The sequence below is a fragment of the Osmerus mordax genome, chromosome 9 (genome assembly GCF_038355195.1).
Source record: "Osmerus mordax isolate fOsmMor3 chromosome 9, fOsmMor3.pri, whole genome shotgun sequence".
In the NCBI taxonomy this organism is placed as follows: domain Eukaryota; kingdom Metazoa; phylum Chordata; class Actinopteri; order Osmeriformes; family Osmeridae; genus Osmerus; species Osmerus mordax.
This window is the reverse complement of record NC_090058.1, coordinates 6816336-6952967: the sequence shown is the minus strand read 5'-3', so window position 1 is coordinate 6952967 and position 136632 is coordinate 6816336. Positions and strand designations below refer to the sequence as shown.

Below are 136632 nucleotides of genomic sequence, written 5' to 3'. Positions count from 1 at the left end.
CTGTGTCTCAAGAGGATATAGTAACTTGCCAAAACATGATCTTAATACCAGCTCTGTTTGTGGACGGGACTCCTGTCCACAAACATCAAACCGTAATGCTTGATGTTTAATACAGAGTGTATTGCTACTGGGTTACATCATGTATTTCCACATCTCGTTCCACATAAGCTCAGGGTTAGTAAGTGGCAGGCTTGTCTGCTGTGATGTGCAACATCACATGATGAAATCATCTCCACCTCACATCAGGCAAATTGTTACAGCGGTTGAATGCCAGCACAAACACAAGTGCCATCCCGAACCACAGGAAACTCAAATGAAATGTTTAACATTCACGTTTGTACTAACATTACATTTACACTTCCTAACAACTAACCAAGAACTAAGCCATAATAAATGACACTATTGAAATACATAAAGCACATATGAAGTATCTCTTATACAGCCAGATGCTATAAAAGGCCAAACGATTGTATTTCCGACTACAGCTGGAACATGCAAATCTGCACCTCGTGGAAGTTCAGTTTCCAGATTCAGTATTAACGGCTGTGCCAGAGATGGTGTGTGTTGGTGCTGCTAACTTCCTGATGTGTCTGCAGCTGTGCTCTGCAATCTGCAAGCCCCTCATCTAAGCATCAGCAGCCCCAACTCCCAGGCCACCCCAGCACTGTGGTGGGCAGGGGGGGGGGGGGGGTGCACTGCAGACTGCAAGACTCCACTGCCCTGCATGAGCACATGTCTTCCCATCTCTGTACAGGGCTGTGACTCATACTGGTATCAGGGTGGTTTCACTGCAGTCTGCAGTTGGCCAAATGCATTTCAGGTGATACATGATAATAAGTCCCCACTGCACAGTATCGGCAGCGATTACATTTTTTCCCCCTGCAATTACATTTACATTTGAGCGATAGACAATGTTTCATACAGTTTCCCTATATTTTGTTCCAGTTGTTCTTCCATTCCTTATCTTTTATGAGAAAACCTCATAAATGGTAAGTGGTCCCCATAGAGAGAGAGAGAGAGAGACAGAGAGAGAGACAGAAATAGAGAGAGAGATATTAAGGTGCTTCACAACACTTCCTTCTCCCTCTGCTCTCATCAGTCTGCCTCTCTAGATGTGAAGGTATGCTGCTACAGGGTGATCTTCCAGTAAGCTGTTGCACAGTAACACTGTTTATCAGTCACTGGCACCATTACACCCTGGGTGTTTATACTGGGCTTAATCTCCTTGAGCTTTTTACACCGCAAAACACATCCACATAAACTCAAACACGGACAAACACGCCGAGAGGCAAACCTTGTCGCCTTGTTCTCCAAGAAGGTAGATTATCCATGAATGAGCAGGGAAATTTCTCCGGGGATACTTTGGCACAGAGTAATAAAAGTCGGAGTGTTGCGTTTGCCAAGCAGAGACATCTGGTCACCTTATCACAGATAAGTGGGGGTTAGTCCTGGCATCTGCTTGAATTAATCCATTTTGCAAACACAGTTATCCTAATCCTCTAAATATGTTGTTTCAGAGCAGTAATGCTCAACTATCGTAAGAATTGAAACTTTCTTCCGCCGGTGTGAGGGAGAATCCTTCATCCCTCGCGTTCTGAAACGCAGGCACACTAGCGCCGTCACCCACAGGAGAGGGTCCAAGTGATGTCGCAACCTGCCCTCCGCATGGTGCAGAGGTGGGCCACTCGCCCCACCTCCACGCCGTCCCATCCCCGCATGAATATTCATGGTCGGATTTCTCTTTTGTTGCCTGCCTAGTCAGCAGTCAGTGAACACATGGTGTGTGTTGGCAGCACCACGGCTAGGTAGAGGGGCCGCGGACGGAGGCAGTGGCAGGAACCAGGACCTGTGAGGCTGACTGACATTTCCATCTGTGGCGAGGCCTGGTAATTATCGGGGAGAGAGGCGCCCGCAGCAGCGCGCCATCTGCTCGGGGAGATGGCTCAATGAGGTATGAGAGCGAGCGGGCTCTGGCGGGCCACTGCCTGCCTCTGACATGAGGGCTCGCATCTGCTGCCCAGGAGCCAGGACGCCCGGCACAACCAGCCTGTGTCCCCGCCTGGCTGTCTGCCTACCTGTCTCTCCGCCCGCCCGTCTCTCTGCCTGCCTGTCTGTCTCTGCCCTGCTTCTCAGTCTGACGGTCTCTCTGCCCTCCTGTCTCTCTGTTGGTCTCTGTGCCTGCCTTTCTGCCTGCCTGCCTGTCATGTCAACTGCCTGTCTTTGCCAGTCTGTCTGCTTGTCTCTGGGCTTGCCTGTCTCTTTGTTTATCTCTGGGCCTGCCTGCTTATCTGCCTATCTGTCTGTCTATCTGTCTGTCTCTTTTTCATTCCGTTTGCTTTTCTGGTGCCTGTCCCCCCCACCTGCCCACCTGTCTCTCTGCTTAACTTCCTGCTGGCCTGTCTCTCCCCCTGCCTGCCTGCCTGCTTCTGTGTATCTGTCTTAGTCTGCCAGAAGAACAGGGGGAGAAGGAGCCGGAGATGAGGAGAGAGGAGCTAACAGGAGGGGGGAGAGCAGCAAAGAGCCCCTCTCTGACTGCCTCAGAAAGCACCTCCATCCATCCCCACCCTCACTGTTGGAAGTGGAAGTCTGTCAAAATTACACTTGGAGAACATCATAGTCCTCTCTGAAATCTTCAGATACTATACACAATCACAGCTTTAAGTTGCCATGGGTTGGTTTGTCGGTTAACAGTATCCGTTAGGTTATTGTGTGTTTGTGTGTGTACGAATGTGTGTCTGAGAATGTGCATTTGAGCAAATGTGATACCACATTGAGACTGTTTCTGTTGCACTTCTGACTCATCTGCTTAGCACAGCTTTGCAACACTGGTGGGTCGTGGGAGTCCAACAGCATTACACATAGCATACCATCATCCGTCTCTCCCTTCTTCCCTCTGTCCCTGCTTGCCTCTGTTCCTTCCTATCACACCTGTCAGGTGTGCCTGTACACTCAGCACTACTCCGTCCAAGTTCTGTTCTGTTCTGATGTGCTCTGTTCCTGGCCACAGCCCATAGAACCTTCAAGTCTGAACAGAAAACACAGAGCTCCACAGTGAGCCCCTAAATCACAACCAGGAGCCAAGGTGGCCTAATGCTACTATCCACAAAGACAGCTGTGTCTGTGTGTTTGTGTGTGTGTTTATATGTGGGTGTCTGTGCTATTTGCCGTCAAACACACCTAGCAAATAGGACACAATACAAGTCATTTTTGTCATTCAAATAAGACTGATGTATACAGACAAAATACTTCAAGTCCTGACTTTTAGGGACAGACTTATGCTTTTTTTGTGCAACTTAAAAGTAACAGATGCAGCACACAAGCGAAGCTATTTCTGAATCTTCCTTTATTTTGTTCTTTAACATTCTTCAAATCCCAGACTAGTTGTTGAGGAAGTAGTTTTTACCTCTGTGAAGTGATGTTTTCATCCACTTCTGTTGCACACACAACTGTTAAATCACTTAGTCCCACTTGAGGCTCTCGTAGAGAGAGAGAGAGAGAGAGAGAGAGTGAGTGAGAGAGAGAGAGAGAGATAGAGAGAGAGAGAGAGAGAGAGAGCGAGGAGCACAGCCCCATCACAGGATTTTGTCAGACTGTTTCGACAGATTGGTAGAATACAAAATGCAGTGGGGGGCTCTGATGTGGCGATAAAGCACTTGCCTTTGATCGTACTCTGCTCTTTTTTTTTACTCCCCTGCACATGTGCATGTCAAAATCAATTAAGAGGAGATGCGCTAGCAACCGGAATACTAACTTTGTTAGTTTACCAACAAGCCAATCACCACTGCAATTGCAAGCCTGATGACATACACTTGCAAATCCACATCACCTGTACGCAAACATCTCCAAGGTGTGTCAAAGACAAAACGAAGAAACATCTAAAGTAAAATAAAAGACATTCATGCGAACATTCCTTCCACATCTGTCAATTACCTTCACAAAAAGGAACCTCTTTGATAAGGAAAATCTGAATGTTCCCCTCCCTTGCCTTGTGGAGTGGCTTTTTCAGAAGTCGTAGCACTTATAAGAAATTTGTGACAGCATCAACAGCGCGTATTCCCCATTCAGAGACATTAACTCTGTGCCATGTGTCTAACAAACGGAGGCCATGCTGCAGCCCTTAATGACAAGGCAGCTCGGCTCCTCTCCTCTCCCCCTCGCTCGCTTCAAATTGCTCTCTAAATGAAGTACAGCTGTGTGGACCAGGTGCTGCCATCCCCCTCTTTCAGAAAGAACAGGAAATTATAAAATCCCCAAATCCTTCACAAACGGGCAGGAGGGAGGCTGGCGCACGACTCGTACGGTCTGCCGTACTCTCCTCTCTCTCTCTCTCTCTCTCTCTCTCTCTCTCTCTCTCTCTCTCTCTCTCTCTCTCTCTCTCTCTCTCTCTCTCTGTCTCTCTCTCTCGCTGGTGCACTCATACTTTTTACCGGTTTGTAGCCTAATCCATGCACCTGGCCCCCACCACCAACCTACAAGATGGCTTACATCTTTTCATAGTTGGTTCATAGATGTACAACTTAGCTTACATCATTGTACAACCTTAAAAACATGAACATTGTATACATACAGTATTAGATACTGTATATATATATATATTCTAGACTCTTGTATCAGGAAAAAAAGCAATTTCATGCCATGCTCCATGCTAAAAACATGTATTGTTATGAGTCAAAAACAGTACTCTAAAAGACCAGGAGTGTAACAAAGCCTGTACTTGCAACTCCTCTCAGACATCTCTCCAGAAGCACAGTCCCTAAATATCTCCACCTCTTCACTGTATGCTGCTCTGCTCCAGAGGAACAGTAAAACAGGGGCCAAAACAACAGAAGCCTGCCTCATGTTTAGTGGATGTGCAGCTGTCAATGTCTCCATTAGGGTCCCAGGTCTGCACTAGAGAAACCTCTCGTCAGCCCTGATTCATCTGCCTGTCCCAGCTGCCACATTACCAGGGGCAAGCCCCATCCAGCCCCTTCCAGCCCAGGCTCCACACAGACAGATGTGCTCCCCCTACATGGCCTATGGGTCAACACATGGTGAAGGTAGAGGCAATAAATGAATTATATCCTGTTTAGCATAAAGACAGAGGTTCAAGATCATCAGTCACTGCTATGATGCGAGGTTATTGTCGGTACTGTTCAGTGGGCTTTCCAGCCAAGAAATCCACAACAATATTGAAACCATGCCTTTATGTGCTGATAAAAGTTTTCAGTTTCCCATGAATTCAATAAGGAATGACTGAACAAGAATGCATTGAATTGTGGTTAAAGAATGAGAAGAGTTATTTCTATGCTGATTAATCATTTAAAATCATACACAAACACAAATACAGATTCTTAATAGACCTCTGCAGTGTATTCTGTCTATATATGTGCCAAAAGACCTTTTTTCCCCCTGTTCCATTCCTTGTTCAGTACGCTTGCATGTGCGTACCCGGTGCCCTGGCTCCCTCTTCCCCTCTTTCAAATGCAATGCCAACTACCGAGGGCCCAGGTGTACGCTCCCCTTATCTATTCCACTAACAAGCATGCTTACTGGGATCACAGGGGCTCCGTGGCTTCCTTTAAAGTCCCCCTCTGCAGCCGAGGATGACCTGAATTTGAGACAAGCAACCCCCTGCTGATAGCAGGGTAACCTCCAATGGGCAGTCTCACTCCTAGACTTGGCCGGTGCTCCGCCAGGGAAGGGGGGTGGGGGGCTCTTTGAAATGCCAGAGTTGCGTGAAGGATTGAGAAGCAGGACAGAATCAAAGGGTTTTGATAGGGGAAGGAACGGAGCGGAGGGAAAAATGGAATGTGAGAATTGGAGATGAGGTGGCGGGAAAAAAATGTGTGGGTTACGAATGCACCGTGAACAAAGAACACTTCAGAGACAGAGAGAAAACGATAAAGAGAGAGAGTGTGTGTGTGTGTGTCTATGAGTGTGCGGGAGAAACTTATGTGTGTGTGTGTGTTTGACAGAGGCCTATATATCATACAGTATCCATGCTTTAAAAGGAATGACATGTTGCCACTCCTCTGTACTACAAAGCAGATCTCTTACAGTACATAAAGTACACATCACATCGCAGTAAAGCAGATCCCCCATATCTGAAACAACATGTCACCAACCATTTATCCCTCAGCTACACACCAGGGCCTTGCTGTTCACATCAAAGAGCCATAGATACCATCTAAGACATAGCATATGTCTTTCCCATGGAAATGCACAACCATCCCCATGCAGGAATTTGCAGTCCTTTTGTGTTAGGAAGCTATTTTATCATTTTTCCAGGTTTGTGTGTTCCACTGGGGACGGGAAACAGAGTAGCGTGTGTGTGTTTTGGAAAGAGAGAGGAGGATGTATCAATCTTTCGGGGGTAAAGAGAAGAGCATTGAGATGTGAATGTGGTCGTAACAATGGCCGTTGGTGGTTGTGAAGGCAGCTGTGGACTCTTATGTGCAGGTGGTCTTGAGGACCAAGGATTCTGGGGCTTCAGTAAGAGACCCCTGGCTGCCAAGTCCCTCTGCAGGTACATGAGGGGGAAATGGGACCAGTCTATTTACTGGAACACATGGACATCCATGGTAGCACATGAATAATGCATGGAATTGTGAATTGTGATATATACTGGATCGGATGGGTTTCAGTGGTGCCATTGATGTATGTGAGACTATTTTTGTTAGGATCACACACCTACAGTTCAATCAGGAGGAGGGTTTCATGTAAAGCTGAAGACACACACACAGACAGAGACACACACACACACATTCTTTCCTCTTCATCCTTCTCACACCCACAGTAGGAGAGAGAGAGAGAGACCGACAAAAGGAAAGAGTGACATTTTTGTGACGGCCATTCACTCCCCAGTCTCTTCCTCCAGCTCTATTCTCCTCTGAAGCAAAGCGATTTCCATGGTTTAATGATGCGTCTGCAGCAGCCAGCCGACCAGCCAGCCAGCCAGCCAGCCAGCAAGCCAGCAAGCCAGCAAGCCAGCAAGCCAGCAAGCCAGCAAGCCAGCAAGCCAGCAAGCCAGCCAGCCAGCAAGCCAGCAAGCCAGCCAGCCAGCCAGCCAGCCAGAAAGCCAGCCAGCCAGCCAGCCAACCAGCAAGCCAACCAGCCAGCAAGCCAGCAAGCCAGCAAGCCAGCAAGCCAGCAAGCCAGCAAGCCAGCAAGCCAGCCAGCCATCCAGCCAGCAAGCCAGCAAGCCAGCCAGCCAGCAAGCCAGCCAGCCAGCCAGCAAGCCAGCAAGCCAGCCAGCCAGCCAGCCAGCCAGTGAGAAAGTGCTGGGTGATAATAAAGCCTTATGCTACTTCAAAGCCCCAGAGTCATATCAAGTTACCACCAATACCGCCTAAATGGAGATGCAAATTACCTTCCACCATTCACACCAAACTACGACAGCAGATAAAGTTAAGTTGAGTTTTGCCCCTGAAATCCATCACAGAAGGTCAAACTCCTAGGATACAAGGTGGCAGGTAGATAGCAACATTACCCGGATTGCTCAAATCAAGTCCTGTGTATCAAGGTTAAAAGGTCACAGAGCTTAGATTCTATTTTGGTGTTTTGGAACTCGGCAGCCAAGGTGGCGGTGTCAGTGTGTGAGCCGCTGCTAGCTATTGGCCCTGGTAGCCCACCTTGTAATTGGCGCACTGGGCTGGTTTAGTAACCGTATGAGTGGCACTCTCCCTGGGATGGTCTGGCGAGAGAGGTGGGTGAATGTGTGTGGAGCTGGTTGCCTGGGGCGCTAGCCTTGTAAGAGAAACTTACTGAGACCAAGTAGATGGAGAGAAACACATTATTAGGTTCATGATGACAATGTCTCCACACACGTCTATACAGTGTAGTACAGTACGTACTAGAATGCCCTTCCACAGAAAAATGTCTTGTCTCTTTACTTAACTCTACCAAGGCTTTTCCTACTATAAGTCTCCTCCAGCTGTGGACTTCACTCTGACTGGAGTGGTCCTCTTCCTTCTACTTGGCTAGAAGCCTGGTGAGAAGCATCCATCCAGGCAGCAAGCCAGCCAGCCAGTGAGCTACCTACCCAGCTCCAGCCAGCCACCTACTGTACCCAGCCAGCCAGTCAGCCAGGCTGTTCTTCAGGCATGTCCTCATGCAGAACACAGATGGTTATTATGGAGCTGCACATAAATTGATTATGTTGGAAATTAACTGTTGCTGTCAAAGGCAGCCGCCAACCTGTCCCACTGTGTCCCTCTGCCCACTGATGCATAGCATCCAGCTGATGAGCCAGATGTTACGCTGCGCACTCCTCTTTTTAAGGTCAGTGCAGAAGTGGCGAGGGGCTCCCTCTCACTCCCTTTGTAGTTGGAATCAGGGCCCTCTTGCCATTTGGTGGGATTGCGCCATCCTATTGAGTTGTATATTGGGGTTGGGTGGTGATGATGCTTACAGGCTGGAACGGTTACGATGATATTAAAACAATCATCCATGTCGTTTAATTGTGTAGTTGCCTTGATTGATTGAGGCAGTATTTTTCGGGATCAAAAGATAACATCATGGGTCTAATTCCTTGGATCTCCCCTCCTTTTAGGGTTGATTACCTTTTCATTTCCCGGCCCTGGAGATGCACGCGTGTCTGGAATGGGTCACAGGTGACTGTTGGGTTTAAACGTGTGCACAGATCCATTAAGGAAAATCACTTCCGCTGAATTACATCGTACAAGTATGGAGGATGGAGTCGGCCTATCAAATGTGCCAGGCAACAATGTATCCTACAGAATCACAGAGCCAAGAGGCTCCAAACTAGTCCCTGAGTGGCTGCCCTCTCCAGAAGCCCATGCCAGACTTGCATAGGTAAGCATGGGTGGGGCAGGGTGGCTGTAATAGCCCTCTCCAAAAATGCAGATCTGCAAAATTCCAGACCTGAGGATACGTGTGTGTGTGTGTGTCAGTGTGTGCTGTCATCCAAAGCTGACCTTGATTCCCGGCCCATTCCTGGATGTAACAGTATGCATGGCAGGGTTCTGGAGGCTGCCAGAGAAGAAGCCAAACAGGATGAAGAGACCCCTTGGGATTTCATACACACACACACAAACCCACACACCTCCTGAAAACAACCATGGATCCAGTCAGCATCACAGGCAAAATATCTTAACATCGAAAAGGCAAACAATAAAGCCAGACAATGACAGTAGTAAGAACTAGCACGTGTACAGCTTTAGAACACAGAGAGAATTCGAGAAACAGAGGAAGCTTTGCTTATGAAAAACCACTTCCCCAAAAATCCCTCGCATTGAACGCTCAGTCAACTAAAGCTTTGGGAAATTATCATATTACCGTTATTATCTCACTGCAGCTGTGAAATATGATAATGCACTATTACTAGTTTGCAGTGCCTTGAGAGTTCATACAACTCAGTCCCTTACTCAGTACCATGTTACACTGAATCATCTGCTGTGCTGTAGCTCCAATCGGAGTCCAGCTTGCTGGCCTGTGTTACCCAGCCAGTCAGCACATGCTGCTGGCAGAAAAACATTAATATGAATGACAGCAGGTGAGAAAGAGTGGGTCTCTGGGATGTGTGACGCTGTTTTTGACACATTCCCCTCACACCCCAGATGTACCAGCGCTGGTAAGCCTGTCACTCATGCTGCAGACATCTGAACAGTTAACAGGAGCTAGTAGGAACTTGCAGCGCATGCAGAAGGAAGCAAGAGCTAGAAGAAAGTAGCAGGAGCTAGCAAGAGCTAGCAGGAGCTAGCAGGAGCTTGCAGGAGTTTGCAGGAGCTAGCAGGAGGAAGAAGGAGCAAGCAGGAGGAAGAAGGAGCAAGCAGGAGGAAGAAGGAGCAAGCAGGAGGAAGAAGGAGGTAGCAGGAGGAAGAAGGAGCAAGCAGGAGGAAGAAGGAGCTAGCAGGAGGAAGAAGGAGGTAGCAGGAAGAAGAAGGAGCAAGCAGGAGGAAGAAGGAGCAAGCAGGAGGAAGAAGGAGCTAGCAGGAGGAAGAAGGAGGTAGCAGGAGGAAGAAGGAGCAAGCAGGAGGAAGAAGGAGCAAGCAGGAGGAAGAAGGAGGTAGCAGGAGGAAGAAGAAGGAGCAAGCAGGAGGAAGAAGGAGCAAGCAGGAGGAAGAAGGAGGTAGCAGGAGGAAGAAGGAGCTAGCAGGAGGAAGAAGGAGGTAGCAGGAGGAAGAAGGAGCAAGCAGGAGGAAGAAGGAGCAAGCAGGAGGAAGAAGGAGCAAGCAGGAGGAAGAAGGAGGTAGCAGGAGGAAGAAGGAGCAATCAGGAGGAAGAAGGAGCAAGCAGGAGGAAGGAGCAAGCAGGTGCAAGCAGAAACTACCAAGAGCTAGCAGGAACAAGCAGGGCCAGCCATCTACTGTAGCAGTGGGCCTCCCTGCACCAGCTAACTCCAAAATACTGACATTAATGATGCATTGAGTAGGCAGGAGCATTTTGCCATGGAGTTTAAAGGAGTAAGAATTAGCCTCCAATAGCTAGCAGATGTAAGCTAGAGGTGAGAAATGAAGTCAGGGAAGAGGAATCATCTTCCTATGTCTGAAAAATGTATACAACTCAATTGGTCAGTAGTGCATGCTTATTTAAGATGAATACAAAGATGAATGCTCTACAGTACATAGTACAGTAATAGTTAAAATCACAACAACCTCTGTTTCTGTGTGTTAGCACATCCTGTACCATGCCTGCAGTTTTCAGCACAGTTGCATTGAGTTGCATTGTTTATTGTAGCTGCTAAAACACAGACAGTATGCAAATTTGTATCAGAAACCCTGAGACAAGGTGTAAGTTGATGATACTTTGCATATCCCAAAGGGGAATACTCTGCTTATTCAAAATGTTTTAGAATTTTTCAACATGGTTATCTTCTATAAACAAAGTGCTGGTTTAGAATATCTTTGAACATTCAGACGAAATTTTGAGAAAGGCCGACAAAACAATGCTGAGGTTTCAGAGCAATATGCAGTTATTGTTTCCAAACTTAGATTATAAAAGAGTGTGGAGGATTTCTAGCGATTTGCACACCTTTGTATGAGGCAGAAATCTCCCTGCTTCTCTATCAGGCTGAAACACCTTTGCAGATACAGGCTTCAAGGTAGCAGACCCAAATGAATTTTCCATCGTTTAAATGGGGAAGAGGAGGGGGGGGGTAAAAAAAGAAAAAAAGAAGGGAATATTTTCCAATCACCGCTCCGCCAGTTTCCATTGTTCTGGGGAGCTGTTCGCCATTCTGCACGATTAACAATATTATCTGTACCTGGCCCAGTCAGCCGGCAGCAGTCCTTGGGCCATTGTGTTCCCGTCAGGGGTGACTGCTCTGGGCTTGGTGTGTCACCGCTGCCCCCCCTCTCATCACCACCAGTCCTGTCAGCAGGGACAGGCTTGGCTGAGCCCAGGTGGGACTGCTGGCATTTGGGTCCTGTCCTCTGCAAAGAGGAGAAGGAGAGAGGCCCCTCAAGTCCTCCTCCCCAGAACAAGGGCCCACCAGACCAGGGGTGAGGAGGGTGAGGGGTGAGTGTTGGTGGGTGAAGTCAGGTGGTGATGCGTGAGAAGAGGAGGAGAGGGTGAAGGGAGGGGAGGACAGTAGGACCCTGGGGGCCACCTTTGTCTGCCCGGAGCAAAAAGCTCCATCTGGTCAGTGTGCAGAGAAGAAAGTGGCTGTGACAAGGTTTTCTCTCATGATGAGTGCATCTCTCTCTCTCTCTCTCTCTCTCTCTCTCTCTCTCTCTCTGTGTCTCTCTCTCTCTGTCTCTCTCTCTCTGTCTCTCTGTCTCTCTCTCTGTCTCTCTCTCTCCCTCACTCACTCTAAATCCATAGCCGTATCTCCACTATCTCCAAAAACATTAAAAGAATCCCTTTGAATTGCCTCAGAACCATAACAAATGCAGAAGGCGTCTTCAACCTTATTGTTTTCAGGAACCCAAGATTTAGTATGTTTGGTCATCCCTGGTTTCTACCAATGAAAATGTCATATTAGCATACATGTAAAGACCTATTTGATTAAACATGCCTTCCTTACCCCAACCCCCCTTCTCTTCCTTTCTCTCTCCATCCCCATCCATCTCCATGAACACCTATGCCCAAAACCAAAGTGTGTTTGATGAAATCTGGATTTCGTTGGTGGAATTCAGGAGCTGGTTCCACCTCTCCCTCACCCTCTCCCTCACGCTCAACCTCTCCCTCATCCCCCATGCTGTATAATTGACTCAGCTGCAGCCTTTGTGATATAATAACCAGTTTACTCCACAGAATGACATTTCACAGCCTCAGAGCCACCATAAAGCTAATTGTTCTAGAGAGAGAGAGAGAGAGAGAGAGAGGGAGAGAGAGAGGGAGAGAAAGAGAGAGACCAGCGTGTGTTTACAGTATGTGTGCTGTTAATGATAAGAGGAACGCTGTGCTTGGTGTTTGTGCTGCAGGCCAGCACACAGGCAAGAAGTGACATTTATCTCCCTTCCGAGCCGCAGCCTGGCCTTCACACACACACAAACACACACGCACGCAGGCACAAACACACACACACACACACACACACACATAGACACTCATATAGCCACTAGGCCCCCTGCCACACTGTAGTTTTATTACTTTTCAATAATCACAATGTGTGTGTGTGTGTGTGTGTTTTTGTGGACGTGTGTGTTCCTCTCCCCTAGAGCACAGCACACCACCCTGCACAGTGCAGATAGGATGTTTAATTTAGGGCCAGAGCTTCCATTTTCTCTTCTCTCTATTGCTCACAATAAGGAGAACCGAGAAAGGGAGATATGGAGGAATGGAAAAAAGGGCTTTTTTTTTGTTTGACAGGTTTTTCAGCTGCGTGCTGGTTAATGTTGCATTCTGCTGCTTCGGCTATTCATCTTTGTCTCTTTGAAGGAGAATATGGAAACAACACTGATAAGATAGCCAGTCACAACTTGCACAAGTTGTCCTAAACAAGCAACAGCTACTGAATAAGACAGTGTTGTTTCCCTTCAAAGCACACTGCAGTATCTAATTTACAATACTCATGTAACATGATCCCAGGGGCTACTCTTTCACCTTGATAAGCAATATAGTAGCTTCCCGCTTCTCAACATCAATGTCAGAGGCATCCACATGGCCAAATCATCAGCTACAGTACTAAATACTGTGTATTCTGAGGTTCACAATCTAATGTCTACAGTATATACACTCTATTGTGAAATGTTATGTGACTAAATGTACAGTTTTTGAGACAATATGATGTTCACTAGAGGAGGCTTACTCAAGGTATAGAGTGAGAGATCCAAATATAGAATCATATAATATGGTTAAGAAAACTGCAGGTTGATCTTATAGTTTTTATCTTATTAAATGATCCTGATTCATTAGTGAAAGAGACAGAGAGAGAGAAAGAGAGAGAGAGAGGCCAGACAGAAAGTACAGGCATAGAGATTATATATTACTTTTGATTCTTACTCACCCTGAAAGCATTGATTTGATTGACTGGCCATTTCACTGTGCCCTCTGCCAGTGTAATGCAATCAACCCAAGAGCATATTACATCCAATCTTCCCCGTTCTGAGCCTGTCTGATTGGCGCTGCAAGTCAAACACCTTGACCTCTCCAGCACTGCAGAGTCACATGATGGGGAGTCATGACCACATGACCACACCCCACAGGTGACCGCATGAGAGAAAGAGCTTGTCTTTGCGTACGCCCTTGGAGTTCATTTTCTTTTCTGAGGTTCACCATTTCAATCTAATGTTGATCATTTGTTTTACCCTGTCAGCTATGTCACTTACAGTAGTTATCAGATGCTGTGAGACTATAGGGTATTAAAGCTTACAGTAAGTCGCTCTGGATAAGAGCGTCTGCTAAATGACTAAATGTAAAGCATAACACGTGTCTTTTCTCCTGGAGTAGATGAGTCTATACTGAAAGACCATGGTGGAAGCTAGCACCTCTTCCATCGCCAGACTGACACATCGAGAGGACTCATTTATGCAGGTTCCACCTGTGCACTAAGACAATGCCTCCATAAAAGAACAGGTGTGTTCGTTTAGAAATATTTGCAATGCGTACATCAATGCATGTGTTGGTGTGGCCCTGTGTGTCTTTGTGAGCGTGTGTGTGTGTGTGTGTGTGTGTGTGCGTGTCTGTGTGTCGAAGGTTTTCTCTCCCGATACTGCGTTCAGCCTCAGAGAGTAGAGTGTCTCATCCTCACCCTGGCCTGGTGTCACAAGTGTGATCACAGCACCTGCACATGTGCTCTGTGATGGCTGTGCATAGCACCTAGCTGGCTCCATGGCTTTCTCACACACACACACACACACACAGCTTCTTCATCAAAATCATCATCATCGTCCTCGTCCGCACCACTACCACATGTTGAGGCTGCGTGTCACTTCTTCTCCCTGCTGTCGACTGTTCGGACGATGATGACGATGACGACGGCCACAGATCCTCTCCATCTCCTCGCGTTCCTGTTAAAAATACCACAGACCAGCTCCATCCAAGATGGCCACCCGGCTTCCCACTTTGAAATAGATGGAGTGTTTAAGTGATTTATCAAGTCAAATGCCACCAGGCAGATGACTGCATGGCATTACCATAATTTAGCCTGCCACAGGCTGTTGTGTTGGATCATCAGCTCATCTGTTTCCTGCTCCTCCAAACACACAGCTGCCCTCAGAATGGACAGGACTCCTTGCTGGGTTCACAGGTCCATCTGAGACAACGCCACAGCACAGGGAAGTTGGCGTTTCCTCTGTGAGGTTGGTGGAGTGTCTTCAGTAAAGTTAGCTGTGCCCGTGTGCTGGTGGCAGAAGGGAGGGTGCTGAGTGTTGCTCTGCTCTGTTCTGCTTCATCTGTCCGGCTCGCCCCAGCCCGCCCTGACTGCCAAGCCTATCAGGGGCTGGCTCCAGCGCTCTGCTCCGGTCTGCTCAGCAGATGGGGGGCTGGCTTTTTACATCTCACTTGAGGGACACCCAGGCAACACAATCTGGGACCCACAATGCAGTGTGGCTGAACCTGTGAAACGAAACGCGGAATCTATGCGGAGCCACGGCCCAGATTCACTCAACGACCTCTCCCTCCATCCATTACTCTCTCTCTCTGCCCCAGCCCCTCAAACACACAGACACACACACACATCCTAGATGTTTTATTGATCACTGGAAATTAGGTCTGGACTCTGATGACAGCAAGCACATACACAAACATACTGTTACACCCTCACAAACACACACTCTTTGTCTCACACACACACACACACACACACACACACACACACACACAAATGGGCCTCCTTCTGTTTCAGAAAAGCAGGCACTTATCGAGAGCGAGGGGAGGGACAGTTGGGATTTGCATATGTCGTGAAGAGAGCGAACTACAAGTCCCATCAGGCCCGGCGGTGGAGATGAACCAGCTGTCCATGGCTTGTAGATCAGATCCCATCCTCTTGATTACGAAATCACAGAATAATGAGGACCAAGCTAGTGAGCCTGCCGTGTGTTCCTCCTCTGTTGTTCCCTAGAACAGAAGTTATTTTTCTTCCACTGCCTCCGAGCAGTGTTCGCTGCATGCCAGCGTTTGGTGTTCCGTGTTGCCATCCGTCCTCCCCTTCTCTCAGGTCACATGGCTCTCCGAGCCCTGCCCCTCCTAAGCTGTCATCCCAGAGCTCGCCTTTTATCGTATGTACATTCTCAACTCTGCCCATCAGTCCTCCACACCAACTGGCCCCACCCAAGGTGCCAATTTCAAACCAATGAGACACATCCAAGGTATGCGAGGAACTTTGAGAAGTTGGGCCTAGTTGTATGCCAGGGGATCCCTGCTGTATCATACTTGATTGTGGATGGACATGAATAACATATCATGTATACATGTGTACCGTAAACATAAATGAATATTTCTAAATCCAGTCCGACCTTGAATGATGTTAGGCTCAACTGGAGTTCAAGAAACAGCGATGAAGCCATGAGAGCATGGAACAGACTGTTGAACACAGAGGTGGAGCTGGTGTTGTGGGCACACATGGGCAGGACTCTGGGGCGAAGACTCCAGACGAACCATCGGTGACCTACAGGGATGGGTGCTTGGAAATACTGTAGATAGGAGGATAGATGCACCAGGCTAAACTATGAGGATTGTCTGTGTAACGATGTGGTGCATTGGACTTTGGAGAATTGTTCGAGGTGACAGTGTGTGTCCAGATGGTCTTTTGTTAGAAAAAAGAGGGAGGGAGGGAAAGAGGGAGAGAAAGAGGGAGAGAAAGAGGGAGAGAGATAGGGAGAAAGACTGAGAAGAAAGAGTGGGAGAGATAAAGGGAGAGAGGAGAGAGAGAGAGAGAGAGAGAGAGAGAGAGAGAGAGAGAGAGAGAGAGAGAGAGAGAGAGAGAGAGAGAGAGGGGGGGAGGAGAGGGAGAAATGGAGAAAAAACAAGAGAAAGAGTGGTAAAACGGGCTGTGTGTATGGACCAAGATCTAGGTAAAGACATCATCTGCAGTAAAGACAGCATCTACAGAATACATCTATGACTCTATGAACCAGGGCAGGAAGTACTCTCTTCCTGTTCTTCCTCACACACTTTAACAAGCTTTACAGGTGTCCAATTATTTATTATGTCACAGCACCCCCCTCAGATATGTACAGTGTTATTCATCAACACATTGACATGGGTGATGCGTTTCCTGTTCCTTCTCGTCTGCGCTCATGCTGTCTCAGTTGTTTGGAGTGAAACATTTCCAAAAGTTGTGATAATCTCTAGCTGTTTCTGATCTCATCCCAAAGACCTGACTTTGTATTAAACAGCTGTTTTTCCTTCTCTGAAAACTTTCTCCCAACTCGAGATCGGTGGGATTCTTGAGGGGCAGACAAAATGAGCAAACAGCAGAACGTGCTCGCGAGGAGGAGGGCAGGTGATGAAGAGAGATGAGGTAAAAAGCTGACAACGTTAATATGGAACCAAAAGGAGAGTGCAACCTGGCAGTCACTCAAATCCTGCACCGCACCTTTAGAAAACAAGCTCTCTGGTGCACTCCTCTCTCTCTCTCTCTCTCTCTCTCTCTCTCTCTCTCTCTTCTCTCTCTCTCTCTCTCTCTCTCTCTCTCTCTCTATCTCTCTCTCTCTCTCTCTCAATATCTCTTTCTGTCTCTCACTCATACTATTTCTCTTTTGCTCTTTATTTCTCTCTCTCTATTGCTCTGGGCGTTGACGTTGTTTTTGAACTGGGTTTTCCACACCGTGTGTGTTAATTGTGCCCGGCCCTGGGGATGAGGAACAATGAGATGGACCTGTTTGAGAGCAGCCGTGCCAGCTACTGGAGATGCCACAGCGTAGAGCTCCAGACACCTGGTCTGCCTGAAGGGCAAGCGGAAGACTTTCTCTCTCTCTCTCTCTCTCTCTCTCTCTCTCTCTCTCTCTCTCTCTCTCTCTCTCTCTCTCTCTCTCTCTCTCTCTCTCTCTCTCTCTCTGTCTTTCTCTCTCCTTCTCTCTCCTGCCCTCCCATCCCTCTCTTTCACTCTTTTCGCTTGGAGAAAACAGCTGCTGTACAGGCTGCTCACAGCCTCTCACCTTACAGGCTCAACCGAGCCCATCAATCTCCTTTCACCACAGTGGAGTGTGTGCGTGTGTAGGTGTGCGTGTGTGCGTGCTTGAGTGTGAGTGAACGCATGTGTGTCTGTGTGAAGGTGTGGCTGAGCAAAGCCCAGCGCAATAGCCCAAGCTTTACAACGTTACAGGGTTAATGTCTTTAACCCTTTGATGCTTGGAGGGCCTGAGGCCACCAAACAGACTGATCAGAGATCATAAATTACAAGCACACAGCAGCCACCGGCCTCACCCTCATCCCGGCCTTCCCAGCCTTCCTTCAGACCGTGCTACGAGGACTATGGCACTGTAGTGAGTGTTTAGTGATTCAGGAGGGGAACTGTTGTCCAGAGAGCTGGTGGTGGTTTGGCAGCATGTGGTTGTCACAATATTAGTCTCACCTGAGATAGGCCAGGTGTGCTTTGAGCTCAAGAAACCACAGAGGGAAAGAGGTAGAGAGATAGACTGTGTGTGTGAATGTGTGTGTGTGTGTGTGGAGGGGTATTACACACCCAGGTGTCACACAAGCCTCTATGGTCAACTCCAATCATTCCCTGTTGTCATCCACTCTGCCATTCAAAACAACATTCACTCTTAACCCTTGTGCTGCCTTCGGGTCACATGACCCAAAAGTTCATAACGAACCATCGTTGTGTTTACCCAATTTTATCCAATACAAAAACAAATAAAAATAATTTTCTTTTAACCTTCGCAATGTGGGGGGTCTGAGACAGCCCAACGGTTAAAAGAAAATGCTTCACTTTGTTTTTGTATGCGGTTGATGAAGTTGTCGCAATACGACGGTGGGTCACAATGACTGATGGGTCAGAATGACCCGAAGATAACACAAGGGTTAACACCCTTCACAGTATATGAACTCTGGATGAATCATCTTTTGGAACCGATCAGCTCAACTCTCCTCAAACAAGTAAACACACAAATCTGACCCCAGATCATTGTTGAGAGGCTTGTCTGTACCGCAACATCAGATTACAGTCTCTTATCCAAACTCAATTTTGACACAGATTTAACTTGTATTAATGGCTCCCATTGCATCCCTGCTCCTGCTTGGCCTCTGTGTTCCACTCTAGCATTCACAACATGCGCCCGGCCATATGTGCACATGGAGGTTCAGCGCTGAAAAAGTTGGCCGTTCCGATATTCATGTCTGACATATTGAATAATGGAAAGTTGCTTGTGGAGTGCTTGTGGGCAGAGCCAGTGACATACGGGCACAAGCACACACATGCACGCACATACAGCAGGCCTTACATACACACACACACACCCACACACATACACATACACCCATGCACTTACACAACTTGGTCAGCAGCACAGATGAGTTCTGGGAAAACAAGCAGCTGCAGGAGAAAGAATGGACCATAAGGCTGGACTGCTTGCCAAATTTCATCATCTATTATGGATTGGCTGAGAAGCACACTCCACAGCGACCAGGGGCATGTCTCTGAGTCCCATGCAACCACAAATCTGCACATCGCCACATACACACACACACACACCATGTACACTAACACACACACACCATGCACACTAACACACACACACACCATGCACACTCACACAAATCATGTGTACTCACACACATAGACCCACAAACACATATTTTTATTCACAATGTACTGCAATTCATAATTTGATCTCTGGGCTGTTGGATAAAGGTGACTGCTGGTAATTATAACCGATCATTATTATATGACTCAATGGGTACCTAATCACAGCATCTGACATCAAATGGATACAGTAATTTTATTTACCACAAACACCAGTTAGACACAATCAGGCACCAGGGACTACAACTTTTAATAAACTTCTTAATCCCATGTGTGCCAAAGACACACTTAAGATTGACATTGAAAGACAATATTGTCATGAATATAAAATGGAAGACCCTTGGAGTATATTATACTAAAATATTCAGATATTTAATTGGAAACAACCTCTGTCACTGTTGCTGTGGCATGTCACAACCTGGAGAGCCCTTCAAATGCACACGTGTGTCTTATGTGTGTGTGTGTGTTTTGTATGTGTATGCGTTTTAATGTTTGAGAGAATGTGGAGGATGGATGTGGAGGTTATGGTCCAGTTCTAGCAAAGCTGACTGTCTTCCTGCCTGGTTGCTGTAGCATTCTAGGACGAGACTTCTGGAAGGGGAATGCGATAAGGAGTGTTTTTGGGGTTTTGTCTATCTTTTCTGAGGGAGCACTTTGGCAGGCTCCATTAGCGCCCAGCAGTCAATAGCCGCGTAGATTACAGGGCCAGGGTAATAAAGGCACATTTGTAGATCAACGGGAGCGGAGGCTGGGCCTGTCTTGTAAATGTGATTAAACAGCAGGTGCAGAATCAGGTCATATGGCTTTGATGTGCCCCATGTGAGAATGACAGGCAGACAAAGATTCTAATATGGGCCCTTCATTTACATGTTCTTGCATGCAGGCTCGCTCGTTCCACGAAGGGCTGCTCGTCACCTTGTTGGATTTTAAAACGTGTCCCAAATTAAAGGGAGATTCAAATGAGCTGTCACCTTCCATTTTAATAGATGTGAAGGAAAACAAACGGTTAAGCTCTTGAAAAACAGCTTCTGCTTGTCTGAGGCTGAATAAACACACCTATTAGCAGTGGTTCATCCCTACACAAACACTCACACTAATTGCATCCTTTTGCCTCTTAACTGTAAGCTGTCATACCTTTCCTCCACGTAGGAACACTACTGATTTTTTTTCCAGACTATTAGGTTTGGGGGCCTTAATATAGTCTTCCTTCCTTCTGTGCGTGAAACTCAGTGAAGCCAGAAATCATCCTCTTAGGAGCTCATGTGACCTGTGACACGGCGGAGCTCGCTGTCTTCGCTCCAGAAGGCCGCGTGGATGGGAGCCTCGCCAGCGAACGTGTCAGCGGCGTCAGTTGACCTGACGGCAACACTTTCACTTGTTTTTTGGAGGAAGTGAATGGTAATTACCACCTAGGATGTAGCCATCTGTGCCGCCCTTTCACGGCCTGTTAAACTCGCTCCTCAGAAAGTTTGCTGGTGACAGAGGCCCTGAACGAGAGAGGACTGCACACTCAGCCAGCATCACTGGCTGAGCTAAGGAGCTCACGGCACTCTGAGGTTAGCATAGAGGGAGAAAGTACCTAACAAGGCGCAGTGTAAGATCTATTCGAGAAGGGAGACGAAGTTGGAATCTGAAAATGTTCCTGTGCGCGAGCGTTGTGTTTACCATGACAAAGTCTACGTAGGTTGGCTAATCTGCATACCTACCCAAAGGACAACAGCCAGTCAATGTCACCGTGACTTTTAAACAAAGGTGCTCCAGCACCTGTCTTCTGTTTACACATGAAGCAGTGAGATGTTTAACGTTGTTTTGGGAAGCTGAGTCAGATCTGTGCCCCAGAACCATCAGCCTTGTTCTTCAGAGAAGGTCACTGTCACCAGCGCTTTAAAGAGCAGGCACTACAGGCAGGAGGAAACATCTGCATGGCTGGGCATTGTGGGTACCTGTGCATAACGTGGGAGCTCTATATTTTGCATCACCTCTGATTACTGACATGTCCAATTAGACACATTAGAAACACATGAAGGAGCATGAGTAATGAGGAAGATGAATAAATGACGCTGTATAAAGACTAGTGGTTTATACACCCAACACGTTACAGACTTTGTATTAACCTCCCCCAGCTTCCGCCAGCCCTGACAGCAATCCATAGCCTCCTTCAACCAGGGCTAGCCTTGGTTAGCCTGACTTAGTTGGCTTCCTATTTAGGCCCAGCCAGCCTCAGCTAGATCCAGTTAGGACCAGCCAGGCCCAGTTAGGATGGGTCAGGCCCAGTTTGGACCAGCAAGGCCCAGTTTGGGCCAGCAAGGTCAAGAACCTCCTGAAAACCCAACCAGGCCCTGTTGGGACTAACCATACGCAGTAATGCCTAGTTAGGACCAGCCAGACCTGGGTAAGCCCAGCCAGGCCCAGTATCAACGAGAGGCTCAGGTGAACAATCCCAGAACTCTCCCCCCCCCCCCCCCCCCCCCCAAATCTACATTCCATCTGTCAAAACTATTGACACCTCTTGCATAACACTTCATTGCATATCGCTTTAGGTCAATATAGACAGCTGGCTCCAGGAGTGTGCTATAAAGTAAGTAAGGTATGGTGTTTCACATTTCTGTGACAGACTGCTGTGATGCCTCCATGACTGATGACAGTTCAGTGTTAGCACCAGCCGAGATTCAAAAGTCCCACTCTCTTTCTGTTCCGTTGTGAAAAGGTGCATCATTCGGCTGGGTGTCAGAGTTTCTCCTTACAAGGAAGGGATTTAGTTTGAGTAAAATTGTGTTTCTAGAGCAAGGTCGTGCAACAGGAACAGTGATACTGCATCTTGGTTCCCACTTCCCCACCAAGGAATTGATGGACATACCTCCTTTATTAGTGGCACACTGTCATTACACTGTAATGTGTCTCACATGGATAATGTCTCACCCCCAGACCCTCTGGGAACCACAAAGAAATACAGCCATTGTTGGTTCGTGGCAAGGCAACGTTCCCTTACTGTGAGAAACAGCCTGGACATGATGACCCGTAGGGAGTTAATAGGTGTCATGAGTGGAGGACACAAAGACCAGGACTGTGGCATGCTGGGACAAATCTGATCAACAAAGGCACCTTGTCCGATCTTGTCATTTGATGTCACTTGACAGTGATGTCTCACTACCCCTGGTCACAGAGGCGCTCTGATTGGACCTTGGCCATTGACCCCTGACCCCTGGACAGACCAAGCCCCCAGGGCAGACCTGTGTTTTTACCACAGTAATCTGTGCTTGGGGAACAAACAACCTCTGTCACTGTGGCGTGTCATGACCTGAATGAGTGAATGTGGAGGGTGGTGGGTTGGGGGGTCTTTAATGTTCATCTATATGATGTTTTTGATGGCACTCTAGCTCCCTCTTCTGGTTAATGAATATATTTTGGCACAAAAGCCATTTTGAAGCCTGAGGCATAAACACAGGTCATGTTAAAACTAATAATCATTAATATTCCCTTAGAACACAGATGGTGGTTTCAACTATTCCTGGTGCATCTATTCCTTTCACAAGGCTGCCTGCCTTCTCATAAGTAATCTTAGGTGTAGGTGGTAGGTACACCTGAGATGTTAATTGTTGCAAATTAATATCTACAAACGTGTTAATGATAGAATTACTCTTTCACAAGTTTGGACTGAAAAGTGGCTTAAAATAACCCTTGGTAGATGAAGAACCCAGTCTAATCCACACTTGCAAAAAAACTGCAAATGACAAAAGTTGAACATGCTAACTTGTACAACAAACACCTCTGAGAGATATGGTTCTGGTTCAATATTTTCTGTAGGTATACCATAGTTTCTGTAGGTATACCATAGTTTCTGTAGGTATACCATAGTTTCTGTAGGTATACCATAGTTTCTGTGGGTATACCATAGTTTCTGTGGGTATACCATAGTTTCTGTAGGTATACCATAGTTTCTGTAGGTATACCATAGTTTCTGTAGGTATACCATAGTTTTTATAGGTATACCATAGTTTCTGTAGGTATACCATAGTTTTTATAGGTATACCATAGGAGGGTGACAGTGTGTTTCCAGCATGAATAAACATCCTCAGAGAATGTTCTAAGCCTTCACTCTTTTACTCTGGGACATATTGACACAAGAGTATTTTATCAAGCTGGTGTTAGAGCACATCCAGCACAGCCTTGCTTGGTTGAGCTCAGCCCATCCAAACCTAGTCCAACTTGTAAATATGCTGAGAAGGCGTGTAGGGGAACACTTGGCAGGGAGGTGAGTGAAGCCAGGCCTGGACACAGCAGTGAACAGACCTGGAACCAGCAGGTGTGTCATATTAGAACCCTGTGGTCAACACAGGCAGGTATCAGAGCTCTCTAGCTAGTTGCCTTCTTCCTCAACTCTATCGGCCAACTTAATTTTATTTTCTCCATTCCTCTCTTCCTTTTTCGCCTTCACTTCATTTCCTCCAGATAGCCCAGCATCAGCACCCAGCCGTAGCCCTGTCGCCATGGTGCCTGCAGATGGCAGCTTCCTGTAGCTGGGCCCTGTGATTGGTTGAGAGGGTTCCAAGCAGAGAACAGCTGCTGGGGAGGTGATATATCACCAGGTCGTTACTTGGTGTTTGCACTTTCATTTCAGGGATGTCTGTTCAACACTCCCAGATCCACATCTGGTATAGGAAGGAGATGGAAAAGAGAGAAAGAAAGAGGAGGGAAAGTGCCAGAAAGAGAAAAATAGAGACAGAGAGAGAGTAGAAAATAAAAATAAAAGGTGAGATTGAAGGGGAAAGAAAGTGAAAACTAAGACAAAGCCTACAATGCTCTTAACATGACAGGACCGATCACACTTGAATGTCTGCGGTGACCTCTGAATGAGCTATTCCTATGGAAAACCTCCCTTAAATGATAAACACGGCATACCAGGGAGCTGGAGAGGACTGCATCCTGTGTTCTGTCTCATTGGAGATTCAGAGTGTGTCTTTCGTGATTCAACAAAGGGGAGCCGAGAGGCAGAATCAATGTGACAAATGATGTTAAATGATTCACCAGGGAGGGGACGAGAACAGCTAGGTCCTGCCACAAACACATTCAACACATTGATGGGTCTTGTTCATTTATTCCAAATCTATGTCAGACCCCTGATTCTGTGGCATTTCCATGACCTCAGAACTGACTGGAATGAAAAACTGCCTGTGACTGAAATATGAAATGACAATTTCAGCAGTAGAGGGGGCACATGGTCCGTGTCCTTACCAGTTAGTGATTACTACAGCGGTTACAATACTGTTTTAAATAGATTATGTTTATGAAACAAAATGATAAATGCATGGAAATGAGCAGTCACAAAAAAAACATTTATTATCTTTTGTCACAGTGTTAGTGGAACAGTTACATAGGGGTGAGTAGAAGTTTGTGTTTAGATGACACTGTCCACACATGCCAATGTACAAGGATTACAAAACACATCCTTCCCTTCCAGTCAAATACAAACACAATGAATTACTCAGGATTTAAGTAGAAAAAACCCAACTGAAAGATTTACAAAGCAAGCCTGTGATGAGAAAGGAAAACGTAAAAACCAGGACACATTACACCTAAATCTTCAGACTGAAATTGCTTAACACCAATTCTGAGATGTTAGCCAGCCCAAAATATCTTTTTTTTTTTAAACAAAAAGTTAAGCCTGATAATATAACATGCAACTCAATCTCCTAATATAACCAGTTATAAAATATAGATATATTTAGTAAACGTGTCTAGTGTGGATACAATGCAACAGTAAGATTCAAGCTTTAGTTAAGAGCTGTGAAAGGCATGGTGGAGGCTGTATGTGGCCCCCTGGTGGCCAAAACCAGAACACACAAGGCCTCTAGGCTACAGGATCAGCCCTTGCTGCTTGATTGGAAAATGGCATGTTATGTGACACATATGTTGCAGCTACAAAGAGAGCCAACATTATGAAGACCTACTGTACGTACTGTGGTGTTCCTAGAACTGGAAGAAGCCATATAAACATGTATCATAAAGCCTGTACATCGACTACTGCTTGGCACGATTGTCATTCAAAGAAAAATAGACTTTCTTAGGGGGTCCCACACAGTCCTTATCTCTCTACCTTCAGAGGAAGGTTTCGTCAACTGAAAAGGCCTAATGTAGTCAAAAGTAGTCATGTGTGTTTTGGTAGGGCACCAGAAGGTAGAAGCTACAGGCTAATGACTGCGCTTCTCTCATGCTTGATGTTGAGCCGTATAAGAACCCCCTCTGATGCTACATGAAGACTGGCAGGCCTCTCCCACCAGCACAGTGCTCCAGACAGCTCTCATACGGAGCAGAGTGGGACAGCTCGGAGCTCGTAGCAGTCTAGGTGTTTAAGGCCCTCCAGATTGTGGCAGGTTGAAGTAATGAGCTGAGAGAGGAGCCGAGGTAATATAGAAATGGACGGCTGGTCTCTCTAAAGGTAACAAACACAAAACAAAATGTCTACTGTCTTCACGCCTGTTCCTTTTTCGACAGAAATGATAGCTGGAGATGATTTTCAAATCCTAAACCATGATGAAATACAGGAGTTATTGAAATCATGGAGATGCGTGGAGATTACGGAAAATTTGAACCCAATCCAAGATATGTTTGACACCTCTAATGAGTAAACCTTTCGCAACAGATCAGTTTGTGCCAATGTAAACTGTGTCTTTTGAATAGGACATACAGTACCACTGGATATGACCACAACAAACAGAGGTTGAGGTCGTAAATATACAAACTTGCATAGACAGAATGATAGAGTGCAGTTTAGAATGCTTCTAAAACAGAACAGTCACTGTCAAGGCCTGTATTGTATGTTGGCGAGCTGCGGTTGCTGGAGGGCTATCTACCAAAGACTCCCACTAGACCATATGCAAGTTTGATTCTAGTCAGACAAGAAAAAAAAGAGAATTCCTTACAGTCATCTAGTGTACAATAACGTGATATGGATGAGGAAAACACGATACACGATTATGGCTGATTTTGATGTACTGGAAAATGTGCTTTCATAAAGTCAAACTTTAAACAAAATGTGATTTTTTTTTCTAGATACTAGGGTATTGACTTATTTGGCTACTTGCAACTTAAGGCCATTCATAATTTTTGGCTCAGTATTTTGAGTGAAGTTTTAGCGTAATCTATCTTTGACTGTCAGACTTTAGACTGTCAGTTACTTCTGGGTCAGTCTAGAGTGTTGGAAACACTCAGAGGGTACACACACAAACACACATTTGAAGAAACAGGCCCAGAGACAAGGACACCACCAACAGAACGTGCTGTATATATATATATATATATATAGAGAGAGAGAGAGATAATCGCCCCTGTGTAGCCCACCGCTCACCCCGACAGAAAGAGGAGCCTCCTGTGCCAACAAAACCAGACGTGTGCAGTGCATCTCTCGCGCTAAAAACGGAACATGTAGAACCACACAGAGTGAGTGGAGGAGAGGAAAGCTTCAGTCCACAGCAGAGCCACAAATCAAGAACAGAGGAACCGAGACGAGAGTGAAAAAGTCTTTCAAATCGTGGCTCTGACATGAGAATGTCCCGATCACGGAGGATTCTGGAATCCGCTCGTTCCGACTCCTCGGCTTGTCGTCACACCGGTCGCTTCCTGAACAACAGCCTCCAGTGTCTGTCTGTTCAGGTCCGTTCAGGACCTCTGCTACACACACTCCCATCCCCACCACCACCACCACCACCCCATCCTCATCATCATCATCATCATCATCATCATCATCATCATCATCATCATCATCACATACGCCAGGACATTGTGATCCTGCTCCTGCCCTTCGCAACATCTGACCTCCACACACTTTGAACCCCCCGGAGCTCTACTGCAGGCCATGTGTTGTCCTGGGGGTCAGAGGTCACCCCTCTCCCAGGTGGATCAGGACGGCGTCCCGGCCGGCACTCGCCACGCCCAGCCCCAAAATGAAGCGCTGGAAGCAGGAGGGCGGAAAAGAAAGCAGGGAGGGAAAAGGAAAAAGTATGGCCCGATGGGGCGCCGATCGGCCCCGGTCGCTGGGGTCGCGGGCTAGGTGGGGAGGGGGTCGTCGTCACCCTTGCTACATTTGCACTTGCAGCACAGGACGAAGGGTGTGGCCAGGAGGAGGAAGGGCGAGGCCACCAATAGGAGAAGGCCAAATCCTGCAAAGATCCCCACCACCTACAAAAGCGGTGGAGAGAGAAGGGAAGACGGAGAGAGAGCGATAGATGGAGAGAGACAGTCAGTTCAATAAATACATTTCAGTTCTGATATTTTTTTATATCTATCTTGATTGTGCAGTTCATTTAATTTACCACATGGTGGAAGCAAAAACCAACACATCATCTCGCCAGTGAGAGAATGGCATTTCTACAGTGACTTGGTGAATAACGTCATGCACTTCCTCCGAATTCAGAGTCGGGGAGTCATCTGAGGATTCCTCTGGGGCAGGTCCAAGGAGGACGGGGAGACTCACTCTGGTGTCTGGAGGCACTCCTCTAAAAATAGCCCCTTCCAACCGTCCTTTTACCAGGCTGCAGAGTACATCCTGTGTCAAGTAGCAGTTCCATGGACGCACAACTGTCATCAAGTGAATCAGCCCTGACAGCGCCACAGTATAGAGACATTAACAAGAGAGGAATTACCTTCCTACTATATTTCTCTCATTCTCTCTCTCTTTCCTATATCCTCCTTCAATAAGCCTCCATAGTAAATAGCATAAACCCCCAAGCACCCTCTAACTAAAGCCTTTATCTGATTTCGATCATGAAGTGTGTGTGTGTGTGTGTGTGTGTGTGTGTGTGTGTATGTGTGTGTGTGTGTTGGGGGGAGGGCATTAAGAAGAGGCAGGGCTTTCACAAAGGCTGGCTTGTCCTCACACAACTCTGAGTCGTTAAGTATTTATGAGGCATCCGAATGTAAGGCAGGCATTCTAAGGTCTTGGGAGGAGAGATATGCTGTCGGGCAGCTAGCTAGCTAGCTAGCTTGCTTGCTCTGTTCATGACTCAGTCTGCCCCACTGGGCAACAGATGTCTGTGTGTATGCTAGCGTCAACAACAGTCTGTTTAACAAGGAAGCGTCTACTGCAGACAGAACAGGGACAAGGAAGGCTAGCTGAATCTACCACAGACACACTACTGATTAGGTCGGTATTGTGTAAAACAAAGCACTTGTGAAATGTAGCTAGCTGTGTCTTGTCATGACTGGCAGTGTACTGTAGGTGATGTCATGCAGGGAGGGAATGGTATCCGCTGTATGATAACTGTGGATCCTTTTTCATTTCGGAGCAGTCTGTCATAGCGAAAGGATGACTGTCTTTTTCCGGACACTTTTTTATTTTGTGTTTTTGACCATGGCCAAGCACGCGTGAGAGCACGTATCTGTGTGGTCACTGCAGTGCGGCTGTCCTGTTTGTGCATGTGTGTGAGGGCGAAGAAAGGAGAGAAAGAGAGGGAGAATGAGACACAGAGATGGAGGGAGAAAAGGGAGGGAGAGATAAGAGAAAAAAAGGGAAAGAGAGCGAGAGAGAGCGAGAGAGAGAGAGCGAGCGAGAGAGACGTAGGCGCTCACCTGTGTTCTGTGCCAGATGACAGAAGCCCTGGAATGGCCCAGTTTGTTACGACAAGGCCCTTTGTCATAGTGGATCAGGAGAAAGTCATCCTGTCACACACACACGCACACACAAACACACCAAATAATTGGCCATCATCTGGTCTGAAAGGTATGGGTCACCACTCAAAGAAAATTGCTTTTAAAAGACCGGTGTGTTCTAATGGCCTGTAGAGTCCAATTAGGATTAGCTAGGACACTGCCAACAAACCTGCCACACATGCACACTCCTGCTGGCTTCTAAGGCTTAGTAGATATTGTTGTTATATGACTTACAATAGACATAATATAATTATGTGTTACATTATCTTTTTTTATTATAACATTTACAAATGGCTACATCATGCATTGATTATGTATTAAGTGATATGTAAATGTGACTATTTTACCTGGGGTCTCAAACATTGTACACAAACGTGTTTTCTGTTTAGCAATAATATTGTTAAATGATATATCATATATGATTATGTAATTGTTATATTAAATGCTTCCAGGTATGGTGGCCAGTTTGGCCCAAAGTTACACTCACGTCCAGAGACTCCAGACAGTACCAGCAAAAGGCATGTTTGCAGTTCTTGCACATCATCTGGGCGCAGCCCTCATCCCTCTCGATGTACACCTTACACTTGGGACAGCGCTTGATGGGCGCGTCGTCCTCCTCGTTCTTATAGAGGGAGCTGCCGGGAGGGAGGAGAACAGAGACACCGTCAGAGGATCTTCAAACAACACCTGAACACCGATGGGATTAAATATCCCTCCACAGCTCCTTGATACCAGCACAGGGATTCTCAACCGTGAGAACTCCAATACACTCCCTTAAAGACTGAAGAGGATGGTTGGGTTCCTGAGAACTTGACAAGCGGGCCTAGATCTGGAAGCGTCTACGTCAGTTCGGTGTCAAAGTAAAATGCAGGTCTGTGTCTCTTCTCTGTATTGTCTCTCTTCGCTGTGGCTGACAGGTGCTAAGGGGGTCTCCGGGCCAGAGCCCACAAGGAACTGTCCTTATAGACAGCAGCCTCACGTGGAAAACAAGCCCATTCATTTCTAGGCCAACTCCAGCTGGTGTATTGATTGCAGCAGGGCCAACTGAATCAAGACCTCCCTCCCCCCTCACCTCTCCTTTCATCTGATACCTGGCAGCCATTTTGTGACAGAAAGTAACACTTCCTAGTACTGCCTTCTCCTCTTCCAGCCTCTCCTCCAGCCTCCAGCATGGCTGGAGAAATGGCTGCATAGCCAGCCTATGTGGTTTGAAAGACAGCATATTTGCTTTGAAGGAGGTTACATTCAGAACATGTTATATGACTCAACATGACTCATTAACAACCCCAGCCGACCTCAGCCGAATACAGCTGACCCTAGCCAACCTGAGCTACCTTCTGAGCCAACACAACAACAGCCAGCCCACCAGCCTGGCAGTCAACCAGCCAACCAATCAGACAGCACGTTGCATCCAGCTTGCTCTAACACCAGCCTTCCACCTCCTATTAAAGATGCACCAGATGAATCACGACAGGCAGCCATTACATGTATGCATAGGGAGACAGGCAGATGAGCAGAGGGCAGGTGTCCTGGAGCTGTAAGCAGACATCAGTGAGGTCTCCAGGAACACAGAGGGGGGGAGGGAAGGAGAGAGAGAGAGAGAGAGAGAGAGAGAGAGAGAGAGAGAGAGAGAGAGAGAGAGAGAGAGAGGGAGGGAGGTAGGGAGGGAGGGAGGGAGGGAGGGAGGGAGGGAGGGAGGGAGGGAGGGAGGGAGGGAGGGAGGGAGGGAGGGAGGGAGGGAGGGAGGGAAAGTGTTGTTGGGTGGTGGTTCACACAGAGTATAGGTTTTAGGGTTGACTGTCCTCACGCAGAATCCCACTTCCGTCCCTGCCCCCATCCACCTCTCCCTTGTGGTGGTGGTCTAACTGGTCTCTCCTGGTATGATGGTCTACTCTACCTGGTCTCTCCTGGTAGGAAGGTGGTGATGTGCTGGTTTTCCTGGCATGCCTGGTCTGGGTGCCAGCTGGCCTTGCAGACAGAGCAGAACTCCAGAGTGCAGACGGCACAGGTGACCAGCTGGGGCAGTGGAGCCTCCGTCTCCTTCAGCTGGCACACGGCCTGGCATGACTGGGATGGGCACCAGGTCCGGCACGGGTCCAACAGCACCTCTGTGGCACAAAACCATGGCGACAGTTACAAACAGATACACACCGCTCTGCTCCGATCTTTGATCCTCGAAATCCTGTTAAAACGATGTGGTTCTGATCCATGATCCTCTGCTGTTGTTTCTACTTGCACTATTCGTATGCAGGGCTGGAAGTTAACAATGTCCCGTCGTCCAAAACAGCGATAGCGCTTTGTCAAACAGTGGCCGTCCATCATGAGTAAACTAGCTAGCTACCAGCTAACATGTATTCCAACCCAGAGTACAATAGAGTACAGTAGAGTTCAGTAGAGACCTCGTCAAGCAGGCGCTACTCGTTAATGATGCAAACCTAAACATTCAAAACTATTTCCGTAACTGTTTTTCGAAATAGTTTTGTTACCTTTAGAATTTTTTTTACGAATTTACAGTTTGGGACGGTTCTGAGACAGCGAGGGAAAAAGTTGCGAGCCCTGTTTGTATATCGTTTTGGATTAAAGTGAATTAAAACAAATCGAAGATGAATGCATGGTACTGTTGGTACATGGAGAGGTGTAAGGAAATGTATGTGGATGGCCTGATATTCTCTGCAAACATAATGGTTAAATGTGTTTTATTTATTCATGGTCTATTTCTCAATTATTCCAGCACAGTAAACAAGCCTGGCTTTAGAAATGTTTGCTGCAGAGGAACAGCCACAACAATACTTTCCTGCTGATTTTCACACAAACCTCACACACACAAACCTCCACACACACACACACACACACACAAAACTTTACCCACACACACACACCTCCAGACACATGCATATACTTACACAGCTTATTACCGTGAGTGCTATATGCCTTCCTTTAACCCCTTTCAATTTCAGCCTAAACTCCTTAAACCCACTCCCCCCCTCCTCTCCCACAGACCCCCCCCCCCCATATTTCTCGATCCCATGCCACCGCCGTGCACGCCTGCCTCTTGCCTCTTTGGCAGGCAGGGAGCGTGAGCGGCTATTCTGCCTGGCTGGCCCGGGACATTGCTGAGATGGCTCAGTGCCTCTCTCAAGTCCCTGTCACGCCTCTCACTCACTCATACAGACAGAACACAGCCACGGCTGCTCTCACGCTGCCTGTGTGTAAATGCGTGTGTGTGTGTGATGCGTGTGTGTGCGCACGTGCGTTTCACTGGTTGGATGGAGGAGCTGGAAGGCGCATTCCATAGAAAGAGGATGTGTGACAAGAGTGGCTTCGGCTGTGGGAACTCCATGTCTCTGTGCCAGCAGCCAGAGATGGGGACTTCTAAGCCACTTATGATATGGCACATTTTCCTCTGAAGATAAACCCCAGATGCACAGACAAGACGATCCCAGACGATGAACATATACAGTCTCTGAACAGAGTTAGCAGGATAAAGGGCTTTAAATAAGCTATGATCCTAACCACAGATCAGACCCAGGAAGACAGTCACTATGAAATAGCTCCAGCAATCCCATTAAAATCAGTAGGAAAGCTGTCTAAAAGGCCACCCCCTCATGTATATTTAATAGTGGAGGGTGTTAAACTTTGATAAGGACACTAAAGCTAAGTCAGGACAGTGCTGCAGCATGGTCCAACGATATGATGTCACCTAGAGTAGGTGAACTAAAAACAACAAATGATGAAAATTAAGAGCTTTGTCTGGAAATAACGACACCCCGTTATCCACACTAAAGCTACTCAAAAAAAGAGAAAAACATCACTTCAGCTGAAACGCGAGAAAAGCCTGCAGTCCACAGTACTGAGGTAAAGAGGAATAGGTTTTTAGGGGAGGGAAGCAAACTCTATTTTTAGAACTCCAGCAGAGACAGGCAGGTTGTCATTGTCCTCCAGGTCACAGTGACACCGTGTGACAGGGGACGGAAGACAGGTGGGAGTACACACCAATTACCCAGCCATCACCATTCCATCCAGTACTCTCCTTCCCACTCGCTTCTCATGCCTTCTCGCTTTCCCACAACCACACACACAGAAACACACATAGACCCAAAACACTATACTCACCCCTCTCAAATTGCAGCTTCTTATATTTCTGCATGATCTCTGACGCCACCATGCACTCAATCTGAAGGAGAGAGAGAGATAAAGACGGATATCAAAGCAAACAAAGGCTTAGAAAGGGACATCTATCAGGTGTGTATACCAACACATACATTAGCTACAATACCACTTTATGTCTTGAACGTTACCCCAGGCAGCTTATTACAGTACCTAGAATCTGTCTCAGGGAACTGAATATGTTTGTGTGTGTGTGTGTGTGCATGTGTGTGTGTGTGTGTGTGGTGGTTGCATACCAGGTACTGCTGAAGGTTAACGGATATAATTAACTCGAACATGAAATGACCATTCAGAAGGCAGCAAAGGGGCAGTTCATTACCAGACAGAGCCGTAGCTGTCAGAATGTGTGTGCGTGTGTGTATGTGTGGGTGTGTGTGTGTGTGCGGTTGAGGGATGTGTCCACTGACATGCATGACGAGCCAGGTCTCATTAAAGACCCGTGACTGTGATTGATAGTAGACATAAGGAGAACAGAAGGATAGAGAGAACATAAGAAGGGGAGCCCATTCCCTCAACCAAACTGCCTGAAGCAGCCCAGCACGGCTGACCTCGGGGTGACCTCTCCTTGTGAAGGATGCAGACAGAAAGAATCATCTACTCTTGGTAAACACACTGGAAGAACTGCAGGGGGTTGGAGAGGAGGCTGGGAGGGGACTAAGGATGAAGGGAGTCTGGGAGTGCTAGGGCCTGGGGCCAGGGGAGGGCTAAAGGTTAGCAGTGGGCTGGGTAGAAGCTGATGTGGACCTGGGGTAAAAGCTGGGAAAGGGAGATGGATGGGGGTGCAGGCTATGGGGTGGGCAGAGCAGACATCTATCATGAAGAGCGCTGATGCTACAGGAGTAGGTCATTTCAACCCTGCCCTTCCGAGGCAGAAGAAGTCCTGGCTGAGACGGATGGCTAGTTTGAAGGACGTGACAACTAGTTTTTTAAGCCCAGACAATACTGCTCACTTCTACAATGTTTTTACTGCGTGTGTGTGTGTGTTTTATACGCTACCAACTCCATAGTAAGGGTTTTGGTAAGCGGCTTGGAAAGTACCGTACAGAAAGTCTTCTTTAGTAAGTGATTTAGTAAGTTGTTTGGAAAGCAGCGTTTTTTTAATGTCATAAATAGCATTAACGGTACCTCAGTTTCCTGTAAGTGTCCTCGTTTTGGACAGGCAGAGTCAGGACAGCTAATTGCAGTTTCGAGGCCCTCTTTGATTAGTAGTTCCACATACTGCTTCAGGCACTGGAGGAAACATACAAGCCATAATATTAAACCCAGTTAGATGGTCATCTAGCCAATGAGGAAGGACATAGGAATAAGGACCAAAGGACAACTTATTCACACATCTCCCCCTCTATCTCATCCACTCTTTTAAACCCTCCCTCCCTCCCTCCCTCCCTCCCTCCCTCCCTCCCTCCCTCCCTCCCTCCCTCCCTCCCTCCCTCCCTCCCTCCCTCCCTCCCTCCCTCCCTCCCTCCCTCCCTCCCTCCTCCTTCCTTCCTTCCTTCCTTCCTTCCTTCCTTCCTTCCTTCCTTCCTTCCTTCCTGGACCAGGCTCCACTGGTCATTAACTATGCATCCTGCTATCTGTTACTTGTGAGTAGACAGTTAAATAAAGCCTAATAGCCATTTCCATTGGTGTGCAAGAACTGGGAATAAGGCTAGGACTAGCCCTAGGGTTAGAGCTAGAACTTTTGGGTTCAGGAGAGAGAAATCTCCAGGGCCTTGATGGGCCCTGAAAACAAATTCTGCAATGCAGAGGGATAAAACCAATTTCCCTACAGTGATGAACTGGGCTTTAGAAGGATATTTGTGAGACTAACTAGCACAAAGCTGCACACACTCTGTTAGGTTCTGGCTCCCATCTCGGTGATCCTATATCCCGCTGCTCTGAGTTCTGACCAGGCTGCCGTGTGTCCTCCACTGTTCCAACAGGCGTCTGCCTCAGCACAAATAACCGTCACCCAGGTACTGACTTGCAGGCCTCATTTTCTCAATGGTTCACAAAACAAAGCCATTCTTTACTACATTGTTGATTGATATTAAAAGGCAGGGATATGACCCTGAATGTTGTGGCAAGCAGACAGACAGACATACAGAGAGACAGACAGGCAGACACATCGACAGTCTCAGACAAACAAGCATACAGACAGACAGACAAGGGACAGGTATGGCCTGCCAGTACTGACCAGAGTGCAGAAGACACATTGGCACTGTCCGATGGTGGTCATCTGCTCCAGAGGGAACTCTCCAAGGCACAGTTTGCAGGAGACCAGCGGGTCCAGCGCCAGGTCCCAGGTGGGCCGGTACCGAGCCGTGGTCATTCTGACTGGCACCGACATGGAGCTGGAACACACACACACACACACACACACACACACAGACACAGAAGCCCACAGTGAGTGAAGCCAGTTCCCTCCTCAGGCCATTCTCAGCTATGAGCTTGTTACTGTTGCTTTTCCAGCTCAACTGGTGTGTTTCTGATGAGAGCTCCAGTGCACAGGGCGGGGCAGAGTCGTTACACTGGAAACAAAGAAGGGCTGATGATGCACGTTGTGGATGTGAGACCATTTCAGCATCGTGAGAATGTGTGCTTCTGTATGATTGTCTGCGTGGATGTGTGTACAGATCTGTGTGTGTGATTATGTGCTTCTGGATGCTTGTCTGTGTGTGTCAGTGTAATACTGGTAATGTCACAGCAAACACAAACATATCCCGGCACACACACACACACACACATACGCTCAGGCTGACACCAGCTCTGTCTAAATGCCCCCTGTCAGCAGGGTTCATTTTCATACTCCTCATGATGCCACCAGACAGCGAATGAATCCAACCGTGGGGAAGCTTCTCCTGTAGCTAGCTAGCCTGCCACCCCCCGTGAACACACAAATCTCCCCAATAACACCTCCTCTCACGCTGCACGTCCCCTCCTCTCCTTTGTGGGGGATGAAGGAGGGATTATTTTGGTCTCTCTCTCTCTTTCTCTGCCTCAGTATCTCCTGTCACTCGCAGGGAGAGAGAGAACGAGAGAGACAGAGAGCGCGAAAAAGAGAGGCAGCGGGAGAGACAGAGAGAGGACGGATCTGCCGTCACAGCTGACGATGACTCCAGTGTTTACAGGAAGTCTCCCTAAACGCCCGCCGTCAACGGTCTGACCTCTGCTGCTAGGCAACCATGGGGATGGGGGGGGGGGGATCAGACCGAGCTTTCAGCTGTACGACCCCTGTCTAAAAGAGCAGCCACCTCGACTGGTGAGAGGGAGGGAAAGAGGAGGAAGAGGAGGAGAGGGGATGAAGGTGAACGTGGAGGCAGACAGCGTGTCCATGTGCTGCCTGGGGGAGACCTGAACTGTGGCAGGGTCCAGCAGGCGTCTGTACACAAGAGCTGTCCATAAGGTCAACAGCCTACCATTGGTGGACGTCATGGCAAAACTCCTGGATCCACCCTGGCAACAGGTGACACAGAGGCACGGTATTGGAGGATCTGACATAAACACAAATAAACGACTCTGATAAATGAACCCCGGCCTTTTGTATTTCAACTGCCTCAACCAGTTATAATGCAGAACACCACAATGGCCATACTAAATTACCCAGCACTGATCTTTAACTTCTACCGACAACTATGTACAACTGAAGGCTTTTTCTGTGTTGAGTTTGCATGTTCTCCTTCATGGATTTCCTCCACAACAAATATGAAGACCTGCAGAGCAGATTGCTCTGAGACCAGGAGAGAGCAGAGTTTTTATCACACAGGGACATGAACTGGAGCTCTACCACAGCTGCATTATTTACTGGGAGGTCCATTATCACTCGGCAAGACACACACACACACACTTTCATGCACACTTATAATTATTTTCTACACATGCAAAAGGCATGAAAAGTCAGCTGTACGCAGACACACAAACACACACACAGTCTGAACAATGAGACCATGCATGCACCACAGTCAATGCTCACTGCGTGCTTGCTGGTTGAATAAATAAATAAAAGACTCCATCTGGCCAGGCCACCACACTACAACCCTTCCTATCAATAGGAAGACCACAAGTAGGCCAGAAGTCAACAGGGCCTGCTACTGTATGCTGCCACAGAACACATCCCTGCTCTGCTAGGATCCTTCTTCCATGACTGCACATTAGCCATGTCTTCCATAACAGCACACTGGAGCAGTTATGTATAGTAACCTAGAAACGCCTGGGTGTTGGGTTGGGGGCGAGTGGGGGGGGGGGGGGGGGGGTAGTGGAGCCTTCTATACATGGCAGTCAGAAAGTATTTCCTGTGGAATATCTGATCATCTGCTTTGGTGCCTCTATATTTCCCTTTCTCTATTATTCCCCGACTGGGATATTGGCCAGTTTGTCAGATCGTGACCAAGGACGCACAGAGTCCACCAAAGACACGCGCGCACACTATGACACTCTACTCGCATCAACCTTGTCAGGCAAGATAGTCTTCAACCTTTGAACCTTATCTCAAAAACAGCTTGACTTACAAAGCAACGTTATGTATGCAGTTGTCCCTCTACCTGAGTTTTTGGGTTCGTATCATCATCAGTCACCTAACGCCTCCCCCAGACTGCAGACACCCCGTCGTAGTCCAGAAAGGCACTAAATCAATGCTGTCAACACACTCTCTCTGTCTGGGCTCATTAATATCACTGTCAGGGTCACTCTACTGTGTCTGAGCTTAGATAGATAGAGAGATATATAGTTAGAGAGAAAGAGAGAGATGGAGGCAGAGAGAGGCAGAGACAGGGGAAAGAGAGGCAGAGAGAGGCAGCGAGTGAGAGGCAGATTGAGAGACAGAAAGACAGTGAGAGGTAGAGAAACAGGAGAGAGAGAGAGAGAGAGAGAGAGAGAGAGAGAGAGAGAGAGAGAGAGAGAGAGAGAGAGAGAGAGAGAGAGAGAGAGAGAGAGAGAGAGAGAGAGAGAGAGAGAGAGAGAGAAAAGTAGATGGTCAAGAGGAGAAGCAGCTCTCTGTTTCAACCTGGCTGTGCAGATTGCAGTTTAATTACATAATGTAACATTAGATGGTTGCATAAGACTACATTTATACTGTAGCTTGGCTGAATGCTCACATGAAACAACACAGGATTCCTTTTACAAAGCAGCCAGCCACATACACACACACACACAAACGTCTGGCTTTGATAGAGGAGTGGGTTTTTTAATCTCTCTCTTCAAACACACAAAAGCCCTGTCAAACCGAGACCATGATGACCTGCTCCTGGTCACTTCAACCTGCAGAGGGTTCAGAGAAAACACAGAGAAGAGAGATAAAGACAGGAAAAGTGGGTCAGAACCAGTGTGTGTGTGTGTGTGTGTGTGTGTGTGTGTGTGTGTGTGTGTGTGTGTGTGTGTGTGTGTGTGTGTGTGGACGCTGCTGAGGAGCTCGTTTCCTGGCTTGGTAGAGGCCTCTGGAGGAGAAGATGATTAGGGTGATTCAGAGAGGAGCACTGTCAGTTTGAGGAGAGGGCTTATTGTCTTCTGATGTGAAAATGATGGCTAGTGCTCAGAGAGAGAGGAGAGAGAAAGACAATCATGTGTAATATATATATATATATATATATATATATATATACACACATATATTAGACACTAAAACACACAGAGAGACAGAGACAGAGCGAGAGAGAGAGCGAGAGAGCGAGAGAGAAGAGAGAAAGGGAAAGGAAAAGCTCAAGGTTATAATATGTTCAGTTAGTTGACAGAATAGTCTGAAACCATGGTGATGGGCTAAGGTGCCTCAGTACAGAGCACTTTTTTAAAAACTGACTGGTGAGGTTGGATACTTGCAAGATGTTGCATGAGACACACTCACAAACCGTCACAAACCGACAAGACAGATCACATACAGTGTGTACCACTCATAAGCAGGTATATAGCATTTACAAACTGTAGGTCCTCGTCTAAATCCACTGTAGATCACATTTTAAGCCCTACTTACATGCCCACGGTACATTCTTTTTTTAACATCCTTGGGTAGTGGATAAAGCACACAGTTGTATTGAGAGGCAATGATATCTGGATGCTTTTTGAGTGTACTTTCGCTTTAAGACTCTCTTTTCACCAAGGTGTGGCAGCCATGGCACCATCACTAGCTGCTCTGTGTCAGGAAGTAGGGGGGTGGGAATTAGGGTGAGATCAGGGTCTGATTAGGGTGTAATCAGGCCCTCTAACCACCTCTCATCCAGACTTCCATTCCCTCTCCCTGCTCCCTGCTCTCTGCTGCAGCATTCACTGCTCCAGGCGGGGCCAATCGGCAGAAGCTTTCTCTGTCGCCGTGTCAACACGACTCCTCGAAGCTCTTTAACGATGACGCTAACTCAATCTTAACCCGTACCTCCCTCCGGCCATATCCCATACTCCCCCCAGCCCTCCCATCGCACATGCGGATTGGCTGCTAGCGATGCTGTGTCGCCTTGACGTGGGTCTCCCCGGTGATGAGGAATGCACGTACACACAGGCTTTCATTTTCTCACATAAACATCCGGCTGGAAGCACCATAGTGATGCTTCTCTCCCACAGGGGCAGGGGCTGGGGCAGGGGCTGGGGCTGGGGCAAGGGCTGGGGCAGGGGCTGGGGCAAGGGCTGGGGCAAGGGCTGGGGCAAGGGCTGGGGCAAGGGCTGGGGCAGGGCGTGGTCTCAGGATCTCAGGTAATCAACACCAGGTGTCCTAAGGCCAACTTCCAGGCTACAATGTGAAGAATTTTCCATCTCCCAAAAAGTTGTCCTTTTTCTCCAAGTGTAATAAAACTAGAAAGGCATATTAAACAAATTTTAGCAGTATGTACTGTAGCATGGAGCGATAGAGATTGTTTTAGAATCATGAAAGAGAACGAGATGAACTGGCGAGCAGTCTGAGCCAGACTCAGACAGCCGTGATGTTTCAATACAAGACACACCAGAGGACCAGGAGGTGAGAGAGCTGTTTCTACAGGTAGGCCCGCTGAGATTGAGGGATTAGAAACATTTTCTAATCCCGGGGGAGGGACGATGTCTATGTTAACCATGAGAAACCTGTCTAGATGATCCCAGTTGGGGACTACAAAAGACAACAATAATCCCCTGTCATCCTTCTAACATAAACACAATCAGACAGTAACCTACTATATAAATCCCATTACAGTACTCCAGAGCAGTATACTGTATGAATTATAAAGACAGCAGTGTTCTGCAGGAAGTAACCTTGTTCTGCTTGTGGGGCCTAGAAGATTTGTTTGGTGTACTGATATGGGAAATTGTTCCAATACAAGACAATGAACACACTACACTCAGTCAGGAGACTATTCAAAACACACACAAGATAGGCTTCTTTTCGTTTAAACAATAAGCATAAATGTGTGCCTGTGCATGTATGCCTGTGCTTGAGAATGGAGGAGTGTGTGTGTGCGTGTCTGTGCTTGAATAAATGCCTGTGTGTGTGTGTGCGTGTGTGTGTGTGTGTGTGTGTGTGTGTATGTGTGTGTGTGTGTAAGTAAGTCAAGGTTACTTCTGACCAGGAGCACACACACTCATTAACTTCTCGTTGCCATGGGAGATATTCAGATACTGCCACATCTCCAGGACGACAGGAACACCAAGCAGGGAAAGAGAAGAGAGGTGGAGAGGGCTGCTACACACACACACACACAACCTCAACATAATGGTGGCAACTTCATTCCTTGCACAACTACTTGTATTTTATATAGACCAAGTCATGAACTTCCTGTACAGATTAAGTAGGGTTCCTCCCCAGAGTTGTAATATCATTAACTGTTGAAGGCATCAAACTATTTGGCAAAAGACAAATGGTACCGATAGACAAACTCGCTTGTGGAGGTATCTAACAAGACCATTTAGCTCTTGGTCATGACTGTACCCAACCTCTCACCCTAACCTCAACTAATCCCATCACACACACTTCTGCATTCAAAAAGGAGGACAACAGGTTACAGAGGGTAACAGGATGTGACGTCACAGGTCCCTTAGAGAGCCAAGGTATACACACAACAATATATCCCACCCATAAGCCGCCATGTTCCCAGGAGGCCACCCTAGTTTTCTTGCCAATTGACCCACATTCATCCCCTACAGCTCGAGAGGTCTGTTATTTTTGGATGGCCCTGTGATCTCCCAGCCTCGGGAGAGAGGTGTGCTGAGGTGACGGGCGTGCGTGCTGGGAGCACATGGCTCCTCTCCACTGCCTGGGTGACTACTGCAGAGGTGGCTGGCTTTCTGAGTGACAGAAGGTCCACTTTGCCCAGTGGAATTAGACAGCACAGCCCTCCAGATGTGTCTGTGTGTGTTCGTCTAGGATGCCGTATAGTAGGCAGACAGACAGACAGGCCTGGCAGCGGTCAAGCCAGGGTAACTAGGAGAAAGCCAGTCTCATTGCCCACTGGGGATGTTGCCATCCCCATCACGCTGCAGCCAGGGCCAGCTCTGGTCTGGTCTGGAGAGGGGGGGCGAAGGGGGATAGGAAGAGGAAGGGAGAGGGGAAGAGAAAAGGGAGACGAGGAAAAAAGGAGAGGGAATAGAGCAGAGGGGGCCATGGAAAAAAACAAAAAAATGCCCCGGGCTTCAGTCCAGTTTCCAAACCTCCCGGAGCCTCCTAAATGTGCCATTAGGCAAACGAGTTCAAGTTTTGACATGGCCTAATGACTCAGCATGAATATTCATGAGACATGTGACGTTTTAATTGGACTCCAGATATTCCTCCACAGTCGGACAGATCAGGAGGCAGGAACACAATCACACTTGTCAGATAGGGTCCACTGACAACACCTATTAACCCTGTTGGCACTGAGACACACACACGTACAGACACACACAAACATGCATACGCACACCCCATCTGTACTTTTACTTCAGCTTCAAAACTGTACAGTTCCCATGTTGTTGAATCTGTGCCCATGCTTGTTCTGGTGAGAGAGTCCGAAATGACTTCCCCAAGCAGTCTGAAGTAGGAGAGAAGACAAGCAACAAAGACCTGGCTTGTTAGGATTGGAGGAGGGCAAGGGGACTCTCACTAGAGGACAAATACAGCCAGGGAGCGATATCTGAGAAAATTGTAGTCAGAGAGAGAAGAACAACAACTTCAAAGATGAGGGGGATTGATGTAGTAAGCCTACCCTAGCCCTCAGTATCTGTAAACACAAGTCCAGGCTAGTAGCGAAGGCTATACACCTTCACTGTGCCCCTCAACCACTAATTATGAAAGAATGAATAGCAGCATGGAAAACAGACAGAGAGTGAGAGCGAGAATAGCAAAACTCATCTTTTTTCTTTTTTGGGGGGGGGGGGGGAAACAGCAGTGGGTAGAAAATGAAATCAGTCTTGCCACAATCTTTAAAACGGGAGTGCTAAGCCACTGAGGGAGACAGCTACCCCCCCCCCCCTTCCACCCCCATCACCCTACCAAAAAGCCTCTTGGCTCACATTAGTGTCTGGTGAACTAAGCGGGAGAGACAGGCGTGCCAGGATGAGCGTATTGCTATTGACAGATGTGGAGGGTCGGAGTGAGGGGTCGACTGTGCCTACAATCTGTTGTCTTCCCCAGCTAACTCAACTCATGCATCCAAGCCACTTCAGACACTCACCGATCATCCGTTTGCTGCGGCAGAATGAATGAATTAAGAGGTGCCTAATGAGCATTGGGGAAGATTCTAAGTCCAACTAGACTACTTCACCAAATGAATACTCAGTAGACATACTACATGAGAGCGTTAAGAGTCATTGGGGGAAACACCATGTCAAACTCTCTTGAAGGAGAGATTGGGCCTGTATTGTTTGTCTTTCATGCCGACGCTATTGACATAGCTGCTCTGACAGCTCTGAAGTGCACATGCAGGCTTGAGGTTCAGTCACCTGCCATGTGGACCTCGCCCACAGGCCCCTCCCCGCCCGTGCCCCGTCTGACATCATCTCGTCCAACTGGCATGTTCTCTCTCGTTCTCTCTTTTCCCCGCTCCCACAAGCAGACGCAGTTTTCACACGTCTTGGTCATGACTGCTCACACGGTTCTCCCTCTCTCCCCCCCCCCCCCCATCTCTCTCTCTCCCCGGCTCTGTTCCTCTGCGGCTCTCTCTTTCAAGTTCACATGCTGAGTCAAGCTTAAACGCTCCCTGATTTTCAGCGAGGCCGAGCATGCACTGAGTGTGATTGGCCTAGTGTTTCCTTTGGCCTCTGGACTCTCCTCAGTGTCCTCTCTCTCACACTGCCACACGCACGCACACACACACACACACACACACACACACACACACACACACACACACACACACACACACACACACACACACACACACACACACACACACACACACACACACACACACACACACACACACACACACACACACACACACACACACACACACACACACACACACACACACACACACACACACACACACACACACACACACACACACACACAGCCCCTCTCCCTGGGGCTGTGGTGCTAACATCCAGTCCAGAGAAGCCGATAGACCACAGGCGTGGTCCGCTTGCTTATCTTGTGTGTTGAGGCTGTAGCCAGAGCCGGATCAGACTGGATCCACCAGGGTTTAAGCACACACACACAATAACCTACTAGAAGGTGCTAAAGTAAAATCTATAAATAGATCCTGACAGACACAGGTGGCAAAAAGGAGAGTGAGGTAGTGAGAGAAAGGGTAAAGGAGAGAGAGGGAGGGAGCTGGGGGTGACAGAAAAGTAGAAGATTGGGAGGAGTGTGATGATGAGAGAGATAAGAGTTTGAGAACTTCCCTCTGCTACACTGGAGAGACATGAGCCCAGTCAGGGATGACTTGAGCCCAGTCAGGGATGACTTGAGCCCAGTCAGGGATGACTTGAGCCCAGTCAGGGATGACTTGGACAGCAACCTGGTGGCAGAGGACCTGAGACAAAGAGACTCAGTCAGAAACACATCCAGGAGTCTAATGTGAGGGAAGTGGTGCTTGGTTAGCTCCTCAAGGGATAATTCTCTTACCATTACTCACTGGAATGTTCAAATGTCTGACCACAACCACTGCCATCATCCTTGTGTAACAGAGGAGCCCAATCTCAATCCTGTTGTCTGTCAGTGCCATTTCAGGGCCAGGGCATGGGACTGCCTTGTTTCAGGGCCAGGCACAATGGACTAACTAACTCAGCATTCTAGGGACACGGGACTGTCATGTTTCAGGGCATTGCTGAGTCACACAGCTGGAACTGGCTGTGTGGACCCTCCAAGCCTATCTGCTGAACATGTGGCCATCTGGCCTGAATGATGGCCTGGCAGGGCCGGGCGGCCAGTGGCCCATCCTTATCTAGAGAACAAGCCAACACATCTCCACAGTTCTAAGTCAAAGAGGCCAACGTGTAGAGGGATTTTCAGAAGTTGCTGTGCCTGATGAGCTGCATGGAGCTCACCGTCCCAGTGCACCAGAGCACAACCCGTTTGGTCATTTGTCCATGTCTCTTGGCCATTGTAGGCAATAGGTCTGTCGCACGAGTATCATGAAATATCTGAAATTTTGATCTGATATCACTTCCCCTTCCTTTCTGCTCTCGTCCTGTTGGCTGCAGAGCCACAGACTGCCAGAACACCTGATGCAGCATGTCTGCTTTCTGCAACCTCCACAACAACCACCACTGAGGAGCAAACAAATAAAAGGTTTCATAGATGGGGAGTGCATCTTGTGTGCGTCTTCATCTCTAGTTAGTGTCTCTGTCCACCCCCCCCCCCCCCCACACACCCCGTCCTCCCCTGGCCTTGGCCCAGCATAGTTCTGCTTCTACAGGCCTTCTTTCTCCATCATAGCTGCTGACTTATACAAGAGGCCTGCCTCTGCCTTTCTCCCTCTCTCTCTCTCTCTCTCAGGCTCAGAGTCCCAGTGCAGAGGGGAGAGAGGAAGTTGAAACCGAAGGAAACACACAAACATCCTGCTGTTGTTTCGGTACACTTGTGCAGGGATGAAAACCCTCTCGACTTCACCGGAAAGGGCCACCAAAACATGAGAAGTCTCTCACCAAAGTCTCCATGAGGGAAGAGACATTGATCTACAGTAATCAATACTCTTGATGACATGACATAGGATCACATGCTGTAGGCCATGTTTGCTCCTTGTGTGGGTCCAGGCCTATTAGCAAGAATGTAAGCTAAGCCTTTCTTCCTAAGATATAAAGCAACCCATGGCAATCACATGGCTAGTACTACACACACACGCACACACACACACACACACACACACACACACACACACACACTGTATTCTGTAACTGTACTGACTAGAAGATTTGCCTTCATTCTGTGGAAATATCTCTTTATACAAAGCTGTAACCTCATGCTACTCCCCCATTCTGGCCAAGGGCTTGATGACAGATACAAGTGCAACATACCTTGTCAGTGCACCAATTTGATGTATTAACTGTGAGTACAGTGTGTGTGTGTGTGTGTGTGTGTGTAGAGGGGGAGGGGGAGGGGGTAGTCCAACTATATGGCTTTCTGAAGGTGCAGCAGTTTATATATTTACATATAATAACTCCACCATGGTGGACTGGCTCTCATACAGGTCCCATGATGCATTGCATGACGTCTCACTCCTCTTTCTTCCTGAATGCAAATGAGGAACTGACGGACAACTACAGTGTAAGAAGAATGGGCATTTACTCAAAACATTTTATTTACTTGATATTATAATAACATTTAAAATGATACAACACTCAGTAACCGTTTGTGCTTCCTGTGTTCAGAGCTGGGAAAGCTTTTCAGTGAGGCTGTGAAATCTGGAGGGATGCTGTCGACAATAGCAGTCATTATAGCCTTATAAAATAACACCAGACATCTTCAAACAATGACACTCATCAAACAACAAAAGGTTATTGTTGTTCTGGCTGCGGACCATTACACAGAGCAACCAGTCCTCCTCGCAGGCAAGCCCATTTCAGGAATAATTTAACACTCAACCAATGTGTTCCAGACTCAAGCGGCACACCCAATCCATAGCAATATACCTGCTGACTGTGGATGCAAATAACTTAAACAAATCATTTTGAGTACAGTTATTCCTGTGGAGTTCTAGCACAACACAACTAACCAAGTTTTTCTATGTGTGGTTGTGAGTGCACTCCCAGAGCCTACTCTGGGTAGGCACACTAACAGGATTTGCATGGTAATGAGGAACTGAAAGTAATTAGACGATAATTGCTGGGCTAAGCGCCGCGGATGAACCACCAGCACAAGCCGTCTAAAGCCACTAGCGGTGGTTAATGTGCTGTGTTAAACAGGTGAGTTAAGAAAACAGAACAACAGTGCTGTGTCAGAGAAAGAAAGAGCAGGGTAGTCAAACAGAGAGAGACAAAAATAAATAAATCGAGAAAAGACAAAGACAGACAGACACAGACAGAGAGAGAGAGAGAAACACCCACTAGCAGACGAGTACTAGTATGCGAGTTGACAAAAAAAAATGCTCGTTTATATAGAGCTCAATAAATCCTAAAACTAAATTTGCGGGTCAGTCAAGAAGCCATTACTCAGTGAAACAGTATCATCAGAGAGAGCTACCTGTTAAGATTCTCGGCGATATAACAGCCTAATCATCACATGAAACCACTCAGTAGCAGTCTTTAAAAAAAACACAGTAGTTCACGTTACACGTTGAGGCAAGGTCAGAGACCATAAATTGCTTGGACAAACATTCAAGCTATACTGGCGGTACTTCTGAATGAAAGAGGGCCTGTGTTTTCTGGGGCCAACATAGTGCTTTGAGAGTATCTATGCTGCGTGAGGTGAAGTGTCAGACCATGGGCAGCAGGACAGGAGGGCCTTCACCTGGGAAGGGATGCGGTGGGCACTCGAATGAACAGAGTTATGATGGCATGGGAGAGAGTGTAGGTGTGTGTCTGTGTGTGTGCCCACACTATGAACATATTCTCAAGGGACTTCCAGGAACACGTTGTTCTGAGACTACTAGCCATACCACAGCCATTGAAAAACACATTCTTCTTTCTCCCTTAAGGCAACCCTAACCTTTTTTCCCAGAAAGTGGGCTGTCACTCAAAACAATGCAATAGTTCTTTTCAATGAACAACACTTTCCTTTAAGCCAACAAATCTCTGGTCATGACATGGTACGTGTTGCCCAATGGGAATGCATCATTCCTGGAAACCATGCCCTTGCAAGTCTGTCTACATGTCTGCGTGTCTGTCTGACAGCCTGTCTGTCTGCTTGTCTACTTGCCTGCCTTACTGCTGTCTGTTCGTAGTCCTCCCACTGGAATGAACCCAACCTTTGTTAACAGTGCTGCAACATCCCAACTGTTTTGAAGCAGGGTTTCATATCACATTCATACCATAAAGTAGGATCCATGGATATCTCTACAGAGATGCACATGGAAATATGACCTCTCAGTTCTGTCAGTGACATCAGTCTCAACACGCTACGGAGATGGTATGTCTGTTATGGCAGTCATAATTATCTCCCTTGAAGGACTCTGTAAGTCACACTATCTGGGTATTCTTACAGCCAGCCAACATTCGAAAATAATAGAATTGAAAATTTTATTAATACAGCTAGTTGTTGGGGAGGGTGTAGGCCCACTTGAATAGAGAGGATGTGTTTGCTGTATAAACACAATCTGTTTCCAGAACCAACACCCTAGATGCCTGCTGGGAGTGGAGGCAAACACAGGCTTTGCAAAAAATAAAATAAAAAGTTTCAATACAGCAACATGTGAATGGAAAAAGAACATAACTTATTATTTATGATCTTAAAGCAATTACTTTCCTATTGGTAGTTATAACATATCAAACAATACCCTAGAAGTTGGAGATACAGATAGAGACAACCACCACTAAAACATGGACTGTCTGAAATTGGCATGAGACAAAACATCATCGTTTACTGATCTTTGCATGTACCTGCATAACGCTAGAGTGTTATGTGTGGATGATGTCAGTCAATAAGATATTGAGAGATGCCTCTCTAGAATACGTTAGTAAGTAGTAAGCAGTTATGGCCACAGCTTGAAAGAACACCCTAGTCAGGGACAGCACACCAATAGTAGGAAAGAAGGGACAGAATGCGCTGTGGTTTACTGCTAAGCAGTAGATTAGAAAGACACAAAACAAACATCGTTACCTGGCTGTCTGATAACGCCGAATTCTCCTTGAGATAATGTCTTCGGGAGAGATGAGAGCTGACTGCAGTCCTAGTTGATCTCTTGAATTGGATTAGCGAAGAAGTGGGCTGACTGGTCAGCAGTACTGGAGTAGCAGGAGCATACTGGAAGCTATCCTAATATCGGTCTGGGTGGTGACTGACGGCATTCTAATTGTATCCATGTCACTCATCTAACCTACAGTCGGTGGTCTATCCATGGGGCGGAGACATTTGTACATAGAGGCAACTGGATCAGCTGGACAGAAACAATGCCATTTGTTAAGAAATCAGTGTGAAAGGACAACGTGTAGCCTGCATAGACATAAACAAGAAAAACTAATAAACAGAAAAGAACAAATAGACTCCGTTGCCGAGCAGTCTATCGACTGACAGTTACAGTAGCGGTGGGATCTTCATGAAAAGACAATACCCTCCTTCAACCACTCAGTGTCTTATGGTAATTGCTGCCAAGAAAACATTCCCCATACACAAACCACGCAGCAAGATATGGCAACGTTGTCAGACAAATATCGTTTACCTTTACGATGCCATCTACAGCTCTAGAGAGGCAAGAATCAGCTGCACTCTGCGCACTGGAAGGACGCCATTTGTCTGAGAACGACTATGTTGAGATCGAGAGTTTGAAGCAGAGCGCTTTATCTCCGGATGACAAACACGTCGGCAGCGACGCTTGCTGGTCAAACCGCGTCACTGTCTCACGCTACACTATTCTAATGTGGAGACAGTCATCACAAATACACGCATTACCAGAATGGCTGAATCACATGTACGATTATGTTAAATTGTCATTCAAAGATTGATTTATTCCCATTATGCAAAATATACAGAAGAAACGTTTGCCAGTAAAAAGGGCAGAACATTAACTGTTACATTTCAAAGTGCAGATGTGCAAACATGCATGTAGCTCAAGTAAATGCATTACTGTATTCAACCTACACTCATACTCCATTGAGTATAGTTTAAAGCTAATTTTAGTCAACAACAAATATTAACTTAAAAACAGATTTAAAATAAGTTATAATATAACAACAAAGAAAAAAATAAGGTTAAAATATAACAACAAAGAAAATAGGCAGCTAATGAAATTATCCACCAATCTTTGCATCACAATTACAGAGCAATTACATGAAAATATACTATTATTATTTATTATCATTCTATTGCTAAAGTGCAGCAGTAAACAAACTACAATTCTACCCACACTGATCACCACTCTAACTTCATGTCAGCTTTGCTCCACACATATTTGCCTCCTCTCTTGAGGAACATCTTCTCATCAAAGCCGCTGAACTGGATGGCCGTCTCCACCCCTACATCCAGGATGGATTTGGAGGGGTCTTTCCTCCCCTGGGTGCAGTCCAGGAAGCGCATCTGGGAAACAACAAAACCGTACATATATGGGTTTGACGGCTTAGGAACCTCCTGATTGGTGCATGAATGTGGACCACTGTACCCAAACAGTATTGTGATATCACAGAAAACAATAAACAACTTACATATTCATCCAGGATGAGGTAGGAATCTCTCATCTAAAACGATAAACAGAAACAAACCTTAAAACCTTGATGAACATAGTTTGTACAATGAAGAAGGCACAAAAAGCCCAGCAGGTTAATAAGTGCACATCACACTGCTTATGTAACAGTGAGATGTGTGTGACAGTGGGAGTGCTAACCAGACACTACCCCGAGACGTTTCGCACCTTCTGATTGGACTCTGGAACCAAACAGGAAATACTGCTGTGTCTGTCCAAGAAGTCCTGGAAGTGCTGGTTGCTGATGACAAACCTCTCGGCCTCCCTCAGACTGTTCTCCCCTGCGTTCTCGCCGTCAATCAGCAGGCACTGAAACACCTGGAGGCACAGCACACAAACACACAAATACTCAATACGCTAACTTACAAACAGGGATGTAAAACAATATGCTTTCCTCTGCTTTATCCTGGTCTTATCTATGTATTTGTCTATCGTTCAATCTGGTCTGTAAAGTGTCTTTTAAGTATTCAGGTTTCAATCTGTCTTTTGTCAAGTTTTATACCTTCCAGCGAACAGGGTCCAGCTGGGTTATGTTTTCGCTCATGTCTTCATCCATGTTGAAGGTGTTGATGACAGAGTTGATCTTGAATGCCACTTTGTAGTTACAGCACCAGTTACGGACCTTGTGGAGGTTATCCAGGTGGCTCTTCCTGCCCTGGGCTCTGCCAATCAGCTGATTGGTCTCCTCGTTAAAGCTGTCACAGGAAATGGCCAGGATGTCCAGGTACTCCCCTGTGATGATCATGTAGGAGTCGGACATTTGTTTGAAACCGTTTTTTTGTCATAGGATTTACCCCTATGATGTTTTGAATATGAAAGTAAAACCTCAATAACCCCATTAGTTTGAACATGAGTTGTTAAGTGTGTTTAATTATTTCGTTACAATAATGGCGCCATCTAGTGCTTAAAATAATATATAGATTTTTCTGAGAATATTGTTTTCTCACTGTGTATTGTTTAGCTGTGTATGTTTGAAATGACAATAAAGCTAGTCTAAAGGATTGTATATCTGAGGCATTCTTGTTACAGGAATTTACACCAGCACATACTAAAGGTATGATGTAATTGATTTTAATTACAAATTAATGTAGGACAATATGAATAATTCATTCATTAGTTCATCTTAATAGATACAGCAAATCTATTACGATTTTAATTTGATATCTTACCATACTTCTGGAACCATCTCTCTTTTATCAGGCTTCCGTTGCTGACAATACTGACACTGGGGAGCTGGAGGTCCTGTTTGCAGTATTGAACCAATTTTCCCAAAAAATCTCCCCTGTCGTGCAAAAACGGCTCTCCGCCGGAAAAGTTGATCTTTTCCAACCCTAAAATATACATTTTCATTTCGTCATTTTTTAGCAGACGCTCTTATCCAGAGCGACTTACAGTAAATACGGGGACATTCCCCCGAGGCAAGTAGGGTGAAGTGCCTTGCCCAAGGACACAACGTCAGTTGGCATGACCGGGAATCGAACTGGCAACCTTCGGATTACTAGCCCGATTCCCTCACCGCTCAGCCAACTGACTCTCAATACATAACAAGAAATGTCATTTTTGTATTAATGAATGAATTAACAATTAATTAGTCTAAATTAAATTAGTTTGGTTATTGTGAAAATATACCTGCTTCCTTCAGCAATTTCAGACCCTTTTTTGCCTCCTCAATGGGAAGAACAAAAGATGTTTTCGCAGTGTGGAAACAAAAGCCACATTTATAGTTACACTGCCGTGTAAAATGATAATTGACACTGGTGGGTGCCACTGAAGACTTCTTGTCGCCCGCATCAAAGGTGGTAACTTCAGGTGCACCTCTCAAATGCCGATGTGTCTCTCCAAGAAAGCAGTGTGCCCTGGACAGGACGGTAGCTAATATGCACTGTAGTTTATTAATGCACAGATCCAAGAGCGCCTTCAGAAACACTACTTTAGTAGACAGCAACATTGTCATAACTTCAGTCTTCATCTGAATAATGCAGAAACATTTGACAGTCCTTTATATTGATGACACCGCTTGCAAATAGTGACGTATCGAAAATGAGCTTTTCAGGCCGCTCGCCCGGTTTCTAGAGAGCAAGAAAACAAAACTTAGTAGGCCTACTAGTCTGGGTTAGCAAGTGAAATACAAATGTTTATCTTTGTGGGCGGTGATATACTGTAAACGATAATATACCGTGGTGTAAGAATGACAAGACGGTTTTTCTTTCGTTTCAGTTGTGCTTTCCTCACTCAACCCTCATTGCCGAGTTTCGTTTTCGCCTCAAATGAACACCCATTTCGGCAGACTGGGTTCGCTTGGCTATTTAAGTGATGATTTTGTCTATGTTGGGCCATGCTTTGGGGTCACTCAAGGTTGGCAACAGCATAAAAAGTAGACGTATTATGTCTCGGTTTGGAAGTTGGTCGTCGTGTGTTTTCTCTATTGAATTAGACAAGAAGTCTGATCCCATTTATTTTTCTCTCCAAGACAGCAAACGCAACGAGTTGTTACAGGGGTTCAAAAACGTATTTACTGATGGAAAATGCTACTCTCTTCATGTCGACAGCAATGACAGAATTCAGAAAGCAAAGTTTTACGCTAGCCTTAAAGACAAATTGATGAACGAATTGCCTTCAGACTGTCAGATTCACAAGGTGACGTCATTTCAGCCTCATGTCAGAGACTCTGTCATTAAAGGGTATTTCCTCAAAGACTTTTCAAAGTCTTCAGTGGCAACTGAAGGAATTTTGAAGGAACTTCTCCACGGTTATCCGGTGGTCGTGTGCTCCTATGTTTCCGGCGGAGGAGGCGGCCAGTTCTCGCAACACCTGTGGTCCCGCACAGAGTGCGGCAACGTGGAAGTCACTGCTAGATACAGTGTGGTTCCCGCAGAGGCGCCGGATTACCATCCCTCAACCCTCAACATAATCAACTCTGATGTGTTCTACAGTTTTGAGGATGCCTACAGTGTTCTAGAAGAGGTTTGGATACACGGTTATTGTAGTTCAGTGATGTGTGTTAGTCTAATTCAAAACAGACAATGCCACACTCTAGTGGTGGTGAGCAAAATATCAGGAGGCAATACACACAAACACACTCCTTTCAGATCTGCCACTGTACACCTTCATGTATCATGTGGCTTTCCCTGCAGTGTGGTGACGTGGTTCCAGGGTCCAGGGCTGTTCTGGAGCTTGTGGACCAAAGACTGCAGACTGGAGAGAAAACACATCATCCTGTTATTGTCATTGAGGGATTAGACGCCACAGGTTAGTGTTGTGCTACCTCACTAGGAAAGCTCCTTCATTTGTATACAAAGAAACTTGAACACAATCGCTACCAACTATTAAATGAACGGGAGTGCATTGTCCTTTTGGGAATTAGGCCTACTCCTGTCGTAAGTGCAACATGCTCAGCCAACTGAGACACACCATAGTTCCAGTGCTAACTCTTCACTCCCTGACTCCCCTACCTCCTCTTCCTACCCCCTTCCTTCCATCTCCCATCTCCCACTCCCCTTTCTCTCCAGGTAAGACCACCCTGACCCAGTCTCTCAGAGAGGCTCTGGGGGCCAGTCTGTTGAGGTCCCCTCCCCAGTGCCTGGCCCCCTGGAGGGGCCTCTTCGACCAGGAGCCCCCACTCCTCCGCAGGGCTTTCTACGCCCTGGGTAACTACATCACCGCCGGACAGATAGGCCAGGAGGCCACCCACACACCTGTCATCGTGGACAGGTGAGGACCACTGAGAGATCCCCACAGGGAAACAAGGTTCATTGTCTCTGAAAGGATCTCTGTGAAGAGCGTAGAACAAACCAGGCAAGAAAAAGAAAAGGAAAAAAAGAAAGAAAAGAAAAGGAAACAATAGAACTATCCACAGGAACATCTAGAATAGAATAAGATGGTTGGACATCAGTGTTAGTTCACTAATAAACACAGTATTCAACACCCATATCTACGCATCCAACGCAGTGCTGTCTCTGTTGCCCGGCCCCTCTGCTCAGGTACTGGCACAGCACGGCCGCCTATGCCATCGCCACGGCCGTGGGGGGCACGGTGAACAACCTGCCGCAGGGGGGTTCCGAGGTGTACCGCTGGCCTGACGACCTGCTCCAGCCCAGCCTGGTCATCCTGCTGACCCTCGACCCCCACGAGAGGAGGAGGAGACTCCAGGGAAGGGGGCAGGACAAGACCCAGGAAGAGGAGGAGCTGGAGGCTGACCACCTGTTTAGGCTGAAGTAAGACACACATAAAGAATGTGAACATTTAGAAGTACAAGTGGGTGTGTATGTGCTGTATGTGTATTGGAATATTCAACATTTTTACCAGGTCTCCGTTTGCATTACTTTACTTTTTACCTGCCTACCACAACAATATTTAGTGTATATATTTTGAATAACGTCTCTATATACATATGTTGCCTGTAACCATTGAAATGAAGCCTGGATCAATTGAACAGACGTGAAAACATGCTCGATCATGCCAGTGTTGGGATTGCATTGCATAGATAAATGGCACGCACACTTTACTGTGGCGTATTGACAAGACACTGCATCAACGAACAGATATACTGAGATGCACACACACACACACACACACATTCTATCTCTCTACTGTACCTTATTGAGTTGGGTCAGTTCAGTCTTAGTCTGAGCCTTCAAACACTTAACAATCAATTGCCCTCCCAAGGGGCACCAGCTGATGAGAGGCCCAGTGATTACTCTGGGAGCTGGCGTGGTCCATTAAGCTGGTCTAAACTCACTGGTGCTAGTCAGTCAGTCAGACAGAGACTGGTCGATGGCTACCTTCATTTATACTGGACAATGACATCATGGCTTCTCTGTACAATACTGCCACATGGGCTAGCTGTCTTGACTTTGCCTGGCTGGATTGGAAAAGATATCACTGTTATGCTTTCAGCCTTGTTTATCATCTCAATCTGACCTTTAATCTGTGATCATACTCACCATATCCGTACAGAATGTACCGCTGTTCCATGTCCTTGTGGCGTAGTAGAACAGATCACAGATTGGTTCAGAACTGACCTATGAATACTAAAAGCGTATCCGTGATTGTAACATTAGCATATAAATCACTTGTTATGTAGTATATTGTATAATGTCTCTGGATGACCCAGTTAGGGAGAGTGTATGTGTGTGACATGAAAACTCTGCTCCTCATCTCGCCCACAGAGTTGAGGAGGCTTACCACAGGATTGAGGGCCCATCCTGTGTCACCGTGGATGCCAGTCCCTCTCAGGACCGAGTGCTCCAACAAGTGTTACTTTTAATTAGGGACAAATGCCACTTGTAAACAGCTCCTCCTCCGACAACCCTGCACCAGGTGGCTGCTGTACCAATCGACACCACTAGATGGCAGTAACGTGTTGTAGAAATGCCCCAGCCAGAGGAAGAGAGAGTTGGTGAAAAGATTCTATTCACAATGGCTTATGGCAAAGGGCCAGACTACACATACAGCTACAGCACACACACGTACACACTAACACTAAAAGCCCAGCCAGGGCATGTCACAACATGTCCTATTCTGCATGAATGGCATGGGTGAGATGATGGGAGTGTTATTGTGAATGCTATAGTGATCTGTCAGTAGTCATATTTATGGATACAATCTAAGGGCTCACTATGACAACCAGCTTTATTAGGCCTGAACTCCAGGAAATGAAAGGGAGGGTTTGTATATTCATCAATCACTTTGGTTTCATTTATACACGGCCCACCGCCCAAGTCCAAGACCAGCTTTCTGCTTTCCTTTTGAAGTAACTGGTGGAGATTCCTTCCAGGGTTTCAAACACACAGTAACCTGTGATCCATTACACATAAGAATAACACTGCTTATTTGTTGGATTACGGTTTCAAATTAAAGGAAACGTGAATTAAAGACAGTCTGGTTGTGGCTTATTTTCTGAACTGGGAAAATCATCCATTTTGGCTGCACAGTTAGTGTATGTCTTACACTATACTGTGCTGTGTCAAGGCTGTTTACTTTTCACTTGGTGGGACTTGGCTATAGACTGTACTGGATACAGCGGCTTTGTAGGGGACGCTTAGCTGTACGGATGGAAGTCTGCTTTGGACAAAACACATCTTGGCCTTGAGGCAAATACTGTTTGACTGAAAGGATTTCACTGATGTATAGAAATGAAAAAGTACAGGATGTACTTATGGAAAGACACAAATGCACACACACACACACACTTAAGTAGGCTACATACCGTAACTCCATTATATAGGGGGGAAGTGTATGTTTGGCCTGTGATGGCAAGATTAATTGGAGGTTTTAGTAATTATGAGCTTGGCAAGCCTGCAGGCTGCACAAGACAGAGTGACCCATCTCTTCTGGCGAGGCACATCAGCACAGAACTCACCACTGCAGACCACATTCATATGGCAATTAATGGACCACTGTATATCAATGTCACCCTGCGTTCCCACACACACAAGGGCCAGGTCTCCTGCACAAGCCTCCGTCCCTGTGTTCAGGCTGAAGAGCTGTGTGGGGCTTTTGAGCCAGAGCGTCACCTGCAATCATGAATGGATGGAACAGTCTAGGTTCATTCGGCAATTTCAGGAATTGTACTGCCTGAAAGCACTGGACTCTTTAAGTGTCCCTGACAGAGGGACTCTGATTTATACCTTCACTTCACAATTCAAGTTGAGTTTCACTCCTGCTTTTATTCACCACCCCTTTCTCGACTCTCTGTTCATCACCTCAGTGTGATGCAGGGTAGAAGTCAAGCTCACATACTCTCAGCCAGCACAAAGAAAACCCGCCCACCCAGCCGAGTCTGTTGTCTCCATCCAAGAAGAACAGGTAGATAGACCTTGACTCCGCAGCACCAGTAAGTATACCTCACACTGTATGGGGCCACTTTACACTACACTCCTCCCTTCAATATTTCATCTGCACAACAGAGCAGGCCGGGGGAGAGGAGAGAAGCCTCCCTGAAATAATGAAAGATCCAGCAGGGATGCAGCACAACAGCAGCTCTGGCTCCAGCCTAAGTAATAGATCAAATGAAGGCTGTCCCTCAGATCATTAATAATGAGTGTGGTATGGGGAGAGAGAGGGAGGGAGGGGGAAGGGGGTTGGAGGGTGGTGAGGGGTGGGGCATGAAGGTGGTACAGAAGGGTGGGGGGGTGGAGATGGGGTGGGGGCGGTTGGTGCCCTGGCACACACCCTTCCTCCGGGCCTGACTTGGCTGCCTGATCAAGCGGCAGTCGGAGGCGTCGAGCGTGTGATGTTTCGGGCCGAGGGACCATCTACTACTTGTAGTATCTCCCCACTTTTATCTGCCAGCTAAACCAACCACATTTTGTAGGACATTGTCCAACAAAATGGATGTATCGGAATGCACAACGTTAGCCACCCTGACTCCCGCTGCCACCCTCGAGCGGCATGGCGGGAGAACTTGTTTGAGCATGGTGGCGCACGGATCGTGGCGGGGGTGGAAGCGGGGGGGGGGGGCTGGGGCAGAGCGGGCTGGCAGGGAGGGGATGGACGCTGTCTGGGACCAAGGGACCGGGGCTGGAAGGGAGAGAGAGAGGGATTCCTTGGGAGCATCCAAACCCTTCTGTGAGCTTTAGCTCTCTCAAAATCCTCCAGCTGGTGGGCATGCTTTGACCTTCCTTCCCAATCCCCCCCTACCCCCCCCACTTCCTCCACACACACATACATACCGAACTTGGTACCAGACACACAAATATGAATGCTGTAAAAAAATAAGTCATCAGTTTCTATTGTCCAGACAGGTGTTGTTATCTGTGTGTGTGTAGTTTATATTTTCGGTCCTCCAGTCTAGCTACTGTAGTTGCTTTGGACACGGTAAGCACCATAACTAACTAGGTAGGTAGGTAGGTCAGTAGGTAGATAGGTAGGTATTGTAGATACAGTAGGTAGTGTCTAGGTTGTTTGTGGGTAGGCAGATAGATATGCAGATAACTAGGTGGCTTAGAAGGTAGGTATGTACTGTAGGGAAGTCATTAGGTTGGTAGGTAGGTGGGTAGAGAAGGAGGATGGGAACTGAGGGAGGGGGGAGGTAGGTAGGTGGAAAGGGTGGTAGAGAGTTCGGTAGACAGGGAGGGAGGGAAGTAGGGGGTAGGTAGGTGTAGAAGGGGGTCGGGAGATGGGTAGAAATGGTGGGAGGGAGGTGGGTAGGTAATGATTGGATGAAGGCCCCACTGTCTCTCTGGTGTCCGTGCTGGGGTATACAACACCAGGAACGGTTAAATATTTGAACATGCTGTGAGATCTCATTAAAAACGGCATATCAGCCCACTTAAAGCCTCTCTCATACACTCTCGTGGAAGCTAGCTACAGCTCAGCCAAGTGTGACAAAACAGTTATTGTCTATTTACTCTCCAGAATTCATGATAAATTCTAATTTCCTGTCACATAAGACAGCCTTCACCATCATATCAGGGTGTGATTGAGATTCAGCTGAGCTCCAACAGCTAAAGACAAGCAGAAATAAACCAAAACAAAACAATATGACATCTAGACTAGACTAATATTTCCATAACACACACGGAAAAACAAGATGGAGTACAAACTTTGGCTCTCTGGAGTCTTCTGCCTCCTCACAAAATCTGGGCAATTAATTCTGCACATTGTTAGGGGCTCCCTATTTTTAGCCAGGCTGCCCTCTCAAATAAATTGATTTCCTGTGGTGAAGTTGGAATGTTGGTTGTGTGCTGTGGAGTGTGTTTTTTTTACACACATACCGTCCTGCTTTCCCCAGAGGAATAAATCAAAGACAACAGTGCAGACTACTCCACAGCTGCGCGTGTCTCTTTTTATTTTTGAAAACGGTTTATTTTTGTTTCACTTCCATTAATGCTCTGGCATCTCTCCAACTTTATCACAATCAACCGTAAATAGAAAGCAAAGAAGCTAGTTTCTCTCTCTCTCTCTCTCTCTCTCTCTCTCTCTCTCTCTCTCTCTCTCTCTCTCTCTCTCTCTCTCTCTCTCTCTCTCTCTCTCTCTCTCTCTCTCTCTCTCTCTCTCCTGAGACAGTCTGGTCCTGTATTCCATGGGCCCTGTCACAGAACTGCGAGGTCAAAACCAGCTAAGCTCTCAGATAGCAACACTATTAAAACATACACGGCTACACATAAATAAAAGTAGAGCAACTTGATCCTAGATTCCGGTTCAGTGTCAGGGGAGGCACTGAGCTTTGATGAACACCACCAAAGAGAGATACTCGTTGTTGGGATGGGGGTTGGAGAGAAATCTCTCTCAAGGGGAGAAGAGGAGAAATTACAATGTACAGACTTGGCAAAGAACTGTGCAAATACTACAGAATATGAATCATGAAGCCAAGCAAATGTTTTACCAGACTAACGTATTGCCATCTCGTATAAAACCCAACCTCATATATCAAACCGTTTCTTAATTATCACACTGTAACTCCCTGTGTACAACACTTGCTGAGATACTGAGATACATTTTTCATGAGTACAATTCCTCTATCCAAATGACCAGGGATTTGGCTTGGATCACATTTCCATCACTGCCTCTCCCTGCCTTTGTCACAGGCGGTGAAAACTGCAGGAGAAAAAAGCCCCAGGGTTGTGGAGAGAGAGAAAAAAAATACAGCACCGGATCCCAGTTCCTTATCCTAACTAAGCCACGCGAATCCCCCTACACCCATTTAGCTTTCTCACTCTAGAGCTCTCCTGTGCAGGCGTTTGCCCACTTTGCAGTCCTCTCACTACCTCTCTGAAAATATCCAGTTTATAGCTGTTCATCTCAATAATCAACAGGATATGTGCACGCCAGCCAGCAGGACTGGGGAGCTGGCTAACAGGAGAGTAGGCTTCCCACTGGCTTTACCCCACTATGCTTGCCACAAGTCAGTAGTTCCTCTCCAGTTACAGTTATGGAATCTGTCCTTGGGGGCTGTGGTGGTTCAAATACTTCCACAACTCTCTCATTCGGCTTCACTGCCTATGCTGTCCATCAAACAAGCGTTCCTTTTTGTGTATCGTATCAGCCTGAAGTCACCAACAGATACATGCAGAGCGATTGCAATATTGGAAACGCATTTTATTATTTATCACTGTATCTTGTGACATTATAACCTATAGCGTGGTCCAATATCTTCACCATCGACTCATGCCGTACCCCGCACCAATCAGGACATTTCCAAACAACAACTTGTCTTCCAAACACCCTCTACCATCGGTGCTCTAGGTTGTCAGCTAGCTAGCTAACTAGCTAGCAGCTATCCATCTTTTCTCCACTTGCAGCCATGCTGTCAGAGCACAGAGCTCCAGCAGCAGCTGCCGGTGGCAGGTGTAATCAATATGGACTCCAGAGAGAGTTACTCTACCAGAGGCCAGTCTCTGCTTTCACCTTCCTTGGTCTCTCTTGGGAGTCTCCCCACAGGCAGACAGGCAGACAGGGAGGGATGGGCTACTGATGTCTCTTCATGTCTCCAGGCTGTGGTGGGCACAGTGTTGCCCTAATGACTACTATTAGTCAGATGGAGTTGCATCATGTTGCTCGGATCAGGATGTTCACTGTGCTGTAAAGGTTTCTTCAAAGGGGAGGATCAATATCAAACTGAAATGTGTTTTCGGAGTCACACTTTGGAGAACAGACAATATTTTTTACGGCTTGATTGGCCCTTCGTGACTCATTCATAACGGTCATGCTTTGAGACGTGCTGTCTGTGACCCCCAAAGCATTCTGGGCCATAAGAAGGAATAATAGAACACCGAAAACAAGCTTGGAGAACTCCAGTCACCCTGGAGTGGACTAGCTGTCTGAGTCGGAGTGATTAATATGTACGGAGCAACATTATAATGTGAGAAGTCAGCTCCAGTATCCCGGCGGTGGCCTGCTCTATTGACTGTCTCTGTTGCAGTCCTGACTGTTCGGGGACAAGGCTGCTCTTTTCTCTCTCCCTGACACTGCTGCACACAGCACATTGAGGCACTGACAGTGTGTGTGGGTGTGTGAGAGTGTGTGTGTGTGTCTGACTCCCTTTCTCTCTCACCCCTCCCCTCTCTCTTCCTCGGCTCTTGTCAGTGGACCTGTCTTGTCTGACCCCTTCACTGAGTGGTCTTCTCTGTGAAATCTCTTCCCTCAACGCTCAGGGAGTCACCTGGGAGGGGTAAATAGCAGAGCCAACGCATCAGATGCCAGTTTGCTGGCTGACCACCTATACCTCTGACCATTCCCCTCTATCAGGTGAGCTTTCCCCAACTGAAGGATGAATAGTGGACTTAAGTGGTTAGGTTATCCCAGTTCACCCACCTATACATGGAGAGGGGGAAGTTCAGGAGATAATGTGGCAGACTGGTATGGAGCTATTGTTTTTTTGGATGCACCTCTGTGTGCTTTAGCGCCGGGAGCTGAATACCATTCCTGCTGTGGTTCTCTGGTTACGTTGGGTGTTGTTATGGGGTAGTTGGACTGAGACAGCACCTGTTCACATGGTGTAAAACCATACCGGAGGGACTATGGGAGCTGGATAGGCATGTGTCTAATATTTATACCGTTTTAGCCCACATCCCCACTGGCTGTTGAAAACACAGTGGGGTTTATGGCTTTGCACATACAGGCAACTTGAGTTACATAGGCGCAGTAAATGAGAACTGGGAAAGCGAGAAATCTGAACATCTGAAAAGGCAGATATGCCGTGATATAGGGACTACTGTGCGGATGGATATACACTCCACTCCACCAAATCATAAACACCATCAATCACAAAACAAATCTTTGTCTCTGTGTTCCTATGCAAATACGGTGACAATACCTCATTCCTATGCAGTTTCCAGTCAGTCTTCAGGATGACTGACGCACCACAGCTACTGCTTGCTCGTGAGTTATGGCCTTGCAGCACGGCACGGAGCCACAGCACTGATATGGCTGTGCAGTAGTCACTCTGTACGGAACAAAACAATGAAACTGTCAGACGGGCAGGTTTGATGTTACCAGCGACTGTGGTGTGTGTGGTGGCAAGGCTCATGTGGCAACCACAAGCCATGTTATTTTACACTGCAGTGTCTCCAGCCAGTCTGCACAGGGCAGCTCAGAGTAATCAGATAAGATAATGTACCAAGGAGAGAGACGGGCGCAGCGCAGGAAGCAACCCTGGCTGAGTGGGAGACAGAGATGGGTGAATATGTGAATGTGTGCGTGTGTGTTTACATGCTGTGTGTGTGTACACACATGAGTGTGTATGCTTGAGAGAGGATGCCTGTGCACACTGTGAGGACTGTACATGATCTCCACTCAGTGTGATCTCTCAGTCGTGGGTGAGCACTAGAACCTGGACCGTGATGTGCAGATATGGCGGATGTTTATAAAGCTGCCAGGCTCAGGGCATCATTCAGCCTGCATTATCAGAACCATTTGATTGGCTGGGAGGTGGGCCTCTGTGCAGGTTCACCCCGGGGCCAGCAGCCACGCACGTTTCAACAGCTCATATTTCACTGCAGTCTGCTGAGGGGGCCTGCCTGTTGCCTGTCACCTGGTCTCTCTCTCTCTCTCTCTCTCTCTCTCTCTCTCTCTCTCTCTCTCTCACACACACACACACACACCCACACACACACACACACACACACACACACAGAGATACACAAGCATAGATACATACACCCACCCCACCCTACAGACACACATGCACACATTCAGTACCACACATGCACACACAAACCCGCACAAGCACACATACACATGCTGTACTGTACATACAAATACACTCACACATTATTTTCATTTTCAGACAAAATGCTGGTATAATGTGTTGGTGCTGTAGGAAGATTGCCCAGTGTGTTGTCATACTGTACGTCACTCTCTAATTGCTTGATTGTGTTATGCAACACGCTTTTTAATTGGACTGTTTCAATAATCTGGCATCTGGGCGCTATTTCACTATGGGTTTCTGGATAGTAATTGTTGAGTTGCACAAGAAGAAGTTAGATTTTAAATAACGATAACAAAATGAGCAAGGAGATGAATAAAAATGGTATATTATTTTTCGTGAATTGCGTCATATTCATACCACGTTGCTGTATAACTCATGAACATCATCTTACAAGACTCCAATCTGCTGTTGTGGTTAAGTCTCATTTTAAAGGAATGGGGGTGGGGGTGGAGTGAAGGGCCTCTCTCTTCTCTGAGGACCCCTCTCCATGCTGGACAAGGAGCAGCACCATGTCTGACCCTCCTCTCCGCCAGCCCAGGCCAGGGACACATGGTTAACACCAGAAACATGGAGGTGTTCAAACCATCACCCCTCCTCCCTTCATACTACTTTAACAAACTTGCTTTTTCTATCTTTTTATGTTTCAAATCTTTCTTTCTTTCTTTTGCTCTCTCTCTCTCTCTCTCTCTCTCTCTCTCTCTCTCTCTCTCTCTCTCTCTCTCTCTCTCTCTCTCTCTCTCTCTCTCTCTTGTTCCTTTAAATTTTTATCAAAAGTGTTCCTGTGCGAAGTGCTCCTCTCAGAGCAGGTAGCTGATTCCCCTGCCTGTCCTTGTCCTTGTCGAAGGGACTGGAGGGATCAGCGGTGTGATTGAGCAAGGCTGTCTCCTCCAGAGCACCAGAGGAGCAGCTGTTCTCATTAAAAATGCAGGCAGACTGAGGCTCCCCGGCCCAGACCAGACTGAACCTGGACGCCGGTCTAAAGCTTTCATTCTTGCTCAGGAGAGAAACATGTCCTCCATCCATCCATCCCTCCATCCATCCTTCCATCCTCCTCTCCCTCCTTCCCTCTTGGCAAACTGACAATGGCCAAACTCCCCCTCGCCACAGGTGGACAGCGGTGTAGGAACTATTGCTGCAAAATGCCTTGTAGTCGTTAAGGTATTTTGTCTCATCCGTTAACAAATGAGCATGGATTCCCTCAGTTCTGGTTCTTGAGAAGAGTTAAGCACAAGCAGGAGTGTTGAGGAATTATCTTGGGGAAAGCAGCAGCATGTTCGCAGTAATAGCACAGAACCACAGAACCGCCTTCAAACCAACCGCCTAAGGTTCTTGGCTTAGCAGGAAGCAACGGAGATGACACGCAGCTCTTCTGGAACATTCCAGCCTTGTCCAGGCCAACTTGTACAGTTAGATAATGCAGCGTAGCTGTGATGTGTAGACTAAGGAGCCCTGAAAAGGGATACACAAGTCTAGAGAGGCCCGCACAGCTGGCTAATAGAATCGGAGGTATCCATCAAAAGGTTGTGTAAACCCTCACTGAGACAGCCAGGGTCTAAAATCATGGGTGAACGTGGAGGATAAGCTCTGGTATTAAATATTGTCAACAGAAGATACAGTTTGGCTCATAATGCCCATGCCTTTGTAGAGTTAAAGGGGGATTTGGGATTGGGATGGACATTCTGGGTTTTCTCAAATGGTGATGGTGTGTGTGTGTGTGCGTGTGTGTGTGGTTGTATGTGTCTGACCATGTAGGTATGTGTGATTGTGTGAGTTTGAGTGTGTGTGTGTGTGTGTGCGTGGGAGGCAGACAGGAGGTACTGATGGATTACAGACCTCACCTCTGAAGCTGACCCCATTACTGCCTCAGCCCTCAGCCATCCTTCCACCCCCCACCTCACCATCTCCTTCAAACCCCACCTCACTCCCTCCTTCAAACCCCACCTCACTCCCTCCTTCAAACCCCACCTCACTCCCTCCTTCAAACCCCACCTCACTCCCTCCTTCAAACCCCACCTCACTCCCTCCTTCAAACCCCACCTCACTCCCTCCTTCAAACCCCACCTCACTCCCTCCTTCAAACCCCACCTCACTCCCTCCTTCAAACCCCACCTCACTCCCTCCTTCAAACCCCACCTCACCCCCTCCTTCAAACCCCCACTTCACCCCCTCCTTCCACCTCACGCTCCTTCAAACCCTGACCTTACCCTTCTCAACCCCCCGAACCCCCCTCAACTTGTCCACACAAAGACAGAAACTGGCCCTAACCTGTACCGGACCGCTTGGGGGTGGGCTGGACGGGGTGGGGGTTGGTGGTGGAGGGGGGTGTTGTCCATATGAGGGGGCTGATCTAACATGACAGGCATGCTGAACAGTGGTCTGCCTCCACTCTGGTGGCCTTGCAACACTAAATCCAGGGAGCTTGAGATTTATGTGGGGACATTTCCTGATAGGTCCGAGCAGGGAAAACAAAGTGTGCATTAGCACGACGTCTCACTGTCTCCTCTGACACATATCTGTCTGATAATGAGAGGCACTGCGGCCGTGGTCCGTGTTAAAGTTCAAACCACTTGTCACCCCATTTCACTCACACGTCATGAGCACTCCAGATAGGGCCCCCAGATATACCCCTCAGTGGTGAAATATCACGAGGTTGAAGAGAAGTTCAAGTCACTGCCACTCTGTTAATATTAGTTTTCCTCACATAGAATACATTATATTTGTCTTAGGCCTTGGTTGCACATTTGAGCACTTTCAGACAAAAGGGACACAGTTATCTTTGTACAGATATGCTCATTTCACACTAATAAGAAGGAATGGCTGCTTATTCTTGCAAAGCAAACGATAAGTCACAGGCTTTCTGAATAAAGAGAGACTTTAATGACTTGACTAGGGCACGGGTTACTGACTTTGTGTGTGGCTTTCTCCGGTTCCCAAAATGACAAGCACTCGTCCAAAACGGAGAAAACATCAGTGTCATTAAAGAGATATACCGGAGACTAGACCTCTAATGATGACACACACACACACACACACACACACACACACATACACACACACACACATGCACATAACCAATATTTGAAACATCCCTCCACAGAAAACTCCATGATGTGGTCTAATGATTTACTACAGCAATATGAGGTGGGAAATATTACCAGACATCTTGCATAATTCATAATCTTTTTCTTAAAGATGGTATTGATGTCACTAGGAGAGGAGGTAGTTAATTGTGCTTAGTCCTTGCTTTCGTGTGTGTCTGCGTGTTGTTCTTGAACATAACTCTCAAATGTATATAGTCCATAAAACAAATGGCTGTTGTGAAGCACAGATTGTGTTGTTAAACCAAACGTTGTTTGTAACACTCAGAGGCAAGCAGAATTTCGACATAAAAACAGCAATAACCTGTGTGTTACGTAGATTTATGTCACCTCGTCTTTCCCACACTCTACATTCTGAATATTGCCAGGTAGTAAATTAAAGCAATGCCTTTTGGCAAAGATTGTACCCCCTGCCATATGCACACACACACACACACACACACACACACACACACACACACACACACACACACACACATACACAGAGACACTTGGAAGCACGCTCAATCTGGGTACATACACAAGCACACACATAATAGATACAGAAACCCATTCTCTCACACTGGCCGACCACAATATTCTCTATTATATGGGTGGACCTGTGAATCAAGTTCACCGTCCTTTTCACAATGCAAGCTTTACTCTTTTAACAGCGCCTTACGTCACTAAATTTGGCATCGAGTTCTCAACCTGGAGAAGTGCTTACTGACATGACCCTGGGAAAAGGAGCCATGAATGGCAGGTCTCTGTCACCTGAAACCTCAGGTCGATGACACTGGGAGAGGCCAGGGGGTTAGGAGCTAATGCACTTTGAGTGTTGTTATCTCACACACACGTACTCTTACAAGAACTCACGTACGTATACATGCAGACACACACACACATCCCCAAAACATACACACACACACATCCCAACCACACACACACACATCCCAACCACACACATACACATTCACTTCAACCACACACACATTTTTTGATATGACAGTGCTTTATAGATGTAAAGAGTACATACACACACACAAACCTCAACTCCACTCCCCCCCCTACACACACACACACACCTTCAAACCCCACTTCACCCCCTCCTTCAAACCCCACCTCACCCCCTCTTTCAAACCCCCACTTCACCCCCTACTTCCACCTCACCCTCCTTCAAACCCTGACCTTACCCTTCTCAACCCTCCAAACCCACACACACACACACACACACACACACACACACACACACACACACACACACACACACACACACCACAACCATAGACACACAGACAGACGTCCACATCCTGAGAGATGACTGTGCCTTATTGATGGAGAGAGCTGAGCCTGTGTAAGTGATGGTGTTGGAGAGTGAGAGTGAAACTGGGTCTCAGTATGATGCATTTATATACATGTTAAAAATGGAGACAGTTGGGTCTGGGACGAAAGAAAGATCTCTCTCTAATTCTCCATCCATCATCACGAAGTGACTCTTCTGTCATCGCCGTGGCATCATTACTCTATACCCACACTCACACACACACACACACACACACACACACACACACACACACACACACACACACACACACACACACACACTCGTGCCTCTGTGTGTGAAAACCCAAAATACTTCATATATCTCCAATCATTTTCTTTCTTTTATCACTCTCCCTCATATTGTGTATGTGTAGCCATCAGAGGGATATAAAACCAGAAAGTTTGGAAAGTCTAGTTTAAAGCTAACTTTAACAATGGCATAACTGAGAGGAAGATGAAGCTGCCAACGAAGATTCCCTCTCTGGAATGATATGTGGACAATTTAAGCACTGGCACACCACAAGTCAGTCGAAGCAATTGTTGCAGTGCATCAGTGTTGAGAAATGGAATCGTTTTTTTTTTTACTTACTTGTGGGCAGAAGACTATTGCCTTTACATCATCCCTGAGACACTTAGAAGAAAATCGGAACCAATCCCTGGTTGCTTTCAACCTACCGTACCATGGCTGTATCGAGAACAATGACTAAGAACCGTGGCTCAGAATCATGGATCAGAACCATGTGTCAGAACCAACGACCGACCCTCCTCCCTACAGAGACATGAGCCACTCGATCAGTGGGATCGGAGCAGCTCCTGTGTGCTGCACCACATGCATGTCATGTACGGGACTGGGCTTCAGCGGCCCTGGCGGTCCTGGGGTGGAGGCTGAGGTTGGTGCTGGGCTTGCTGCTGCCTGGAGGCTCTCCAGGCTGTTCAGCACAGGCCGCTGCTCCAGAGACCCAGGCAGGCAGGGGAGTTCGGTTTGGCTCCTGCCCAGAAACAGAGCTACACAGAGGGGCCCTCCGTTTCCTGGAATGCCCCTTTTTTTACCCACAGACTACACCCCACCCACCACAGCGAGGACTGCAGCGGATGAAATGGGCATTGCTGGGGAGTGACCTCATCTTTTCTGTTTTATTCCCCCGTCGTCCAATTCGAGTTTTCCTATCATCGTGTAAAGCTCGGCGGTGAGCACTCATGCGTTCACACGCTCCGGCAGACACCTACAGCACATGCGAGCTCACACGCTGTCTTTCACCCTCACTCTCTCATACACACACACATACACGCATACACACACATACACACGCTCACATACATACACACGCGCACTCACACAAACACACGCAATCCACTAACACATACATATGGCAGACTGAGCGTGCAGGCTGGGCAGCTGGCCGGTATTAAATTGGATCCCTGGGTTCCCCACTGTTCAATGGGACTTAAAGCCATATTAAAGGCATCTCCTGCAGCCCCTCAGCAGCAGGGGAGTGCGTGGAGAGGGGCCAAGCCAAGCAGCCATGTGCCAGCCACGCCCCTGGAGGACTGCCTCTGTCCCGGCTCCTCTCCGAGGCCTCGGAGGCCAGGGTGATGTGACAGATGCCGCCCCACGCCTGCCCCCCTACACCCCTCCACTTCCAGGGCGAGGGTTGTGTGCTTTACCACAGAGCTCTGGCCGTCTCTCTTCAGTAGCGCCATTAAAGTTAACTAAGTACAGCTCTTATTACATGCATCAGTGTGCTGTAGAGGGACCTTACAGACTGAGTTATGGCCCCGTAGATAGAGGTTCATGCAGCATTGTTTGCTTAGATTTGATTCCAAATTGGAGATTTCCTCCCATCTCTTTGAATTTATGTCGGACATTACTTCCCAAGTATAAGGCTGTTTTGTGTGTGTGCCTTTTTATTGGGTGTGTAGATGCCTGTGTGTGTGTGTGTGTGTGCATGTGGATGTGTGTGCGAATGTTTGTGGGTAGGTTCCTTTTATATGGCTATGTCTTTGGATATCTGTATGAATGTGTGTTTGTGAGTGTGTACCTTTTATGTGGCCGTGTGTATGGATACCTGTGTGTGTGAGTGTGCGTGTGTGCGTGCGTGCGTATAGTGAAGCGTTAGCTCAGAGCTCGCTCTAAGCTGGCCAGTCAGTGTGTTGGAGGCTGTGTGGGCAGATGCTGTTTTATGTCCTCAACTCATTTTTATCATCAGCTCCTAGTTTCCTCCAATTGCATTAAAGCTAGCGGTGCAGTCAGGCCTGGAGGAAGAGCACAAAGGGGAGGATGTCTGTGAAGTCATGTCGCCATAACTGCCTCACATCAAACAACCAATGTTGATTTCAGTCCAAAACCAAATAAGGCCGCCGCAGTTTCCGAGGTAGCTCATTAAAAAATGGTGAATGGGGAGAGCAATGATGTCATCATAAATGAGAGGTAATCTAGCTGAATGAGCGATGTGAGTTCCACCCTGAGCCAGCTAACTCCACCTGGTGACAGACTGAGGGAGAGAAGGTGTGAAGCTTGGGTAGGGAGGCTCTCTCCTGCACCTCCCCCCAACCCCCCCTCTTCCTTGACCTGCTAGGGGGGCAGCACCTGAGCGGCACGCTACGATAATAGGGGAAGCCTAATAACTTTGTTTAGCTTGTTAGTCTGATTGTTTCCTCACAAAGCTAATTAACTGTCTCAGCCTTAGGGACCCTCTTCATTTCCCAGAACCACCCCCCCTCTCCTCCAACCTCCCCCTCACTCCCCCCTCCTCCCTCCCTCCCTCCCTCCCTCCCTCCATCCCTCTCTTCTCTTCCTCCACCGGTGTTTCACCCGTTCCTGTCATGTGGAAATTGATGGTGGGTCTAGTGATTGTCTGTTTGGTCCCAAGGTGCCTTTCCCCCTTCACACAGACATCCCAGAATTCCTGCTGGACCACACTTGATTAGGATAAATCAATTGTAGGGGGTCAAACACCTCGGTTGGGGCAGTGTCATCTCTAACGGCTCCCTGCCAAGCCAGTCGCCAGCCGCCAGCCGAGGGGGTGTTCTCAAGACCCCTATGACCCACAGGCCACTCTCGTTTCCACGGTGAGACCTTCATTAGGAGACAAATCTGTTCCAGGGATGAGAAGGGGGATTGAGGGGGTAGGGTCCATCCACACATTCTGCTCTTGGTGGTTTTACTGTTGTGGCTGTGTGTCTGTGTGTGTGTGTCTGTGTGTGTGTGTGTGTGTGTGTCTGGGATGTTGTTGGAAACAGACAAGCAACGTCAGAGAGCAATAACGCCACCTGCCCAGTGCAGCAGCTGATAATGCCGCAGATCTAATCAATTGCTCCAGGAAAAGCAGAGCCAGATCAATAGCAGGCAGGCTGATTTGCTTCTGTTCTTTGAAAGTGGATCCAGACCTCGCTACATTAAATTGGACTAATTGAAGAGCATGCTTGGAAACAAGCCCCTAAAAAACACATGGATGTCAGTGTGGCACCTCTTTGAGAAGCTCATCTCCCCGGGAACACCCCAGGAACACCGCAGCAACAAGGAAGTGGTTAGCGAATCAGCATAGGGCTCTCCAGGTGAATCCAACAACATACAAATGGATAATTGGAAGGTTACTTCATCTTTAATGACCCTTTGTTGTGTTGCGGAAAATTGACATGCCCTTGTACCTCACAGCTGAACTTTAGTATCTGCACTAATTACATACTGTGCAGCTGATAATTAAGATAATTATATCCTAACATAATTATATTAATATCTTGTTATGCAGTGTCAACTGCTTTGCCACTGTTGCACAAACACCAGCATGCATTCAGTGGTATAGTGTAGACGTTGAGCTTGAACTCATGCTCTGCAGGAGCATTAAATGGGCCACTTACCCGCTGAAGTGAAAAATACAGCAGGGTGACAGTGATACATCTCATCAACACAGGCAACAAATTAAAAACACTCACCCATGAGACACCAGCGCTCAATACATTGGCCTTATTTTCAGGGGAAAATGGGGCATTCTCAAGCCAAAACAATCTATCAAAGTAAATGACCCCGGCTATTCACAAATCTGTCACTAGCCAGCAACCGGGCAGGGCTATCGGTCGGGCCGGATGTTCCCAGAGAGCTCATTCCATCTGCAGTCTCAAGGGGGAAGTGAGAGGCCCCTGAGCATCAGAGTCTTAGTCGTCTGCTCTGGTTTAATTAATAAGTTTTGTCGTATTGGCCAGAACAACACAAGGTTTTAACCCTGTTAGCTGAGTGGCGTGTAGCCGTGTTAGTGCTATCGGAAGGGAGGGGTGTGTGGCGGGGGGCGGGGGGCGGGGGTATTAAAAGATCTGTGCTCTGGATTGCCTCCATGCACCAGGAAGGAGATTTGAGCCCAAATGAAATGATTGTATCAGATAGAAATCGATAGCAATCCATGCCTTCCTTAATCCCACTGTAGCTCCCAGATCACTCCCTGATGCAGGCTATCTCTCAGCCATCATTACGACACACAGATCAATCCTCACCAGACAGACAGAACAGGCAGGACTGGGGAAGAGGAGAGAACCGGGGAGGAGAGGACAACAGAGGTGTGGAGAGGAAAGGACCCTTCAGAGGATCTAGACTGTTGTAGGAGCTGATTAAGCAGACATCAACCCATTAGGAAACAAGATCCCTAAACTTCTCATGTACAACTTGACTCTAAATGAGATGGACAATATTGTAGCTACAGGACCAGGAACATTGAAACACGAGCGAATCAGGAGTACAGCCCGCAGAAAGCAGGAGTTGGGGAAAGGAGATAGAAATGTGAGCTATGTTTAAAACCAATGAGGAGAACATTTATCAGAGCGTAATGAAATTCCACAGTGCTTTTTTGTTCCTCTACATTCCTGACAATCTGTTTATGTTAACGTCATTCTCCATGAACCATCATGAAGAGGCCCTGGCCATATCCCCAGGATTACTGTGCTCTGCGTAGGGAACCACATTAGATGACAGTAAGCATATTTTTTTGTGAGCAGAACATATCATAGAGGTAATAACTCAGGTCTATCTCAATGCGACTTTAGAATTTCTGAGAACCTGTATAGCTGCATCCAAATGAAACACATTCACAGCGCAATCAACACTTTCAGCTTTCCAAGTTTAGTTTAGTAGTCAAGTCACTCCGGTCTGTTTAAAGACCCTCAATTAAAACCTTTTGGAGCACGGCTGCTTTAATAGTTACTGTGATTTTAATCACAACTATTCCCCTGTCCTGGAGGGCTGGGCTGAGGCTGGGGCCCAATGCACACATCAACTTATCTCTTAAAGCCCCGCTTTCTCATTTCACACCTCCGTCAAAGTCTGGCCCGACTCCCTAGCGCACCCACCCCACCCGTCCTCCGCACCTCCCCCTCCCTCCCCCTCCCTCCCCTCCACCTCTCCTCCCCCCTCCCCCTACCTCCACTCCACCTCTCCTCCGCCCACCCCCCCACCCCCCTCCACCCCCCCTCTGCAGTCCCGAGCCTGTACGGACCTACAGAAAACAAGTAATTAATTCCTTCATCATCAATATTCTGCTCATGAGTTGTCAACACGGGGAGAGAGAGAGCTGGTACAGGAAATCCGACTGGAGATGGAGAGTGTACTAAATGAGAGAGAGAGAACAGTTGTAGTAGAGGAGAGAGAGAGCTGCGGGTCATCTGTCCTCAGTGCTAATGTTATCTTCCTTTCTCCTTCCACTCTCTCTCTCTCTCTCTCTCTCTCTCTCTCTCTCTCTCTCTCTCTCTCTCTCTCTCGCTCGCTCTCTCTCTATCTCTCTCTCTCTCTCTCTCTCTCTCTCTCTCTCTCTCTCTCTCTCTCCTCTCTCTGTCTCTCTAGAAACAGAAAGCTGGCGGCGTTGAGGAACTTCTCCCAGCAATTAAGCCAGGGCGCAGACGCGACTCGTAATTACCACTGCTCTGCTCCCCTCTGCTGTCGCACAACTCTGCCTACCCTGTGGTCATAAAGAAAAGGCACTGAAGAATATTTAGAAATAAATTATTCAAAGTGATTGCTCGCTCTCAATTATTCATAGAGCCCCGCGAAAGCAGATTTGCATCGCTCGCTGTAAATATTATTAATCTAGCCAATTACAAAACTCTTGCCGCTACGAATTCTTCAAATGATGTTCCAAATGTGTGTGGCATTTTACAGCCTTTAATGTTTTAAATGGCTTGAAATGAATGTGTAGACGTTTTTTTATTACAAATCTTCTAGAAAAGTCCGAACAGAATACGGTGATATTTTACACGTAGTACAAGCTTCCACCAAAAACATGTAAACATAGGACAACCACCACGCAGAAGAAGTATCAGAAACTGGAAACTGATTTATCTAATCTCATCCTGCCTGTTCCAGCGTCACATACCAGGCTGTGTCCACTTCCTGTTGTTGTTAAGACATTGGGAGGAGTTGCTGTTAAGCAGAGAAAGGAAACCCTCTCGTGTGCCAGCTAGACAGCCGCACAAGTTATTTAGCCAGAAAGATGCTCAGCCAGCCAGCCACCTAGACCAGACAACAAACTAGACAAAATAGCCATTCAGCCAGCAATCTAGATAAACCAGTCAGTCAGTCAGTCAGCTATCTAGCTAGACCAGCCAGCCAGCCATTTAGCTAGTCCAGCCAGCCAGCCAGCCGGCTTCCAGCATCTGGCACTCTCAGTAAACTGATTATGTATTCTCTTCTGAGCACAGCTCATTGTTTCAGGATGAATAGGAGAGCTGTGCAGTGAGGCCCAGACACACTGTCATGCTGCTGGCCTTAGGGTCTCCACCAAGCTTCATTAGCACACACCCCCCCAAACACACACTGAAGACACAGACAATGACATGTTATTCACACACAAAGTCACATGATGGGAATATTAAAAAAGATTAACAAATAGTGATAGAAAAAAGTTTTTTCATTGTACAGTACATTAAAAGTCCATAAAAATCACCACTGAAACAAACTCAGAATGTTGACAATGTATTGCTCAAGGCACATGTACAGCAGCCTCTCTCTCTGTCTCTCTGTCTCTCTCTCTCATTGCCTTGCAGGCCACGGAGTGATGTGACACGCTGTAATGCGGTGCAGGGTAAATTACTTTAGGAATATCCCCTCATTAATTACACTGGCTATTGGCAGCACCTGAGATAAAGCAGATTAGAAGAGCAGGAGAGAAAACAGAGGCCGGAACAGTGCTGTCAGCAGTTTGTCTTCCGTGTGTGTGTGTTGTGTGTCTGTGTGGGTGTACATGTGTCTGTGTATGCATGAATATTTGTGTGTGTATATGTAAGTCTGTGTGTGTGTGTGTGTGTATGTGTGATAACAGTAAGACCCATCCGCATAAAGTCTACTTATAGGTGGCGCTACAGTCCAACCACACCAGATAAACTACATTTGGACTGGTGTTCCGGTGATAAAAGAAGAGTTGACCCTTTAAGAGATTGTGTATCAGTAAAAGGATTAGCTCTCCAGGGTTGATGGACCCTCTCTACCTCAGTCCTCTCCAAACAGAGAGCACTGAACGCATAGCAACAGACTCCTCAACCATAGCACACTGTATCTACAGCATCAAGCCTCAAGCCTATCCTGCCTTGTGAATCTCTGAAAGCTAAAACCTATCCGTTTTAAATCTATATTTTCTTTGAAAGGGGAGATTTGTTCTTTCAACCAAATCAGAAAACAATCCATCTGGCCTCTCGTGGACCTGTCTGTCTTCAGAGTAGAATGATTGCTTCTTCATTTGGCCAAGGTAGAATAACTACCACTTGACTCCTTGTAAGCAAAAAAATCCAAGCAGAACCCTATTCAAATGTATCAGAGATAGTCTTTCAAGCTAAATTAATCATGTTAAAAATTCACATTAAACACACTCCCACTGCAAGCTGTCAACACTGATTAATGTGGAACGGAAAAAAAAGGTGCAAATGTAAAAAAACAACACAACATGTAGCAACATAAAGTGAGTCCAAGTGGAAGTGTGTGTTGCTTTTGTATGCATCCTGTGTAACCCATATTGGGGTTCACAGGTCTCCTGAAAACGAATAAATCACTGCCGTTAGACAAATTAATCAAAGTGTCCAGCTGTTGCTGTGCATGGCTAACTCACAACAGTCTCGCCTCCCACTTCCTCGTGCTGAGCTAGACTTCCCAACACCCCCCTCTCGGTGCAAGGCAGCATGGGTAAGGAGGCAGATCGAGTTTGTCTCCCCCTGAGTGATGTAGTGCCACTTCCCACCTGACTTTTTATCGCCACGTCAGATGTGTCCGCCGCCGCCACGCTCCTCCGCTTTCACCCAGAATGTTCCAGCGGAGAGACGAGCGTCTTCGTTTCCAAGCTAATGTGGCGACTCGCGCTACCGCGGGGCTTCTTCTGCAATGGAGATGCAGCTTGATGTGGTGGTAGGGATCAGTGGGCGCACAACCGGTGATGGATCAATTCAACATGCCATGCAGCCTTCTAGAAAGATGGAAACATCAGTCACAGCTCACGGGAACTATTTGTTTAAAGACAGTTGACTAGTTCCACCAGTGGAAGTTACCACAGCAGTGAGGGGGTTAACTGCACAGACAGAACCCCCTCGGTGAGCTTGCCATGAAATGGAAAAGATACGTAAGTGGGAAGTGTTGGTGGTGACATGCTGTACCTGGACAGTTGTGACAAGGAGGTCTGAGTACACCACCCCCCTCCCCCACCACACACACACATACACACACACATCTAGTCAGACCCCCTTGGAGAAATCTCATTGTTGCAGGCCAGTGTGAAGGTGGTGAGTGTCAGTCAGGGAAAATATACATAGGGAACCTTGCTAAACACAACTACAACACTCAATCCCTCAAACCCTCTCTTTCACCCTTTGTCCTTCCCAACCCCTATCTTTTGTAATCTCTTATATTTCCCTTAACTCCTAAGTGTTCTCTCACTGTGTATAAATCTCTCTCTCTCTCTCTCTCTCTCTCTCTCTCTGCACTGAACACACACACCTACAGACAGACATACACACCCTCCCACACTGCACTCTTATCTCTCCCAGTCTTGCTGACTGTTGAGGTCTTCTGCAGGAGGAATTACTCTGACAAGTTTACTTTGTGTTAATCTCATAAATGCCCCCCCTCCACCCCTCCCATTCTGTCGATGCAGACACATGCAATAAAGTCACTTACATAAACTTCTCCAGACAGACAGTGTGCTGATAAACAGCTGACATGTTCAAAGTTCTTCTCCGGAACCTAGTGATTTCCACCAGGAACACTTTATTTGACTCCTTTACTGCAGCCGGTGCCCCAAGTCTGAAGGGCAGCTTTAATACAACCATGCTCTCCCTGTTGGCAGGATGCACTCTGGGAAATGTTGTTTTTATGGGACTGTGTTTAACTCGCTCATCTGTAGTTACGGTAAGGAATCAATGTCATGATACACCGCTGCAGAGGTGAGAGGATTCACAAGACATTAAGTGAAAGTCATTTCTGGTAACCTTTATCCAGGTGCTTTTAGGGAATATTAGTACAAACAAGTCTGGAAAAATATATATTTGTACAACTACTGTAGGAAATGAGAAGCCCTATGAGTTTTCCACCACACTGGTCTGGTGACTTACATATGCTTGTATTCATCTTCCTGTCTTTGTGGGTTATCTGAAATGTAGGCCCAGGGCAGACCTCCTACACACTAGGGTTTATTATACACACATTGCTTCCTCTAGCAAATGACACCAAGGCAGGGAGAGAGTTGTGTAGCCTGTCTCCAGTCTTATTATGCAGTCTACACACACACACACACACACACACACACACACACACATGCACACACACACACGCACACACAAACACCTTATTATCTAGTCTTCCCCACACCTCTGTACCTACCCCTCACTAGCAGTGCAATGATGGGCCATCATTCACCTCACCCCACCATTCTCTCTCTCAATGCCACTGTAATTGGTCCAGCTTTACCTTTTAATAATCTGAGTGACAATATGCTAATACCTGATGGGAAAGTGGGGAGGTGTTTGTCTGTCTGTGGGTGTGGGAAGGTGTCTGAGAGAGAGAGAAGCAGAGTGTGTATACAGTATGGCTATGAGAAATGTATCTTATGTGTGTGTGTGTGTGTGTCAGTGTTAGTATGTATTTGTGGGTGGGTGTTTGTGTGTGTGTTTGTCTTTGTCACCTGCTCATTAATGACCGAGTCTGTTCTCCAGCTCAGATTGTTACGCTCTGCCAGGCGCATCTGCCCGCGCTCCAACCCTCAACCACAGAGGTGTCAGATTGAGGAGCACACACAGACACACACATATGCACACACACACACACACACATAAAAAAAACATACACACATGCAATAATTAATGAAACTGAATGTGTGGCTTTTTTAAATGGACAAGCTTGGAAAACTGTGGATGTTGTGTAAAAACAATAATACTGTCTGGATATGAATGTTACAGATACACACAGTTACCACCACTATTACATTCACATACATAGATACTATATGTTTTTCATTTAGCCATCTAGATAGATACTGGTTTGTCACCAAAGAGGAAAATAATACATCACCCAATCAGCCATTTAAAATGTATAGTATTGAGAAGACTGGGCAGATTGAATCATGAGATTCATCATTTTCGGAAGATAACATGATGCACCGTAACGACAAAAACAGCACTACGATGTCCAATAACAGCAGGAAAGACAAAACATCCATCAAAGAGCTCCTATTAAAGGGAGCCTCCACCCAGAGTGTGTGTCAGGGTGGCTAAGCCCCAGAGCCTGTGATCCCCCTCTCATTAGAGCTGTGGGGGGAGCAGGAGTCCCAGCAGGGGTCTCCTCCAGCAGTCCACCTCTTCTCCTCCCCACCCACGCATCTCACCTCCCAGGACGGCAGTCTGTCAGCGGCCCGGGATTGGGGCTGGGGGGGGGGGGATGGGATGGGGGGAGAGATGGGGACGGTGAGGTGGGTGTGGGAGGAGGGGGTGTGGGGGACCGTGAGGAGGAGGTGCGTTGCTGCCAGGTAACTGGTTAGGTCACTCTATGCCATCGGTCTCTTACCGTCTCTCCGTGTGAAGGTGTGGTACAGTTGGTGTGCGTGTGCGGGGTGGGGGGGGGGGGGAGGAGGGGGGGGCATCTGTCTGTGTGCTCACACACACACTGCCAGTGCGGGCGGGCCGGGGGTAGACACAGCACCGCACTCACACTCTCTCTCTCTCTCTCTCTCTCTCTCTCTCTCTCTCTCTCTCTCTCTCTCTCTCTCTCTCTCTCTCTCTCTCTCTCTCTCTCTCTCAACTTGTGTGTGAGAACATGTACCCACGACATGTGCACAAGTTCTCCTATCTCTCTCACTGCAATCTGTATGTGTCTCACATGCCGTGTGTGTGTGGCCGCTCTAACAAGGCGCCGACTCTGCCTCCCTCTCTTTGCATTGATCGAACGGCTTCCCAGGACACTCTGTGCTCACGACCCCTCCAGCTACACACCAGTAATTGATCCTGCACCACACATGTGTGTTCCCTTGGCACTACGGTCAGATGGCAGACTGTGTGGGTGTGTTCATGTGTGTGTGTGTGTGTTTGTATGTGTTTGTGGGTATGGGTGTTGATGTGTGTTTGTGCCCGTGCGTGTGTGCGTGTGTGTTTGCTGTGTGTCCTTTACAGACTTTCGTGTCTCTGTTTCCAGGAGCTCGTCCCACCAGAGTAACCTTTCCATCTCATTCAGAGTAACCTCTCCATCTCATTCTCGGCCTATCGAAAGGGCGTAATGATGCACCACGTCTGCACTTCCATCTAGACTCCATCCCTTCTTCTTCTTGGACCACTTTGCTCCTGTGCTGCCTTCATTCAAGCTGTGAGAGTGTCTGCCACCAAATAGCCCCTGATTTTATGCAGATGAAGGTAAATCAGCTCGCTTCCAAGTTGTCTCAACGCCCCGCCACGCTCGATTGTCTCACCACTTAGAGCCGGCGCTCTCGCACTATAAAGAAAACCATTTCGTAGCCTTCCAGTTCAAGAGTGAGAGAGAGACAGAGAGAGAGAGAGAGAGAGAGAGAGAGAGAGAGAGAGAGAGAGAGAGAGAGAGAGAGAGAGAGAGAGAGAGAGAGAGAGAGAGAGAGAGAGAGAGAGAGAGAGAGAGAGAGAGAGAGAGAGAGAGAGAGAGAGAGAGAGAGAGAGAGAGAGAGAGAGAGAGAGAGAGAGAGAGAGAGAGAGAGAGAGAGAGAGAGAGAGAGAGAGAGAGAGAAGAGGGTAAGGAGAAGAGAAGGACTGGCAGGTGAAGCGGTAGACTTGCTTTGCTTGAGATTAGCAGCTGTGAAGGAAGCTTCTGGATGACAGGAAAAGATTCATGTGTCTTTCACTCCTCAGAAGATTCCCCCCACACCCCTCTTTCTGTCCTCAGGTCTTTTTCAGTCTCTGTTCCACTGTATCTGCAATTCAAAGGGCTGTGGGCTCTGCTGCTGCCAAATTACAAGCTCCATTTGCCAGCCTAATTAACGGTTCATAGAACTCGCTTCAATTTATCGCAGTGGCCCTGGCTCATGCCAAAGCAAACAGGATAGACCTCACAGATAACCATAAACTTGCAACTTGGCCGAGGAATCTGACACCTTGGAAAAACAAACTTGTTACAGGGAGTCTGTTTATATACTCCCACTCCTCCTCTCCTCTGTCTCTCTCTTTCTCGCTCTCTCTCTCTCTGCTTCCCTGTCCCTGTTGACAGTTACTTGACTGTTTCACTTCACAGCATCCCTGGCATTGGGTTGTTAAAGGGAAAAAGCAGGATGTAGACGCACAATTTCTAACTTTGAACGTAGTCCCTTGTCAGTGGGCATCGTGACAGTCAATACTGTTTCGATTCATGGTGAAAAGGTAAACCTAGGGGAGCCCAAACCTCTTCAATGCCCCTGAATAACCCAAACAAGGAGTTTAAATCCAACAGTTCAGATAAACAACTTGAACATAAACTGGAATAACCCGAGAGCAAACTCAAACAGTCTCATTGGCACCCCAGACAAAGAAGAGGAGAGAAGAGAGAAGGCAGCTGATATGGGTCTTACACAAAGAGAGAAAAAACTGCAAGGCAGAGGAATCTTGCAGACTTGTAGTCTGTCATCAGTAATCAGTTTCTCTTCTGGGGATCCTGTTGTATCCACTGACACTCTCTCCTGGAGAGAGTCTGCCCGGCAACCGGCTGACTGGTGGTTCCAATCCAGGAAGCACCAATTGCTACGGTGGGCAGGCCTGTCCTTGCCGCCACAGATGCTGCAACAGAGCGGAGGTGCATCGCTGAGCCTACTGGGACTTGTCTCTGGTGGCGAGACTCTCTGTCACAGACTTGCATCATATTGTCATGGCAAACCTCATGGTCTAGCCAACAGTCTGGGGTCCTTGGTGGCTTCCCTCTCTCTGATGATGACACAGAAACGTGTCCAGTGGAGAGAGACGTTCATTTGGCTGCTTGCAGTCGTTTTCATGTGCTTTGTGAATGCAAGTCTTGTGGTTTGTATTTTGGCATGAGGATCAGGCTGTTTATAACCTCTTTAAATAAAGTGGTTTGAAATTGTGTCTTCAAATGGAATTTTCGGGCTGAATGACTGTAGGCTTAAGGACATGATAAAAAAGGCTGACTTTCAGGAAATGCCGACCAACCTACTGAAACCTGTCCTCCACCTTTGATCAAAATCCTCAAGTGATGGATAGCAGGCAGTGCTCTATCCATTAGGGTTTAATCTCCAGATTCCCCTAAATTGTCTTTTTTACTACCTGTAAGTCACTGGACCCTCAAGCCAGGTCTTTGGTGTTCTGGGATTAATTCATTGATTTTCTCTGTTCCACACCTCAGGTGTGGTGGGGTGCTGAACACGTCTCTGTGTAAAGTAAGGCTTTGTGTGTCTGAACTGGACACTTGTAGAAAGGTGGTGGATAATCGTGGTGATTGTCGATCTGTGTTTCTCCATCTCCTGTTTGGTTTCCCAGACAGTCGGTGAATAGATTGTCTTTGAGTTGCACATATGTGCATCCCTCCCCTGTAGACGCTGCTGCTACCTCCAGAAGAAGAAGCAGCAGAAGAAGAAAATCAAAAATCAAGAGAGCCGTTTCATGTTTCCAGGCTACTGTTGGAAATCCTTGGTCCTCCTCATGGGAACGGCTTTTGTTGTAGGTAGAATCAGTGTATCAATCAAAGAGAACTTTAAATGAGACACAGAGGGATGCGGGCAAAGCTGTGTTTCTAATTGATCAATGACTTGTTCAAGGAATTAAAGAGGGAGGCTAGCTTCATTAGCACAAATGTTCAAAATCTTTGACCCAGACTTTCTCACAGAGAAAATACCGAAGGGCACAATTCCAAAAATCGCAAAATGTAAATGATTTGAGGCTTTATAGCGAATTTATACAGGCCATCATCAAAGCTGTGGCCTGGCTGGGATCTTGTTTTTGCTTGGCTGAGCCGATGCTGTGTTCAAAGACAAGGATTCCCCTCGTCCTTCTTTTTCCTCGGAACAATGCAGACTTTTCAGGACTTAGTAGGAAGCTGATCCTGTAATACCCCCCAATATGATACAATTCTGCTCCGTGAAAATAAAAAGACCAGAAGCAGGACACGTCATATTCTCCTAAGAGGGTGTCCATTAGCACTCAGAAACCGGACCGGGTTTAACTTGTCAGCTGGCTTCAAAGACTAGCACATGGGTCTCTCGGAAGCCTCCCTGGCTGATAGGGAATTATTGATTGTGTGTTCAGATATCTTGAGGCGCTGGTGTATAACATTGGGGTTTAAATTCAGCCCTAATGCGCAGGGCATGCATAATTGATGTGGTTCCCATCAAAAGGTAGAACCAATGCAAGCTACAGGGGTCTAGGAAATAAGTTTTTTTAATCTCGAACATGGCAACTTGTATTCTGTGTGATTCTGCAGCCACAGTTCAGCAGACGTGTTTGTGTGAGATGGGAGAACGCTGTATATTCATAAACGAATACACATGTTTAAGGCCTGAGGCTCTCATTTTGATGTGAGAACTTAACCACCAACACCCATATTTGCAGACAATGCACCATGAAGAGCTCTGTATGCGCCATCAATGCATACAGTACATATTGTTTTTTTTGTTTTTTTACTTGATATCTATGAATGTTCTGGTTTGTATTCCTTGGGTTTATGATGTATATCCCATCTCTTCAAATGAGACAGGTGTCACATGTAACACTGGGTGAAGGTCAATGTAGGCCTCTGTCACCCAGCCACCCTCCCCCCACTCACCCTCTGTAGCAGAAAATGAACCACACACATTTGTTGAATAATGAACACACTATTCAAATATTGATCTGTCTGCCGGTATTGACCTCTACCGCTGCTGGCTGAGCTTGTCATAATGGCAAGGATGTTTATTCGGATGGAAAAGCATACTATAATGTATTTACTGTATACAACAAGGAATTAAGTAGAGTTGAAGTCTGAAATGTACTGTTAAACACATACAAGCATGCACATACCTATGCTCTGGAATTCAATGTCTTACTGTACCATAGGTCCAAGATGTCTCCACTTCCACATAGTGACTGTACATGTAGTCACAAGCCATGAAACCACGGGCATGCACCATGCTCTTGTATGAGAGGTGGCCTTACTGGAGAGGTCCTCGACATCTCTGATGAACCTTACTGAATGCATTCCATGGTGCATGCACATTCCTAAACACACACACACACACACTCACACAGACACACAATCAGACAACCGAGACAGAGAACAAAAGATGGGGAGACAGTGAGCGTTGATGTGTTTTTGCCGGTACGCTCGGCTCCTTCTGCCCTCATGTGTGTCTCCCTCAGTGGGGATCCTGGACCTGACGACGCCCGGCCTCATTACAGGCTGACTAACACCTGAGAGATGAGATGCATCCTGACACCTAGGGCTACTTCTCACCTCCATTAACACCAGCAGGGAGTCGCCATGATCCGATTACCACGGGGCGGCTGGAGGGAGCAGGGAAGCGCAGGAGAGAGGTGGGTTTGAAACACGCCGGGGGGGCCCCAGAGATGGGAGCCTCTGTCTGGGGGCCGGCAGCCTGCCATGGGGCCCTAATGATGGAGGTCATCCACTTGGATCTCAGTAATGTAAGCTGGGGTTGGGAAAGATCAATAGCACCTGATGAGGTGTCTGACTCGGCTCTGATGTACATCCAAATGGAATATGTTTTTCCTCCGTTTAGTCGATGGCAAGAGTGTGAAACTAATTGGGCAAAATTGCGGGGGCATTTATTGATTAATCAAGCAGAAAAACGAGGGGAGCATATCGAAGCAACGAGACCACATGCGGGGGGCAACGTCACGGTGAGCTGATTGGCGACGTGAATCAATATCGCGTGGATCGCTGGCCAGAGCATAAAAGTTGGAGAGGGGGCCATGAAATATTAAAATCACCATGGCAGCAGCACCTGTGAGTCTACAGGAAGCTCACAATAACTGGCTGACATTAACTGGGAGTGCTACAAAGTCACACACGACACAAAGCACTCCCGAGACCGATGGGAGCGCATTGCCATAATGGCCTCCATTCCCCGCGCCCTATGAGTTTATTGTACGGCGACATTTCTATAGTGCGTTCTCTGTCTTTAAAGTGCCCAAGGCTACAGCGCTGCATGACAGATTTTCTGAACTGTCGTGCCTCCTTGTTTGCATCGCCGAGAACCACCTTCCCATTTTCTGAGCTTGCTGTGCTTCTTCCCTGTTCGGCTCGGCAGGAGCTGTGTTTCAGAGAGAAATGTGCGTGCTGGAGTGTCACAGTGGGGTCCTGTGAAGGACAGGAACCGTGGGACTATAATCTCCACTCTCTGTAGAACCCCCCCCCCCCCCCCCCCCCCCCCCCTTCCACCATGCTGCACTATTCTAGACATCGGCAAAAACCCATCTCCCCCGTCGAAGTAGACGGAAATGGTGTTTGGGGAGGAGGGGGTGGGAGGTGGAGGGGGGTGGGGGCACAGAGAGAGCCTGAGATTGCTTCTGAGTCCATGAATGTGTTCCACATCAGGAAGCATTCACATTTTCCTGCCCTTGGAGAACATTTACAATGTTACGTAAAAAGAAATCACACGATTAATGGGGATGGCTGAATACCTTTCCCTCTGCCCCATCGCCTCTGCCAAACCTCCCCACCATCCTGGCCCAATTGACACATAGGTTATGTACACACAGAGCAGTACTCCCTCAGACTGAATGAGGCCCATTATACAAGCCTGAAGATATAGACATACCCCAGCAGACTGGCACGGTACTTTAACAGACAGAGAGAATTGAAAGAGAAAGACGGAGAAAAAAAAAAAAGACCGTCAGCTGTTAACCTTTCAGGGTTCTTTTGCATGCGATGGAAACAAGATGCAAATCTGTGGTGGGATTAAAAGCACAGAAATGGCTGTCTATCTGGCAGGGTGGACAGGGTTGAGGGAAAGGGGACGAGGAGGAGGTGATCAGGCAGACCCACTCAGGTCACAGGAGAGGCCTTCAGGAGGAGGAGGAGAGGTGCACAACACTGTTTGCTTAAGGAGAAGTTAACGCTCCGGTGACCAAAGGGAGGCAGTTGATAAGTGTTCGGAACATGTATTGACCTCTCCGTGGCCTCCCCGCTCCGCTTATTGACGCCGGGAAATCAGCACGGAGGGCTGTGCGGTGAGGTTCTTAAAGATCTGCTCCCTCTAAGACTGTCAATGAAAAGACATGGGGCCACATTATGCAGAATGGGAGTCCACCGGGTCTCGTTGGGTTGACCCAGCGTGGTCCGGTTTACATACTAATGAGATTTACACTTCCATCTGCACCCGAGCTGAACGCTGTTATTGTTTCTGTGTTGCACGCTGAGGCTGCACATAATCCATAAAACGCTGCAGTTTTGTACATGGAATGGATGCTGTGAACTCAATTATTAATGCAGCAACAAATTTATGGATGCAATAGGGTAAAAAGTTGAGTCAAATCAATAGACTTCAGCTGTTTATAAGTTTACTGTACTTAAAGCAACTGTCATGATAGTATTCCAGGCCCCTGAAATCAATGACTCGAGCACAGCTTTGAAAAAAGCCTTGGAGAATTCTAATGCACTATTAGACACAGAGACACTGAAAGAAAGCCTTGGAACACAGATCAGCCACAGCTTCAGATGAACATGGCCTCAGCATGTCACCAAGAGCTTCATGACTGAGCACACTTTTCACTTCTGCACCTGATGACTTCTGATCTCTTCAGAGCCCTTTACATTCATGTTCTCAAATCACTCACACGGCGTAGCCTTTCCAACGACGTAACTCCAGCGACACGTAGAGGTTGTTAACGCAAAGGTGGAACAGCACAAGATGTCCAAGTAACTTTAAAAGATCCTGCCAGGTTCTCCTCCAGGGTGTGAATATGAAAATGCTTCATAACATGTCACTCAAACGATGCTAATCCCGTCGGTCCCCAGAGAGAACAGACCGAGCTGCTTGGATGACACCCAGAAATTCCAAGGCCCTTTAAATGAGTCCCAACAAACGTTGTGACATCCAGTTTATTTGACGTGGCCTGGCTCTCCTCTGACACGCCGATGTGTCTCTCTCTGGAGTCAGAGGGGCTTTGCATTGTAAGTTGTCAGCTTGCATCTGTCTAGTCTATACACTGTGGCCCTGTTCAGTAAGCATGTCAGGGATACAGGATCTTGAAAGTGGTGCCACAGAGTAAGACAACTATGTAAAAATATGTTTTGGGGTGGGGAAAGGAATTCTACCATGAAGAATCATCATCAGTCCTTTCTAACATTTAATAATCATTCAAGTGAGATTTATTTAAATATCTAACGTTGGTATGGGGAATCCGAACACACTCTACTAATCAGAAGAACACATACAGTTACTCAGATCCAACCCACTCGCGTGACAAAGACATCTGATAAACAAGCTTCCAGAAGGTAAGACCTCCACCTCCACTGATTAGGGCCTGTCTGGTTGGCTGAGGATCCCACGTTACGGAGCCTAACCCAGCCTTGTGTCTGACAGGTAAGCAGCCAGGGAGAGGCAGCGGCAAATCTCTGTATACTGGGAAGGCCGCTCTAGCAGGACAGCAGGGATGTCGATGCAGGGACTTGAGACAGACCTGCTTTTACAACCTGTTTGGGATTTGGCTAGTACACCATGACTAACACCCCTGCTGGAGCACATATGCTGCTGAATTCTAAGTCTGGCGTAGGTACTGCAGGAGGTTTCAGCTAAGGAAGAGCGGAGAACAAATGCCATCTGTTCTAAACAAACACACAATATCCCTCTCTCCTACCGAATAAAGCAAGAGAAAACAGTTCAAATCTTGAAAATAAATGTATGCTGTGGCGTACGACTCCAGACGGCCAATTATCTTTTATTCTGGCACTTAAAGTTTGTGAAGGAGAGCAGGATATTGCCCATAATGTATACACAGGCAGGCTGCAGCAGCAGGCCCACTGCTTCAACAGGCCCCATGGGGGTCCTGGAGAGAGGGGGATAGGTAACACAAAGCTGAGACAGCCACCTGCACGGCTCTGCTCTAATATGTGCCAATTACTCACTGACAGACAGACACACTCACACACAGACAGACAGAGTGCTAAAGAGCAAGAGAAAGAAAGAAAGAAAGAAAGAAAGAAAGAGAGAGCGTCATGGGGTGGGTGGCTGACAGGACCCATCGTTTAGCCATGCACAAGCACTCGGTGGACCACATCAACGCCCAGGCCGGCCTCTGACACCCCAGTTGGAACAGGGCAGAGGAGAGAGAAATGAGGAATGAAGAGTTGAAAGAGGAATGATATCACTTTCATCTGTTCAAGTTGTAGAGCAGAAGCATGTCAAGTCAAATAGGATAATGACAAAAATAAGTTGGAGTTTCTTTTGGTCTTGTACAGTACATTCTTCAGAAAGCAGGCCATATTAAGATAATACTTCAGTTTAATAGCCGAGCTATTGTGTGTGATAGCTTGGGTACACTGTGATCTGAGTTGTTCTAGCTAAATCACTGGCAAAACATTTCAAATGTTAGTGCCTTAGAGGTTTATGAGAACCTGAGGCGCAAAACAATGAGCTCTACCTCCCTGTCTGTGGTATCAAATTCAGGGTGAGAACAGTCAGACGCAGTCATAAATTTGCACATTGTATTCAGCTACTGTCATGCAGATGAAGAAGCCTTGGCTTCACCAGAGAACATCTGTAATCTACACTCCTTGCTTTTAGTTACAGTATAAATAGAGGAGGCATTTTTGCATTAGTTATTTACATGGCTGTGAAGGAGAGGGAACGGTTTGTTTATATCTGGAAGAGAATATAATGAAAGTAACGCGAGAAAATGTAGCTCTTTAATGCTGTTGAATATTTTAAATATTTATTATGAGTTACTCTTTAGCACCCGATACAAAATTCCCTCAACTTAAATTCTAAATCTAAGTTCAGCTTGTAGCTTTTTCTTTGCTCACACATTTTTAACTAGTTTTACTAGCTTCAACTTTTTTGTGTGTGTTTGCAATTTCCAACTGTGCAGAAGTAGGATTGGGGTCATTGTCTCAAAAAGAAGAAAAAGCATCACACATGGCTACTATTAAACCTTAGATCCATCATCCATCAATATCAATCCACACACTTTTAGCCTTCCACCCCAAACCATCTCCTTGTACAGTATTTTGTATTGTAACCCTACACAGTGTGTCTCTTATCAATATGTATTTGTTTTGTCAACATCATCCAGGATTTTCTAACGTGACAAATGGACGGCAAGCTGCAAAGTAGAGCCGAACAGGTCAAGAGACAGAGGCAGCACACCAAGGAGACAGCAGTGAGATAAGTCTCTTTTAAGAGCCGGGTTCTCTGGGTGTGCTTTGGTCTCCCTCCTCTGTGTCCCCTCCACCCACACTAGCCTGCAACACAACAATACACAGGACTATCGTGTCCTGCATGAAAGCCAATTAAAAAGCGAGCCCTCAAAGCGGATCATAACCAGCATGTGTGGCGGTCAGATTGGAGGTATGAGGGATGATCTGCCATGCTCTTGTTACACCACTGCAGTGACAGTTTAACCCTGCATCTCTCCAACCCCACTCCATATCTGAGGACATGGGCCTCGTATTGTGTGCATGTCAGCCTGATTACCCAGGCTGGGGCCAGCGTGCGTGACAGCGTCACACTATCCCCCACATCCCCAGGCTGCTGCAGACAAGAGGTTCATCCTAGCTCTGCTCCCTTCCTCCTTACCTTCGTTCCCCCCTCCGTCCTTCCCTCCTTTTCTCCCTCCCTCCTTTTCTCCCTCCCTCCCTCCCTCCCTCCCTCCCTCCCTCCCTCCCTCCCTCCCTCCCTCCCTCCCTCCCTCCCTCCCTCCCTCCCTCCCTCCCTCCCTCCCTCCCTCCCTCCCTCCCTCCCTCCCTCCCTCCCTCCCACCTTCTCTTCATTACTCTCATCCTCCCTCCCTCCCTCCCACCCCACCACCTCAGTTCTTTCAGGTGAGGGGGAGAGGCAGAGCCGCAGTGAGGGAGAAGAGAGGCAATCAATCCGGGGCCTGCATGGAGGAGTGCAGGGGAGACGGAGTCGCATCCACCCAGCCTCGAGAGCCACTCAGACGGGCAGCTCTGTCACCACCGATTACCCCGCTGCCACCCTGACGGAGAGAGATCGAGGCCATACGAACGCCTCGGTTGCCCTAAGCGATGTTTAGGGGCGGCAGGAAGAAGGGCGAAGCGTGGTTATGAGGGGTCATAATCAGATGTGAAAGCTGTCTTGTACGCTTACAGGCAGCATTGTAGCGCCAGGCGCTGTGCTGGAATATTGATGCCATTTCAGCGGGTAGCATTAGGAGATGGGAGGAAATTGGAAACACATTAGCAACACCTGATGGCTCTGAATTTCAGGTTCAAGGATTCTGAACCGGTCCTCCCCTGTGGGAGAATCAGAATGTAAATCATTCAGGGAGCCTTACTTATCTCAGAGCTTGACTGAGGACAGAAAAACACTGAATGTGTGGGGATGTGTTTATGTATGAGTGTGTGGGAGTGTGTGACAAGAGGATTGTGTTCAGAAACCATTATCTGAATCAATTTATCTTCTTGTATTTGTTTGGTTAAATGTATGTTTGACAAGTCCAATGTTGGAAATGTAGAACAATACAGCACTGTGGATTCTGGTTTCTGTTCCTCTGTCTCCATCTCCCTGGGAAATGTGTTGTAGAGACTGTTGCCACAGTGCTGTGTTGGTCAGTTCTGCTTTGGTAATAGGTTAGGGGGGATACAGTACTGACAGGAGCCTAGATTTATTTGATCCCACTTTCAGGGCTTTCCAATCTAGTGCTTCCAGATCATTCCGGCACTCACAAACAGTAGATGGAGAGGCTGAAAATAGCAAAGAGCTTGTCTTAAGATGTGAGCATTCAGCCTCCAGGGTGGCTATCAGGACCCAGGAACAGTGAAGTAGCAGCACCTCACTCACATGCACACTGGAGCCTCAGGGCTTTGTGGGAATGATGAGAACTGACAGTGGTTTGTGCGTGATGACTACCTCTGTGTCTGTGATCCGGCGCTAACGGTAACCCCCCTCAAACCTAGCTGCTGCTGCTGACAACCACTGCCAAAAGGGCTCTTCCTTTGAATTGGCAAAGCGGTGTTTTCTTTGTCTAAACAAAGACACAAGGGACGTAGCAGCAAACAAACTCTCAAGTCTTTCAACGCGCTGCCTCTGCAGTGTGAGAGGTGGTTTTACACCGACAATCACACGGAAGAGGCTGAGATGGCGGCCTTGAGTGAATGAAAGAGTGATGCTGCATGTGAAGTACGTTTTTTCTGTGCCCCATACATAATTCATAGGTACATTAGACACTAAACAATGGATAATGATTTCATAAGTGCTGACCAGTAAAAAAGGGCCTATGTTGGATTGTCAAATGAAGGTCCCAGTGCTTATGTAGAGTGGCTTCACTCACACACTGCAGTCTTCTCTCTCTCTGTTTGAAATGCATTTGTAATACCATAATGGTGCACCACATCCATAATTCATGAGTCAGGTCAACCATTTACACATTGAACAGATCACTCAAAAGCTCTGTAGATTAAAACTTTAAAATCTCGATTAGATAAAGGCAAACCAAAAATATTATAGTGGACTTACTGGACAGAAGCAATGTGCTGGGTTGAACTTCAGCTAAACTCATAACCAATCAAAAGTCTGGGCAGAGTGCATGTCTTCCGGTACGTGACTTGCACCATAATAACCTCAAAAATCATATCAATTAATGACACATCATTGTCGCTAATTCTTATATGCAAATGCAGTATACAACACCCATCATTTCAGATAGCTTGAAATAATAAATGTATCCTTATAATTACGTTGATGATTCAACTCAATGCGCAAACAAATTTCATTAATGGATTAAAAGCTAAAAATGGTCTGTTATCCTGCACTTAGAGACAGGGATTAGCCCAACCATATTAGGGTTATCTTCATATGCTAATTCAGTGTGATTAGTAATCACTGGTTCCCCTGAAAGCCACAACAATAAATGAAGAAAGTTACAGAAGTTAAAACCTTATTGTTAACTACTGTTGAGAACAAGCTATGTTTTCAACTCTGTGGTGATTGCATGTTAAGTGTCAATTACAGTATTTCTTTTCTGTGTTTTTGCTCTTGTTAAGCAGGCCTTTACAATAAAATCACCAACTTGACAACACATGCTACAACATAATTGCAGTTTTCAAAACAATCTAATCCTGATGAAATAATAACTCAGTGATAAACTATCTCTATAAAAAAAGAGTGTTCTCCTAGCAGTGCTTATTTGTGACACATTTGAGCACAGGACCAAATGGACCAACTGCCCATTTTTAACAGCCATTCCATTTCACTGCTCTCAATCAGCCTGTAGTCGCCACAGTATCTTGACCGAGTGTTTTATATCTGTCTGTGTGTGCAACAACGCTGCTGTGTCCGCTCCTGCCGTCCTGGGTGCCAGATTGCAGTGCTTCCCCTCAGTGGAGCCTTGGAGTTGATAGCCCTTATCTCAGCAACAGCAGAAGTTGAGGGACTGAAGGCATACCTTCTCTGGTCCCTGCAGCTCTCTAACAACTCTACTCTCTCTGGGTGAGCGGTCTCAGAGGGCTCAATTTAGACTGTGGATGGTCACCCCCCGCCACAGATTAATGTCTGAAGCCTGGCAAATTCACAGGGATTTGCTAGGGCATGTTCAGCAGCCTGTGTTAAAGGCCGGGAGAAACCAACCCGACACCAAGTAATAGTTATACAATTGGATTCACTTGCATGAGCAGCAGTGGTCGTTTGTTTGACCGATGCTCCTCCCTTCTCTCTCTGAAACCACTTCCACAGATGTACTCTGCTGGTAATATATCCTCCAAACGCACCTGTTGAAAACACAGGGGTTAAATCCTTCCCATAGGCGTCCAATTGGTGTAGCAGATACACTGTTAGAGATCTCAAATTCATGAGGAGAAGCTGCACCAGGCCCCAATCCCTAGACTCGTTATAAAAACATCATGGTGCAAATTATCTCCAGTATTAGGGCATGGGGGATGTTATGACTGCCTCCTAGGAGAGGAAGAATAGTTTGATTGAATGAGTCTGGGTGGAAAATACAGACCATGTGTCACAGTTTCTAAGACAAACCATCTATTTTTTTTTATTTTTTTTTTACTTTCATCACCCAAGCAGGTTATTTAAGGAGAACCTGCATTTCGTTTTTACTATGATTCTAATATCATATTTACCTCAAACTGGTTTCCCCTCGAGATGAACTACAGGAGAAGGTTAACAACAATGTCATTCTGATGGAATCACACACCTAATTGATGTTGGTAGCTTTGAGATACGTAACTAACCCAGTTTCATAAAACCACTTTTGAAATACAGACAGGCTTTTATCCTTTCAGGCTCCCTGAGGATTGCTTTACTATAAATTAGGTGCATTTTAGTAACTGGATATAGGTCATCATCACAGTTCTGATGTAAAATAATGCACATGTGCAATGTGTGCTGTCATAATGAGATTGATGGTGAGCGTCCAGTAGGGAAACCACATTGACCCTAATGAGGTTACATGGAAGGTTCTAGAACTTACGTGAAGGATGGAAGGCCAACTGTGGACTGTCATAAGAGAGCATGTCAATATTACCATATGCCTTGTGCCACCAATTATTTTTTCCGTTATGTGATGAAAGAATTACAGTTTTCAAAAAAAAGAAAAAAGTAATGCTCTGCATTATAATTTGCAAAATAATTTGTGTAATTTATTTTTTGTGAAATCCATGAAACCATTACTGAAACGTTGCATAAAACATCAACTCTTTACCCTCTAAGTATGACATATTCCCATGTGTTGCTCTTCAGATCAAACTAAAATTACAGTGGCTCTAACGTTAGAAGGTCCTAATAATGTGAAAGTCTGTCATAATTGAGTTAGAGTTTCGCAGTCCATTGCTAATCATGCAGTGTGGGTGTGTTCAAAACCTGTCTCCATGTCACACAGAGTATAATCCTTTCTTTTAATGTATGGTTCTCCAGTCCACTTCATTAGGGGCCTATAGATTCCTCTTCCCTACCGTCACAGTAATGAAAGGAGTGTGGGAATAAAGATAGAGGAGAGAAAGAGAGAGAAATGAGAGGCAGAGAGAGAGAGAAAGAGGGATTGAATGTGGAGAGAGAGAGGCAGATACAGAAGGGAGGAGAGACAGGGATGGAGAGAGAAAGAAAGAAAGAAAGAAAGGAGAGGAAGATAGTTGTGAGAGAAAAGAGAGGGAGAGTTTGCTTTGGAGAGAAGTTTTCTTATCCCTATTAGACATCCTTCCCAGAGCAAGGTCATCTCGTCTCCCAACTTTCAGCTAGATTAGCCAGGGGCTCATCCTCGGGCGGTGAAAGAGACAGAGGCTCTCCATCACACGCACACACGCACGCACGCACACACACACACACTCACACACACACACACACTCTCACAGATGTACACACACACACACCCACACTATAGAATGCTACAGTATCTGATTGGGCCATATATGGTATGTGTGCTCTTTTCATATTGCACAGAGCAGTTGCCTTCCTTCTACATGTCTTGTCTGAAGCTTTTGTTTCAAAGTTCTCTCTCTTTTTCTCTCTCTTTCTTCCTTGCTCTCATCCAACCGCTCTCTCTGCTCATTAGATCCCCCTCCCTGGATAACCTGGGAAAAAGAGCTCCAGTGTCTTCTCCCCCTTCTCCCTCGTAGCCTTCGTCACCCCAACAAAAGGATTCGTCTGCAGGCGACGGCTGACCCCTGACCCCTGGGCCCGGCAGGCAGGATTACAACTGAGTCCAGCTTCTGCTTTGTTCCTCCTCAACCCAGGGAGAGCAGCGGAGAGAATCCCAGCCTAGCGCCTCTTTAATGGGATTCAAACTTTGGGCAAGGGGAGCCAGAGATGTGCTAGGAGACCTCAGCGCACCTCAGCTCAGCCACTGAGGGCCAGATCAAACGCAGAAGTGGGGGGCAACCATGCCGCGTGGTCATGTCGATGCCTGCCAATGGATGTGGAGCAAGGCCTTCCAAAGGAGTTCAACAGATGATCACCAAATATATCTTGTTCGAGACAGACTAGTGATGGAGTAGAAAACTAATATTTCCATCTCTCTGATTGTCCGTGTATTATAATGTGGGGAATAGTTTAGGTATAGGAACATTTCTACGATAATGATTGTTTAAACTGAGAGAGAGAGAGTATTTAAACATTTATATACATTTAAGTTTCGGCTCCATCCCTCATTTCCATTTATAGCTAAAGGGGAAAGATTCCAAGATGGCGGAGGCCATTGGGTTTATCACTCTGTCAGGCACATCTGTGGGACCATCCATCTTCTCAGTCGAGGTGCAGAGCAGTAATGACTGGGGCTTCCATATGCTTCTCGCCTCTCCAGATTGTGTCACGGAAGTTCAAGTGTTTTCATTTCCATACAGTTCTTCTCTGTGCTGCACAGTAGGCGCATGCTTAACTCAAACAAGCTGAGCTGGGAGTAGTGTAGAGCAGAGCAGGCCTGCAGCACAAAAATATCATATCCCACACTGGTACAATTTCCTCATTCAGCTGTTGGTATACATCTCCGTCTGCCAACAGTTTGTTTACTATCTCTGCTGGCTGTGGGTGCATAAAAAGCCACCTGGCATAGCTAAGCTCATCATATAGCGAGCTCATGGGCACTCATATGCAATGATGACAAATATCCCAGTGTCATAATATATAGGGAACAGCACTACTGAAGCTAAGTGTTGTGTTTCATCTCAGATATAGCCAGAAATGCATGAAATATAATTTGATGGCAACATCAAATCAGGTACTTAAATGACCCAAATCACCTACGCGAACGTGTATAATTATATCCTTGATTTTTGGCCTAACGAATGTGAGCCCTCCAAAGAATTGGGAGATAACGTTTTCTTTTCGAGTGGTGTCTGGAATCTGTGTAGGACACACAGCTCCCCTAGGAAACAGCTGTTGGGATTAAAGTGTCTGCTGCAGTGAGATCTGTCAGGAAGCCTTCAGAGAGATGCTCGTCATGCCTGGCTGAAAATTCCCAAATCTTGAAAAAACAGGGAACCAGGAGTGTCAGCCGTCAGCTAACTAGGTCTCTGGTAGCCATTCTCGCACGTGTGTTCTCTCTTAGTCAAGAAGGAGCGTTCAAATCATGTGTTGCACCAATCAAAACTTAGACTTTCTATCTGAGATTGTTGTAATGAACCAAATTATTCAGTGGGGGCTTTGATTTCAAATAGAAATCTGTCACTAAATCGTTGCGCACCTGTCACAAAACCGCAAAATGTCAGTGGATATCCAAACTGCATGATAAAGCCTGACTATCTGATGTAGCGAATCTGAAATCCCCGTCACCCCCTTCCCACCCCCAAAAAGGCCTTGAGGCCTCATCACTCTTAACAGTCTATATGGCTGGAAGCCCTGCTCTGGATTTGTCATTGACGGAAAATGGCTTTCCACAGAAAAATGAGCAAGATCACACTCCCCAGCTCTGGTATTGATTTTTATAGCGGTTGTTGGGGTTGGTGGGTAGTGGAGGCACTGCTCTCAGAGCAGATGTCTAATGGTGTTTAGAGAGCCTCCACTTTATCAAGCCCGGCCAGAGCTGACAGCTAGATGCTGGAGGGCAATTAAAATTAAAGCGTGCCTGATTAGAATATCATATTCATCTGGATGGTAATTACTGTGTCTGGCTTGGTATAAATAATTAATTATGCAAAACCCATGCAGCTGCCACTGGCTAGAGTTAACTGACTTTCTGTCAACATCTCACAGTTCTAGAAAGGATAAAGAGATTTGGGGAATAAGCTCTTTAGCTGCTATCTGGAGGCCCACTGGGTTGCGCATGCGGCTCCATTGAAACAGTGGCAGCCTGCCCTCTGTGTGTGCAGGTGGCATCTGGGGGACAATGTGGGATTTCCTTTTGAAGATCTGTAAAACAGGAGTTTCTTTAAAAGGAGAAGCTCTCTCTTAAAGGACACCCTCTCACATTAATACACATGAGCTTTTTGGAGCATGGTAAGAGATCGAAGTGCTTTTTCTTTCTTTTTCTGGAAGCTGAGGTTTCATCCTTGTTAAAATGCAGAGCCGTGTGATTGCATCACATTTGTACGCCTGTTAGTGCTTCTTTGAAGATCATTAAAATCAGCTTGTTTTCTAATGATTCACTTGTATTGTGTCAGTTTGTTTGGAGAGGTACAGCAAACATTTCTAAAATGAAATCCAACTGAGGTGTAAATGTATTGTTTCATGAGGTTGTTAACCTTGTTCATTCATCACCCCAATACCTGTAGTTTAGGGGTTTGAATCCCAGTGATAATAAAGGCTAATGTAAGGTTGGTTAATGATGATTAATTCAAAAGCCCTAAATGAATTTAACTGTAATGAGGTAACTTGCATCCCCCCTCAGACTGCAAACACACTCACATGAGCTACGCTTGCTTGCTAGAAGTGTCAGCCAACTAGTTTTCAGCTACTGAAGCTAACAACTCTTTGGTAGAATATTCTGTACGCCTGGAGCTCGCTGTGATGGAAAAACTACAGCCAGTGCAACCACCAAGGTGTCCTGGCTTCCCGGTTGTTCACTGAGGATGTTACAGCAGGCCTTGAACATGTTCATGTTCAGCCAGCATTCATCTGTTCCAGCATAGCAAGGTGAACTGGTGAGAAAGCCTCTGTTGAAAGTAGATAATTATAAACACCAGCAACTGAAGGATGGTTGCCATGGTGTAGTTGTTATGGGAGGAGAAAATAGAATAATGTCACGATACTTTTCTTGCGACTGCCCCAGCATCCCATTCCCAATTAGGATATCCCCTCACGTAAATACTAACATTTATAACTGGTGAATAAGTAGGGCTTAGATGAGTCTCTGTGTACTTTGTCATAGCTGTGACCTTCCCAAAGACATCCATATCTGCCAAATTAGCTTCATGCTGTTAAGGACTTTAGTATGGTAATCGAATGCAGAAGGTTACGCAACCAGGCGAAGGTTATTCCATTTCATGTGGGAAGAAGTGGGAGTGGACATTGAAAACAAAATCAAATAGACCTCAAGTTTATGTTCATCAACCTTTACATTACTCTTTAACTACCCCTGTATGGCGAGCGCACACCATTTTTGCCAGAGCTAATTGTAGCCTTATGTAACAACAGTACTGACTAACATGAGAGTTAAAAATAAAAGGAGCAGCATTGAATAAATCATTTGATTAACAGAGTATTTATGAACTTTAAATCCACATAAATGTTACGTTGTGGGAAGAACCCCTAACTTTATTGAGTGGGTGAGTCTCTGTGGCTTCATCTGTGAAATCACAATAGAGACTTGGGGATAGCTTGTTCCATGTGTCTGACCTAGCATACTGTAGACCTGTGTCTCCCTGAATGAAACAGCCCCAGTTCCACATCCTTATTAAGTACAGTACATTTTACTGGAACATCATGCATCTATGCAGTCATTTTCAACAACAAAAAATTACATATGTGGTAATACAAGAAGAAGTTTTGGCAAATTTGTTGTTGCACTAATGCACACTAAATCAGTGTACTACATTTCCTTAATCCTAATATTCGTGGACCTTTGAAAATAATCCTGGACCATAGGAGTACAATTTCACATCATGGGGACCGCATTGAGAATTACAACAAAGTAATAATCAGGACAAATTGATGCAAATGGAACATCTTTGAAACAGTGTGTGTGTAAGGCAAACAAATCTAAATTCCTAAAACATTGTACACAACTCTCAGCTTCTTTTCGAGGTTTCGTACTGTACAGTGTGTATAGGAAGCAACATTACGTGTGTTCTGGGAGTTTGCTTATTGTTCCACTAATGTTCATATTGATTTGAAGGATACCACTGACCGCTGGGATAGGTAGCTCGTTATGTTTGCGTTGTAACGTTTGATGTATGCTTCTGTTTCCCCTGCTAGCCTGGAGGAGTGTGGAGAGAGATGGCTGGCTACATGCGTTCCCTGATAATCTCTCTCCATGGGAGGTTTGGTGATTATGAGAATCTCAAGGCTGAAGCGGTAGGGATGCAAGCTCAGAACGAACATTACTGCACCACAACACATTTGGCAAAGAGACACTCCAAATAATCTATCATACAAAATAGATTTGATATATTCACTACTTATGCAAATGGTGTTAAAACTTCTCGAAGACATCGGTAGATAGTGAGGTTTACAAGTTTTTATTCATTAGAGATACGCAAAGCAAGACAAGCTGATGAGACGTCTTGAGCTTTAATCTGCTCCTGGTAGCATGAACAGTTATGTGACCAGAAATCAAACCATTTTGTTTAGCAAAAACTAAATGCAGCCAAAATTAGTATCCACTGTAACAGTACAGCCAACTGTTAATGGCATAGAGTAGGCAAGTTATAGCCTACATAAAACCACTAAACATAGTGTGGGGGAGTGAACAGAATTATAGCTTCCATCTCAAGCCAAGCGGTCGGACAGGGATATGGGTCAATATTGTCTTTCTGCTGCTCTCCATTCTCATGTAAAACATTCCCAGACTGCCAGCTTAGGGCTCCATCCCCTGCTCCAGCAGCACTTCTGTAGGGGCACCTGGTGTTGTTGGCACGCTGGGTGGCACCATGGGGAGGGTGTCTGAGACTTGGCGCTGAGTCCGTGCTTCTGTTCACAAGGTCACAGCTGCCTCTGTGGAGCTTTGCATTGCCTTCTCTGGCACAGAGGTGCGTGGGCTCTCTGTCGCCGCCCTGTAGGCAGCGAAAAACCCGTTTGCTCCTTTCATCTGCCAGCACAAGCTGACCCAAGTCAACACACGCCGTTACGTACTCATGGTTGTTATTGATGGACTGGTGATGATAAGTGTACAAGCACTCAGCCCATTCATCCACACCAGAAACACACACATTCACAAACTTTGATGCTGGTTGAGTAGCAGTGGTCTGTAGAATGGAGAAAACCGGAGGTACCATAGTAGTCCACATAGAAGTAAAAGTAGAAATTCTGAAACAAACTGTAAAACTAATGATAGGTGTGTAACTTTATTTGACTGTAAATGAAAAATAAATGACAGTTGTGTGAGATGATTATGAATGAAGTTCTAGATATTTTCTCCAATATCACCCCTATCTTCAGGACTAGACACCTGCTGTGGGCAGATATCGACTTGCGTAAAGGGAAAATACAAAAAAGAAGAAAAACAGGCAATAGTCCACAGAGAACTTCCCAATTCTTTTGACTGGATGTTGAAAGGCGTTATTTCAGCCAGGAGGGGGATGTTTGAAGTCTCTGGGAGAAAGCAGGGGGAACGAAATCAAGACTGTTTCATGTAAGATATGAGATTTGCATTGAGCCTTTTCAAATGAGTCCCTTTATGCACGAAAATGACTGACAGTCATAATAGCCAGACACTGGTAGAACGAGGAGAATGGAACCAGACAGCATGCCAACTCTGTTCTCCCCGTGAAAACACAGGCCCCAAAAATAGAGCTCAGATTCATGTTGGCCAGCTGATTTCATTTTAGTACAGCTCATAATATGGAAACTAGGAGCTCTTCCTGTCCATAATTACTGTGTATCCAAAGCAGAACTCTTTTTGGTAGTCCTAAATGAAATATTTCTAAGTGCAGGAGACTCCCTGCTAAAAAGACCATAAATTAACCACAAGGACAAGACGGGAAAGAGAGAGAGATAAAAGAGAGAGATGGAGAGAGAAAGAGATAGACAGAAGGAGAGAGAGAGAGAAGGGAAGAGAGAGAGAATGGGAGAGAGAGAGGAGAGAGAGACAGAGAGAGAGCCTTGTTCACTGGGGCATGTTTGAGGAAAGAAAAACACTAGTCAATGGACCTGTGCCAGTCCCATCCACACATCGCTGTTGAAAATGCACAGCGATTTAAAAGCCCTCATGAATAGCTACATTATATTAGCAAAAAATAAAGAATTCAGTCGTTGCTAGTCCCTCATGGCAGTCATTTTTACTGCATGGTGAAGATACACAAAACCATAAATAAACTGTATAGCATCCCATAAACACACACATACACACACATACTGCAGAAGTAGCTCTTTATTCACAAACCTGTTCAGTCACTGGACTGTAACAAGGTTTCTGAGGTAATGCACCTCCCACCACATGGATATAGGCGTTTCATTTATGTTCATTCCAATTATACCAGTTCATACATGTTGAGATATAGACCCATGCATTCACAAACAGCCCATTTTAATTTGATGCTTCTCAACTGGAGCGTGTGGCTCGCAGCGCTAGGTAACATGGCAATGCAAGATCGGTTTGAGGCAGAGCAACATTCAATTTGAATGTGTAGGACGGGGCAACATATAGCTGTGTGGTCGTGTTGTGTTCATCTCCAAACTCTCTGAGGTGTTGCAGGGAAATGAAATAGGGACAGTCTGCTAATTGAAATGGTCACGCCTTCCTGGTTTCCATTAAAATAATTGGCATATCTATTTAGGACATACATATTTTGTGGAAACGTGTGCAACTGAGCCATAAATGACGTAAGGAAACAGGGAGCTGGCAGCTTGGCAGAGATAACACGTCCTCTGTCACACGGCCAAGACATCAGCCCACCACACACTTCTCATCCAACTGTCCAACTAAGGACCATTTATTCTCTTCAAAAGAAGATTAATAACACTGTGTTCCTGTTTGATATACCCAACTTTTTGTATCTACCCAACCATAACTCAATTAATGATGATGAAATATAATTCAAGACAAACTATTTCTCAAACAATGCATTTAGATGATCAGATGATCATTTTAATATTGTCAACTGTGTACAGTGTGTTTAAAAATGGTTCAATATTATGAATACAAACTGTCTCCCAAATGTCATAAAGTCCAAAGGGCAGTGTATTAGCGTGCAGTATGCCCAGTCAGTCTCCAGCCTCCTGTCTCAGTACCAGCCTTGCCAGGGCTGCTGGGTAGCGGAGCTGGCTCACATCCTCCACATGGCATCTTGGCCCAGACACTCTTCTGAAGCCTGACTGAAGCTCTCCCCTCTGAAATCACCTGATGTTCACGTTCCTAATTGTTCAGATGACCCTCAGGAATGGGCGCCATGCCACCCGGGCACCTGCCCATCTGCTGTGCATGGGGAGGGGCAGATCTTTTCAAAGTGTCCTTGTTCCGAGATGCACATCCTGGTCCAAGGATATGGAGCGAAATGGAGGGAAGAAGTAGGAAACGAAAGAAAAAGAGCAAGGTTTTTTTTTTTTACAGTTAGAGGAGAGTGTTTGAATGGGAGAGATGTATCTCATTAAAACGGTCTCTTCTGAAGAGGTTTTTTGTGAACAGGAGCCAGATGTTTTGGTTTTGGTTTCAGATCTACTGATGGACTCATGACTCATTTTGAATTGCATTTCATTGATGATACTAAAAGTCAGCAGAAATCTTGAAAGCCTAAACTACACTGTTGGCTGCATCCTAAAAAAAAAGAATATGCTTTCTTCAAATGTGTAATTTTTTTTAGAAAAAATCTTCAAGACATGCGCATATTAAATGGACAATCTCCCCGCTCGCAAAATTCTTCAAACATTGTTGTGTTCAGTCTCCAATACTCCGGAAGAGATGTGAGGCTTGTACAGAACGTGAACGGGTCAAATAACGCAGCACCACCTACACACAGAAAGCTATTCCAATCCGGAGCTTGTGTTTTAATTGTTTACATAACTTGGCAGAGCTCAGCTCTTTCTTTAAGCCTCGCTCCGGCAGCCTAGCGAAGGCCATTGTGTGCTGGGCACACTGCTGCCTCCTTTCAGCTATCTGGAGCGTCCACGCACCAGGATTATCCCACAAACCACCAATCCTTTTGCAACAGTTGAGAGGATGAGAGCGGTTGTTGGCTCGCCTCCAAATTCGGAGTTCCTTCTTCTCCCCCCAAGAGGCCCAGCCCAGCCCGGCCCAGCCTGGTTCAGCCCAGCCCAGGCCAGATTCCTCTGTCTCATCTGCTCCGTGTGGATTAGGAGTGCCACAGCTCGGCCCAGGCCACGCCCTGGCAGGGCCTGGCAGCGCTCCACCCTGCTGGGTGCTGTAGGCAGACCCAGATGGGTCCTGGTTCCCCCTCCTCTCCAGCTCCAGTTCCAGACCCGAACATCTGTTTCAGCTCTGACAGCTCTCCTCACGCCAGCAGTACCGGCCATGGCGGCGCAGGTGGGTGTAAAACCAACACTCACACACACGTGTGCACACGCACACGCACACACATACACACACGGATGAGAGCACATGGGCCCAGCCACAACATACTAAAAGTCAAGTCAAATTTCCACAGCACATTTAAAGCAGTGTTAGCCAAAGTGCTGTCCATCAAGGCAAAATGAGGCACCAAAATAACTAACATTCATCACAATGACACCTACACAGACATCAACATACCTATATAGGATACCTGCTGAACTTACATAGAATCACAGGCTCGGTGGAACCCTTTCACAGAAACACAGTTGTACACATAGAAACACACAAAATCCCATTCTCTCACATTTGCACACCAACACACACACACCTCGACAAAGCCTCCAACACCTTCCCGCAGCCAAACACCATGAGGCCCCCTGATCATATCAATCTATCAAAGCACTGAAGCGCTGTCCTTCATTCCAAACACCAGCTAATGCCTAAAAACAACAGTCGGAGCGAGCCAGTGATTAGGAGATGGCTCGGTAAACCAGCGTGCATGTGCAATCAGTCCGCCAGGCATTAGTTTAAACACTGTACACACGCTGACAAAACAAGAAAAGAGAGAAAGAGTTGGGGGTAGGGAGTGTGTGTGGGGAAGGGGGGGCGGGGGTAATTCCCAATGAACAAAACACACAGTTAATTGGACGCATGTGGGATCCACTTTCCCTGATAGCCACAGTTCCCAGAGGGGAGGGATGTGCCACACTGGTACCAACTGTTTATGTCCCAGAACTTTTCAACAAGACGCAGGGGTAGAAGAGTCAGAAATGTTGACATATACAAGCTTGGTGCACAGCAAAAGATAGGCTGTGTTCATATTTCTGCTGGAATGAAACTATACTTCTAGACAGTAGGATGGTTGTTGGAGCTGGATTGGGCTTTAGTTACCAAATGCAGTTCTAGACAATTTACCTCAAAGGAGGGTAGAGTCAGTTCAACTCGCATGTTCCATTTTAATGATGTCATTATGTTCAAAGTGTAACAAGATATCATCTGACTTTTGGCAGGAACATTTTGTATGTGTTTCCCAAACAAACCCATTTAAAAGTCATTTGTATTCTGTATTTTACCTTGGACCCTGAAAACCTTCTCTTCTCACTATGGGAATAGACAGATTTCCTGCTAATGTTTATCCAATACCAGGCCTGGGTTTAGCTATGTGTTGTTTGATAAGGTTAACTGACCTTTTATCATGGTTGTAAATCAATGACATTCCCCCTCATTTAAACACAGAATGCAAATGCTCTCCCACTTCCACCATGCACCCCCGCCCCCCCCCCCCCCCCCCCTACCCCAACACACACACTAACATTTGCAATGGTTATTCTAGTGGGGACAAAAACTTCAGTTCCCTTAGAAAAAAATTATCTGTGCCCTGTCTGTCTGTTGTTGTGTCATCCCTACCATTTTACATTCTCTCCCTGAAACCTAAGTGCCGAACCCAAAACTTCCCATCTAAATCTTCTGATGCCCACAAACTTCCTGTGCATGGATTTTGCACAATCAATACGAAAATATCTTGTAAAACCCAGTGAGTGCAGTTGTTGTGTTTCCTGAGTAAGGCCAGTCCATCGGCCTTTGGAGAGATTGAAGCTTGCAGACACATTCCCCACACTTGGGAAGTGGGGGGTGGGGAGAGGGGGGGGGGTCGTCCTCCCGTTGCACGCTGGGATATATTCCCTGCCTGTCTAATAAGCCAGAGGCTTGATGCCACCGCTCTGCTGTGCTGCATGGGGGAAGATAAGCGCTGGCAGTAGTGTGGGCTCCTATTGAAACGCAGTGTGGTGCTAAGCCCCCCTCCACGCCCCCAGCAGCCCCCAGAATTCCCTGCACAGCCAGGGAGCGCAAACGCCAGGCAACAAAGCTCCGCTCCCAATGAGGTAACCCTCTGATTGCAGATGCAACAACACAGGCAGACAGACAGACAGACAGACAGACAGACAGACAGACAGACAGACAGACAGGCAGACAGGCAGGCAGGCAGGCAGGCAGGCAGGCAGGCAGGCACAGAGGTAGGGAGGCAGAGTAAAAGAAAAGCAGACAGACAGTCTTTTGGAGACAAAGAAAGACAGGGATGCTCTCAAAACAGTATTACTGTTTACAAACAATGAACTGGTGTTCCAGTAAGTGACACTGGTGATGGAAAGATCAAGAGAGGAAGACTACTGAAGTGAAGGTTCTGGATGTTTGGGGTTCTTAAAGCCTCGTCAGACATAACCTCAACAGAGGTTCTTCCCTGCCCTGTGTTAGCATCCCTGCTTCCATCCCACTTCATCAACAATAACCATTACCTCATTCAGAAAGGAAAACATTCAGGATTTGAGAGTGTGAGGGTGGGTGGAATCTGCATTTTGAATCTAGTTAGCATGTCTCTGGGGAGCTGGTTTCTCTTGTTTAACAGGTCAGGATTAACTCGGTGTTTAGTAACACGGCCGAGGGCTGTGGACGTAACAAAGGCATGCACACGCACCTCACTGAGTGGCCAGTTATGGTGGAACTGTTGCTCACCCGTCTGTGAAGAATTGAAGAATACAACACAACTATACGCTAACAATGACAAAGGATTTGTAGGATTGACTGACAGGTGAATGAGCAGTGAAAATAATCAAGTCTATTTTACTGTGGAAGAGGCAAAAGATTTAGTCGGAAACTGAGTGAGTGAGTAAGTGAATGAGTGAGTAAGTTAATGAGTGAGTAAGTGAGTGACTGAGTGACTGAGTGAGTGAAGGGTGTCTAAATTAAAGGAAGAGAAGTGTCAGAGGAAGTAGGTGAATGTTAAATGTCAAAAAGGCCTTAATGATCAGAGAAAGTCATCTCATATCGTTTTTTAATTGTGTGTCATTATATCTAGGACTCTGTGGTGAAAATGAATTTGAACATATGGGACCATCAACCAAGGCTAATGAAATAAAATAATCAAGCTTTTGTTAAGTGCAGGTCTCTGACGATGCTGTTTACTATAAGCTATGCCACCATTTAGATGCTACATGTAATAAATCACTCAGCCAAACGCACATTCAGTCATACTTTGATGCCTCTTCAGCGACGAAGGGCAACATGAGGTGACAAGACCTACTGGAATGTAAAACTGTCACTCCTAAATGTAACAACAAACATATTCATGGCAAACTTTAAGATTGCATGTTATGGTTGTTATCTACTCTCTCACTCACTCTCTCTTTCTCTCACACACGCATACATTCACACACGTGCACACAGAGCATAACACACTGCTTTCCCTCTTCATGTTCCCTCCCTCATTCCTCTCCACTTCTCTCCTCTTCTCTCCTCCTCTTCTCTCCTCTTCTCTCCTCCTCCTCCTCCTCCTTCTCCGCTCCTCAGTCGTGTCAGCCTGTCCTGTATGCAGCAAGCTGTGCGCTTGCTGCATTCTGGCTTAGTTAGTTGGGTGAGAGTGAACAGTCGTCCCCCTCACTCCCACTTCCCTGTGTACCCTTCTGCCAGTGTGTGCCAGGGCTGAGCCGTGTGGAGCCCCAGCCCTGGCAGGGGCCGCTGCCAGGGAGGGGGGCAGGATTTGGTCCGCTCTCTACTCATCTGTCAGTCGGACAAACAGGGTCCCCTTGTAACCCAGAGAGGGACCCCCACCACCACCGCCCCCATCGTGCCCCAGCGCGGTAGACCCGTGACCATTATTACACAAACAGATAAATAGGTACACATTGTTACAGAGGGCCAAAGCCGATTAAATAAAACACACGCAGGCAGATTTGCCCCCCCCCCCACTCCTGCATAATGTACTTAGAGCAGACTTATAATAAGTCTATAATAATGTGCTTAAATGCACTCAATCCTCCCGTTTGATCAAGTTTCTCCTCTCATGCCTGCTGATAGCAGAGGACCGCTTCTCCACTGAATGGCTCAGATGATACAGATCATTTATAAAACCAAGTCCCTCACAGCATGAAATCCTCCTACAGCTTCTTATAACCCACTGGAGAACCATAGATACCCAAGGATACTGAAGACAGAGACCAGAGACTGGAGAGCTATTGTAGTGTAGACCCACTGGCAATGTATTTCAAGCACATACAGTATACACCCAATGCCTACCACTGTATCACATTCCAAATGTTTTTTTTTTTTAAAGACTTTGTGATGACTACTGGATTCTCTCTGACTAACCAACCGTCCACATTACCAACTAGAAAGTGGATGACTGTGTTTCTTGGAGCGAGGCGAGAAGAAGAGAATGTCCAGAGGACTGGCAGCTCATGAACACCTCGGGGTCCTGTCTTCTGTCAGGCAGTGATACAGGCCCAGCCGTCACCCTGCGCACGCCAGCTATTTCCTGTTGCAATGTCTACACACTTCATACCCAGACTACCCTCCAAGCTCTCCTCTCCTTGGTCGCTCCCCCACCCATCAAGCATGGTGATGCTTTATGAGGAACGAACAGGTTGGGTGTGTGTGGGTGGAGGAGAAGGGTGTGGAAGGGAGGTCAGAGGAGAGGAGAGGAGTGGAAAGGAGAGGGCTGTGTACAAAGGTCCAGGCAAGCGTCAGAATCAATCAAGTCCGCAGGATGACTGCTCCACTGGGTTGCGATCAATAGATTCTCAACAACCGTGCATGCTAGGAAACCTTCTTGGGGGCCTCGCAGGCTAAATGAGGTTTCAAGAGACACACCACGCCCACAATTCACCACCCAAACTCTTCTCCTCCCCGCTTTTCTTCCCGGTTCCCACCTATTCTCCCTCCTTTATCCAATTTCTTTCTCCTCCCTCGTTCCATTCTTCCCAACTCTCTCATCTCCCAGCTCCTCCTCTTGCTTTTCCATTTTTCCTTCCTTGTCTCCTACCTCCCTCTCTCTCTTCATCGTTTTCTCTCTCTTCTTCCCTCCACTTGCTACTGGTGTCCTTTATCGTGCTTACAATATCTGAGGGAAATGTTTATGAGAAGTACTTTGGGGGGGGAGAAAGAGATAGACTCATTCTTGGTCCACTGGTTTTCAACGCCACGGGGGAGTTGCATACTCTAACCACTGACTTGGGTTTGTGCTCCTCCGGTTCCATAGTTTTCAAGTGTCGAACAAGAAAAGTTTCAGGGACGTGATGAAGGACTGATATTCTGGAGCTGTTTGTCAATCATATCAGATACAATGTGTAAGAAGAAAGAGAAAGAGAGAGAGAGAGAGAGAGAGAGAGAGAGAGAGAGAGAGAGAGAGAGAGAGAGAGAGAGAGAGAGAGAGAGAGAGAGAGAGAGAGAGAGAGAGAGAAAGAAAGAAAGAAAGACAGAAAGAAAAGACATAAAGAAAGAAAGAAAGAAAGAAAAGAGATTTATATACAGTAGTAGAGACACATTTGTGTCTAAGTAAGTTATGGTGCGAGAGGTTTGATGGAAAACTTTTGCAGGGCAGGAAAAGCCCTGTGATATTCAAATGATACAGGCATCTCAGTTTGATCCCTCAATGAACAAAGTGTTTCAAACATTGTGGGGATAAATGAATGACAGGCCCTTTTCAGCATCTGACAGTAATCGTTTCAGATGTCAGCACTGAATATACATTTGAAGTGGTATACTCTCCCCCTGCTTTCTAGTTCTGCCCTCCTCTCACTGCATCTCTCACCACATCTCTGCCTCTCTCTCTCCTCCACACTTTTTACACCTCCGTTTCAACCTTCCTCACAGTTTCACTCTCTTTTTCTCAGTATCTGTCTTTCTGAGTCTCTCATTCAGAGTTTTTCTGTCATGTGTTGATGTATACAAACTTGGTGCACTTCCGCAGTCCGCAGCAGATGCACTCCAGGTGTCTGTATCCAGATTGTTGAATAGCACTCCAGGCTGGTTTTTACACTGTTCAGGGTTTAAATATGTGTAAAACTACCCCAGTTCTCAAATGCTTGGCAGCAGTCGGCCCAAATAACAGGTTCTCTGGCTACAAGCCAGCAAATACACAAATGCCATGTACAAAAACATAACAATAAAGAGCCCCCATTCTACTTTTAATAGCCAATCTGTGTTGGTATGAACATTTAGTCTAATAACGGTTATGCTTCACAAATGATGTCATAGGTCTGTCAACTGCGGATCACTCCCACAGTTGGTTTTTAACGTTGACAATAACTCATGTCCACAACGGACACGAGCATGCAGTGGATCGAACATGACAGTATTAAGACGCAATTGATTTATGTCATAGAAAGTTTTTTTTTTTATGGTGTTGTTCTAATTTGTTTTAATGTACTCAAGTCAGTGCAACCCAACCTGTAGTCATGACCGGGGAAGGAGAGGGAGGGGGGGGAGGGGGAAGGGGGTAGAGGGAGAGGAGGAGGGGAGGAAGGCCTGACTTGATTACAGTCCTAATGAGAGCAGATGAATGGCCAAGCTTGGCCGGCGACCCTGACGGCATCACCTACCTGGCTAGTCACAGCACTAATACCTCCAGCCAGGTTCTCAGTCTTCCATTAATACCCCAGCTGATCAGATCTTCTCAATTAGAGGAGAGCAGGTTTATGAATCACCTCTGCTCACCAGGGATATTCTGCTGGGTAGATACCTCTGGCATGTTGCTGTACAGGCCTTAGCTGGTACAAACCTCTCACACGAACTTTCATAAAACAAGCTGTGGCAACGTTGCAAGCTATGGCCTTCTCATGCTGATGTTATTTCTCTTCAAAAACGGATATCAACCAAATATTTACTCTACACCATTCTGATGGGTATTGTTTCCATAGATCAGATCTTGCCTTTGAATTCAGGACGACATGACAAACATGTCTACATAGTTGGCATGCCTGAGGCTCTGGTGGTGCTTTGTGGAGCAGTGGTAGGTGTGAGGCAGGCTGGGAGGTACATGTTGACCTCTAGCAGAGACACTAGGCAGAGACACCTCAGGAACACCCAGCTGTCAGGGGCCTGTCTGACTGGCTCTCAGCACCCAGCTCTGCAGCCCTGTAGCACAGCACTTACTGTGGGGCTACTTGGCATCAACACGAAGCCTGCTGGCAACCCCACACACGCATGCACACGTGCGAGCGCACACACACACACGAACACTGTGGGCAGTGTCAGGCACACACACACACACAGAAAGTGGCCAGTCCTCGGTACCCAACTCCCCCCACACACATACACACACACTGTGGGTAGTCTCTCTCATACACACACACACACACACACACATTTTTCACTGAGACTCCACAGCCTCGATACACAGCACGATCCTTTTCATCTCCCACTATTGACTACTGCAGCATCCTGTGGCTCAATTGGACCACACCAGACACTGCCCTCCCTCCCATCTCCTACATCTCCAAACCTCACCCCCCCACCTTCCCCTCCTGGATCTCCAACCCTCACCCCCCACCTCCTGTCTCCCACCCTCACCCTCTCATGTTTGCCATTCATTAGCTTTCATCTCTCCGTGGTATTGAACTGCACCACTGGCGTGAGGGTTTGCTGCTTTGATGCTGCGCTACTCTCCAACATAAATCCATATTTACTCGTTTACATGTTTCCACGCCAACAAGCAATGTGCCATGTCTGTGCCTCTAAGGGCTCAAAAAGAAAGTATTTGGCTATGTGGCTGTTTGTTTGTCTGTACAGTCTGTAGGTGTGTGGGTGTGTGTTTGTATAGACATGTGCATGTGTTTGTGTTAGGCTGTGGGTCATGCGTGTGACGCATAGTGTCCGAGATGGCATCTGCTGTTCACTCCCACCAACTCCCCTTCTCCTCTTCTCATCCCTACTTACCCAACCTGTATATTGATGTACCTGTCTATCAAGGATTTGCCTCCTATGGGCTTTTGAAGTTTATTTTTCTCTCTCTCCCCCACTCTCTCTCTCTCTCTCTCTCTCTCTCTCTCTCTCTCTCTCTCTCTCTCTCATGCGTCGTATCTGATGTGTTTGAGTAACAACTGCAGCATGTATGTCTTGTATCACAGCGCTGAAACTTTTCCTTGTTATTCTCTCGCTCGCTCGCTCTCTCCCTCTCTTTCTCTCCCCCTCTCCCTCTCTCTCTCTCTCTCTCTCTCTCTCTCTCTCTCTCTCTCTCTCTCTCTCTCTCTCTTTCTCTTTCCCTCTTTTCCCCTCTCTCTCTTTATCGTGTTCTCTGTTTCACCGCTCCAACTCCTTCACACACACGTCCTGGGATCTGCACTGTCCCTCCCTCCCTCTCTCTATGTCTCTCTTTCTGTCTCTCTTGCTCTCCCTCCCTCCCTCCCTCCCTCCCTCCCTCCCTCCCTCCCTCCCTCCCTCCCTCCCTCCCTCCCTCCCTCCCTCCCTCCCTCCCCTCCCTCCCTCCCTCCCTCCCTCCCTCTCTCTCTCTCTCTCTCTCTCTCTCTTTCTCTCTCTCTCTCTCTCTCTCCCCTCTCTCTCTCTCTCTCTCTCTCTCTCTCTCTCTCTCTCTCTCTCTCTCTCTCCAGGATGTGGGGGATGTCCCAGCTCTGATGTAGTTCTTCTGGATGTAGTGGTCCAGCAGGATGAGTGTTAGCAGGTGCTGGGTCTGCCTTTAGAACAGGGAGCAAAGCCCTCCACTACGAGATCCCTGCATGTAACGACACACCCTCTAAATCTGTTGTTTACACGTTCCCTTTCACACAAGCGTCCACATTCTCACTATAAAAAAATGGGAACGCTGCTCTTGATTAGAAGAATTACTGAGTATCAAGTAGCTGTTTCAAACATGATTCAAGCCTCGCCTTCAGTTACATAAGCCAGTGATGTTAAACCCATTGTCATTCTTTGCTGACTGGCTTTGTCATCAGTGTTGTGCACCACACAGGGTATGTACAGGGGAGGGTGTTGATGTTGTGTGGACACTTTCCATGTGTTTAGCTGTGCTTCGTACATACAGTGGACACAGTACAATTACATAGGAAGTGTTGGCTAAGTGTCACATCACACCACACAATGCAGGCTAGGTTCGAGCATTCAGTCTAACGAGATTTCACCATCACCGTCTCAGAAAACGTCCTAAAAAAAGACTTTTCAAAGCACACCATGGAGCTAACTGTTTTGCTTTGTGGGCCAAACCAGTCAACAACAGAAGAAGAAAAAAATCAATGCCTTTTAATTGATTAATATTTTTAGCCACACAGTTAGATCAAAAGTCTCATGTTAAAATGAATAACTTGTTATGCAAATGAGCTGATGTGATGGGGCCTTTTATTTGAAGTTGAACCTTTTGTTGTCAGCTCCAACTCTACTCACTGTTTTTAACCCAGCAAGGGACCTTTTACACATTTCAATGGGGAATTTGCCTTTGAATAATTCATCAGACTAATCCACTAACGGTGTTGCTTTGGTCCGTGCGGGCCTGCTATTTGGGGTGTGCTTCACCCTGATCTCAGGCTGCAGAGACACCACCTCTCCTCTTTACTGGCTGGAACTGATATCGGCTCGATCAGACAGTCCAGTATTTGGTAACGCATCAATGTCAAATGTTCCTCAAAGAGGGTTGAGAATACATTTAGAAGAAGCAGACATAGTAACATTGTATTTTTTGGAATATTTAAGCTTTAGTTTACCAGACAAGTGGCTTAAGAACATTATTTTTCACTGTCTGGCAAGAGACAAATGGTATCTCTTAGGGAAAAGGATTGAAGGAGTATAGCAGACATTTTGTAATACAAAATGTTTTTAAAACCTTGAAAGAGTGAAAGAGTGTTATGAGGAAGCAGTTTCAGGAGGAGTGACTGAAATCCCAAGTGAAGGTACCCACTCCAGAGTGAGTGTGTACGTGTTTGCCAGTTGAGCCTGTGTGTGTGAGTGTCAGAGCTGCAGGGCTGTCATGGCTGATACCAGGGGATGTACACTGGAAGACAGTAAACTGAAACCTCTCACACTCTGTCTCCATACTGACCTCTGCCAGCTGTATGTGTGTGTGTGTGTGCGTATGTATGTGTGTGTGTGTGTGTGCGTGTGTGTGTGTGTGTGTGCGTGTGTATGTGTCTTCCGTGCACATTTCGGCATGTGTGTCAGTGGCAAGCATTTGTGTGAGTGTCTTTGCTGGTGTATGTGTGTGAATGTGTGTGTGTGTGAATGTGTGAGGCAGAGATGAGCTGTTGTGCAGCTGTAGTGGCCAGGAGTGCTGGTGTGGAGAGTTTCACAGTGTGGGGGCTCAGGCCCAAGCCTGCAGGGGCTGGAGGGTAGGGTGATAGGACTCTGCTAGGCCTGACTTACAGAGTTACAGCCCCCAGCCACACACGCAGAGGACACACACATGCAGAGAACACACACACATCCACACAAACACACACGTCCACACACACACTGTCCATGCATGCAAACACAGAGGGTACACACTAAGGCAAGTCGGGATGTCTTGCACAAATGATCACACAAGGATATATTGTTCTCACCCAGCAGTGCCTAACAATCCACCGAAAATTAAACTCTGTAATTCAAACACATTGGACACAAACATTGACATCACAAGTTGTTCAGATATGCAGAATTTACTATTCTTTTCTGCTTGTGAAAGACTTCAAATGGACAAACCGGCACTCACGCACACACTCTTACAAACGTGGTTGCATTGGTCGTCATTTAAAGCACCCTCAGGAAATTCACAATCCTGTTGAATGTCATTATTTCCCTGACCCACTGTTTCATCCAGGTGAAAGATAAACAAAGTCGTTCCTTTGTGCAAGTAGATTCAAGATAAGAGTGTATGGTTTGTATGTTTCCAACACACTGAAATGGTGCATAAAAGCAGAGCGTGCTGGATGAGAGATCAAAGATAAGGGCCATAGGGCACGCAAATGAAGCTTTATAATGAGAACCTTCAGCCATACACAGATTAATTATTGAAACAAGAAACGCCTGAGATCCTCAGAAGGGCCTCCTGTAATGTCGCAGGGAAAGACAAATCCTGTTGTACAGAGAAGGGAGACTGAAAGGCACCTCCGGAGACATAAGTCAGTGAGGGGGCTGCAGTCTGGGGCTGCTCTTTCCATCCCGTCCACCTCGTGCTCTTTCTCAGAACTGTGACAGGCGGTCAGTGCTAGCGAAGGGTCACTACCCTGGCCCCAGCCTTTGAAAGCTGATATGAATTTCATGCGTTTGGCCCTTAAAGGAACAGCTCTGAGAGCAGCAGAGACGGGGAAAGGGCCAAGGGCCACATTAATCCTCGCCAAGGAAGAATTTTTTTGGGGGGGCGGGCAGACAAATTATTATCATTGTAAGCAAACCGATGGGTAGGTAGAGTTGTGGTGGATGTGGGGGTGTGAATGCGTGTGTGTGTGTGTGGGGGGGGAGGGGTTGTGCGTGTGTGTTTGTGTGTGTGTGGGTCTGGTGAACGTGAACAGGGTGAGGGTTTGTTGGAGGAGTGGAGGCTTTGAGGACTGCCAGCCACACAGGCCTGACCCCCATCACTCCTCTCCTTATCTGACTTCATCCACTCCCCATGACACACACACACACACGCAGACACACACACACACGCAGACACACACACACACGCAGACACACACACACACGCAGACACACACACACCACTGACAAACACTTCCACAATCACTTGAGTAGGTATAATCACCGTGGCTTTTACACAGATGGTACAAAACCAGAGGTCCGAGGTGAGGCCCCAGCCTGAACCCTAGATGAGATTGCTCTCCTATGGACTTTACTCCAGTACCTCTCTGTGTGTCTGTGAGTATGTGTGCAAGCAGTTTGCACTGTCATAGCCCAGCCCTTCCCAGCTCTGCCCTGCCCAGCCCAGCCCTGCCCAGAGCAGTAAAGGCAGTCCAGCTTATGAGTTTCAATCAATACCCAGTCCCTGTGGCTGCCCACTGCAAGCTGTTGGAGAAGTCAGAGGGGCATGAAATGGCCATTATTAAATTAGTGGGACGGACACATTTAGCAGGCCATTGGATTAGGAGAGCAAGCTCACCAATTAAAGGATCCGAACACGAATAGCTCTAGATGAGACTGGCATCTGATCTGAAATTAGATGCACAGGAGATGCAGCCACTCATTATATGAGGCTGGGAAAGTATGTAGCGTACAATGTGTGTGTGTGTGTGTGTGTGTGTGTTTGTACGATACAATCTATGTGTGTGTCTGTGTTGGAGAGTATTTGGTGGGGCTATGACAGCTAAACACTTGAAGTTAGTATGAATACTCTGCATGCCATGGCAAGAAGAGACAAGCATTGAACCGCTCTCCTCACCCATCTTGTTTCTCCCCTGCCTCAACAGAGCTTAGAAAACTGGCATGGATATGGCTTTGATGTCTAAAAAAGTCCCCTAGATCTGTTCGCAAACACCAACGAAAAAGCGAGAGCCCTAATGTGCCACAAAGCTCATGACTATTCAACTCCTAGAGTGCCGAATAAGATAGGAGCGCTCCTAGTTTGGTGACCTGTTTTTTTAGTTCAAAACACACGGTGGTTTCCTCTCTCCAAAGGAGTCCAGCCCAGCAGGTGTCCCAGGTCGTGTAGGGCTGCTCCGCTGGAGCTGGTCTGAGCTGCCGATGGCTCTCTGTACCTCCAACACTTCTGAGATCCCCCATGTCTGAGTGAAGGCCTGTCACCGTGCCTCCCTCGAAGCCCGACGCTGTGCCACGGCGTTGGCTCCTCCCACCCCAGGCTGGGGTTTTAGTGCTTCGCAGAGCGCTGTTTTTAACATGAATTATTTAATCGTCGGAGACAGGGCCAGGCCCAGGTCTTGTCTGCTTTGCTCCTTATTTTACAGCTGGACTGGCAGACGTACAGCGGCTAACCTGCAGGTCATGAGCCCAGCTGGGAGCGCCCCCAGACGCTGCCCCCTGCTGTCTCCTCCTAGTGCTGCGGTCTCAGGGAACACTGCGGTGGAACATGCATGGTAAGCTTATATTCAGGTTCCTGTAGATATGGTGAAAGGGGGGTTGGAGAGAAAATGAGCTCTTCCCTGCTCCTGTACACCATGTTCTTTGCTTCAACTCACACCTATGACTTGACACTGGCAGACACTACTCAGCAAGAAGTGCTCCCCCCCACCCCACCCCACCACCCGCGCCCCTGGCAGACCCCCTGTTTTGTATCAATCATTTCCAATGTTTTTGTCGAAATCACCCATCAATAAGAGACCGGCACTGCAACCTATTCGCTTGTTAACGTCCAGCCTTCAGGAATGTGAAGTACATGCCACCTTGGAGGAGGATGTTAGTGGTTGGTAGAGATTTAACATTTGATAAGCACTGGACCGCTGAACTGGCCTGAACATGTTCCCTGGTTCGCACACACTGCAGCAAAGAGTTAATGCAGCTGCCGCATGTAAAAGTGTTCTGTTTAGACAGAGAGAAGCGTCAGGATAAGCTTTCTGCCACTCCAGTAGTTTAAACGTGAACATGGTGTGCTGGGTCTATTTGAACAGAAGTAGGCCGGCACCATGAAGACTTTTCCTTAATGCAGCAGAGGTCCCAGGAGGTTCATCTCTGTTATGACTGAAGGAAGAGGAATCTGACTTTGGAATGTGCTCCTTAAAAACACCAGGTCCACACTGGGGTGGGGGGGGGGTGGGGGGGGGGGGTGTTCGTCTGCTAAGTACTGAAATATTGAAGCTGTTTTGATTATAGTGCTGGCAGGGTGACTTGACATGACTTCAGAGTTGCCTCACCTTTAGTTTCTGTGACTGGGCAGAAACTCGGACAGTCCTCTTACTTGTCTGAATCATTTAAACTGAAATTGAATGTTGGAGCAAGAGAGAGAGAGGGCAGAGAGAGAGGGGGGAAAGAAAGAGAGAGAGAGAGAGAGAGAGGATACTTGCCTGTCTAGCTACAAACTTCTCCCTCAGTCTGTTAAGTATCAACCCAACAGTACATCACAGCACTTTATGACTTCTGTTCAGAGCTGCCAGAATAGTTTGCTGCTTGCATCTCCTGCACTAACCAGATTAAACGTCATGAACCTGATAGGACATCAAAGATAGCAGACTTCACCTTAAAGCTACAAATTGGTCAAAGTGACATTGTTATCTCTGTGACATCAGCGCATCCTCCACTCTTGGTGACATCAGCACAATTATCCTTCACTCCCACTACATTCTCTCTCTCTACCAACCATCATCCTTTCCATCACCCCACAGTCAACAAGATCAGAAGACAAACGATAAATTAGGTCCAAGATAGGGACATGGAGGGCGACGGGGGTTGGGGAGCCGGCCTGCTGGCCCACATGGAAGCAGCCCAGAGCGGGTGGGGGTGTGTGTGTGTGGGGGGGGTGCTGGTGCTGGTACTGGAAGCCTGGTCCCGGGCCAGGGGCCAAGGATGAATCCACCCGAGCTGACTGGCGTCCTTCCAGCCCAGAGGAGTGAACGTTCTGTGGAGCGGGACGCAGGGCTTGCACCCCTGAGCATGATAGATGCTCCGTCCGCTCCCCGCTGTCGCCACAGAGCATTAGACATCTGTAGAATTGTCTCGGGATGAGAAAAATGGGGAGAAACAGGGAGTCGCAGACAGAGATGGGGGGGGGGGGGGGAGAGACAGAGTATTTGTGAGAGACAAAGAGAGAGGGAGGCATGGTGTTCTTGTTGAGTGTGAGAAAGTGTGCTCGGGAGAATGAGAGCGAGTGAAAGAGGGGAGCGAGGAGCGAGCGTGTTGGCAGTGGCACCGGAGAGGCTGGCTCTCCACCCAAGGGACATCCTTTCACACACGTTACACGTGCCCCCTCCGATCCAGTCGCAAGCGCACAGCTGCGGCCGTCCCCTCTGGAACGGCTGGACTGTACCTGTGCTACCTGTCACCTCTCTCTGTCGTACTGTTTGGATATGTGAGTGGGTGCGCGTGCAATACATGTGTGTGAGTGTGCAACCCCCCCCCCCCCGCCTCTCTCTCTGTCTCTCTCTCTTACTCCCCCCCTTAAATAGTGTGTTGTTTACACCCTGGCTGGGGACCATTGGCGTGTTCCAAAGTCACACTGCAATAGAATTACTGCAAGGCTTTAGCTCCGGGGTTTATTCTCACAATAGGGCAAGGGGTTGGCATGTGACAGCAGAGGGTAATCTTATTGGGAAGAGAGACAGGAATTTCTACAAAGACGAGCCGAGAGGCAGCCTCTGTCTCCGTCAAATAGGAAAGCATCAATGAATTCAAGAGGAGATCATCTGATGAGTCCTATCTGGCTCTCGCAGAATGGTTCGAGCTCTTTGTAGCTGCTTCTCCGATTTACTACAGTGTTTAACACCAGCGAGAGTAACTTACAGAGAAACTCCAAACTTTTGAACAACAGCAAATTGCTCTGATTAAAAAACATGTCCTTAAGTGCTGGACGATGTCCACTTATCAAAGCGAAGCAATAATGTAGAAAGTGGATGCTCGCAAAGCTTTCCAGGGAAATAATACAATTATAACAGTACACAGACTCCTTTATTATTAATGGAGTTGACTTTCAACTGCCTCACTCAAAAGTCCTTTTAATAATTCATCTCCATGGAGACGAGTGTCAAGTCGGTGCGCTTGGACACCTCATGAATATCAAACAATCATGCAAAACAAAAGAGATACATCATTAAGGGTGCTTTAAAAGATCACTCCCCGTTCTGGCGACCAACAGAATCCTCCGACACTCTGTAGTATCAATTAAAGTCCTTAGCCTTGATCTTCACGCTGAGTAGAAGCTTGTTGTGCGTGCCTGAGAAAGACCCCTGACACGCTTCATTCTAGAACCGGCGGACGTTCTGATCTACGCAGAACCTTAAGCTTGGAACACACGCGAGAAAAGCCCGATAATGTATTTTAATGACGGCCTTGTATCAGTTATCAACGAGACAGGGTTTCTCATTAGTTTGATTGAACAACTTCAAAATGATGGCCGATACCGTCCACATTAAAGAATTAGCGACTCTAGCCTTCATTTAAAGTCTTTTGAAGGGTAAGAGATGAGAGACTGAGTGAGATTGTGTCTTGATCACCCCTAATGACAGAAGGCGAGTTAGCGTGAGGAATGTGGTGCTCCTGTGTCCTGGTGGACCACAGGCTTTCATTAGCACTGGAGGAGCAGCTGCACGCATGCGTGCACATGTGCGTGGTGAATTATCAATCACACAGCGACTGAAACCTAATCAAACAGGTTCCACAGAGAGGAAATGGAAATTACATTAGTTATGACCAGAACTACACATTTACAAATGGTAAAAAAGGACCTTTCAATATTTGTAATGCGTTTTAACAAATACACAGCCTAAAATCTCTGACAAACCTTACACCAAATAATTACAGAAACGATGGGCAACTGATGATCATAAGTGGGTTACAGTATAAACAGTTTTAATTATTCATTTATTGATTTATTTTAAATGAAGAAAAATTATTTACAGTATAATGGAAGCTAGCTGTCAGGTTTTGTCTGTCCCTAGTGCCATGAATGCCAGTTCCTGATAGCCCAGTCTCTTTTGGTTTGCTGCTTGGTTTGGCTGTGCCAGTTACTGAGCACAGCATCCCCTGTCAGAAGGGTGGCAGCTCATTGTGAAGAGAGAGATTTGTTGTCATGATTTCCATTAGAGCGTCAATTTATCCTAAAATAGGACCCCCTTACTGAAAACAGAATGTATCTTCTCTCATTTCCTATTTGTGTGAGCACACACTCCTCACACAGCCTGGCCTCCATGTGCATGGTTTAGAGAAGCACAAAGACATACACAACATGCTAAACAGTTTCCCCCATGTATGGGCGAGACCCATATGTATGTTCTTATCCTCTGTAAATGGAATGCATGTTTATGGATGCATAACACAGCCTGCTGTTAAACAGGGGTCAGGGTTGAGAAAGGGGGGTGGGGTGGGGGATGTGGGAGAGGAGAACAGGATTCAGAATCTCCATCTATTTGGGGATCTGGTTGGGGGATGTAGGTGATGTGCATGCTGGGTGTCCTCTGGCTGCTCAGTGCTAATGGAGTTCAATCTCACTCTCCAGCACTCTCCCCACGGCCCCCACTGGCCACTCATTATGGAGCGGCTCATTTGGTCTGTGTGTGAGTGTCTGGGGCTGTCCGTGTGTGTGTGTGTGCCTGTGTGGGTGTGTGTGTCTGTGTGGGTGTGTGTGTCTGTGTGGGTGTGTGTGTCTGTGTGGGTGTGTGTGTCTGTGTGGGTGCGCATGCATGTGGCTGTCCGTGTGTGCCTATCCATGTGTCTGAGTCTCCAGTGAATCCTCCCCATCTCCCAGTGAGTCCATGATTGCTTCTGCATATTTCTGCTCTGCTGGTCAAGGTCCATAAGCCAAGGTTTTATAAAGCAAAATAGCGTACAGAAACACATCTCTGGATCCTAACTCTGGCCTCAGGCTTGAGTCTGAATATTACGCTCCTATTGTTTTATCTGAGTAGGCATCGTTGCTCTCTCCTGGGTCCTTGATGTGACAGTAACCCTACAATATTTCCTGTGGAACTTCAACCCCGTTGAGAAAGCTGAACTCACCTCCATATCCGGGGCAGCCAGTGAGATTAAGCATCTCACTGCACACAATGCTTCAGAGAGCCCATTCAGCACAAACTGAGTGGAACTGGGAAATATTTTACCACAAAGTAAGTGACCAAAATGGGATTTACATCATACAGACTGTCTGGTGCTCAATCATCTGAAGCTATACTGCAGCACCCGGTATGGAATCAAACACGCACACATACGTACACACACAGGCGATCACACACCATATTCTAGACTGATCATACATTTAACATGAAAAATGCCCTATCTCGAACAGTATGACATCATAGTGTTGCAGCTGAAAATAAACACCTTTTTTTCCCCACAGGCTGCTTCTATAGGCTCCCCTCTCTCCTTCTCCTTCTCTTCCTTCTCCCCCTCTCCCCATGTCCCCCCTCTCCCCCCATTCCTCCCTCACAACCTAAGCCAGCACAGTAACCACCTGCTTCATCACCAGCCTGTGCAGTGAACAGCACATGGATCTACTGACTAAGGCACAGGGGCTTCTTCATGGACGAACAGAATGAATGGCAGCGATACATCTTTACAGTCATATCCTGTCCGGATCACTCGCTACATCTGCTGCAGTGTTGACATGGAGGTCTTGTACGAGGGTATGAATGAGAGAGATGGAGAGAAGTGTGTGCAATGCGGTTGGAAAGGCATGTACTGTGCTGTCCAATCACCAGGTCCCTTCCTCTGTCTTTGTCCTGTGTTTGGCGTCTCAGGGTGTGTACTGGTCCAGAGCCTGTGCACACACACACACACACACACACAGACAGACAGGCACACAAACACACACACAGAGATGCACACACACACACACATGCCAATAACAGATGGTTGTGGTAGATGAAGTGCAAGGCCAAGCTTCCAACTCTGGATCCAGCTAATTTGCTTCGAGGAAATTAGGCTATGCAGGACAGAGAGAGGGAGATGGAGAGAGAGAGAGAGAGAGAGAGAGAGAGAGAGAGAGAGAGAGAGAGATGAGGGAGAGAGATGAGGGAGAGAGATGAGGGAGAGAGATGAGGGAGAGAGATGAGGGAGAGAGATGAGGGAGAGAGATGAGGGGCTCATTCACACAGCAGGTCATCCACAGTAGCAGACAGTAATCAAACTCATCCATTTGCACAGGCATGTGAAAAGGACACGCATCACACAGGTCCCAATGCTCGCCCATTTGCACAATTTTACAAATTAGGGCCACGATAACCATGTAAATTGTACATACATGTTGTTTCCCTGTGTGAGTGAGGAGCGTGCAGGAGTGTGCTGGCTAAATGGAATTAACAGTAGATGGATAATACAGGGAGCCCTTAGTTTAACATAAAGAGAAGCACATACTATATATATCTACTATAGAACTCTGGCCTGTACATTACTCAACCACCAGCTGGTCTACTTAGCTATAATGACATCATGGTTATCAAAGTAATTTCCAGGAACTGAGGCAGAACAAATAGGGAGCACAAATTACTAAATAAAAATGAGTTTTTTTTTTCCTCACCGTTATTAAACCTTCACTGTATTAGCATTTAAAGAAAGCAAACTCTGTCAATGTCATTGGAAGTCTTACTTTACGAATGTGCTGGGGAAGAAAAGGGCCAAGGAAACTATCCACAGCCCCATAGACCATTTACTATTCCTGACATGATATAGAATAGTTTCTCTGAGGGGTTGGAGAGTGTTTTTGCTGATTCCACACCGGTGGTGCACAGGGAGGGACACAGCGGGCCCCCTGCACCCCCCCCCCTCTTCCCCTCCACCCCACACGCTCTTGCGGCCCCAATCGCCCTCCCCTGCATGCAAGGCTTCGCAACACTACCCTGCACCTCAGACCTCAACCGACAGGAATAATAATGTAAACCTATCTGTCATTAACATCTGCATGTCCCACGCCTGAGAGCTGAATGACTAATGACTTGAACACATAAATTGGTTGAGGAAGACAAACAAACTGTGGGGACTATATGTACAGTGAGCGTGAATAACAAGCGTGTTCTTAATTCCCTGGGAATTGAGAACCATGGGCACACATTAGCAGCTCACTGGCATACAGTAGCGTTGAGCTCTTGAGCGCTTCGTCTCTGGAGAGTGAAAGAGAAGGGTGTTTAGAAACACCTCACATTTGCAGGAACCACTTTCTGAAAACTTTACGAGCCGCAATCCTTAAATGGCTTTAAACAACGACAAGTTGGTCCTGACGAGGGCTTATTCTTTACGTTGGATAAAAGGAAGATGTTTGTGGGAGTGCATTTCAATCAATCTAATCTTAAGAGTTCCACTCTAATGGATACCGGCACAGATACCAATTCACTACAACCACCCTACATCCACGACAAAATATTATTCAAATGACCTCCAGCCTGTATTTTTATTTTCATCAGCCGTACTGCAACACAAAGGGACTGATCAAAAAAAGTGACAAATGGATTCCTTGTCATGCATGGCTGCCTGGGCTAGCACTTCTCTCCAGAGCAGCGTGTGTTTAATGTCGTCTGCTGCTCTGTTTCCGCCGTGCTCTCTCCTCACAGCAGGTAGCCAGCACCCTGAGACCCCGGCTGTCTGGACCCTCACCAACCCAACACGGTGTGTGTGTGTGTGTATACGTGTGTGTGTGCGCTAAAGAAGTGCGCCGTGCAACACCGCTCGCTATTGCACTGCAGTTTCATCATCCTGGCCTCGGTCCGGCTTGATAGGCAGTTCCTCTTATTAGAAAACCTGGAGGGGGAGGGAGGGGGCTGGAGGGGGCTGGCGGGCTGGCGGGGGATGTTGGAGGGCGATGGGGTGGAGGAGGCTGTTAAAAACGAGACCATCTTTATCAAATCGTGATGAGGCGCCGGAAGAGAACACGCCAGACAAGGTCAGCCAAATTGCATTTATCCCCTCGCTGAAAGACACACAGGTTGTAAAATTACAAACCAGAGGATTTTGTCTTTTCTTTTACCTAAACCACTGTGAAATGTGTTTCACTTGAGCTTGTGTCTCCAGGGAGTTAGCCTGAGTCCGCCTGATGTTATGTCTGCATCTCTGCAGAGCTGGACTCTTCAACACCTTGACAGTGACTGTGTGTGACAGCAGATATAATGTGATGTCTCCGGTCCCCAGGCTCTGGTCCTGGTGATGGAGCCGCTCTTGGCCCTGTTTTGCTCTCCAGCGACAGGCGTGACCACGAGGAGTGCTTGAGCGTGATGATCAGTGGCGTTTTCACACTGCTCCAAGAGCACAGCATCTCTGACCTGGACCTGACATAGAACCTGATGGAGAACCTTAGGTCAAACCTTATGGAGAACCTCAGGGTGCACTTTAGGTAGAACTGTAGGGATAACCTTAAGGAGGACCTCAGAGAGAACCTGGCAAAAGATTGTAGAGAGAACCCTTAGGACACCCATGATGAGACCCTGACAGAGAACAGGACCTATAACCTAAAGAGCGTTTATCACCTCTGTGACCGAAGGGAGTAGATTTAAAGTTAGACGTATTTCATTTTGCATTGGGACGCTGCTGTACAAGCAATTTCCAATAAACGTTATCTGAGATGTCATAAACAGAGATGGTGGACAGTTCTTTGACACTGAGACTCCTCCAGGTACTTTGAGGACTTCCCTGCCCATAATTACTTTGTTCAGATTGCCTCACACTCTGGTACTTGGAACTGACTGTCTCCTTCCTTCCGCTGTTGGCCTTTTATTCCTCCTAAATAATGCAGGGATGAGGGAGTCATTGGAGGAAACCATTAAAATAGGCTGATATATAATGCCTGGATGCATGATCAAACACTCTTATCACTTTCAGGGAGCATGTAATAGTGCGGCAGGGAGAGCTCTGTATATTGTCATGTCTGGGCTAAGTGCTTAACCCTTTGGTGCTGTCGGGCAGAAATAAACCCAATCCTTGGAGAATCGGAACCATTGTGGCCACACAATGTAATGCAGAAGACTTAGAAAGGATCTGTGAAAAGCAGTGAGCTTCCAGGAGCCCGTGGCCTTGTCTCTTAGGAGCCTCTCACTGCACCGGCCATTGTTCCTCCATGGTGGCTAGAATATGAGAAAACCTGCCTGGTCATAAAAGCAAGCGAGCAGACCTGTGGCCGGAGCTGCACTGTGTCACTCTGCATGTACACAGCAAGGGTTCCAGAACAATAGTTCAAAAGCAAGGGGTTCCAGAGGAAGGGTTCCAGAGCAAGGGTTCAAAAGCAAGGGCATTTGAGCATTGAAATGTCATTACCGAGAGCAGGACAGTTGAAGCACGGCAACAGATGATTTATTTGATGTCTGCACCATTTTATTGGCTGCAGCTTCTTTGAGGATACTGTTAATTAAGCTAAAGTCTATTGAAGAGCAAATGAGCTTGACAGCGTTCCATCATGTTGTCAGAGAGCTGCGTCGGTCTGAAGACGCCCGCTCACAGGTGGAGACTCTAATGCTCTTTTCTTGGGCGCGCTAATCTCTCCCCGTCAGTAATGAAGCCCCTGTTTGAGTGTTGGAGAGCAGACGTCATCCATTAGTGTCACACCGTTCCATTAATGCGAGCGGATTACTTATTATTCCCTGATTAATAAACAGTCTTAACGCCGGCCGTGTCCTCCGAGTCGCCTCGACGAGGACAGCTTCATTTGATGATTAGTATTAAGACTATTAATATCATTGGATGCTCTCAGGCTGGCGTGCACATGGACTTGGTGGCTTTCCTGAAAGCTCCTGTAATATGTGTGGTAATTCATTACTTAGCTTTCGACACGTGAATACATACAGATGCATTACTCATCGACATCACGTATTACTTTCTAGGTAATCATTTCATAAACCATTCACGTTACCTTGGTATTTAGGGGTCCTCGGGCACAAACAAGCAATCCAATTAGCTAGCAGAGAGAGACGCTATTGATTTCAGTAAAAACATTAGCCAATCCATTTTTTGGGTGCTAATGAAATTCCTGTACTTGTGCATGCTCAGATAGTTTCTCCATTTGCATGTGTGTGTGTGTGCATGTGTGTCTGGCCCAAAATAAGTGGTTGAAGGTGGGTTGTTTACCTTGTATGGACCACATAAGTCTGGTGTCAGATACCTCATCCATCATTTGATGCTCTTTCCTTTTCTTGTATGGACAATTTAACTATAATTGTGTACAATTACTGCTTGTCCTGCGGCCTTATGTCTATTCTTCCAATCTCATAGTGTAGGCCCATTTAGGCAGTAATATACAAACCCACACAAATTGTCACAGTTGTCGTCAACACCTTTTAAATATTCATGTTAACAGAACTTGAACCTTTGCCACAGTAACTCTTAGTTGGATTATGTATTGGACACAATTAGATTCTAGTGTAGGGGCATAAATAGCCTTGGGATGTTTGCATGAATTACACCATGCCGGAAACCATTGTAATGCATTGTATTGCAGTGTTCACATTTTGCCTGTGCAAATCTCCCCGGTCTCCCAACACTAATCCCTCTTGCAGTCAATTCAGTGTTGTCTCATTCCTACGCCTGGCCCAGGGCTTGTTTTCTTTTCAATAATCTCATAGGCAAGTATAACTTGATTAGGCTCCAAAAATCCAAGGGTAAAACTATTGATTGTATCCAAATGGAATTAATCTAAAATACAATTATGCCCCAGCCATCTCCTCCTAGCATATATTTATCTGGAGCTTCTAAATCAGCAGCTATCACACACACACACATGTACACCTCACACACACATATACTTCGAGGCAAACTCAATCCAATTATATAGATAAATAGGGCTAATCATGCTGCAAAATTTGAATATGAGGTTTATGGGCAGGTTGATAAGCATAATCATTCACCGTGCCAAATTTACAGCACAATTTCAGATAACACAGAAAGAGAAAAGAGGCAAATTGCACAGATAAATAGTTCTACATTTGACATTAACATATGGATTATAGAGGGAGCCAGATAGGAGACAGTCATTTCATTAGCTGAAAGAAACATTCATTTGAAAGATTTTTTTCTATTTACACCATTTCCATAATAATTCACAGGGGGTGAGCGTGGCCCTGTCCAAACTGTGTGACAGGCTGTGTGGAGGGGGAACAGATGTGGCTGTTCTTGTGAATGTCATCAGGTTCCATTTCAGAATGTTGTGAAGTGAACCACAACCAAACATGCGAGCAGAAGACTGCAGCTTCACTGATTGGAGATTCCATCTGGAAAGAGATTGGATTATAATTGACAGAGTAACACATTTACATTTCCTTTAAAACCATATTTCTACGTTTCAAAAGATATTTCCTGTGTGGAAATAAATAAATAAATATGGGTCTAATGCAGTCACAAAAAGCATGAGCAGCACACCTCCAAATCATACTGCAAGTTTATACTCATCTGGATAGGCAATGACATGGCTACCAAGTAGGGTAATCAAATCTCTTGACGATAAAAACTAATATTTCAAAGACATCACTTACCACTTTTCCCTTGACTCTCATAATAGTATTTTTTCAAATCAGCTATATATTTCCCTTTTGAGGAAACTGGGAATGAAAATCTGTGACTGATCACAACTGCTGAGCTGGCGGCTAGACCAGATAAAGGGGGGTGATGTGTGTGTGTGTGTGTGTGTGTGTGTGTGTATGAGGCCTCTTGATCGTGGATTTGGTCTCCATGGAGACGCTTGTGTTTCTCCACAGCCGGCTGAACAGCAGGCCGGGAGAGACAGGACAAGGCCGATGCAGAGAGCCTGGTTTACTCAGCAAGAGAGTCTACCCTCCGGCACCAAACACACCAGAGCTGGATCCATCCCAGTCACTGGGCTGGGCAGAGGAGGATTTTGCTGGTGGAATATTGGCTTGTTTCTACCAGTGCTGTGGTGTCCTCTGCAGCTTCTTTCTTCTGCTTTCTAGACCAAACACAGCCCAGCATGATTGTCTGCATAGACACTGCCCACAGAGCTCCATATGTCTACAGTAGACATCCCTCCCAGGGATCGGTGGCCCTCCAGGGCCTGCTTGAGTCAACACTTCTCAGAGTGGGGCAGCTGGTCTAAGACCAGCCCCCCCGGACAGACTGTACAGTCTTACTGGTCAAGACCTACAAGACTAAACTGATCGCAGAGCAGTTTTGATTTGAGATGCTTTACTGTAAACAGCCGACTTCTTCTAGTGAACTTGTTGTAGGTGTCAGGGACAAACAGAGACTGTGTAGAGGTCTTGTTTGTCTCCAGGTGCTTCTTGAATGTGGCAATGAGGAAGCGTTTTTTTGGGGAGGGGGTTATAAAAAAAAATTTGGGCAATGGCCAATAGTAATAGTAGTTGACAGGTCTAACTTAGTGCTGAAATCACCTCCAGTGATAAAGCTGCACAGTAATAATCTCAGACATGTTTCTGGAACATCTAAACACTGTAATACAGCTGTCTGAACACACAACCAGACTCTAATCGTACTCCACAAACGAGTGATAGCCTAATCAACAAGACACCCATTGCCAATTTCAATGATAAATCTGGAAGAGCACTTAGACTGCGATTTCATCGGCTGTGTAATGATGGCGATCGATGGTGGCCCGGTGTTTGAAGGACAAACATGTGTTTTCTCTCTCCTCTGCTTAACTAGGGTGTTCTCTATCCAACCTGTGATTAAGTGTGACACGATCAGACCAAAACCTTCATCAAGCTTCTCTCTCTCTCTCTCTCTCTCTCTCTCTCTCTCTCTCTCTCTCTCTCTCTCTCTCTCTCTCTCTCTCCTCCTTCTGACTCTCTCTCTCTCTCTCTCTCTCTCTCTCTCTCTCCCTCCTTCTCACTCTCTCTCTCTCTCTCTCCCTCCTTCTCACTCTCTCTCTCTCTCTCTCTCTCCCTCCTTCTCACTCTCTTGCCCTCTCCCTATTCCCCTGTCCTCTTTTTCTGTCTCTCTCTTTTCCTTTCCACTCTCTGTCTATGTCTCTCCCCTCTCCCCTCTCTCTCTCCCGCAAGACAGAGACATACGTCAGACCGCCCACCCCACCTCGCCCTCATCTCCTCTCACCTCTCCATTCCCCTGTGAATCCATTCGCTACAATAGTACTGATATGACAGTATGACAGCCCAGTCACCATCACACTGATTCCCTGTGAAAGCACACATCTGATCAGTACACAGTCCCCTTAAGAAGCATCTCCAGTGCGTGTGGACTCAAGTACACATGACCTGGAATGAATGGGCTCTCAATCACACAATCAATTAGTGACATGGAGGATTGCTAGGCATCATCTATGTTTGAAGATGAACAAGATGTTGAGGTGAATAACAGCTGATTGCCTCAGACTTGTGATAATGATAATCCTTCTAACAATAGTCTGTTGAATCCATGCTTTTAAAATGTCAAAGCATTCAACTGGAATTGTTCTCTTTCCTCTATTGTTTCTTGCTTTAAGCGCTGATTTTTCTCCTCAGGATTATTGCTGTGAGAACGAGGACTGGATGTTGAATGAGAAAATACATCCACATTAATTCAACTTTGTTGTGGTTTGTTATCTCCGGGAGAGATAAATCTTAGACTAAGTGTAACACTGTTGGTACTTAGTACCACACAAAGACAACATAAACCTTGCCGGATTGTCAGGGTGTATTCAATTAACTGTTATTTTGTATTGTAACAGCTCATTGCATTTTCCACATTTGTTATCAGAATCAAAAAGGCGAGAGGAACTTGGTTGCTCTGATAAGGTGTGAATCTCATAAAAGGGTGAAAGCGTCTAGGTTTATAGACCCTGAATCACAATCTTGATAGCAGACATGCTCTCTGATGTAGAAGAGACTCTTAAAGTGCACGTTAGCTTTGATAAATGTGTTGACAGCACTCTCAATAGGCAAGTATATGTTCGTGATATACACTGTGACTGTTATTAGGAAGGAGGTAAACCTATTTCATTTCAGAGTCAACAGTCCTACCAATACTGTCTGGTTTGAATGTGTGGAGGAAACCACTTGAAGGCTGGGGTCTTGGCCTGGTCGCTCTGTTGAGAGAAGCTGCATACATTTCTCACAAATAATCTAATCTTTTAATTTGGAAGATAAGGCAGAATTGGCTGTAATTATGTGCAGCTGGGTCTGGGAGGAATTCATAAAAAACCCCGGGCTAAGCCCATCTGCTGACTTAGAGAGCTGGAAACAGCGACAGTGGCAGAGAAAGGAGAGAAAAAGAGAGAGGCGAGTGAGTAAGGAAGGGAATCATGAGAGGAAAAAATCCAATCATTATATCACCCTGTGACTATCTCCACTCCTCTGTCACTCAGAGAGGAGTAAAGAGGTGCTAATGAAATATTAATGCTTTCCTTATTTTGAGCTTTACATTAATCTTTCCTCTTGCACTGATGAGCTCTCTTCTTATTGCCGTCCCCCTCCCCTCCACACACTCACACGCGCACTTTCTCTCTCATCTTTTACTTTACCTCGTGACTGTCTCTGAGGTTTGAAAGCTCCTCGAGGAATATCGCTGAGGATATGTGTGGGATAAGGATTCTCACCTGGTACGTCCTTCTCTGCCTGTTCTGCAATCAAATTTTGACACAGTCTGCCACAGTGATCGACACAGATGGAACAGAGGGCAAAAAGAGAGAAGGGGGGAGCTGAGGGAGAGTGATCATGACAGAGAGCGAGAGAGCACGAGAGAGAGAGAGAGAGAGAGAGAGAGAGAGAGAGAGAGAGAGAGAGAGAGAGAGAGAGAGAGAGAGAGAGAGAGAGAGAGAGAGAGAGAGAGGCGTACAGAGAAATAGGAAGATTGCTCAGGAAAAGGAGAATGTTTTAAGAAGAGTGAGGGATGGTTAGAGAGAAACAGAAGAAAAAGAGAGAGAGAGAGAGAGAGAGAGAGAGAGAGATTGACTTACTCCTGCAGCAGCCAGAGGAATGTGGTAGTAGTTCCTGTGCTTGTACCGTTTGGCAGGGTTTCAAATGAGAAAGCAAAACAAAAGGCCGCGATCCTCCCGGGACTTTGGCTGGAATTAGAAGTGTGTCAGGTGAACGGCCCCAGTTTTCTCAGCGCAGCCTCCTCGGAGACCACAAGCAAAAGCAAACCTGACACCCCTGACAGAGCGTGAGGGACAGACCAGAGGACTCCACACACATTACAGAACCCCTCAACTATGAGGGCGGAGAACGTGCGACGGTACCTCCGTCACTCAGCAGCCTCCATGTGAACCACATGATGTCAACTGGGATCAATTGAGTGTTCCTTCCTTGGAAAACACTATGCATGTATGCTGTGCAAAGAGACTCGCTGAAATGGATTACATCTCGAGCAAATAAAAACCTTCTCACAGTAGGTAAACAGGGGGTGACAGTTCTTTACGTGTCCTCTGTCCCCACATGGAGAAGTGCTAAGGACATTGCTTCCATAAAGGAGCAAAAGATGAGCTGTAAAGCTATGCATCAAGAGGTAAAGCTGCGACTACTAGCACATATCCCATCAGTATTGGACTAGTCCAAGAGTCCAGTCTTGGCAGGGCCCTGTGCTGTCAGCCAGCCCCACTCATTTCCCTGGAGTTCACACAGTGAGCCACATACATTTACCAGACAGACGTATGAGCTCCCCCTGAGGCATCTACAGACATTCTGCAGCAATCACACACACGCAGACACACACGCGCACACACACGCACACGCACGTACCGTGTTCACAGTCCACGCTGTGCTCACAGCCCACAACAAACTGCATTCTGAGACTGCTGCTGCCCTGCAAACACAACTCACCAGAGAGTCTCCTGCAACTGTGGCGTCTGTACCTGCAGGGTGTGTGTGTGTGTGTGCATGTGTGAGTCTGGTTGTGTGTGCATGAGTGGGTAGGTATATTGCTGTATTTGGGCTTGAGGAATGTGTGAAGGTGTGCTCCACCAATCTCCATCCCAGACGTTGTCCCTCCTCCAGGGTGACTGAGGTGACTCAGGACCTGATGACGAGGCATGGTACAGCTCCTCTGAAGGACGTGCATTTACGCAGACACCTTGAGCAGACGTCGTTGGCATCAAACCATCAGTGTTATGCTACGCATAAAGTGGACAAATGAGGAGGCTTGAAACACATTGACGCGTTAGTCCTGATACAATTTAAACTCCAGTGCATGAAAAAATAGAACACGACACAACACATTAGGAGCGCGCCGACACAACACATTACACGGACAGACATGGACAGAGAGTGTTTGGAGGGCAGTTTCTCCAGAAGGCTAGCAGATGTCCCTTACAGCAGCTAGCACACCGTGTTTACTCCCTCTAACTGCTCATCTTCACAAGAGGGAACAGCAGGAAGAATTGATCCGGAGGCACTTCTTCAAAACATGGATCAGCTACGGCGCTCATTCTCTGCTTTTCTCGCTCTCTTGACCCTTTTTTTACTCTCATTCACTGCATCTCCTTCTCACTACTCTTTCTTTCTTTCTCCCTATCTCTCTCTCTCTCTCTTTCTCTTTCTTACTCTCCGTGTGTCTACATAAAGTCTCATTAGCCAGTCTGAGATGCTGGCTTCCATAACCCTGGAAGGTTTACAGCAGCCCTCATCTGATTGGTTAGACATTACATCAGTGTGATGTAATACTCCCAGGACCGTCTAGTGTGTCGGGCATGGGGAGGGTGCTGGGTAGGGGTGAGGAGGACAGGAAGAGAGGGAGAGACAGGAAGAGGACAGGAGAGGAGAGGAAGGGAAAGGAGGAAAAGTAGAGGAGAGAGGGAGTGGCTGTTGCCTCCAGCTAGCAAAACAACTCTTCAGCCTGCCAGCCTGCCAGCCAGCCTGCCAGCCAGCCAGCCTGCCAGACAGCCAGCCTGCCAGCCAGTGTACAGCCGGCACAGACAGCCTCTAATCCCAAAGCACACAGCACCGCTTTGGAGGATAGAAATAATCAGGAGTGTTTCCATAGGGTCCCATCTAAAGACAGAAGATAAGCTGTACTGTGCATGCTGCTGTGTGTGCTCGGCGCAGCTGTGTGGATACACACACACACACACACACACACACGCACACTGCAGAAAATGGGTTTCTTGGTTGAATTCAATCATTAATTGCAAATAGACAGAGAGAGACGAAGGGGTTGTTTGGCATGGATTGTGATTGGTGAATGATGACTCAAGCCACATTCTCACTCCCATGGAAGATTTATTTAATTGATCCAGATGATCCATAGCCTAACAGCAGGTTTATTAACATAAAGCACAGAAAAGCTGCCTACAAGATTCTGAATTTGACATGGACAGATCAGAATTATTCAGGTAACATTCAATTGACATTTATTCATTCAGAAGACGCTAAATGAATGAAAGCAACTTTGTATTTTTATGTGAAATCTTAAACTCAACCTTGTGTGAAGGCTAAATGGCTAAATGGTCATTTGTCCTTTCAAACAGGAGCCCTATTCCTCCACTCGCTAACAAAAAGGGTTATCAAGCCCTTGGAATAACTCATGAACCCCCCAGGCTTTCTGAATGTATTTAAAGGATCAGGCGGAGCTACTGATTCCCAGTGTTCAGACGCACCGGTAATGATATTAAGTTGCAGAAACACCAGCCTAAAACCAAGGCCAAATCCAGCCTGACTCTGATTACACTGTAGGCCTTGAAGTGTGCATTTTGTAGCTTGTACTGAGCTGTCTTTTTTTAGGTATTAATGACATGAGATTGAAAAGAAAATAAGACTTGGTAAATTCTTGAATAAAAACCCTCTGATATCGATTGACAGAATGTATCAATGATGTGTTAAAATTCTGAATGAAATCCTAACAGGAAACATTAATTGACAGTCGTTGGCAAGTTGGAAGTCAGACAACCAAATTTGTCATTGCGCCAAAGCATTCCTTTCCAAGGGTTTTTAATAATTTCAATCTAAATCTATATATCCACTTTATGAAAATGAATCAAACAAAAATCCACTAGAAGAAATAAATGATAACATTCACAAAAAAAAAGAAAAAAGAACATTGCATATAAAGTCCTTCACTTACTGCTGTGTGTGCGTTTGTGCGCATGTGAGCGCACGTGTGTGTATGTGACACCACAGAGAACTCAGATTTGATTCCAGACTGGAGCCCATTTTGCTGTGTGTAATTTTGGGAGCCCCTCTAGGATGGTCTGTAAATAATGCATGTTTATTTCATTATCATCTATCAGCAGAAGAGCCCTGGTTGACATGTAAAACCTATTTGCTGTCATCCAGAAAACTGAGTACAACTCTCTGAGGTGATCCGCAGCAGAGCTCTCGCCTAGCCTTCCTGGAGAGATGCCCAAATGATGTCACAATTGGACAGAACAAAACAGAAAAGAAAAGGGGGGAAAAAACCCTGAATGACAACTTGATAAAATGAAACGACTGACTTCTCCCATTTGGCTGCAGGCTATGCAGGGAGACGGGGTTTTAACTGCATGTGTAGGGTCTGTGTCCTCCACGATCCGGTAAGGTGTGAGTGTGTGTGTTCATGTGTGTGTTCATGTGTGTGTCTGTGATGCCTGTCATCGCTCGGCTACGGAAGAATGTCTCCTGACAATAACTGGATGTTTTGGGGCATGGTCACCACGACAACAGGACTCCTGGTCACTAGTGTGCTGAGTGCCGAGCGTGCGTGTACACTGCTTGTTTGTGTATCCTGCACTTGGTAGAACATTCCAGATGTATTTTTTTCTGCACTGTTTATAAATGTTGAACATTCAAATGAGCAAAATACTCTCCCAGAGCATGTGAGTGTTCAGAAGAGAGATGTGTAAAGTCATCTGTCAGTAAACCCAGAACCTTTTTCTCAATTCTCGGATGTCTACACTGTAATGTAAACCATAGCTTGGCTGGAACGTATGTACCAGTGCTGTGGCGTCTGTTGTTGCTTTGTGCCTCCGTCTCCACTGTTATACGACTGTCTGGTCCGTGGCGCCCCCCCCTCTCCGTGCGTCTGTGACACAGGGGTCAGCGAGTGCTTGGAGACGGGGCTGACGTAATGCCTCAGCCAACTGGGTGTATTTTTAGCCGTCCCCTGCATGCATCCACACAGCAGTCCATCGTCCAGCACACACAAACAACAAGCGCATGGACAAGCCTTTTCTGTCTGCGAATGGTGTTTACCTCAGAGGGTCTGCGCCCAAAGCATCGTACTTAAGTGGGTGCAAAGACACTATTTATAGGAAGATACCTTTCATATCATTTCTTCTTCACATAAAGAACACAGGTATCCGGAAAAGACGACCTTAATATGCGTTCTATTCATTCCACATCCCCCCCTCTTCGACCCCTTTTTCGAAAGGCTATGCCTCTCTGAATTTCCATTTCTCCGGTAATAAACACATCGTGTGGCGCCTCAGCTAATAACACGGGGAGGATGCGCGCTTAGCAGAATGCTTTACACCATTACTTATCTAATAAGCTGTAGGAGGCATCCGCCATTAACACCGGTGGTGCTGCTGTTCACATTCACCTCCCACCAACAGAGATGCAGAGCTAATCTACTGTGGATCATATGCAAATATGAGACTGTAACTGTCAGGATGCTGCATCAGTCCAATTCCACATCATTCTCCAGATAGCCGGACCAATCAGGTTGACTTTGAAATGGATTGTGGGTGATTACCCGGGAATGCTGGGAGAATGCCGAGGTCTGTCTCGGGTGAACCCCGCAGCTGGCGCCGGAGTCAGTGGAGCAACGATCCAGGTAATTAATTCTTTGACAAGCATCAGTGATTTGGAAAATCAGTAAGAATGGCAGACGCTGATCAAAAGAGAAACACGGGGAGAGATGTTTAAACACCGGCCGTTAGAGGTGTCAGTCAACCAAGCTGATACTCTGGCCCATCCCCAGACCCACCCCTAGTCCCAGCCCTAGCCCCAACCCTAGCCCCAGCCCCAACCCTAGCCCTAGCCCTAGCCCTAGCCCCAGCCCCAGCCCTAGCCCTAGCCCCAACCCCAACCCCAACTCTAGCCCCAACCCTAGCCCCAGCCCTAGCCCCAGGCTGCAGCCCTAGCCCCAGCCCCAGGCTGCAGCTGCAGTCCCACTCCAGCCCCAGAACCAGAACCATGCCCAGCACCAGAACCATCCCCAGCACCACCCCCAGCCCCAGCACCACCCCCAGCCCCAGGCTCCAGACTCCACCCTCCACTTGAGAAGAGAGGTGCAGTCCTCACATCCACAATTATAAATACCCTCCTGATACTATACGTGTGAATATGAACACACACACTCACTCGTAACACGCACACATAAAAAACACGACCGTACCAGCACACATAAGGGTATGCACGCAGTGCAATAGATCAAATAGTCTTGTGTATTCTAGTCACAGCTCACATACAAATATACAGATAAACTTGTGCACTCTTGTCCTAACTCGCTGTACAACACATCAGTATGCTTTAGATATCATTTCAAATTCAATATTTGTTAAACTGAATTGAAGCATAAGTGAGTTCTACAGGCCCCACTCACTCACAATCAGTGGTACGGCACATACAGCCTATGACTGCATATCAAACGTAAACAAAATAAATGTGTGCATGAACATGCAATCACTTACATGCATGTACACACAAATGTACAGACACACGCACATGCAGAAACACCAAGAGACAGAAAGGAACAGACAGACAGACACACACACACACACACACACACACAGACACACACGCAGGTTCTCTTCACAAATTATAGGTTGGGGTGAAGTTTCTGCCACATCCTTGATTTAATCAAGCTTGTATGTATGATTTGATTGTAAGACGGAAAAAAAACATATGAGGAAAAACATGCCAGGAAGGCTCATCCATGTACTGGTAGGACTCCAACACTGTCCAGAATTCCAATTCCCCACGCAGGTATTTGCTTCGATCCATCAGTATTCATTATGCGAAGCAAATGTATCATTCCAGTGTACCCATCGATCACATATTAAATCTCATTGTTATTTTCCTTTTCCGCAGTCCGCTCGGTGAGGGAAAGCAAGGGTGACTAAATGTCAAGGCGACAACATGCACCATTGTCAAAGGTAGCCGTATTGATTAGCAGAGAGAGGGATATTTCAGCACGCTGTAACCCTCTGACATTTCAGAACAGCTTTCCTTTCACGTTGCCACCTTCCATTGTCACTCAGAAAGAGCACAGATACCTGGCCGTGAGCATCTTTGTACCTCGCTCTCCCCACACACAGCAGGAAGAGAGTGGGTTGCTGCGGCTCGACCAAGTGGACCTCTTGTTCGTTTTTATTTTTATCGACAACCCATTGGGTTTTTCATACAATCCATGTGTTTTGGGAAAGGTGCGGCTTAGCATTGCTCCGCAGTATCTCATTTGACATTTAAGGTTTTGCTGTCAGAATCCTGACGGCAGAGTTAATCCAAAACGCTGTCGATGGAATCTCTGGTTGGGTTTAAAAAGTCCAATTAACTCAGGAGAGATGTAGGGCTCTCCTTAGAGCAGCCAGATGAGTCAGAGAGGGCCCTGAGGGACCCACATCTCTCTCTCTTCCAAGTGAGAGACGAGTCCCACAGGCAGACAAGCGGACACACAGAGTCAGGCAAGTGAAAGGCGGATGACTAAGCACGTGTTGGTGTATCAGCGTAAGACCCGTTTAACGGGTGCAAAGAACACTTTGGGACCAGAGAGAGAGAGAGTAAGAAAGAGAGACAGAGAGACAGAGAGACAGAGAGAGAGAGAGAGAGAGAGAGAGAGAGAGAGAGAGAGACACAATGAAGAGTGAGCAGGTAGAAAAAGAAGAAAAAAAGACAGAAAAGAGAAATGGCGGGAGTGTGAAGAGAAGGATAAAGCGAGGGAGAGAGAAGTAGGATAAGAGAGAAAGATAGAGAGTGTGGGGTGACAGAGTCATCTGAGTAAGTGTGCGTGGAAGTTTACTGGCAAAACTAAGCAACACTCCACTTGATTGACTAAAACTATTTTTCTGCGTCCCTCTCTCTCTCCCTTTTTCTCTCTCTCTCTCTCCCTCCCTTCCTCCCTCTCTCCTCCCCTCTCTCTCTCTCTTTCCCTCCATCTTTCTCTTTCCCGCTCTCTGCCTCCCTTACCACCTTCCCTTCATCTCGCCGTCTCTCTCCCTTCTTCACTGTCTCTCTCTGTTTGGCAATTAGCACAGATTTGCATTTCCCCTCTGCATGGCCCAGAGCGTGGTTGTTTTAAAGCAGTCCAGATCAGTCCGTCATGTCTCAGCATATTAACTTCAACACAGAACCACAGCAACAGCCCGGGTCTCTGGTCAGCTCTGCTGTCTCTCCAGTTCCATGGATGTTTATATCTGTTGCTAGGACTGGAAAATCTCCACTCTTATTGTGCGCACCGGAGGGATCTGGATAATGGATTAAGTCGGCCTCCTGATCTATTGGATGACCTTACATTGTACGACTCCAACAGGAAAACATTCGTTTAACTCTCCTCTCAGGTCCCCCTTAAATACAACGTAATGCAATCCAAGACCTTATTAATCAAAAGCCGCAGACATGATCTGGTTGTCATTGCGAAGAAGAGAAAAGGAGAGAAGTGAGGAAAGTTTGATGCCACTGTGAGTGTGTGTGTTGGTGGTGTGTGTGTGTGGGAGGAGGGGGGGGGCAGGTTTGTGTAAACTGTGCGCTTGAAATTTAGAGTGAAAGCCTTGCGCAGCAATAAAGTGATATGGAGATGAATAATGAATGAGTGTTTAGTTCAGAGCTCAGGTAGAGGGGGAATCAGATGGCCCTGATGCCCTGAAGGATCCCAGTCTACTGAGCCAGCGTCTACCATCTATTCTAGCCAACAGACCCACGGGACAACCCCTGTACTCCCTGCCGAGACACACACTTACCGTATGGAATGTGTCACACACACACATTCATGCAGTACATGCAGACATACTCTCACACACACACACACACATACATACACACTCACGCAGATGCGAAGACACACACACAGTACTGTGCATACACAGATGCAGACACACAGAGACAAAACCGCAGACTGTCCGGTGCGCCTCACACATGCACACTGACAGACACAGACGCACGCACACACACACACACACGCACGCAGGAACAGACATAAGTGCAGTGCAGTCTA

At 46.8% G+C, this 136632-nt stretch overlaps 3 protein-coding genes across 3 annotated transcripts; 1 reads left to right on the top strand and 2 right to left on the bottom strand.

The window, feature by feature from the left end:
• Positions 1–24387: 24387 nt before the first annotated feature.
• Positions 24388–48609, bottom strand: rnf144aa (ring finger protein 144aa). Its single transcript, XM_067243817.1, has 9 exons — positions 48547–48609; positions 47988–48264; positions 35064–35220; positions 34013–34117; positions 32834–32894; positions 30618–30828; positions 29208–29355; positions 28640–28729; positions 24388–27250 (listed from the first exon to the last, which is right to left on the bottom strand). The coding sequence occupies exons 3-9, from the start codon at positions 35214–35216 to the stop codon at positions 27119–27121; spliced, it is 900 nt and encodes a 299-aa protein (XP_067099918.1). The 5' UTR covers positions 35217–35220; positions 47988–48264; positions 48547–48609; the 3' UTR covers positions 24388–27118.
• A 199-nt stretch (positions 48610–48808) lies between these two features.
• On the bottom strand, positions 48809–51586 carry rsad2 (radical S-adenosyl methionine domain containing 2). Its single transcript, XM_067242912.1, has 6 exons — positions 51193–51586; positions 50733–50894; positions 50066–50295; positions 49732–49881; positions 49526–49558; positions 48809–49400 (listed from the first exon to the last, which is right to left on the bottom strand). The coding sequence occupies exons 1-6, from the start codon at positions 51530–51532 to the stop codon at positions 49236–49238; spliced, it is 1080 nt and encodes a 359-aa protein (XP_067099013.1). The 5' UTR covers positions 51533–51586; the 3' UTR covers positions 48809–49235.
• A 206-nt stretch (positions 51587–51792) lies between these two features.
• On the top strand, positions 51793–55432 carry cmpk2 (cytidine monophosphate (UMP-CMP) kinase 2, mitochondrial). Its single transcript, XM_067243402.1, has 5 exons — positions 51793–52527; positions 52698–52812; positions 53073–53274; positions 53544–53777; positions 54732–55432. The coding sequence occupies exons 1-5, from the start codon at positions 51877–51879 to the stop codon at positions 54850–54852; spliced, it is 1323 nt and encodes a 440-aa protein (XP_067099503.1). The 5' UTR covers positions 51793–51876; the 3' UTR covers positions 54853–55432.
• The last annotated feature ends 81200 nt before the right edge of the window (positions 55433–136632 follow it).

Bases quoted from the DNA above. Each gene is read 5' to 3' on its own strand.
- rsad2 (XM_067242912.1), bottom strand. From the start codon at position 51,532: ATGAAGACTGAAGTTATGACAATGTTGCTGTCTACTAAAGTAGTGTTT. The intron at 50,895-51,192 runs GTATATTTTCAC...TGTATATTTTAG, and splicing joins GAAATTGCTGAAGGAAGCAG to GGTTGGAAAAGATCAACTTT. The intron at 49,401-49,525 runs GTAAGTTGTTTA...GTTGTTTCCCAG, and splicing joins ACCTCATCCTGGATGAATAT to ATGCGCTTCCTGGACTGCAC.
- cmpk2 (XM_067243402.1), top strand. From the start codon at position 51,877: ATGATTTTGTCTATGTTGGGCCATGCTTTGGGGTCACTCAAGGTTGGC. The intron at 52,528-52,697 runs GTTTGGATACAC...CTTTCCCTGCAG, and splicing joins CCTACAGTGTTCTAGAAGAG to TGTGGTGACGTGGTTCCAGG. The intron at 53,778-54,731 runs GTAAGACACACA...TCTCGCCCACAG, and splicing joins GACCACCTGTTTAGGCTGAA to AGTTGAGGAGGCTTACCACA.
- rnf144aa (XM_067243817.1), bottom strand. From the start codon at position 35,216: ATGTCGGTGCCAGTCAGAATGACCACGGCTCGGTACCGGCCCACCTGG. The intron at 29,356-30,617 runs GTAGAGTAGACC...CCCTCCCGGCAG, and splicing joins TTCCTACCAGGAGAGACCAG to CTCCCTCTATAAGAACGAGG. The intron at 27,251-28,639 runs GTGAGCGCCTAC...CCGCTTTTGTAG, and splicing joins TCATCTGGCACAGAACACAG to GTGGTGGGGATCTTTGCAGG.